General features: G+C 42.3%; 4 protein-coding genes across 6 annotated transcripts; 3 read left to right on the top strand and 1 right to left on the bottom strand.

Annotated features, from left to right (window-relative positions):
* Nucleotides 1-18,414: 18,414 nt before the first annotated feature.
* LOC311128731 (ribosomal protein S6 kinase alpha-2-like) lies at nucleotides 18,415-87,599 on the top strand (the record flags this gene model as incomplete). Of its 2 annotated transcripts, none has more annotated exons than XM_084160978.1 (21): nucleotides 18,415-18,513; nucleotides 26,708-26,824; nucleotides 27,099-27,180; nucleotides 30,208-30,288; nucleotides 31,301-31,380; nucleotides 39,863-39,969; nucleotides 48,348-48,385; nucleotides 48,553-48,695; nucleotides 49,519-49,589; nucleotides 49,676-49,764; nucleotides 63,182-63,246; nucleotides 63,742-63,844; nucleotides 64,463-64,596; nucleotides 71,504-71,629; nucleotides 78,663-78,752; nucleotides 79,027-79,185; nucleotides 79,298-79,459; nucleotides 79,550-79,626; nucleotides 84,593-84,710; nucleotides 84,881-85,018; nucleotides 87,474-87,599. In XM_084160978.1, the coding sequence occupies 21 exons, from the start codon at nucleotides 18,415-18,417 to the stop codon at nucleotides 87,597-87,599; spliced, it is 2,205 nt and encodes a 734-aa protein (XP_084017104.1). The 2 variants fall into 2 exon arrangements, with proteins under 2 accessions (XP_084017104.1, XP_084017103.1); XM_084160977.1 differs by having other exon boundaries at nucleotides 27,099-27,208; nucleotides 30,191-30,288.
* Nucleotides 87,600-93,071: 5,472 nt separating this feature from the next.
* Nucleotides 93,072-96,981, top strand: LOC311128663 (mitochondrial pyruvate carrier 1-like). Its single transcript, XM_084160859.1, has 4 exons — nucleotides 93,072-93,252; nucleotides 95,482-95,578; nucleotides 95,854-95,986; nucleotides 96,446-96,981. The coding sequence occupies exons 1-4, from the start codon at nucleotides 93,178-93,180 to the stop codon at nucleotides 96,465-96,467; spliced, it is 327 nt and encodes a 108-aa protein (XP_084016985.1). The 5' UTR covers nucleotides 93,072-93,177; the 3' UTR covers nucleotides 96,468-96,981.
* Nucleotides 96,982-97,628: 647 nt separating this feature from the next.
* LOC311128570 (chitin synthase chs-2-like) lies at nucleotides 97,629-111,410 on the bottom strand (the record flags this gene model as incomplete). Its single annotated transcript, XM_084160756.1, has 19 exons — nucleotides 97,629-97,913; nucleotides 98,123-98,189; nucleotides 98,468-98,685; nucleotides 98,781-98,891; nucleotides 99,419-99,762; nucleotides 100,187-100,338; nucleotides 100,455-100,971; nucleotides 101,829-102,008; nucleotides 103,192-103,476; nucleotides 103,690-103,890; nucleotides 104,097-104,331; nucleotides 104,505-104,570; nucleotides 104,969-105,116; nucleotides 105,289-105,453; nucleotides 105,834-105,935; nucleotides 106,171-107,252; nucleotides 107,365-107,550; nucleotides 109,240-109,375; nucleotides 111,364-111,410. 19 exons carry the CDS (start codon nucleotides 111,408-111,410, stop codon nucleotides 97,842-97,844), a joined length of 4,314 nt encoding a protein of 1,437 aa, XP_084016882.1. The 3' UTR covers nucleotides 97,629-97,841.
* A 5,076-nt stretch (nucleotides 111,411-116,486) lies between these two features.
* Nucleotides 116,487-124,458, top strand: LOC311135927 (uncharacterized protein). 2 transcript variants are annotated; one of them, XM_084169957.1, is made up of 7 exons: nucleotides 116,487-116,575; nucleotides 118,333-118,461; nucleotides 118,703-118,813; nucleotides 119,020-119,076; nucleotides 123,247-123,426; nucleotides 123,650-123,763; nucleotides 124,199-124,458. In XM_084169957.1, the coding sequence occupies exons 2-7, from the start codon at nucleotides 118,333-118,335 to the stop codon at nucleotides 124,235-124,237; spliced, it is 630 nt and encodes a 209-aa protein (XP_084026083.1). In that variant the 5' UTR covers nucleotides 116,487-116,575; the 3' UTR covers nucleotides 124,238-124,458. The 2 variants fall into 2 exon arrangements, with proteins under 2 accessions (XP_084026083.1, XP_084026082.1); XM_084169956.1 differs by lacking the exon at nucleotides 116,487-116,575 and adding an exon at nucleotides 117,192-117,280.
* The last annotated feature ends 1,753 nt before the right edge of the window (nucleotides 124,459-126,211 follow it).

The following is a 126,211-nucleotide window of genomic DNA, read 5'->3' as shown; positions in this document are numbered from 1 at the left end:
TGTGTCCGCATAGTTTAGTATTCCCCTTGCAAATGTGAACTGCATTTGAATCGCTGTTCCCAAAATAAGAGTTAAAATGTATTATGGGCCTTGGCTGTCGGGTATAATGGATATTATGTGTGGCACAATCAGTTTTATGTAAGCTGTCGTCGTAGGATAAGAGGAAAGAGGTTATAGTGTCAATGTGTGTTGACACGGAGCCCCGCCGATCCTACACGACTGGTCTGCCGACGAAATCGTCTGATGTGGTTACGACGTTAACCACGAAGATTCCATCCATCTGCTAGCCCCGGCCCGCTAGCACACGCTAGCCGTGGCCTCTTAGTCCTTTACCACCGGACCTTATGATAACTCAGCTATACAGCTGATGTCTGCTGGACTGTTCCTTTTTACGGTACTACATCCTGTTTATGTTTAGCCTCAGCCCAAACATGGTTAGTTTATTGTTGTTTCGGTTATTTCTAATTGTACTATATCACTGTAGACCCCCCAGCCTAGCTAAACCTGCCTTAGATAGCTCCTTTGCCCCTCCCCCTATACACGCGGAGACCGACTCAATTGATGCCTCCAGCGATGCTATCTCTTTCATTGTTACCCAACGCTTAGGTTTACCTCCACTTTACTCATATCCTTCCATATCCTTGTCTGTACATAATGCCCTGAATCTTTTCTATAACACCCGGAAATCTGCCCCCTTTATTCTATGTACCCAACGCACTAGAAGACCAGTTCTTAAAGCCTTTAGCCGTATCCTTATTCTAGTCCTCCTCTGTTCCTCTGGTGATGTAGAGGCTAACCCAGGCCCTGCAGCCCTCAGTATCACTCCTACTCCCCAGGCGCTATCATTTGATGACTTCTGTAATCGCAAAAGTCTTGGCTTCTTGCACATAAATATCAGAAGTCTACTTCCTAAGTTTGAGTTATTCACTGCGTTAGCACACTCTGCCAACCCTGATGTTCTAGCAGTGTCTGAATCCTGGCTCAGGAAGGCCACCAAAAATTCTGAAATTTTCATCCCCAACTATAACATTTTCCGTCTAGATAGAACTGCCAAAGGGGGTGGAGTTGCAATCTACTGTAGAGATAGCCTGCAGAGCTCTATCATACTATCCAGGTCTGTGCCCAAACAGTTTGAGCTTCTACTTCTAAAAATCCACCTTTCCAGAAATAAGTCTCTCACTGTTGCCGCTTGCTACAGACCCCCCTCAGCCCCCAGCTGTGCCCTGGACACCATATGTGAATTGATTGCCCCCCATTTATCCTCAGAGTTTGTACTGCTTGGTGACCTAAATTGGGATATGCTTAATACCCCAGCCATCCTACAATCCAAGCTAGATGCCCTCAACCTCACGCAAATTATCAACGAACCTACCAGGTACAACCCTAAATCCGTAAACATGGGTACCCTCATAGATATCATCCTGACTAACATACCCTCTAAATACACCTCAGCTGTCTTCAACCAGGATCTCAGCGATCACTGCCTTATTGCCTGCGTCCGTAACGGGTCCGCGGTCAAACGACCACCCCTCATCACTGTCAAACGCTCCCTAAAACACTTTAGCGAGCAGGCCTTCCTAATTGACCTGGCCCAGGTATCCTGGATGGATATAGATCTCATTCCGTCAGTAGAGGATGCCTGGTTGTTCCTTAAAAGTAATTTCCTCTCAATCTTAAATAAACATGCCCCATTCAAAAAATACAGAACTAAGAACCGATATAGCCCCTGGTTCTCCTCAGACTTGACTGCCCTTGACCAGCACAAAAACATCCTGTGGCGTACAGCATTAGCATCAAATAGCCCCCGCGATATGCAACTTTTCAGGGAAGTTAGGAACCAATATACACAAGCAGTCAGGAAAGCAAAGGCTAACTTTTTCAAACAGAAATTTGCATCCTGTAGCACTAACTCCAAAAAGTTTTGGGACACTGTAAAGTCCATGGAGAATAAGAGCACTTCCTCCCAGCTGCCCACTGCACTGAGGCTAGGAAACACTATCACCACCGATAAATCTACAATAATCGAGAATTTCAACAAGCATTTTGCTACAGCTGGCCATGCTTTCCATCTGGCTACCACTAACCCGGCCACCAACTCTGCACCCTCTGCTGCAACTTGCCCATGCCCCCCCCGCTTCTCCTTCACACAAATTCAGACAGCTGATGTTTTGAAAGCGCTGCAAAATCTGGACCCCTACAAATCAGCTGGGCTAGACAATCTGGACCCTTTCTTTCTAAAACTAGCCGCCGAAATTGTCGCAACCCCTATTACTAGTCTGTTCAACCTCTCTTTCATAACGTCTGAGATCCCCAGAGATTGGAAAGCTGCCGCGGTCATCCCCCTCTTCAAAGGGGGTGACACTCTAGATCCAAACTGCTACAGACCTATATCCATCCTGCCCTGCCTTTCGAAAGTATTTGAAAGCCAAGTTAACAAACAGATCACCGACCATTTCGAATACCACCGTACCTTCTCCGCTATGCAATCCGGTTTCCGAGCTGGTCATGGGTGCACTTCAGCCACGCTCAAGGTCCTAAACGATATTATAACCGCGATTGATAATAGACAGTACTGTGCAGCCGTCTTCATCGACCTGGCCAAGGCTTTCGACTCTGTCAACCACCGCATTCTTATTGGCAGACTAAATAGCCTTGGTTTCTCAAATGACTGCCTCGCCTGGTTCACCAACTACTTCTCAGATAGAGTTCAGTGTGTCAAATCGGAGGGCCTGTTGTCTGGACCTATGGCAGTCTCTATGGGGATGCCACAGGGTTCAATTCTTGGGCCGACACTTTTCTCCGTGTATATCAATGATGTCGCTCTTGCTGCTGGTGACTCTCAGATCCACCTCTACGCAGACGACACCATTTTGTATACATCTGGCCCTTCATTGGACACTGTGTTAACAAACCTCCAAACGAGCTTCAATGCCATACAACAATCCTTCAGTAGCCTCCAACTGCTCTTAAACACTAGTAAAACTAAATGCATGCTTTTCAATCGAACGCTGCTGGCACCCGCCCACCCGACTAGAATCACCACTCTCGACGGGTCTGACCTAGAGTATGTGGACAACTACAAATACCTAGGTGTCTAGTTAGACTGTAAACTCAACTTCCAGACTCGCATAAAGAATCTCCAATCCAAAGTTAAATCTAGAATCGGCTTCCTATTTCGCAACAAAGCCTCCTTCACTCATGCTGCCAAACATGCCCTCGTAAAACTGACTATCCTACCGATCCTTGACTTCGGCGATGTCATTTACAAAATAGCCTCCAACACTCTACTCAGCAAATTGGATGTAGTCTATCACAGTGCCATCCGTTTTGTCTCCAAAGCCCCATACACTACCCACCACTGTGACCTGTACGCTCTTGTTGGCTGGTCCTCACTACATGTTCGTCGTCAAACCCACTGGCTCCAGGCCATCTATAAATCACTGCTAGGCAAATCCCCACCTTATCTTAGCTCATTGGTCACCATAGCAGCACCCACCCGTAGTCTGCGCTCCAGCAGGTATATCTCACTGGTCATTCCCAAAGCCAACACCTCCTTTGGCCGCCATTCCTTCCAGTTCTCTGCTGCCAATGACTGGAACGAATTGCAAAAATCTCTGAAGCTGGAGACTTTTATCTCCCTCAATAACTTTAAGCATCAGTTGTCAGAGCACCTTACCGATCACTGCACCTGTACACAGCCCATCTGAAATTAGCCCACCCAACTACCTCATCCCTATATTGTTATTTATTTTGCTCTTTTGCACCCCAGTATCTCTATTTGCACATAATCTCTTGCACATCTAGCATTCCAGTGTTAATACTATTGTAATTATTCTGCACTATAGCCTATTTATTGCCTTACCTCCATAACTTGCTACATTTGCACACACTGTATATATATTTTCTGTTGTATTTTTGACTTTATGTTTTTTACCCCATATGTAACTCTGTGTTGTTTTTATTGCACTGCTTTGCTTTATCTTGGCCAGGTCGCAGTTGTAAATGAGAACCTGTTCTCAACTGGCTTACCTGGTTAAATAAAGGTGAAATAAAAATAAAAAATAATAAAAAATGTGAAATCTCATTTCCCAAGAACAGGCAGAACCAAATAGTTGTAGGGGGACAATGACTGCCTCAGTGGCTATTAGACACACAGTGAGATCAATGAACTACTCCTAATGTGGTTATTGAAGCTCATCAGTGAGTGGAGTAATCAGGTTGACTCTTCCTGACTAAAAACTCTCTGGCTCGCAGCCATTCCGAGGGCTGAACAATGGCTCAGCTACATCACTGCTTCCTGATTGTTGACAAGGCCCATTAGAAATGCATTTCACTATTCTTCCCTCCCTCATCTCCTTTTGAAGCGAGTTAAGTGTCTTATGTCCTCAAGTCAAAAGAGACAGCATGGGATAGTCACTGCACACAAGAGCACTCATGGCCTTATTCCTCAGCTCCTCTATAGCAAGGGTGGTTTCCTCTTGGTGGAGGTCGTAAGTCAGATCCAGCCAACTGGCTTTTAAGCAGTGTGAATTAAGCAACCATTTTGTCATTCACTCATATCTGTGGTAGAGGAGAGCAGAGATCCTGTGTTGTTTCTGCCCTTCTTCCTGTAAGGGCGACTGGGCCGAAAAGGAAGTAACTTCACCATGAGTCATCGCCAGTTCTCCCAAACTGGAGTGAGCGGGAATGTAAGGCTGAGTTTGGATTTGGCATGTGTAGACATGGAGACATTGTCTATCGACAGTGCCTTCGCCTCGTTGACCGAAGACGAGGGTCCTTATGAAGAGCTCCTGAATACAGCACAGGTTAGTATACTAGAACAGTATCTGTGTTTTACATGTTCGGTATCTGATGTCCTTCATTATAACTTCCTGTAGTATGGCAGTATGAATAGCCAGTGGATACAGAGAGGACACATACTGTAAAGGGAAAGGGGGATACCTAGTCATTTGTACAACTGAATACATTCAACTGAAATGTGTCTTCCGCATTTAACCCAACCCCTCTTAATCAGAGAGGTGTGTTGTAGTGAGAGCATCCAGCTCCCTTATGTATTGACCTCTAAAATGCATCAACAGAAGGGAGGAGTTTGGAAGACGTACAAATAACTATGATATACTGGCTAACTGATGAATACAGGACCGATATCAGTTGTAGTAGTTAGTAGTACAACAAAGGCGATGCATGCAGAGTTCCTATTTTTCCATTCAGCGCCTCAGTAGTCCTCAAAATCACAGAGCCTAGAAATACATTCATTATCGATGCTCAGTCTATCCTCCAAAATGTAGTTAAAGGCGGGTAATCATTCAGTGATACACCAGTCAGGGATAATAAGAGAGATCTGCAGATTTTCAAACAAATGAATTTTATGGTAGTGAATTGGTTAAATCCATCATTGCTACTCACCTATGATGTGATTATAATTGTGTAGTTATATGTTAGGCCACTTTTTGGGGACCTTCAATGCTGCAGAAATGTGTTGGTACCCTTCCCCAGATCTGTGCCTCGACACAATCCTGTCTCGGAGCTCTACGGACAATTCCTTTGACCTCATGGCTTGGTTTTTGCTCTGACATGCACTGTCAACTGTGGGACCTTATATAGACAGGTTTGTGCCTTTCCAAATCATGTCCATTCAATTGAATTTACCATCCTATCAAGTTGTAGAAACATCTCAAGGATGATCAATGGAAACAGGATGCACCTGAGCTCAATTTTGAGTCTCATAGTAAAGGGTCTGAATACTTATGTAAATAAGGTATTTACATGTCTTATTTTTTATAAATTTGCAAAAATGTCTAAACCTGTTTTCACTTTGTCATTATGGGGTATTGTGTGTAGGCTGATGAGGATTTGTATTTGTTTTATACATTTTAGAATAAGCCTGTAACATAACAAAATGTGGAAAAGTTCAAGGGGTCTGAATACTTTCTGAATGCACTGTATGTTATCATCAGTCATCTAAGGAATCACAACTTTTCAAGGAAATTAATAAATCCACAATAAGATCTTACCTCGTTTTGGGGGTTATCTAAGCCTATCCAGGTGCTATATGCTGTATTGAACGTGTGCATCTGCACAGGTGAGATGAAAGCAGACAAGGAGGCCTATCTTTTCACAGCAGACCTATAAACACCACCAGGGTTACCACTCTGCCCTGTGACTCACTCTCCAAAGAGCTGAGAGAGGAGACCGACATGAAGACCATACAGACATGTGTGGCTGACAGTCTGGGTCCTAATGGATTGCTCTCTATATGAATCACAACACCCCTGGCTTTGGGCAAGATAACTCTAATTAGCCACAGGTCAGACCTGGCTGCAGGTCAAATACTTCTCCACTTCGGTATCTCTGCCTTCAAGCCGTCTATAGCTTGTATGTTCCTGCCTAACTATAGTTCTTCCAGCCATTTACACACAACAAAGCAAAGCAGTCCCTACCTAAGCAAGGGTTTGGACTGCACTGACAACCATGCCATTTCTCATTAATGTACGTTATGATATTTGAGGGGTAATGTGGAATGGACAGTTTTTCAGGAGGATGTTTTGTTGATGTGAAATACATTACTTTTTCACATGATTGAGCATGAACGATGGCTCAAATTATGTGCTCAGTGAATCTATTCAGGTACCTTCTTAAAAAAGATAAATGTTATCCATGCTGTGTCTCGATTTCATTAAGCAAGACACATTTATTTTAGTTAATGTCTACCTCTAGCAAGGAACAGTATTATGATCTGGTGTTTTAATACAACTTAGGTAAGTGTAAAAACCTCTGTAGGGATATTTAAAATCCCTTTCCTGCAGTTGAATAACCAAAGCGCCCTCTAGTGGCCTCATGGATGGAATATTAATATTTTTCATAATTTCAAATATTATTTTTTTTAACTGTTAACCTCCGAAAATCCAGTGTTTCTATGTCAAACGGTTTGTGATGTGTATATAAAGTGTAATATTGGGACGCAAACTCAAAACGGAATACATTTCAACTCTATATCTGACATGGTACAGGTGTCTTCTTTTTTTTTTTACCCATAACCATGAGTGTGAGGTGTATGTTATGGTTTCAAAATAGATTTATTTAAGACTACCAAGAAACACTCTGTGTGACCCTGATTTAGCCCACTGCAGTAAAAGGTTGTTAAGGAGTCCAGTAATATGCATACGCTACTGCAAGCCTCGCTTTTCATAGAAGTTCATTTATTGTATGACTTGAACATAAATGTAAGGTTCTGATATACTGTATGAAATATCTGCATTAGACATATCATAAGCTTATATCTGCAGGCTAAGGTTCAGATCTACTACTGTATTCAGACAGTTATTATTCTTCAGCTCCACGGGGACCAGTGCTGTGTGAGAGGTTTACATAATCTGCTTGAAAGATCACTCGATTTCTTTCTGCTAATTTCATTGTGCTAATTGGCTTTGTATTGTTCTGTAATATAGATATGTTCCTTTCAGTTTAAGATGATGGAGGACGATAATGTTTTTTTATAAGCATGGCCTTATTTCTATTACAGCATATTGGATGCCTGTCATTCAAATCCATTCACTCAGTTCAATGTAATTATCGATAGGTTTAGGCTACTACATGATACTCTAATTTGCCCTATTCCCATCATGATGTTGCTTCAACCTAGCCTATATATTAAAGTTTATAACATAGGTGCCCACAGGTCGAGATAAATAATTGGTGACAGTGACACATGGGCAGACAGTGACACATTCAATACCGCCTTGCCCACTCTTGCCTGCATCTAGCTGATCTAGGGTGTAATCATTAGTCCAACAGTTGCAAACAAGAGTTTCTATTGGGCAAATTCAGGTATGTTTATCCCCGTTTCATTCCGTTTGCTTCCGTTTAAGAAACGTTTTTCAACAGAATCGGCGGAATGAATACACCCCTGATCACAAGCAAACAGTTCACTTTCATAGCCACATAGAAACAGATTGCTGTGTTCCTTCTCGCATCTACGCTCTCTCCTCCTCACCTTTTCCCATCGCTTGTGGACTTCAATGTTCAACGCATCAGCTGTCTGTGACCAGGTCAAAAAACTTTTCCAAGCCAAACCTTTATACCATAACCGCTACACACAACCTACATCGTTGTCACCTTATTAGCTAAAGTAACGTCATAGTCAAGATAGCTAATAGAACTAACGCGTTAGTAAACCTGCAACAATCATGCAGTACTGTGTAGTAAGCACTTTAGCAGTTACACCGCAATAAATTAGTAAAACCAAAAGCTTACCTTGACTTGGAAGAATTCCAGTGTTGGATAGTCATAGCCAACTAGTTAACATAGCATCCCTCTGTTTGAGCCAAGTGTTTGAGTAGGCTAAACTAGCTAGCTGCATTTGCTAGCTAAGTAAGTGAAAGTGAAACACTTTTGAAGAAATGAATTTGTTCAAAACTGTTCTGCTATGATCTTTCTCTCTGAGTCAACTACTCACCACATTTTATGCACTGCAGTGCTATCTAGCTGTAGCTTATTCTTTCAGTACTAGATTAATTCTCTGATCCTTTGATGGGTGGACAACATTTCAGTTCATGCTGCAAGAGCTCTGATAGGTTGGAGGATATCCTCCGGAAGTTGTCATAATTACTGTGTAAGTCTAGGGGGTGAGAACCATGAGCCTCCTAGGTTTTGTATTGAAGTCAATGTACCCAGAGGAGGATGGAAGCTAGCTGTCCTCCAGTTACACAATAGTGCTACCCTACAGAGTGCTGTTGAGGCTACAGTAGACCTTCATTGCAAAACAGTGTGTTTTAATCAATTACACCTCTCCGCACAGGCTATACAAACGCCTCACACCGCGTGGCTGCTGCCTCTCTAACCTGGTGGTCCCTGCACGCACCACCCACGTGGAGTTCCAGGTCTCAGGCAGCCTCTGGAACTGCCGTTCTGCTGCCAACAAGGCAGAGTTCATCTCAGCCTATGCTACCCTCCAGTCCCTCGACTTCTTGGCGCTGACGGAAACATGGATTACCACTGAAAACACTGCTACTCCTACTGCTCTCTCCTCGTCTGACCATGTGTTCTCGCATACCAAGAGAGCTTCTGGTCAGCGGGGTGGTGGAACAGGAATCCTCATCTCTCCCAAGTGGACATTCTCTCTTTTTCCCCTGACCCATCTGTCTATCTCCTCATTTGAATTCCATGCTGTCACAGTCACTAGCCCATTCAAGATTTAACATCCTTGTCATTTATCGCCCTCCAGGTTCCCTTGGAGAGTTCATCAATGAGCTTGACGCCTTGATAAGTTCCTTTCCTGAGGATGGCTCACCCCTCACAGTTCTGGGGGACTTCAACCTCCCTACGTCTACCTTTGACTCATTTCTCTCTGCCTCCTTTCCACTCCTCTCCTCTTTTGACCTCACCCTCTCACCGTCCCCCCCTACTCACAAGGCAGGCAATACGCTTGACCTCATCTTTACTAGATGCTGTTCTTCTACTAATCTCACTGCAACTCCCCTCCATGTCTCCGACCACTACTTTGTATCCTTTTCTCTCTCGGTCTCCTCCAACACTACTCACTCTGCCCCTACTCAGATGATAATGTGCCGTCGCAACCTTCGCTCTCTTTCTCCCGCTACTCTCTCCTCTTCCATCCTATCATCTCTTCCCTCAGCTCAATCCTTCTCCCTCCAATCTCCTGATTCTGCCTCCTCAACCCTCCTCTCCTCCCTTTCTGCATCCTTTGACTCTATGTCCCCTATCCTCCCGGCCGGCTCGGTCCTCCCCTCCTGCTCCGTGGCTTGATGACTCATTGCGAGCTCACAGAACAGGGCTCCAGGCAGCCGAGCTGAAATGGAGGAAAACTAGACTCCCTGCGGACCTGGCATCTTTTCACTCCCTCCTCTCTACATTTTCTTCATCTGTTTCTGCTGCTAAAGCCACTTTCTACCACTCTAAATTCCAAGCATCTGCCTCTAACCCTAGGAAGCTCTTTGCCACCTTCTCCTCCCTGCTGAATCCTCCTCCCCCCTCCTCCTCCCTCTCTGTGGATGACTTCGTCAACCATTTTGAAAAGAAGGTTGACGACATCCGATCCTCGTTTGTTAAGTCAAATGACACTGCTGGTCCTGCTCACACTGCCCTACCCTATGCTTTGACTTCTTTCTCCCCTCTCTCTCCAGATAAAATCTTGCGACTTGTGACGGCTGGGCGCCCAACAACCTGCCCGCTTGATCCTATCCCCTCCTCTCTTCTCCAGACCATCTCCGGTGACCTTCTCCCTTACCTCGCTCATCAACTCATCCTTGACCACTGGCTATGTCCCTTCCGTCTTCAAGAGAGCGAGAGTTGCACCCCTTCTCAAAAAACCAACACTCGATCCCTCTGATGTCAACAACTACAGACCAGTATCCCTTCTTTCTTTTCTCTCCAAAACTCTTGAGCGTGCCGTCTTTAGCCAACTCTCTTGCTATCTCTCTCAGAATGACCTTCTTGATCCAAACCAGTCAGGTTTCAAGACTGGTCATTCAACTGAGACTGCTCTTCTCTGTGTCACGGAGGCTCTCCACACTGCTAAAGCTAACTCTCCTTCCTCTGCTCTTGTCCTTCTAGACCTGTCTGCTGCCTTTGATACTGTGAACCATCAGATCCTCCTCTCCACCCTCTCCGAGCTGGGCATCTCCGGTGCGGCTCACTCTTGGATTGCGTCCTACCTGACCGGTCGCTCCTACCAAGTGGCGTGGCAAGAATCTGTCTCCGCACCACGTGCTCTCACCACTGGTGTCCCCCAGGGCTCAGTTCTAGGCCCTCTCCTATTCTCGCTATACACCAAGTCACTTGGCTCTGTCATATCCTCACATGGCCTCTCCTATCATTGCTACGCAGATGACACACAACTAATCTTCTCCTTTCCCCCTTCTGATAACCAGGTGCCGAATCGCATCTCTGCATGTCTGGCAGAAATATCAGTGTGGATGACGGATCACCACCTCAAGCTGAACCTCGGCAAGACGGAGCTGTTCTTCCTCCCGGGGAAGGACTTCCCGTTCCATGATCTCGCCATCACGGTTGACAACTCCGTTGTGTCCTCCTCCCAGAGTGCGAAGAGCCTTGGCGTGACCCTGGACAACACCCTGTCGTTCTCCGCTAACATTAAGGCGGTGACCCGATCCTGTAGGTTCATGCTTACACAGGAAGCAGCACAGGTCCTAATCCAGGCACTTGTCATCTCCCGTCTGGATTACTGCAACTCGCTGTTGGCTGGGCTCCCTGCCTGTGCCATTAAACCCCTACAACTCATCCAGAATGACGCAGCCCATCTGGTGTTCAACCTTCCCAAGTTCTCTCACGTCACCCCGCTCCTCCGCACACTCCACTGGCTTCCAGTTGAAGCTCGCATCTGCTACAAGACCATGGTGCTTGCCTACGGAGCTGTGAGGGGAACGGCACCTCCGTACCTTCAGGCTCTGATCAGTCCCTACACCCAAACGAGGGCATTGCGCACCTCTGGCCTGCTGGCCCCCCTACCTCTGCAGAAGCACAGTTCCCGCTCAGCCCAGTCAAAGCTATTCGCTGCTCTGGCACCCCAATGGTGGAACAAGCTCCCTCACGACGCCAGGACAGCGGAGTCACTCACCACCTTCCGGAGACACTTGAAACCCCACCTCTTTAAGGAATACCTGGGATAGGATAAAGTAATCCTTCTACCCCCCCCTTACCCCACCCCCCAAAAAAAATAAAAAAAAAATACATATTGTAAAGTGGTTATCCCACTGGCTATAAGGTGAATGCACAAATTTGTAAGTCGCTCTGGATAAGAGCGTCTGCTAAATGACGTAAATGTAAATGACGTAAATGTACACTGAACAAAAATATAAATGCAACATGTAAAGTGTTGGTACCATGTTTCATGAGCTGAAATAAAATATCCCAGAAATGGTCCATATGCTAATGTGGATCCGAATAAATCAATAAACCGAAAGGTTGCTAGTTCGAATCCCCGAGCCGACAAGGTGAAACATCTGTCTGTGCCCTTGAGCAAGGCACTCAACCCTAATTGTGCCAGGGTCGCCGTTGATGATACCAGGCCCTGTCCTTGACCCCACTCTGAGGGGTTCTCAGGAAAAGTGGGATGTGCAAAAAAACACATTTCCAATTCACACGTGTATTAATACACACTTGTACATGTGAAATAGGAAAAATATAAGCACACACCAAATTATTATTATGGACTGTACTTGCCTTATGTGATGTGCTCAATATGTCAATGTAAGTAGTTAATTCTGCACAACACCAGTAGGTTCTATGTGGAATTGTTTGCATGATTACTCCCACCTTCCATCTGTGTTCTCAGTGGGATCATGTCCAGTACAATTATGTTCAGTCCATATGACTGCTGTACAAACTGAAGTGATGACTGAATTGTTTTTCACAGCCTGTGAATCTAAAATAAAGAAATTGCACAGACATGTCTTATACATCTTGAACAGATTCTAAGGACATTATTACTACTAGGATAATTTACTTTAATGGGGGAACAGCTCTGTATCATGAATCCCAGTCAGATAGAAGAAACCAAGATGGTTCAATCCCTTCCAGGTAAATTACTGTATTGAAAGTGTGTATGGCAAGAAAGACAAGGTAAAGCTTATTGAATGATATCCTCTCTAATGTTTGTTTTGGGAAACAGACAGCAACACTTTTGCTGTACGGTTGCACCAAAGGGGAACATTTTAGGTGCATATATTTATTTATTTATTTATTTATTTAATTAATTTCACCTTTATTTAACCAGGTAAGCAAGTTGAGAACAAGTATACACTAAAGCATGTACTTTGAAGTCTCACCGACACACAATATATCCACAGCAGTGACTCTCCATAGATATGAAAGATTGGGTTTGAGACCTTTATTATCTTTGTCAGACAGTACTCCATGAAATTCTAATCTAAAGTGTGTCTTTGGCTTTTTCTAGGTATGATATTTTGTGCCATTGCCACATTTGTGGATGACTCGTTATTTTTAGCATTTCACAGATATTAAACATATGAACAGATTTTTGCAGGATCACTCAGATGTTTCTGTCTGTATTTGCAAATATAAAACCCACCAGGGTGTAATAAATCTAATCAAATTGTATTTGTCACAGGCTTCGTAGACAACAGGTGTAGACTAACAGTGAAATGCTTCTTACGGTTCCTTTTCCAACAATGCAGAGTCAAAGATAAGATAATAAATACAATTAAAAATAGAAATAGTGACACAGTGAATAACGAACAAAAATAACATGGCCATATATAGGGGGAGTAGAAAATAACATGCTATATACAGGGAGTACCAGTACCGAGTTGATGTGCAGGGGTACGAGGTAATTGAGGTAGCTATGTACTGAACGTGTAGGTAGGGGTAAAGTGACTATCGGCAGTGTGTGTTGGGGTGTCAGTGTAAGAATATGTGGGTAGAGTCCAGTGTGTGTGCATAGTCAGTGCAAGAGAGTTAGTTTAAAAAAATGGTAAATGTAGGTAGTCCGGGTAGCCAGTTGATTAGCTATTTAGCAGTCTTGTTTAGGAATATAAAACCCACCAGGGTGTAATAAATTGCAGTCAGTCCTACAGATGGCCAGAGCCAGAGATAAATCATGCATTGTGTTGTCCAAAGGAATTAGGTATTATGGAAATGTTCACATTTACTGAAGATGGACCACCTACAGTGTACGCAAGCCTTTTTGGCTATAAAAGTATGGCTCTGCTTTAAACAAACAACTGTAGAGGCTTATAGAAAATAGTGCCACATTTGCCCCAATGATTTTTTCACAATAAGATTGTGAAAATATCATTATCCTTAACTTACAGGTGTATGAAAAGTTGTTTATGCCCCCTGACTATGTCTGGTCTGGTGTCCTGTCCTCCCATAGCCTCTGGATCAGGCTTAGATCAGACGGTGGCCTGGTGAGTCTGGGACTGGGTCATTGCTAATTATAAGCTTGTTATTCTTAGAGGCATTGTCCCCTTTGTGAGAACAGAAGCAAGCGTCCCTATAGGGCCGGTAACAACTGTTACCGCTGTTTGATTGTACTGGTACAAGTGCAATCTATTCCCAACAGTCCCTGACATAAGCTATGTCTGGATGTTCATATACTGGAAGCAAGCTCTGATGAATGTGGAACATCTGAGTGTGAAAGAAATCAGATCCACTGTGCAATTGGTATTTCTCACCTCACTACCTCTAAGCTGCAGAAGGAGAAAAATATGTTATATCTGAAGGTTTCAGTGTGGCTCTGTATGCATCATCAGATTTGTACATTTGTACAAAGCATTGGCTTAGGTACCACTTTAACCAGTTACAAAGATACTCTCACTGTATTGTAGGCCTAATGCATCATTGCATAAACTAGCTAAGTGTCTCTACACAGTAAACCTATTCAAAGTTGTTTATGTATTTGTAGCTGTGACGACCCTCTATGGTATAGACAGACACAGGTCATGGGGTTAGGTGGTAGGCCTAATGGAGTACTCCTCATAATGGCTCCCATATTGATCAACTAATGTACATTATATAATGAGCTAGTCCTCAGAGGTCAATTAGGATTCTCAATGCACACTATTAAGATTGATCTTTACGCAATGGGTTATACATTTCAATTGAGGGATTTACCAAGTTATATTATAGGCATTCTAATTTTGCAAAGGTGGTTTGCCTTTTCTTATCTTAATCATTTTACGGACAGTTCGAAATTCACTGGGGTGGGGGGGGGTGGTACAAAATTGGGGAGGGTTGTCTAACTTTTTTTATTTCTTTATTTTTGCTTTGGGGAGGGTTGTGTTTTTTTATTATTGGGCACAGTGGAGGGTTGTGCGTTTTTTCCCTGGTTAACATTCGCTCTTTTGCAGGTTTTAATATATAATTTCTTCCATCCTAGCCAAATGTCCTCATCTGCCTGGTACTTCCCTTATGCACTACACTTTTCCAATAACTAACTTTTACTATACCACAGGTCAATATAGTCTACCAGTCTGTCTATCCTGCCCTCTATCCACCATTCATAGTGACACTAGTGGTAGGTGGATCATTTGTCCAGATATGCAATAGGCTAACTAGCAATAATACCACACATACAAGCATTCAAAGCTGCATCAATTTTCAATATGAATCCACAATAACAAATAGGAATAGCTGATAGGCAGCGGGGAGGCCAGGTGCATCATTGGCATGAAAGAACAGTGAATACATGAGACATGCAGCTCAAAAAGCTCCCCTATTGATCTTGTTTAGGGACAATACAATTATCCTACCTAGACTAGCCTACAACACCACAATGCAATGAATAATTGCATTATTGTTTTCAAGTGAGTACAATTTTTTACTTTAGGCTGCAGTGAAAATGTCATTTGAATAACGGCGCAAAAGCTCTGTGATTCTAATGTTTAATTCCATTTGGATCAGTTGTGGGTCTACTCTCGACAGTTTACAAGGGTTAGAAGTGCACAGTAGCAGGCCAGTCTAGCTGTATTTTTTCTTCTGATACTGAGATGTGCTGCCTCCTACAATAATGTGGCCACATATGTTCCCGGCAGGCCCAGTTATTCAGGAAAGCTTAACGTGCGCTCTGCCTCCTCTCCAATCCGGGCGGCTATTCCTCGCACACCTAGAACCTAACGCTTCAATATAGCCTAAATATTTGTCATTTAACTTTAAATGTATTACCTTTTTATATGTAGCATAAACACAACCAGCCACAAAGTTTTAATCTGATTAGGCTAGTGCAAAAGTATTATGTAGGCATGGGCACATTCATCCAAAATATAATTCCAGCATCCTCAAAATGGCTTGACATTAACCAGGTTTCCATTCAACCTTTTTATGTGAGTTACGTACATGTCGGATAAAAAATGTCACGACATCATGATAAAGCATGCAGCTTTTTACAGATTAAATAAATTATGATTCCTACAGAATAAATAAATTATGATGAACTTCACAGGGTGGTGAAAGTCCACGGTGATGAGCTTGATGCTCCCTTCAATAAATATCGAGGGTCTTATTCTGGTGACAAGTTGATCAATGCATGGCTGCTGTGTGACAATTTAAAATTATCTCGCACTTTTGTCCATAATAATCTCATCATGTAGCCTATACCCGCACTGTATCTTTGCGCTGTTGACTTGAGTGCATGTGCAAATACCAGAGTGGGTACACTCGCTATACCTAAGCAACATTTTCAGTTCCCGGGAATTTAACCGCAAAAGTTATTTTTATGCGCACTACGTATTTACACACATACTTTTATCTGCAACAAGTCAATTTGACGGAAACACAACTCTGATTGGAAAATGTGCATATTGTTTTTATGCAGATTTTAGAATATTGTAATGAAAATCTTGCCAATTTGATGGAAACCTAGCTATAGACAACCTTAAGACTGTGACAAGTGCGCTAGTCCAATGTCACTTTGATTATGCCTGCACATCACGGTGCAGCCCCAAACATCTAAAGAATAAGCTACAGATCAGTCAAAACGAGCTTGTAATAATTGTACTTAAACTCCCCCATTATACTCATCTGGAGGTCGAGCATTTTAAGCAGCTAGGCTGGCTATCTGTGGGAAAAAGAGTAGTATTAATTCAACTTGGTCTGGTCCACAGAATTATCACGGACTCAGGCCCCAGGCTTCTATCCAACTATTTTTCATTTGTTAGAGATGTCCACCAGTATAATACCAGAGCCAGAGTCTCTAATATTCACTGTTTTAAATATAAGAGTATCTGGTAAGAACATTTTTATATACTGGTGCGGTTGAGTGGAACAAACTACCACAGCAACACAAAGCCATACCAACCATAATCACTTTTAAAAAGAATGTAAAAAGCTGGCTAATGTGTGAACAGCATAACTTTTTTTTCTGTATCTCTGTAATGTGTCTGTATCCATGTAATTTAAAGGACCTCAGTGGAAATAACTCCCAGACTTTATTGTACAATCCCGGTCACTTAAAAAATATATTTGTACTGTGTGTATATATGTATGTGTATATATTTTTTACAGACAAATAAAATCTATCAATCAATGAATCCAAACTGTGCAGGGGCCATTTGATGAATGGAAAGAGACATCTGTAACAAAACACCAACAAATGTAATGACATTCTGAGATTGTCAAGCCAAGCCTTCGATACTGGGTAGGCCTACAAGGTAGGTAGGGATGCATTTTCTGTTTGTCAAGATTGACATAGTCTATTTATTGTGGTGTTGAAAACGCAAACCATGATATTGAAGTGCCAGGAGTCAGTATGCTTTGTTTATTGGTTGTGTGGTGCATTGGCACAGAAACCTGTTGGTGGCAAATTAGTTGCATATATTTTATAGAATTATAAATATGGCATCAAAATGTTAAATCTGATTTCCTCCTAGCTGATCATTGTCTGCAGCCGACTCTGATCATAGTGTAGGCCTAATGAAACTGTCAGGAAGAGTGAGCTTGTCCGTGGTGGTCGGTGAACCAACCCTCAACCTTCTGGCGGGTAGCTCTGCGTGGCATCGACTGCGTCACAAAAGCATGCTGAAGTCGATATCCACGTTCATCAACGGGGGTCGTTACAGATATTGTTATTTGTGATCCTAAACATTATTTTGAGTTAATTCTATGAGGGCAAAGGGTGTGCACATTTATTTTTATGGTCATGTGAAAATATGTTTTAAGTTGGGGAGGGGTGTGCTTTTTTTATGACAACTTGAGTTTGACCAGCCCCCACCAAATGTCAAACTGTCCCTTAGAACCCTCTTTGGCTGCATTTACACAGGTAGCCCAGAATTTGGCTGCCTGTGTAAACACAGCCTTATAAACACTACCACAACATTCACCTGTGATCCATGCATCCCTAACATGCCAGATGACAGATGAGACATTTCATAATTTCACTGGACTTCATACCAACATTGCACGCTGCTCTCTGAGTCTGTGTCCACCCTCCTTGATATCTACATTAGGTAGGGGTGTATCATGAACATGTGGATTAGCTGCTATGTTGTCAGAAAAGGGGGAGTTCTCTACTACCAACCGTCAGAGTCCTGTTTGATTGGGCGCGAAAGGAAGAAGCTGAATGTTGGGGAGGAGGGGAGCCCTCGCTCGCTTCACATTGAATCACTGCACAGTGCTGATTCAGCGGGACAAAACGGATAGTGGCGGGTGCTGAGGACCGTAATCGCCAGAATCACTGCTGCTTGGATGGCACTGTCAAATCGAAGCATTGCGTTGTAGCAAGGAAGGTCGGACACTGCAGTGGTGTCAACTGTGACCAAATCGCTTGTTTTCCTGGTGGCTGTTTATCTGCCATATAGGAAGTGGATTAGAAGAGAGTGACTGGGAGGAAACTAAATCCTTCCTATTGTTGTGTACTGATCTGGATTTAGGTGTTGAGCAAAGACAAACTGCCAGTGCAGATCTGAAGCGGGGCACACAATGGACACGAACATGCGGAAATTTACAGTTAGGAGATGGTTTTCCGTCTACCTTCAGAAAAAGTCACGGTCCAAAAGCTCAAACCTCTGCAGATTAGAGGTAAGTGTATTGTTGTTTATGGCCCAACAACTTTGTGGCACTTGTGTGCGCCATAACGCAGAATCATTGTTTGCTAAAGGTGTGATTCAGCTGCCACTGACTGCTGTCACTCAATGATGTTGTGGTGGGCTGTTGTGGAACCTTGTGTCGGTCTTGTTTTGTTGTTACCTTATATTAGGCTACACTTGCCAGTACAATTTCAGCATTTTGACAAGCTTTGTAGACTACCATTGCACAACATTTTCATAAAAAAATCATGTTGAATTCTGTCTAGCATGGTATTGCAAAAAATAAAAAATAAATAAAGCAAATTTAACTAATGGCTTAATCAGCTTTAATCTGTGAGTTGAGTGGACTTGAAAAGGTGAAGAATTTTAGCTAATGTGTTAGTTTGTTTACTCAACAAACTCAGCTGGAAGTGAGCTGAATTTGAATAAGCTTGTTGAGTAAAATTACAAATTCATGTTTGCTCAAAACAACTCAAAACCATGCTCATCATTATCATATTTCCCAGAATGCTCTTTTGCAGGTTGATTTTCAGAATTGTTTGTTTCAATACCTGTGTTTTTGCATGTCATTTGATTGGTTGATTTGATCTTATGCTATACAAAATAAATAACATACTTTTAGATTTGAATTCATTCAGTTTTTGACAGCACCCCTTTTGATTTGAAGGAAACCTTCCATACATATTTGCCCATTGTGCTCAGAAAGTGACTTTTTGGATCTGAATGCCAAAACATTCAAGAGATAAAAGTGCTCAAAGTTGACCCTTTTTTTTATACCCAACCCATACCATGAGACAGTTCAACGCCAGGAAAAGATAAACGGTTGAGACTGATATAATTACAAAGCTTACAAACAGGGTTGTCAAACTGTTTGATTATTTTGTTATTTGTTGTTATTTTTTATAAAACAATTATTGTTTTAACCTTTAATGTCAGTTATCTAAAAACACATAAACTCTGATTATTTTTATATTTGCATATGTTGTAGCTTATTCCCTATTTTACATAATCAGAGGTTTTTGTGTTGTGCCCGCCATTGGTTAAGACAACATGCTCTTGAATACAGGTTTGGTGTCATGTTTTGGCTGATAAATGTACTAAAATGGGAATACAATTGAAATTTCAACTGTTCCCAAGTATTCCCACGCATAAACAGAGAGGCATATGTGACCGTATCCCAATGTAATCAAGGTTTTAAATGATTCTGTTTTGTTAAATACTATATCTGTTTGGGATTCTTGTGGTGAATTTGCAGTGTACCAATTATTCATAACTATGTTCTGGCCCCCTGACCTTCCACTCAAGGAAAAATCGCCCCACAGCTGAATGTAATTGGGGACCCCTGCCCTAAATGTATTCAGTCGTTGGACTTATTGCAACCGTTACTGAGATGCAGTGGAGGCTGCTGAGGGGATGACGGCTCATAATAATGGCTGGAACGGAGTATTTGGAATGGCATCAAACACATGGAAACCATGTGTATGATGTATTTGACACCTATCCACTAATTCTGCTCCAGCCATTACCACGAGCCAGTTCTCCCCAATTAAGGTGCCACTAACCTCCTGTGCTGAGATTGCTGTTCCAGTTTATATGATTTAGGTAGTCTCAATAATCAATCTACCCTACCCTGACAGTCATTCTCAATGCAGGTTGCAGGTGATTAAAAGTTCAAATTGTTGGATATCCTCACTCTGGCTGAATTCCAATAGGAATTACAAATCACTTTGAAAGCCAGCATAATGTGACTTGCAGGCTTGATGTGGCCTGTAAACCAGGAGTTTCAGACCACTGTCTTAGGGTGTAACTAGCCCTTCAAAGAAAGGCCTTATGATATATGTGATGTATTGTCATAAACAGTTCCATTTTTTCAGATAACATATTCACTTAGACACTCACTTGGAGAATGCTGGACTTAAAACCATTGACTACAACAACCTCTGTCTCTGTCACTAACAAATACAGTCATGGGTGGTAACTACAATTCACTCAAAGCAAGGCACACTGGGAAATATGCAAATAAGGTATAATAAATTCTCCAGTTGAATTGTATGTTCTTGCCTTTCTTGCACTTTGTCTTTTTACTAGCACTGATTTTGCTGATAGCTGGTTTTAGGAGTTTTACTTACTATCATTTACATTTACGTCATTTAGCATTTAGCATTTTACTATGACTGTGGTATGTGGTTGTCGTACCTAGCTACCAATGAATTCAATCACAATACCTGAGTACGTTTCCTATAGGCTATAGGCTATGCTATTGAAAGCCAAATTATATTTTATAGCCTAAATTGCTTTGTTTGTTGAATAAGTTCCCTGCCGCACACTGTTGATTGTAGTCTACTTTTTGAACTGATTAAGCATTGCCAAATATAGGCCTAATGCAGGTTGAATTTGGTGTAGCTAGGCCTACTTGCACATTTGTTTATTAGGGACCATTATATTTTAAGAGATTAATAATTTGTAAGAATCCAGATTTTTGAACGGCAAACTGTGATTGCTACATACATTTTTTGACTTTTATATAGGCTACTTTTATTGATTCTTGAAGAATATTAACTTTTTTTGCTTAATGAGCTTAGTTTAACAGTTTAACCCAATCAGAACCCAACATATAAGCTTGTTTTACTCCGTTGTTTGTAAACAATGTAATTGTAAACAAATATTGTATAGCTTCAAAACATGGTTACAACTATCATTTTGACCAAATGGATGGTCAGTATTTGCATTAATAGCCCTGTCTATGAATTTGAGAGAGGTTACATTTCTCTAGCCCCATCAGTAAGCTGTTTACCCAAAACGGAGGCCGGGTGTGTGCTTTGTTATTGTTTGAACTGCAGATTGACCCTTTAAAATAATTCATTATTTATTAGATTTGGACTGAAATATTGAAGAATGAAACCAAGAGAGCAGTAGGCCTATTTCCTATGATTTTCAATGTATTCTAAAAACTAGTTTTAGTAAGTTTCAGGGGAAAGGGGAATTGGATCAATAGACGAACATGTCCAACCCAACCACTACACAGGTGATTGCAATCTTCACCTTTTTCTTCACCACATTGCAAAACTACCTGGGCACGGTGCAGTTCCATTCGAAATGTCAAATTGATCGCAATGCTATCCATGGTACTGCCATTGGTGCTGAATGCTGTGCGATGGTTAAAGGCACAACAAGGGATTCCCGCATAGTTGGAATGCCTTCTAAAGTGGTGGAACCACATATATCCTATTAAATTACTATGTGTGGAACGCTGTACGATACAATACGATATACTACACTGAGTGTACAAAACATTAGGAACACCTGCTCTTTCCATGACATAGACTGACCAGGTGAATCCAGGTGAAAGCTATGATCCCTTATTGATGTCACTTGTTAAATCCACTTCAATCAGTGTCCATGAAGGGGAGGAGACAGGCTAACAAATGATTTTTAAGCCTTGAGACAATTGAGACATGGAGGGTATACTCAATATTAGGAAAGTGTATATTGTCAATATACATGGAAATTCATTTTGTGAAGTCGACATACAAATACACAAAACAAATTCTCTATCCTAATTTAACCACATGCCTATCCTCTTTTACATTTTTGCCATGTATCCTAGACACGGTTTCTAACCGCTGTGAACACTTTGACATTCAACTTTGTCCTTTCTTGCTGAGCTTTCAAATAGCTTGCTGTTAAGATGATTAGTGTTGACATACCTGCCTCAGTGAATTAAAAGTGAAGACCTCATAAGAGGGTCAAAGATTCTCAAAGTGATCTGCAGGTTTCAAACCAGGTGCTTTAAAACTGAGCTGCGGCAGTATGGCTTAAACACAAAAGGCAGGTAAGGTTTGTCTCCATAGTAGCTATTTTCTTTCAACAATATTGAGTTTCATTGCATTTGGCATTGTAGGACACCATGTCTCCACAACTTTGCGTTCTCCAAAGATGTTTGTAAATAAAGTTCTGTAACAAAGATTTTTTGCCAGATATCTGACCTTGGAGAAGAGTCATGGTTAGAGTGATTTGTACAATAGCTGTAGCAGGCAATACAATACCCATGTTATCCACTCACAACTTATTTCTCTGTATAGCATGCATTACTTGGCTTTTATGTCCTCAGCAAATGTTTTCAGACTAGTTGGGCTCTAAGTGTTAGCTAATGATACTTTGTGTAAACATTGCTGGGGAGTTATAGATATGTCACTGCTTATGACTGTTTGTCTTACAGAATGCTTCTATGTCTGTGTGTAGTTATCAGTAGAAATCATATTCACTTTGACGTCTCTTTGTAATCCTTCCTGAGTGTCTCATAGCAAGATGTGCAGACAGACCAGCCTCTCTGAGATGAGAAGGAAACAGACATCCACATCACACACTAGACATAGGGGATTTAATATTACACACTAGACATAGGGGATTTAATACTACACACTAGACATAGGGGATTTAATACTACACACTAGACATAGGGGATTTAATACTACACACTAGACATAGGGGATTTAATACTACACACTAGACATAGGGGATTTAATACTACACACTAGACATAGGGGATTTAATACTACACACTAGACATAGGGGATTTAATACTACACACTAGACATAGGGGATTTAATACTACACACTAGACATAGGGGATTTAATATTACACTCTAGACATAGGGGATTTAATACTACACACTAGACATAGGGGATTTAATACTACACACTAGACATAGGGGATTTAATATTACACACTAGACATAGGGGATTTAATACTACACACTAGACATAGGGGATTTAATACTACACACTAGACATAGGGGATTTAATATTACACACTAGACATTGGGGATTTAATATTACACACTAGACATAGGGGATTTAATACTACACACTAGACATAGGGGATTTAATACTACACACTAGACATAGGGGATTTAATACTACACACTAGACATAGGGGATTTAATACTACACACTAGACATAGGGGATTTAATATTACACTCTAGACATAGGGGATTTAATACTACACACTAGACATAGGGGATTTAATACTACACACTAGACATAGGGGATTTAATATTACACACTAGACATTGGGGATTTAATATTACACACTAGACATAGGGGATTTAATACTACACACTAGACATAGGGGATTTAATACTACACACTAGACATAGGGGATTTAATATTACACACTAGACATAGGGGATTTAATATTACACACTAGACATAGGGGATTTAATACTACACACTAGACATAGGGGATTTAATACTACACACTAGACATTGGGGATTTAATATTACACACTAGACATAGGGGATTTAATACTAGACATAGGGGATTTAATACTACACACTAGACATTGGGGATTTAATATTACACACTATACATAGGGGATTTAATATTACACACTAGACATAGGGGATTTAATACTACACACTAGACATAGGGGATTTAATATTGCACACTATACATAGGGGATTTAATACTACACACTAGACATAGGGGATTTAATACTACACACTAGACATAGGGGATTTAATACTACACACTAGACATAGGGGATTTAATATTACACACTAGACATTGAGGATTTAATACTACACACTAGACATTGGGGATTTAATATTGCACCAACATGAAGTCAGTCCGCAAGTCATCTGCAATACACTGAGGCATGCTAAGCATGATTAACATAATGCATACAAATACATATATGGAGACAATATTCAAAACAATACCTGATGGATTTAGATTTCTGAGTGCTTGTGACATCATGGGGTATTTTACTCCATGATTGCCTCTTGAGTTATTCTGCCTGTATCAGGAATCTCACAAGACATTGGTGCTATTTTGCATCGCAAGTGATTTTCATGATATTGTCGTTGTCATTAATACTTTATTTGGATGAAGACAAACCCTTGTAGCAGTTAACTATAGTTTACCCAAGCCCATGAAATTAAGGACAGTGTTCTTAAGGAGGGGGAATCTGGTACTAAGTCAGGTAGACTCATCAAACAGATGGCAGTCAATCAGACCATTGGTATGTTTGTGTTTTTGTTGATCTAAATCCCTGTTTGACTGCTTTATGTCATGATACTGAGATTATTAAGGGGAGAGATTAACTGCTGTGGTAACATTTAACTCATTCCTACTTTTACTTGGCAAGTACAGTAAACTGTAGGGCATCAGCCTTCACAAACAGCATGCATGGAATGATCAGCCTTTACAAACGGCATGCACGGAATGATCAGCCTTTACAAACAGCATGCACGGAATGATCAGCCTTTACAAACAGCATGCACGGAATGATCAGCCTTTACAAACAGCATGCACGGAATGATCAGCCTTTACAAATGGCATGCATGGAATTCATGGTGATGATGGTTTGTAATAGTAAACTGGTATAACTGCTATCAGAGTTGACATTAGAGCTACCATTGAGATGCATAAACATTTATTAATGGTCAAATTGCTGAATATGAAAACAGCATTTACCAGATGTTTTTATCCAGGTGGCCCATGCAGGAATCATACCCAACATTATTGTATTGCAAGCACCATGGTCCAACTGACTGAGCCATTTTGCCAAGTTTACCTTTTCAATCAAAGAGATTATCTTGAAATACACACCATCAACAGCTGTTGACCCAGATAACAAACCTTGGTGTTCGGTATACACTACGCATGTCATGCTGTCATCCATGTTTATTGGCAAAGAGTAATAGTTGGACAAGGGTTGTTTATTATTTTTGATTCCAAACAATCTGCACTGGTGTCTTTTTAAAAAGACTGATTTAACAACTGACTGATTGGGTACTGTTAAAACCTCCTAGTACTACCAGGTAGACTCCATTCACAGGTAGATGTTTTCTATTCCATTCCAGTATGTTAGAATAGTGTGAAATACTGTTAAGTGGAACTGAGCTAAATCCTTTCTCGCTTTCTTTCTGATGTGTAGTGGTACTGTTTATTTTGTTATTTTATTCCCCACAGACTTAACATTTGTTTGATCTTTAGGATAATAAAGCAATTCGCTGTAATCTAAAATGGTATAGTTTGCTACCAATTATTCGAATTCAAATATAGGCCTCGTTTGGAAAACTAAACTGATGCTTTAACTAGTATGAATAGATGGTGTGCTGGTTACTGTGGAATATCACTGTTTGTACAAGGCATCATGACTAATTGCAACCATCTGCAGTCTTTGTTCACTTTTGAACAGCAGACTGTTGAGGTATAAGAGGTTTGGAAATATGAAAAGCCCATGGGACTGACACTTTGGATAGCTACAGAACATTTGTAATCCATTGTTTGATTTATTTGCTTTTATTTTCTAGAGCCCCTACAGAGGTCATCCTTAACCCGTTGATTCTTCATCTACATGATACATGATCTTCTTCCTATTGAATGCTGTGTTCAACATGATATAGTGAAGGAGAAGCTATAGGTTAACATAAACCATAAGGGACAAATCGGCATATGGATTTGAAAAGCATCCTTTTTATTTCATCGTATGCAAAGGGTAATGTAACTGTTTGTTGTACTTGTATTTATTGAGGGAGATAAGCCGGAGATTAACCAGGCTCTCTGCTGTGTCAGTGTGGCAGATTCAGCGATCAGCGACGGTCAAGGCAGGACTCTCACATGCTGTGGTCGGCACATTTCAGAGGCACGTCATGAAGACAGCATTAATAGCCAGAGTGTTCCCTTTAAGATCTCCTGTTTGGCAGCCACATAGCCCCACTCACGCAAAACGCAGTCACACTAATCTCGCCTGATACGAGGGGACCAGGATGGACTACTGGCTGGTTTTGTGGCCAAGGTCACACTCTGACTGTTAGCCTACAACATCTGTTTCAAATCCTCCTATTGTCACCAGTTAACGTGGATATGTGTGGAGATTGACGATACTAAGGGCAAAACATGTGATAGCAATGTACATGTTCTATCCTTCGATGTAATAATGCTGAGTTTCCTCTGATGATACTGGTATACTCATGATACTAGCTGTGTCATCTCAATTCATGATTATGTTGAGAAGTCTCTGTTTGCCCTGATCAAATTTGACTTCACTAGGTTGGACATCTGTCTAAATCCCTCTCTCTGGCTCTCCCTGTGTCTCTGGAACGACATGGGTGTTCTTGGTATTCCTATAATCACGTGATTGATTTGATATGAGGGCCATCTGTTTCCCTGCAGGACGATGGCATCCTGAAAGAGATCGACATCAGCCAGCACACCAAAGAGGGCTTTGAAAAGGCAGACCCCTCCCAGTTTGAGCTGCTGAAAGTGCTAGGCCAAGGTTCCTATGGAAAGGTAAACATATAGCTACCTGGATTAAAGTGTTTGGCTCTATGTTACACCTACTTTATATGTACTATGCATTTGTCACATTTTCCCTACCGTTCAATCTGACATTAATCTCATCCGTAAGTGTTCATTTGTCACATTTTCCCTACCGTTCAATCTGACATTAATCTCATCCATAGGTGTTCATTTGTCACATTTCCCCTAATGTTCAATCTGATTAATCTCATCAATAGCTGTTCATTTCCCCTACTGTTCAATCTGATATTAATCTCATCCATAGGTGTTCCTGGTGAGAAAAATCAAAGGCTCTGACAGAGGACAGCTTTATGCCATGAAAGTGTTAAGGAAAGCAACGCTAAAAGGTACTTATTCTGATACTTTCGAAGAGTGGTATGTTTTTCATCAGACCAATCTGTCACACCCTGGCTCTGGGACTCATTATGTTGAGCCAGGGTGTGTTCATTTCTATGTGTGTATTTCTATGTTGGTGTTCATTCTAGTTTGTTGTATTCTATGTTTGCCTGAGTGACTCCCAATCAGAGGCAACGAGTGTCAGCTGTTGGCTGGTTGTCTCTGATTGGGAGCCATATTTAAACTGTATGTTTTCCCTTTGTGGTTGTGGGTTTTTGTTCCGTGTTCGGTCATTGATACCGTGGACGTCACGAGTCGTTTCTTGTTTTGTTTCGTGCTTTAACTAATTAAAGTCATGTTTGTTCATCACGCTGCGCCTTGGTCTACTCCTTACCTCGACCTTGACAGAAAAACCCACCCGCCAATGACCAAGCAGCGTGTCCAGGGGCAGCTCTTGGGCTGGACATGGGAGGAAGCGCCGGGAGAAGAGACGGTGGAGGCGCGCCGTAGAGAGGAGCTACGGCGTGATCAGGGTCGTCGTCGGACGGTCGTGAGGCAACCCCAGAAAATTTTTAGGGGGGGGCACACGGCATGGACGACGGGGCTGACGGAGGAGAAAAGGGGGCGGATCCAGAAGGCCACCAGGCCAGGGGTACACCGCCCTGTACGTCCTGTGCGGATGCCTCACACAGAGTGTGTGAGGGTAGGCATTCAGCCAGGACGGGTGGTGGCCGCTCTTCACTCCAGGCCTCCTATCCGTCTCCACAGCCCGGTTCGGCCTGTCCCTGCTCCACGCACCAAGCCTACGGTGTGCGTCGCCAGCCCAGTCCGGCCTGTCCCTGCTCCACGCACCAAGCCTACGGTGTGCGTCGACAGCCCAGCCCGGCCTGTCCCTGCTCCACGCACCAAGCCTACGGTGTGCGTCGCCAGCCCAGCCCGGCCTGTCCCTGCTCCACGCACCAAGCCTACGGTGTGCGTCGCCAGCCCAGTCCGGCCTGTCCCTGCTCCACGCACCAAGCCTACGGTGTGCGTCGACAGCCCAGCCCGGCCTGTTCCTGCCACCCGCACCAAACCTACGGTGTGCGTCGCCGGCCCGGTCCGGCCTGTTCCTGCCACCCGCACCAAGTCTACGGTGCGCGTCGCCAGCCCGACCCGGCCTGTTCCTGCCACCCGCACCAAGTCTACGGTGCGCGTCGCCAGCCCGACCCGGCCTGTTCCTGCCACTCGCACCAAACCTACGGTGCGCGTCGCCAGCCCGGTCCGGCCTGTTCCTGCCACCCGCACCAAGTCTACGGTGCGCGTCGCCAGCCCGACCCGGCCTGTTCCTGCCACTCGCACCAAACCTACGGTGCGCGTCGCCAGCCCGACCCGGCCTGTTCCTGCCACTCGCACCAAACCTACGGTGCGCGTCGCCAGCCCGACCCGGCCTGTTCCTGCCACTCGCACCAAACCTACGGTGCGCGTCGCCAGCCCGGTCCGGCCTGTTCCTGCCACTCGCACTAAGCCAGGGGTGCGAGAAGTCAGCCTGGTAAGGCCCGTTCCTTCTCCACGCACCAAGCCAGGGGTGCGAGTCGTCAGCCTGGTAAGGCCCGTTCCTCCTCCACGCACCAAGCCAGGGGTGCGAGTCGACAGCCTGGTAAGGATCGCTCCTGTTAAGTCCAGTCCTGCTCCAGCCGGCGGGGCCAGACTGGACCAGGGGCACTATGGGGGGTGTATTGGAGGGTGGTGGTCAAGGCCGGAGCCAGAACCGCCGCCGAGGAGGTATGCCCGCCCAGCCCTCCCCTGGTTTGTTTAGTTGAGGCGCGGTCGCAGTCCGCGCCTTTAGGGGGGGTACTGTCACACCCTGGCTCTGGGACTCATTATGTTGAGCCAGGGTGTGTTCATTTCTATGTGTGTATTTCTATGTTGGTGTTCATTCTAGTTTGTTGTATTCTATGTTTGCCTGAGTGACTCCCAATCAGAGGCAACGAGTGTCAGCTGTTGGCTGGTTGTCTCTGATTGGGAGCCATATTTAAACTGTATGTTTTCCCTTTGTGGTTGTGGGTTTTTGTTCCGTGTTCGGTCATTGATACCGTGGACGTCACGAGTCGTTTCTTGTTTTGTTTCGTGCTTTAACTAATTAAAGTCATGTTTGTTCATCACGCTGCGCCTTGGTCTACTCCTTACCTCGACCTTGACACAATCTTGCTAAAACCGTAATATTATTACAGTAAACAGACATGATCGGGGTATGATTAAATTCCCTATCCAGCCAAACTGGTTTTCTGGCATAAGTCAAAAAATATATATATATGAATAATAAATCAAAAACATCTTACGTTTCCTGTACTCATCAAATCTCAGTCAAAAACATCTTATGTTTCCTATACTCATCAAATCTCAGTCAAAAACATCTTACGTTTCCTGTACTCAATCAATCAATCTGTCAAAAACGCTTTACGTAAAAAAATATCTGCTCTAGAAAATGAAATGCGGTCTTTTGGCCCTGTCTCAGGAAATGGAGATTATATTCTCCTTGCTTACATAATACAGGCACAGCTGCAGGAATGTCTTCACTGCAAAGCAGAGAGCCATTGCAAGAGGAAGCTGGCATAATATTCTGCATTGCAGTACAGGTGCTTGAGGGGATTATGATTATGAACACCGAATTATTGATAACGAAGTAGCTGACCTCCATTTCTCAGGTGACATAGGGAGAAGGCTTAGGTAATGCAGATAGATGAGCAAAATGCAGCAAATCATTGCATTAGCCCACTCTGTCTCTTATGTGATGACATTCCCAATGCACTGACTAGATAAGTGGCTGACTAGTGACGGAGATGTCTTACATATGCATGGTTGAGCGGTTTCCAGATTTTCATAGTATCAACAGTTTTGACGGTATAGAAATTCATACTTGAGGTATTTTATACAGTATCATCGGATACCGGCCCAACTCTTATGGGTTGTTCATGTATAGCTTTTGTCCACATCTGTTCAGTTCTACAAGTATCTTAATTCATTACCACTATTTTTGATAAGCTTTGTATGTTTTTCAGTCCGGGATCGGGTGCGGTCCAAAATGGAGAGAGACATTCTGGCTGAAGTCAACCACCCCTTCATAGTCAAACTCCATTATGGTGAGTGTATTTCCCAAGTGCTTCTTTCTCATCCATGCAACCATGTTCTGACTGGCACACATACAACAAACATTGAGACATGAAAACTTGCTTGATAAGACAGCCAAATAATTATGTGATGAGATTGTCTTTAGTCATCAGTTGTTAGAATAGTTCTGCCATTAGGCAGCAGGCAGAAACACATTGTGATATCAAATAGAGTAGGTTCTTGCATTGAATAACTCTACAAATGTTTTATAAAGCTTGGCACGTCTCTCTAAAAATTTCAGTGACGTCTGGAGCCCTTCAGACAGCATTAGCCATCACTCCGTCTCAAAGCACCTCACCTCCTTGTTTATTAGCGTGCTCTGAATATTGCCACAGCAGCCCCAGGCAAACAGATGCACTCAACAAAGCAGATAATAGGAATACACAAGGAGACCATATTATCAAAAAAAGATTTTCCTTGACATGTGCCTTTAAGCAGAGCCGGATTACTGAATGGGCACGTAGGGCACATGCCCCGGGCCCCCCCGAACTCCAGGTGGTCCCCAACCAAATTGATTTATTTTGGGTTGTGGGCCCCCTGGAAGTCGGGGGCCCCCCAGATAGCATATGAAAGCAAAAAGTGTAGAATTGCAGTAAATTTGCTTTAAAACTGCCAACTCTTCTCTCAGCCTCATTGCAAAATGTGAACAATAGCATGAGATGACCTATAAAGCAGCAGATGTTTCTCTCTGACCCATGGCAAAAAGTGTCGAATTTCAGGAAATTAGCTTTAAAACGGCAACATTTTCTCATAGCCTCATGACAAGATGTGTAGGATAGCATTGTAAAGCTGCAGACTTTTTTCAACATAAAATGGAGGTCGGTGCCCCAGGGCCCCAAATGCGGTAGTCTGTCCTTACCTTTAAGCAGTATAACTTCTCACCATACTCCAATTCACATTTGGAGTGTTTTCATTTTATTGCATGTCATGAGCGAAGGAGAATATGTATTTTGTGTGACCATTTATGTTGTTTTTATGGCCCAGCCTTTCAGACGGAGGGGAAGCTGTATCTGATTCTAGACTTCCTCCGAGGCGGAGACCTCTTCACACGGCTTTCCAAAGAGGTCAGTCATCATGTTACTCACTGTGATGGCTTACTGCTCATTCACTGTTTTATTAATACATTCAATCACCACATGCATGATGTTTAAAAAAATAATAATTTTAGAAGCATTTCCAATAATTTGTTTTCTTGGTGCAAATGTCCCTTTGATTGAATAGTTACAGTATATTTCGAGACATTCTCAATTTGCGTGATATTACTTATATTTTTTATTGGTCAACAATGACTCAACAGCAATTGGTAATTTGGCTTATAGAGTAAAAACCCTCCCTAGTAAAATCCCTTCCAATGTGTTATTTCTAAGTCATGGCCCTTAAACTATCTCTTTAGATTTGTTTGCCTTCATTGACAACATCAACAAAAAGTACATTCCAAAAGAGAGAAAATCAGTTTCGATGACCAATTGTATGTTCAATGCCGAGCTATTGATGGATCTTTGACACTTCTTAGTAGTACAGTGATTCATCATGCCACTTTGGGGCCCATCACTGTGCACCACAATTACCAATTGTGGCTTGCGAAAGTATTCACCCCCCTTGGCATTTTTCCTATTTCGTTGCCTTACAACCTGGAATTAAAATTGATTTTGGGGGGGTTTGTATCATTGGTACCCTCCCCCCCTTTTATTTAACTAATTATGTGACTTCTGAAGGTAATTGGTTGTACCAGATCTTATTTAGGGGCTTCATAGCAAAGGGGGTGAATACATATGCATGCACCACTTTTCCGTTATTAATTTTTTTGAATTTTTTGAAACATTTGTCCATTACATGAAATCCAAATAAAAATCAATTTAAATTACAGGTTGTAATGCAACAAAATAGGAAAAACGCCAAGGGGGATGAATACTTTTGCAAGGCACTGTATAACTGCCTCTCAGCCACCATCATAGTTAGCCTTCCTGTGAAGTAATTTCAGAGCTTGAGCCAAGTAGGAGCAAATCGGTCCCCAAAACACTGTGTGGCCCTCCGTTGAATTTTGAAATCCCAATGAGGCCCTCAAGTCAAAATTATTGCCCACCCCTGCAATAGCCTGTATTGAAATACTGCTATTATGAAGAAATTATAGACAACAACTCATTTGATTAAACCATTGGCTCATAGAGTTCCTTTGGGACATTTAGCCAACAACTGCAGATTGTTTCATCACACTATACATTTTTTAACTCATTAATTGGCGATACTCCAAGCTATGTGGATTGCAGTATTTTGTGTTTGTAACAAACAATGATCATATTTAACATGCTAGTTGACTCCATTATGAATTAAGATGCATGTATTATATACAGTGCATTCGGAAAGTATTCAGACCCCTTGACTTTTTCCAATGTTTGTTACGTTACAGCCTTATTCTAAAATGAATGTAAAAAATGTTTCTCTCTCTCATCAATCTACACACAATAACCCATAATGACAAAGCAAAAACTGGTTTTTATAAGTAAAAAAAAATAAAAAATACGGAAATATCACAATTACATAAGTATTTGTTGAAGCACCTTTGGCAGCTATTACAGCCTCGAGTATTCTTGGGTGTGACGCTACAGGCTTGGCACACCTGTATTTGGGGATTTTCTCCCATTCTTCTCTGCAGATCCTCTCAACCTCCGTCAGGTTGGATGAGGAGCGTCGCTGCACAGCTATTTTCAGGTCTCTCCAGAGATGTTAGATTGGGTTCAAGTCCAGGCTCTGGCTGGGCCACTCAAGGACATTCAGAGATTTGTCACGAAGCCACTCTTGCGTTGTCTTAGCTGTGAGCTTAGGGTCGTTGTCCTGTTGGAAGGTGAACCTTCACCCCAGTCTGAAGTCCTGAGCGCTCTGGAGCAGGTTTTCATCAAGGATCTCTCTGTACTTTGCTCTGTTCATCTTTCCCTCAATCCTGACTAGTCTCCCAGTCCCTGCTTCTGAAAAACATCCCCACAGCATGATGCTGCCACCACCATGCTTCACCGTAGGGATGGTGGCAGGTTTCCTCCAGACGTGACGCTTGGCATTCAGGCCAAAAAGTTCAATCTTGGTTTCATCAGACCAGAGAATATTGTTTCTCATGGTCTGAGAGTCCTTTAGGTTCCTTTTGGCAAACTCCAAGTTGGCTGTCATGTGCCTTTTACTGAGGAGTGGCTTCCGTCTGGCCACTACCATAAAGGCCTTATTGGTAGAGTACTGCAGGCCTGATTGGTAGAGTGCTGCAGAGATGGTTGTCCTTCTCGAAGGTTCTCCCATCTCCATAGAGGAACTCTGGAGCTCTGTCAGAATGACCATTGGGTTTTTGGTCACCTCCCTGACTAAGGCCCTTCTCACCCGATTGCTCAGTTTGGCCAGGAGGCAAGCTCTAGGAAGAGTCTTGGTGGTTCCAAACTTCTTCCATTTAAGCATAACAGAGGCCACAGTGTTCTTGGGGACATTCAATGCTGCAGAAATGTTTTGGTACCCTTCCCCAGATCTGTGCCTCGAAACAATCCTGTCTCGGAGCTCTACGGACAATTCCTTTGAACTCATGCCTTGGTTTTTGCTCTGACATGCACTGTCAAATGTGGGACCTTATATAGACAGGTTTGTGCCTTTCCAAATCATGTCCAATCAATTTAATTTACCACAGGTGGACTACAATCAAGATGTATCTCAAGGATGATCAATGGAAACAGGATGCACCTGAGCTCAATTTCGAGTCTCATAGTAAAGGGTCTGAGTACTTATGTAAATAAGGTATTTCCGTTTTTTATTTTAAATACATTTACAAAAATGTCTAAACCTGTTTTCACTTTGTCATTATGAGGTATTGTGTGTAGGTTGATGAGGAACATTTTAATCTAATACATTTTAGAATAAGCCTATAACATGACAAAATGTGGAAAAGGGGAAGGCGTCTGAATACTTTCCGAATGCACTGTATATGAATGTTATCCGATTTTAGCAAGTTATTGATTTCATGTACCTTATTTCTAAGGCTACATACAGTTGAAGTCGGAAGTTTACATACACCTTACCCAAATACATTTAAACTCAGTTTTTCACAATTCCTGACATTTAATCCTAGTAACCATTCCCTGTTTTAGGTCAGTTAGGATCACCACTTTATTTTAAGAATGTGAAATGTCAGATTAATAGTAGAGAGAATGATTTATTTCAGCTTTTATTTATTTCATCACATTCCCAGTGGGTCAGAAGTTTACATACACTCAATTAGTATTTGGTAGCATTGCCTTTAAATTGTTTAACTTGGGTCAAACGTTTCGGGTAGCATTCCACAAGCTTCCCACAATAAGTTGGGTGAATTTTGGCCCATTCCTCCTGACAGAGCTGGTGTAACTGAGTCAGGTTTGTAGGCCTCCTTGCTCGCACACGCTTTTTCAGTTCTGCCCACAAATTTTCTATAGGATTGAGGTCAGGGCTTTGTGATGGCCACTCCAATACCTTGACTTTGTTGTCCTTAAGCCATTTTGCCACAACTTTGGAAGTATGCTTGGGGTCATTGTCCATTTGGAAGACCCATTTGCGACCAAGCTTTAACTTCCTGACTGATGTCTTTAGATGTTGCTTCAATATATCCACATAATTTTCCTTCCTCATGATGCCATCTATTTTGTGAAGTGCACCAGTCCCTCCTGCAGAAAAGCACCCCCACAGCATGATGCTGCCACCCCCGTGCTTCACGGTTGGAATGGTGTTCTTCGGCTTGCAAGCATTCCCCTTTTTCCTCCAAACATAACGATGGTCATTATGGCCAAACAGTTCTATTTTTGTTTCATCAGACCAGAGGACATTTCTCCAAAAAGTAAGATCTTTGTCCCCATGTGCAATTGCAAACCGTAGTCTGGCTTTTTTATGGCGGTTTTGGAGCAGTGGCTCCTTCCTTGCTAAGCGACCTTTCAGGTTATGTCGATATAGGACTTGTTTTACTGTGGATATAGATACTTTTGTACCTGTTTCCTCCAGCATCTTCACAAGGTCCTTTGCTGTTGTTCTGGGATTGATTTGCACTTTTCGCACCAAAGTACGTTGATCTCTAGGAGACAGAACGCGTCTCCTTCCTGAGCGGTATGACGGCTGCGTGGTCCCATGGTGTTTATACTTGTGTACTATTGTTTGTACAGATGAACGTGGTGCCTTCAGGTGTTTGGAAATTGCTCCCAAGGATGAACCAGACTTGTGGAGGTCAACAATCTTTTTTCTGAGGTCTTGACTGATTTATTTAGATTTTCCCATGATGTCAAGCAAATAGGCACTGAGTTTGAAGGTGGGCCTTGAAATACATCCACAGGTACACCTCCAATTGACTAAAATGATGTCAATTAGCCTATTAGAAGCTTCTAAAGCCATGACATCATTTTCTGGATTTTCCCAAGCTGTTTAAATGCACAGTCAACTTAGTGTATGTAAACTTCTGACCCACTGGAATTGTGATACAGCGAATTGTAAGTGAAATAATCTGTCTGTAAACAATTGTTGGAAATATTACTTGTGTCATTCACAAAGTAGATGTCCTAACCGACTTGCCAAAACTATAGTTTGTTAACAAGAAATTTGTGGAGTGGTTGAAAAACAAGTTTTAATGACTCCAACCTAAGTGTATGTAAACTTCCGACTTCAACTGTATATTCATATTCTTAGCCCTTCCCTGGGTAGCTTATCGGAGATAATATGCAGAGAAAAAAGTGGTGTGTGTGTGTGATGTTGGGCTGAAGCTACTGACCCTGAAGCTTGGCTCTCTTACTCCTCCCATGCTTTTGGGAGGGAGGGTGGAGAATGATCTTGTTGTAGCGGATGTAAGCAATGTCCCCACGCTCTCTGGCAGCTTTTATATCTGGGATAAGTTATTTCCGGCTCTGGCGCACAGCTTCAGAGAAGTCCTCGTTCAGGAAGATGTTGGTTTCTCTCAAGTTCAAGGCTCAAGCTTGACCACTATCGGCCTGGGTCTATCACCTGGGCTGGTTACAGGTTTTCCAGACCTGTGGGCGTGCTCCATCTCAATCTTCCTATTTTCCATCTGCAGCTTTTCGATGATCATTTTTCTCACTTTCTCCTCAGAGTCCGTCCAGGCCTCATGTGGAGACTGGTATGACATCCACAACAATGTTATTCCTCCTGGATTGTCCCTCTAGATAGTAGGGCTGGGAATTGCCAGGGACCTTACAATACAATATTATCATGATACTTAGGTGCCGATACGATATGTATTGCGATTCTCACAATGCTATATGTATTGTGATTCGATACTGTGATTTTATTGCGATTCGATGTTCCAAACATATTGCTCACCATATGTCTGCTGCAGAGGGTTTTGGTGTAGGTACAGCCAACTAGCACAAAAATAATATTGCAACATTGTCAAAACAATACGATATATCGTCAAAAATAATATCCTGATATGTAACTGTATCGATTTGTTTCATCACTACTAGATAGTCTGTTTTCCCAGTCATCTGAAATAATGATACACAGACAGTGATGTCATCTCACGTGAGCTTACAGTTTGTTGTCATCTTGCTGCAAGTCTCTTTCTGTCACGGTTTCGGCCGAGGCTGCCTCTCTTCCTTGTTCGGGCAGGCTTCGGCGTTCGTTGTCTCCGGAATACTAGCTGCCACCGTTGTATGTTTCATGTTCGTTTGCATTTGTCTGTTTGTTGTGACACCTGTTCTCGTTTAGCGTAATTAGTGTCCTATAAGTTTCTCGTTGTGTTTGTCTAGTGTTGTGTGTTATTGATTTTGGTCTGTCGTGTGTTGGGCTATTTTCGCTATTGCGCTCGGTTGAGCTTCCCTCCACTGCGTTGGAGTGTTTCCGCACCTGTTTAGTGCGCTTTTGTTTGTTCGCCTTCGTGCGTAATTTCGCCTTCGGGCAAGTTCGTGTCGTATTTTCCTTGTGGAGATTGACTAAAGTCTGTTGGACTATACTTTGGTGTCCTGCGTTTGATTCCACCACTACACCCACCTACAGCACTCGTGACACTTTCAGGACATCCACCTCTCACTGGGATAACTGCAAACTGTTCTTATGGTCTTGGACTTCTCTGGTCAGATTGCCCATTATTTTGTTAGTTGAGTCCACCAGTATTTGGACAAAGCTCTTGAAGCTGTTTTCCCATTGCTGTAACAATTGCTTGTAGACATATTTTTGTTGATTTTAAACGATCACGCACCTGTCATAGTGAAACACTGTCCTCTCCATTACTCCAACCTTATTTAACTTTGGGCGGCATTATGGTAGCAACGTAGGCTAAAACTGGTACTCCACGCAATTCCAGCCATCACAGCTCACAGGGCCGATGTGAATCGCAATACATATCGTAGGCCTCCTGTAGCTCAGTTGGTAGAGCATGGCGCTTGTAACGCCAGGGTTGTGGGTTTGTTTCCCACGGGGGGCCAGTATGAAAAATGTATGCACTCACTAACTGTAAGTCGCTCTGGATAAGAGCGTCTGCTAAATGACTAAAATGTAAAATGTAACAGCAACAAACAGCAGAAATTTTTACCGCCACAAGCGTGGGACTAGGGCTGGGATGATATCAGTATCGCGATACTCGTTAGTATCGTGGCAAGGAAACAAAACACAAAGCGGATTTAACTTTAGGAAAACAGCCCTAATGTTGTAACCAAACATCATTATGTTGTCATCCAGTGTAATGTATTTATTTTCCAAGCTATAGCACACAATATTATACATACAGCAGGTATTTAAAGGACCAAAGAGTTTGTTCTGCTTCGTGTTTTCACTTTTGCCATGGAAAATATTGCGATACTGGTATCGTCACAGCCCTATTAAGCACACACCCCTGGGGGGCCCCCATGTTGAGGGTGAGAGTGGCAGAGGTGTTGTTGCCTTCTCTTACCACCTGGGATCAGCCCGTCAGGAAGTCCATGATCCAGTTGCAGAGGGAGGTGTTCAGCCCCAGGGTCCCGAGCTTGGAGGGCACTATGGTGTTTGAAATCTGAGCTGTAGTCGATGAACAGCATCCTCACATAGGTACTCCTCTTTTCTAGGTGAGAGAGGGCAGAGTGGAGTGCAATTGAGATTGCATTGTCTGTGGATCTGTTGGGGCAGTAGGCAAATTGGAGTGGGTCCAGGGTGTCTGGGATGACGGAGTTTATGTGTGCCATGACCAGCCTTTCAAAACACTTCATTATTACAGATGTGAGTGCTATATGGCAGTAGTCATTGTGGCAGGATGCCTTAGTGTTTTTGGGAACAGGAATGATGGTAGTCAGCTTGAAACGTGGGGATTGCAGACTGGGAGAGGTTGAAAATGTCTGTAAAGAGACCTGCCAGCTGGTCTGTACATGCCCTGAGGACATGCCCTGGAATACCGTCTGGCCCTGCAGCCTTACGAGTGTTGACCCGTTTAAAAACCTTACTCACATCAGCCTAAGAGAGAGAGAGAGAGATCACCCTGTCCTCCGGATCAGTGGGGGGCCTCATGCAGGGCTCTGTGTTATTTCCAAACCTCTCCTTGAGTACCCCCAGCCATTGTTCTTATTTGTTCAATTCCAACTAGCATACCGGCTCTAACTGGTCAACTAATCATCAAGCCCCTGATTAGTTGAATCGGGTGTGCTAGTAGGCCTACTGGAATATATCATATAAAATGAACTTTCTGGGGTACTTGAGGGGAGGTTTTCTCAAATAAATGATTAAGTGGATAGAGACCTTGATTATTATTGCATAATAAATACAACCTGCAGTCTGGATAATAGACCACCAACTTTGTAAATGAGTTCATCCATTTACCCATGCTTCCTAAAACTACTGCCTCCTACAGTATGTGTCATCGTGACTACTACCAATCCTTTTGTAAATGATAACTGGAATCAAATTGGACAAACAATTTGTCTCTCTGGATTTAAATTTGCTCTTCTGGGCGGACAGACAAGTGGGAATTGAGATATGAATTACTTACTGCTGGTCTTGGAAATCACTCATCTGGAGCAGATGCCCTAATGCTGGCAGAAACTTGTTACTTTCACCGCAATTAAATTCTCTACTTGGCACCGCAGAGTTTATTACCCACACATATTCTATTTGGGAGCTAAAGTAATCTTTCTATGGTTAAAATGATCTATTTAGTAAACAAAGAGAAAGACAACAATCCATGCTCTACCTGAGGAAACTCAGCAAAGTTTGTATTAAGATGAATGCAACTCGCTCTGGATAAGAGTGTCTGCTAAATTACTAAAATGTAAATGTTGTATAACGTCCTTGATGCAAATATTTTGGGTGAGGTTCCAAACAGCTGGCTTTGTGGTCAAGTTAATCAGTTTCAATAGTGTTCAATCTGTGGGTAGAGCTCTTGTTTTGCTCATGCTACCTGACATCGGAATTATGGAAAGCTGTCTGTTTGTTTTTCATGTGTTTAAAACACATCAATGTAGGCTACTCTAGGGTTTTAAAAACATGGCTTTTATTTTCACAATCATATATCCCGCGTGTACTGTTTGCATCTTGTCAATGACTAATTAACTGTTACTTTTATATTTCACCTTTCTCCATCTGCAGGTGATGTTTACTGAAGAGGATGTGAAGTTCTATCTGGCTGAGCTGGCCTTGGCCTTAGATCACCTTCACAGTCTGGGCATCATCTACAGAGACCTCAAACCAGAGAAGTAAAGCCTCACTGACTGTACTGTGCCATAGACTACTTCCCTATTCAAAGAGCATCTTGCATACCCATTCTCTGCAGCTATACAGTTTTTACCCATATGAGTACTCCTACTGTACACAATGTTTCTTTATCACAGAGACTGAATGAATATTCTGATCGGGAATGACCAAGTACATAACTGTCTGATTTGATATCGTATACTTCCGATCCAGGAGTTCAAACAAGGTTGCGTTACTGCGCCGTGTTGCTGCCTGTGACAGGTCTATAAAAAAAGCTACAGGTCTCTGGTGCAATCAAGGCTGCATCTGTTCTGCGTCTTTTCCGTGAGCACATCCTCCTGTTTAGACTAAAAGGGCTATCAGAGTGCTTTTACAGTTTATTAAAATGTTTGACAGACTCCAAATGCATCAAAATGTCGGGTCGTACAGTCAAAAACACATTTAGGCCCTTGAGATGCAGGACTTGCAAATTGGCTCTCGGGTATTTGATGAGAGAAAATAAATGAGGAGCTCTCGGCCTGGGAATAATTGACGTGTGAAGGTCTCGCGTGATTCCAGTGGTTCTGCTTTTTTGTTTTGTTTTGAAGGACAAGCTAATCCCAGCTTTACTGTTGATGATTAATGACACCAACCCAGGGGCAACAGTGTGCTGTGCACAGATCTATTCGTTCTAACAAACAAACACTCAATAAATGTGTGGGTGTGCAGTGCCGCGAGGTGTGTAAGATGTGAAGATTTTACACTGCTCAAAAAAATAAAGGGAACACTTAAACAACACAATGTAACTCCAAGTCAATCACACTTCTGTGAAATCAAACTGTCCACTTAGGAAGCAACACTGATTGATAATACATTTCACATGCTGCTGTGCAAATGGAATAGACAACAGGTGGAAATTATAGGCAATTAGCAAGACACCCCCAATAAAGGACTGGTTTTGCAGGTGGTGACCACAGACCACTTACATTTACATTTACATTTAAGTCATTTAGTAGACGCTCTTATCACTTCTCAGTTCCTATGCTTCCTGACTGATGTTTTGGTCACTTTTGAATGCTGGCGGTGCTTTCACTCTAGTGGTAGCATGAGATGGAGTCTACAACCCACACAAGTGGCTCAGGTAGTGCAGCTCATCCAGGATGGCACATCAATGCGAGCTGTGGCAAGAAGGTTTGCTGTGTCTGTCAGCGTAGTGTCCAGAGCATGGAGGTGCTACCAGGAGACAGGCCAGTACATCAGGAGACGTGGAGGAGGCCGTAGGAGGGCAACAACCCTGCAGCAGGACTGCTACCTCCGCCTTTGTGCAAGGAGGAGCAGGAGGAGCACTGCCAGAGCCCTGCAAAATGACCTCCAGCAGGCCACAAATGTGCATGTGTCTGCTCAAACGGTCAGAAACAGACTCCATGAGGGTGGTATGAGGGCCCGACGTCCACAGGTGGGGGTTGTGCTTACAGCCCAACACCGTGCAGGACGTTTGGCATTTGCCAGAGAACACCAAGATTGGCAAATTCGCCACTGGCGCCCTGTGCTCTTCACAGATTAAAGCAGGTTCACACTGAGCACGTGACAGACGTGACAGAGTCTGGAGACGCCGTGGAGAACGTTCTGCTGCCTGCAACATCCTCCAACATGACCGGTTTGGCGGTGGGTCAGTCATGGTGTGGGGTGGCATTTATTTGGGGGGCCCACAGCCCTCCATGTGCTCGCCAGAGGTAGCCTGACTGCCATTAGGTACCGAGATGAGATCCTCAGACCCCTTGTGAGACCATATGCTGGTGTGGTTGGCCCTGGGTTCCTCCTAATGCAAGACAATGCTAGACCTCATGTGGCTGGAGTGTGTCAGCAGTTCCTGCAAGAGGAAGGCATTGATGCTATGGACTGGCCCGCCCGTTCCCCAGACCTGAATCCAATTGAGCACATCTGGGACATCATGTCTCGCTCCATCCACCAACGCCACGTTGCACCACAGACTGTCCAGGAGTTGGCGGATGCTTTAGTCCAGGTCTGGGAGGAGACCATCCGCCACCTCATCAGGAGCATGCCCAGGCGTTGTAGGGAGGTCATACAGGCACGTGGAGGCCACACACACTACTGAGCCTCATTTTGACTTGTTTTAAGGACATTACATCAAAGTTGGATCAGCCTGTAGTGTGGTTTTCCACTTTAATTTTGAGGGTGACTCCAAATCCAGACCTCCATGGGTTGATAAATTTGATTTCCATTGATAATTTTTGTGTGATTTTGTTGTCAGCACATTCAACTATGTAAATAAAAAAGTATTTAATAAGATTATTTCATTCATTCAGATCTAGGATGTGTTATTTTAGTGTTCCCTTAATTTTTTTGAGCAGTGTATATAAAGTATTTATATTATACAGATACAGTTGAAGTCGGAAGTTTACATACACTTAGGTTGGAGTCATTAAAACTTGTTTTTCAACCACTCCATACATTTCTTGTTAACAAACTATAGTTTTGGCAAGTCGGTTAGGACATCTACTTTGCATGACACAAGTAGTATTTCCAACAATTGTTTACAGACAGATTATTTCACTTATAATTCACTGTATCACAATTCCAGTGGGTCAGAAGTTTACATGCACTAAGTTGACTGTGCCTTTAAACAGCTTGGAAAATTCCAGAAAATGATGTCATGGCTTTCGAAGCTTCTGATAGGCTAATTGACATCATTTGAGTCAATTGGAGGTGTACCTGTGGATGTATTTCAAGTCCTACTTTCAAACTCAGTGCCTCTTTGCTTGACATCATGGGAAAATCAAAAGAAATCAGCCAAGACCTCAGAAAAATAATTGTAGGCCTCCACAAGTCTGGTTCATCCTTGGGAGCAATTACCAAACGCCTGAAGGTTCATCTGTACAAACAATAGTAAACACCATGGGACCATGCAGCCATCATACCACTCAGGATGGAGACGTGTTCTGTCTCCTAGAGATGAACGTACTTTGGTGCGAAAAGTGCAAATAAATCCCAGAACAACAGCAAAGGACCTTGTGAAGATGCTGGAGGAAACAGGTACAAAATTATCTATATCCACAGTAAAACAAGTCCTATATCGACATAACCTGAAAGGCCGCTCAGCAAGGAAGAAGCCACTGCTCCAAAACCGCCATAAAAAAGCCAGACTACGGTTTGCAACTGCACATGGGGACAAAGATCATACTTTTTGGAGAAATGTCCTCTGGTCTGATGAAACAAAAATAGAACTGTTTGGCCATAATGACCATTGTTATGTTTGGAGGAAAAAGGGGAACACTTGCAAGCCGAAGAACACCATCCCAACCGTGAAGCACGGGGTGGCAGCATCATGCTGTGGGGGTGCTTTTCTCCAGGAGGGACTGGTTCACTTCACAAAATGGATGGCAGCATGAGGAAGGAACATTATGTGGATATATTGAAGCAACATCTCAAGACATCAGTCAGGAAGTTAAAGCTTGGTCGCAAATGGGTCTTCCAAATGGACAATGACCCCAAGCATACAGTGAGTGAAAAACGTATTTGATCCCTTGCTGATTTTGTACGTTTGCCCACTGACAAAGAAATGATCAGTCTATAATTTTAATGGTAGGTTTATTTGAACAGTGAGAGACAGAATAACAACAAAAAAATCCAGAAAAACGCATGTCAAAAATGTTATAAATTGATTTGCATTTTAATGAGGGAAATAAGTATTTGACCCCCTCTCAATCAGAAAGATTTCTGGCTCCCAGGTGTCTTTTATACAGGTAACGAGCTGAGATTAGGAGCACACTCTTAAAGGGAGTGATCCTAATCGCAGCTTGTTACCTGTATAAAAGACACCTGTCCACAGAAGCAATCAATCAATCAGATTCCAAACTCTCCACCATGGCCAAGACCAAAGAGCTCTCCAAGGATGTCAGGGACAAGATTGTAGACCTACACAAGGCTGGAATGGGCTACAAGACCATCACCAAGCAGCTTGGTGAGAAGGTGACAACAGTTGGTGCGATTATTCGCAAATGGAAGAAACACAAAATAACTGTCAATCTCCCTCGGCCTGGGGCTCCATGCAAGAGCTCACCTCGTGGAGTTGCAATGATCATGAGAACGGTGAGGAATCAGCCCAGAACTACACGGGAGGATCTTGTCAATGATCTCAAGGCAGCTGGGACCATAGTCACCAAGAAAACAATTGGTAACACACTACGCAGTGAAGGACTGAAATCCTGCAGCGCCCGCAAGGTCCCTCTGCTCAAGAAAGCACATATACATGCCCGTCTGAAGTTTGCCAATTAACATCTGAATGATTCAGAGGAGAACTGGGTGAAAGTGTTGTGGTCAGATGAGACCAAAATGCAGCTCCTTGGCATCAACTCAACTCGCCGTGTTTGGAGGAGGAGGAATGCTGCCTATGACCCCGAGAACACCATCCCCACCATCAAACATGGAGGTGGAAACATTATGCTTTGGAGGTGTTTTTCTGCTAAGGGGACAGGACAACTTCACTGCATCAAAGGGACGATGGACGGGGCCATGTATCGTCAAATCTTGGGTGAGAACCTCCTTCCCTCAGCCAGGGCATTGAAAATGGGTTGTGGATGGGTATTCCAGCATGACAATGACCCAAAACACACGGCCAAGGCAACAAAGGAGTGGCTCAAGAAGAAGCACATTAAGGTCCTGGAGTGGCCTAGCCAGTAGAAAATCTGTGGAGGGAGCTGAAGGTTCGAGTTGCCAAACGTCAGCCTCGAAACCTTAATGACTTAGAGAAGATCTGCAAAGAGGAGTGGGACAAAATCCCTCCTGTATGTGTGCAAACCTGGTGGCCAACTACAAGAAACGTCTGACCTCTGTGATTGCCATCAAGGGTTTTGCCACCAAGTACTAAGTCATGTTTTGCAGAGGGGTCAAATACTTATTTCCCTCATTAAAATGCAAATCAATTTATAACATTTTTGACATGGGTTTTTCTGGATTTTTTTGTTGTTATTCTGTCTCTCACTGTTCAGATAAACCTACCATTAAAATTATAGACTGATCATGTCTTTGTCAGTTGGCAAACGTACAAAATCAGCAGGGGATCAAATACTTATTTCCCTCACTGTACTTCCAAAGTTGTGGAGAAATGGCTTAAGGACAACAAAGTCAAGGTATTGGAGTGGCCATCACAAAGCCCTGACCTCAATCCTATAGAAAATGTGTGGGCAGAACTGAAAAAGCATGTGCGAGCAAGGAGGCCTACAAACCTGACTCAGTTACACCAGCTCTGTCAGGAGGAATGGGCCTAAATTCACCCAACTTATTGTGGGAAGCTTGTGGAAGGCTACCCGAAACGTTTGACCCAAGTTAAACAATTTAAAGGCAATGATACCAAATACTAATTGAGTGTATGTAAACTTCTGACCCACTGGGAATGTGATGAAAGAAATAAAAGCTGAAATAAATCATTCTCTCTACTATTATTCTGACATTTCACATTCTTAAAATAAAGTGGTGATCCTAACTGACCTAAGACAGGGAATATTTACTAGGATTAAATGTCAGGAATTGTGAAAAACTGAGTTTAAATGTATTTGGCTAAGGTGTATGTAAACTTCCGACTTCAACTGTATACACAGTTTATTAGGTACACCCATCTAGTACCGGGTCGGACCCCATTTGCCTCCAGTACAGCCTGAATTCTTCGGGGAGTGGAAACGTTGCTCAGTTGGTATCAAGGGAACTAACGTGTTTCAGGAAAATATTCCCCACATCATTACACCACCGCCACCAGCCTGTACCGTTGACACCATGCAGGATGGGGCCATGGAGTAATGTTGTTACGCCAAATCCTGACTCTGCCATCAGCATGACGCAACAGGAACCGGGATTCATTGGCCCAGGCGATGTTTTTCCACTCCTCAATTGTCCAGTGTTGGTGATCGCGTGCTCACTGGAGCCGTTTCATCTTGTTTTTAGCTGATAGGAGTGGAAACCGGTTTAGTTGTCTGCTGCAATAGCCCATCCGTAACAAGGACCCTGACGAGTTGTGCATTCCGAGATGCCGTTCTGCACACCACTGTTAACGTATTACGCTGTTATTTGCCTGTTTGTGGCCTGCCTGTTAGCTTGCACGATTCTGGCCATTCTCCTTCGACCTCTCATCAACGAGCTGCTTTCACCCACAAGACTGCCGCTGACTGGATATTTTTTGTTTGTCGCACCATTCTCTGTAAACTCTAGACACTGTTGTACGTGAAAAGCCCAGGAGGCCGGCCGTTTGAGATACTGGAACCGGCGCGCCTGTCACCGGCGATCATACCACGCTCGAAGTGGCTCCAAGCCACATCCACGTGACTCACTGTATGTAGGAGCGAACTATTTCCGTGAACGGGTTGGTGTACCTAATAAACTGAGTATGTGTGTATATATACACTACCAGTCAAAAGTTTGGACACACCTACTCATTCAAGGGTTTTTCTTTATTTGTACTATTTTTTACATTGTAGAATAATAGTGAAGACATCAAAACTATGAAATAACACATATGGAATCATGTAGTAACCAGAAAAAGTGTTAAACATATCAAAATATATTTTATATTTGAGATTCTTCAAATAGCCACCCTTTGACTTGATGACAGCTTTGCACACTCTTGGCATTCTCTCAACCAGCTTCACCTGGAATGCTTTTCCAATATTCTTGAAGGAGTTCCCACATATGCTGAGCACTTGTTGGCTGCTTTTCCTTCACTCTGCGGTCCGACTCATCCCAAACCATCTGAATTTGGTTGAGGTCGGGGGATTGTGGAGGCCACGTCATCTGATGCAGCACATCACTCTCCATCTTGGTAAAATAGCCTTTACACAGCCTGGAGGTGTGTTGGGTCATTGTCCTGTTGAAAAACAAATGATAGTCCCACTAAGCCCAAACCAGTTGGAATAGCATATTGCTGCAGAATGCTGTGGTAGCCATGCTGGTTAAGTGTGCCTTGAATTCTAAATAAATTGCAGACAGTGTCACCAGCAAAGCACCCCCACACCATAACACCTCCTCCTCCATGCTTTACGGTGGGAACTACACATGCGGAAATCATCCGTTCACCCACACCGCGTCTCACAAAGACATGGCGGTTGGAACCAAAAATCTCAAATTTGGACTCCAGACCAAAGGACACATTTCCACCGGTCTAATGTCCATTGCTCGTGTTTCTTGGCCCAAGCAGGTCTCTTATTATTATTGGTGTCCTTTAGTAGTGGTTTCTTTGCAGCAATTCGCATGAAGGCCTGATTCACACAGTCCCCTCTGAACAGTTGATGTCGAGATATGTCTGTGACTTGAACTCTGTGAAGCATTTATTTGGGCTAACATTTGAGGCTGGTAACTCTAATGAACTTATCCTCTGCAGCAGAGGTCTCTGGATCTTCCTTTCCTGTGTTGGTCCTCATGAGAGCCAGTTTCATCATAGCGCTTGATGGTTTTTGCAACTGCACTTGAAGAAACTTTCAAAGTTCTTGAAATGTTCCGTATTGACTGACCTTCATGTCTTAAAGTAATGATGGACTGTCATTTCTCTTTGCTTATTTGAGCTGTTCTTGACATAATATGGACTTGGTCTTTTACCAAATATGGCTATCTTCTGTATACCCCCCCCCCCCCCTACCTTGTCACAACACAACTGATTGGCTCAAACTCATTAAGAAGGAAAGAAATTCCAGAAATTAACTTAAGAAGGCACACCTGTTAATTGAAATGCATTCCAGGTGACTACCTGATGAAGCTGGTTGAGAGAATGCCAAGATCGCGGCAGGTGTTTATTTCGCCTTCGCAGAAGGCAGGAATCGTGGTCACAGGCAGGCAATGGTCACACACAGCTAAGAAAACAGGCAGGTGAATCAAAACTAGGACTGAAGACTATAACTGGTTCTCACAAACGAGTTAGGAAAAGGCTTAGTAGAGTCAAAACTAACAATACCTCACAAGGCACAAACAGAATTACTTAACTAAATAAGGAGCTGATGAGACCAGGTGAGTAACTAACACAGGTGAAATCAATGAACAAAAATGAAAGACAGGGCTACGTTAAACAACACAAAGAAACAGGGCTACGTTCAAGAACACAAGGTTGACTAAGAAAATAAATACAGAACCTTACAGTGCAAAGCTGTCATCAAGGCAAAGGGTGGCTATTTGAAGAATCTCCAATATAAAATATATTTGTTTAACACTTTTTTGGTTACTACATGATTCCATATGTGTTATTTCATAGTTTTGATGTCTTCACTATTATTCTACAATGTAAGAAATAGTAAAAATAAAGACAAACCCTTGAATGAGCAGGTGTGTCCAAACTTTTGACTGGTAGGATATATATATGTTTATATATATATATATATTGAAGTCGCATTCCTTCCCTCTACAGTATTCTTCTTGATGAGGAGGGCCACATCAAGATAACAGGTGACTAAAGACTGTTTTGAAAACATACAGCAGTGGTAGTTGCAGTAGTAGTTCGTTAGAATAGATGTAGCAGTAGTCTCTCTTCTACGTTGAATCAATTAAGCCCATAGCTGGTGGCTGTTTTCCTCTGTCTTTGACATCAATCCCTTTTATCAAATGTATTTTAGATTTCGGGCTGAGTAAAGAGGCAATAGACCATGACAAGCGAGCGTACTCCTTCTGCGGGACGATAGAGTATATGGCCCCTGAGGTGGTCAACAGAAGAGGACATACACAGAGTGCTGACTGGTGGTCGTTTGGTGTCTTAATGGTGTGGACCTCCCTCCCTTTCTTTTTGATAATGCATTACACACATACTATAGCTATTGGTTGGCTGCAGTGTTGCTGCAATAAAATCTCCAGTGCAGAGTTTCATATAGTGAAATGATGTTTGCACACAGTATGTGGACATGTAGTGCTATGCATACAGCCTGTATGACCAGGTCACTACACTTGCAACCTATAGTCAAAATGTGGATCTTAATGCAGAGACATCATAATGACGATGCATACTGGGATGGTAGTAGTCCACAACTTCTACGCCATACACTAGTCTCACCTCTTCAATCCTCTTATATTAAAAGATTAATGCCGATTGAATAGAGCCAGACCTGTTATAATAAGGTTGCTGCAGACTAATCCACACATACACACATTACTCCACCACCTCTAAAGAACAAAGGACTCCCTAATGGTTTCTTAGCTCAGTATTTTAGCCTCACGTTAAAACCAGATCAATACAAACCTTGTCAAATGTATCCCTTTAGGGCCAGAAATTATAACGCAAGCTTTGCTCTCTCCAAAAGAAACCCGCCAGGCACTCTCACTGATATCACCTTGAAGACACATTTCAGTTGAATGCATTCAGTTGTACATCTGACTAGGTATCCCACTTTCCCTTTCCCTTTGCGCTGCATCTGCAGTGTTAGAAGAAGTGCATGTGTAGTAACTGGAAAATATTATTATCCTATATCATGCCATAGTATAGTGAGTTTGTCAGCCAAGAAACGGTCAAAATTGTGGTGAAACACATTATATTGTTTTGTAAAGAGATTTAGAGGATTGGCACGGACATTGTTTGTCTTTATTTTCAGTTTGAAATGCTGACAGGATCTCTACCATTTCAAGGCAAAGATCGCAAGGAAACAATGGCCCTCATACTAAAGTAAGATACGACAATTTGTATGGCAATTATATATGAAATACGTTACTTTGTGAAATAATTTTTTAATATATTTTTCTGTTTTGTAGGGCAAAACTTGGCATGCCGCAATTCTTAAGCCCAGAGGTGCAAAGTTTAATACGGGCCCTCTTCAAAAGAAATCCTACCAATAGATTAGGTATGTAGTTTATTAAAGTGTGTCATTTCACATGCTCCTCTAATTGGAAGACTAATTTACAGCATTAGATAAGCCATTTCTCATTTTTTAAATGTGACACAGACTGCATTGAAATCGGAATCTTAGCTCATCTTCACGTTGAGGGTTTTAGGGACAGTGCAGGCTAGAAAGCACAGTTACCGCATGTTCTCTCTTACCCCTCGGTGGAAGCTGGTTGACCAGTGTTAGGATTGAATATAACCACATTAATCACTTCCTCCATGATTTATAAGATGGAGAGTAATGTCAAGCTAAATATCAACTGTACCACAGGCATCACTAGCGTGGTACCTGTGGTGCAGTCAGCTTCAAGCCAGAAGTCATTCTTTATGTATGATTGCGGTAAATATTAGTAACAACTTACTTAAAGTAGAGAGGTTTAATGCTTTATTACGTGTTATACAACCGGTGGGTCTAATCCTGAATGCTGATTGGTTAAAACCGCATTCCAGCCGGTGTCTATTCCACAAGTTACCACCGGCTAAATCTTTAACGTTAAAACGCCTATTTACTCTGTTCCATCTGACTGCACAATCCACTGTCTCATCAGTCTAGCCAAGAAATGTATAAACTGGATCTCCACTATAAAAAGCATCTAGACATCAACAGCGGAGATTTGTATAAACCTTGCTGTCTGTCTCTCCGACATGTGCAACATTGTTTCAATATTCAAATTCAATCTCCAGCTGTCCCATAGTAATGAACGTGCCGGGATGAGACAGACAGGCAGGCAGTGTTTCTCAGCCAGTCGAAATAATGAATAATGTGGCATAATTTTTATGGATATATACAAAGAAATGTAAATTGAAAAAAGGTAAAACAAAACGAAGTGCAACAAGTGCAATCTTTCCAGCTTCAGTTTGAAGTGATTGTGTTAGCTGTGTTGTTGGTCATCTCCTCTGAACAACAGTGTCCTGACGAGTGAGCATATTTTCTGTGCCAGGCGAAATCGCACCTCATTAGCTCATTGTTATGGATGTATCCATATACATTTCACTAGAAAACAGCTTAAACAAATGCAAATGCAGCTACTTTGCTGTTATTCTGGCTGCACTTTTTGACGTGACTGTAAGTTAGCCGTAATTGGCTAGCTAGCAAGCAAGGGATAAGAACGTTTCCAGCCAGTATGGCTATGGAACATTTAGAACTAACAACTTGTTCGCGTCCATAGATACAGAACAATAAGACTGAACGGCTGGGTCGCGATAGAACGAACGACCAGCCGGCTTGGGTAGCAACCCTAGATTTGTGTCGGGACTAAATCTTGCGGAAGGATGAAATAGTATGAATAAATTCCTCAAAATAACGTTTTGAATTAAAATATGTCAATCATTATTTGAATATGTTGGTAACCCGTTGTATAAAAATGATACCGTGTTAGATTCTACTGCACTGTTGGAGCTAGGAACACAAGCATTTCGCTACACCAGCAATAACATCTGCTAAATATGTGTATGTGACCAATAAAATTTGATTTGATTTAATTTGATAATGCCCTCGAAGCCGGTGTTTGTAGGATATATTGGCACGGACTACGTCTCGGGCCTAACAACACCAGTGGCAATATATCCTCCAAACACCAGCTTCTCAGGCATTATCACTTAATTATATGCATGTATATGAGCCTTTACAGTTGAAGTCGGAAGTTTACATACACCTTAGCCAAATACGTTTAAACTCACAATTCCTGACATTTAATCCTAGTACAAATTCCCTGTCTTAGGTCAGTTAGGATCACCACTTTATTTTAAGAATGTGAAATGTCAAAATAATAGTAGTGTCAAAGTTGCGTCAATTCAAATCTGGCATTAGGAACAAAAGAGGTCAACACGACTTCTAAGATATACTAGTTATTTTAATTAATGCAAAAACCTTCAATGGTAAATATGATGTTTCGTATATACGGGCTCTCTGAAATACCTCGCAGGGCACCCCAGAGAACTAATCCATTGTTCTAGGATCTTGCTCAAATACTCTGACAGAGAGAGTTTCCCACCTCTCTGCTGGCCAATTAGAGTAAAGACTTGAGCGTGGTTTAGACTTACTCAGCCAATCCGTTGATGTACCCCTGTTGCCAGGCATAAGTCCATATCATAACAACCTGTCATAGTGAGAAGAGCCAGCTCCCTTAGACACCATTCCTACGTCCAAGGAAGGTTCACAGATCACAAAGAACCAGTATATTCCAGTATCTGGAGACAAAATCCTTATCTCATTTTACCCCCTAAAACAGCTCTTCACATCAATCACAGCCTGCCAGGTGACACAACCTACATTAGCCCAGTCAAGAATGCATTCTTTTTAAGTTAGTCAACCCATCAATTATAAAAATAATAAATCTCTCACAATCCCCCTTTTCACACCCCTTAGGGTGTGATTCAAAAAATAAGAAAACACAGGGTGTCATTCATTATAATACAATACAAACAAAAATAATCACACTTTTATTAATAGGCCATAATGATACTAAAAAATTTGGTTCCTAAAATCCTCTGGCTGCAACAAAGAGGAGAGATTAGTCATGGTCTCTTTTAGTTGTGTTATTCTCTGTGTAGGATCAGAGCTAAGATGCCCTACTCTGTATCCTATCTTACTAGTCCTAGAAAAACAATTAGAATCCCCTGAGACTTCAAACGTAGGCAACCTATGTCGGAATGACTTTGTTATCGGGGGATATAGATAGTTCAAGTTACCATAAGACTCTTTCACCACATGCCCAGGTGGCTTGCATGGAGGATAAACCTGTTTTTGCGTACTTCAGACTTTCAGACAGTACCTACCCTTCTATGGGTCGCACTGCCATTTCTGGTAATTCCCTACTTTCACAATACTACACCTGTCCCTAAACTGTGTATGGAGATCTACATATCCCCCCCCCCCCCCCCCCGCTCGGTATGAGCAACTACATAATCCCAGGATGTACATGGTGACATACATATGGTGATGTCCTCCCCTAAAGTCCCTAGTACTTCCCCTTTCCCTACGTCTAGCTGTCTCCTATGCCTTCGTAGACTGTGCTCAGGTATTATTTTATCAACTTGTTTTAGGTTAACTACTACTTCTGGCTGATCAGGAGGGTTTGAGTGTGTTAGGAATATGGCCCCCACAATCAGACAGCTACCTACCGTCAGGAGACCTGTGAATCCCCACCCTCGCCCTGAGAACATGTCAGACGCCAACCCATTGCTTCACCTTCTACCGAACTCACACAGGGATGATCAGATAGGGTAAGGGAATCTTCGTTAAGGAGCCAACCCCCGAGCCCTAATGGTGATCGGTTCTTTCTCTTAACTCTGTGTTTGTTCATCAGGTGTAACTGGGTTTACCTTTTTGCAGTGTGTGACATGCACCCAGGTGGATCTAATAGGACTTGATAGGGCCCTTCCCAACAGGCCTGCTTCCAGTTTTTCTTATTTTAGGGACTGGATCCACACCCAGTCTCCTGGTGAGATAGAGTGGGTCACCCTCTCCTTTAGTTCACCTGTGGGGCACAAAACCTCTGACATACAGGTGTGGTTAATAAACTATCTTCACACATACATGTTGAGCTCTCAATTTCTATTGTTTTTTTTGTTTTTTTTTAGTATTTTTATTTATTTAATCCTATCATTATTATTTAATCCTATCACTCCCCCTTTTTGACACATGATTTGCCCATGTGTCAATATTACCACCTTTCTAAACCATCCCTTAGGTAATTTATCATCCAATTGCCATGCCTTTCATTTTTGAGATTGTCTTTTGCTTCTTTATTGCTCCTCCCACTTCCTTTGTCTTTTATGGCAGCTAAATTCGACTTTCATCCAGTTCAGAATCAATTAGTAATCCAATCTTCAATCTCTTATCTTGTAAAAACACTCATGTTTAGTTCAAACTCTGTTCTACCCAGGCTCTCCCGGGCTTGACCTGAAGACTAATTGTTGGACATGACAAGTCTATTTTTAGGTCACCTAAGTCTTCTGTCTAGCAACAAAGAATAAAAATCTCTATGTTCATGATTAACCCAGTTATATCTAATAGCCCACCAAAAACCTAATCGTCTTTAAATCACGACCAATGTCATATCCCTCTTTACTCTCTACCATTTGGATAACATCCCTGATGTATATATGCCTCCTTAGAGTTCCAAATTACTTTACCATGGGCTGCCATTGCCTTCCCATAGATAAGATCACTTAATTTACCCGTATGCAGTACATAATGGAGTACCCAAGCTTTACAGCAGTTTATCATTACCAAAAGCTCATCATTTGTTTTTTGTTTAACGGTTTTGGCGCTTCAAGTATAGCAGTTTTCCTGGATGAGTTTAACATTCACCCCTCCTGAGTTATAGTGTGTCCTAGGTAAATGACCTCGCTCTGCCAAAGTTGAAGTTTCTTTTTGCTCACTTTGTGTCCCTGTTCTGCCAGGAAGGTTAACAATTGGATTGTATCCCTCTTACATCCCTCCTGAGTGGGATTAGCCAATAGAATATCATCTACATAAACTAACATTTGGCTTCCTTCCCTAGGTTCAAACTTTCCCAAATTCCTAGTTATAGCCTGGGTTAAGATTGTAAGACTTTCCGAGTAGCCTTGAGGCATCCTAGCGTAAGTCCATTTCCGTCCCTGAAAAGTAAAGCCAAACCACCCCTGACTATCCGGATGAACTGTGATTCTAAAGAAAGCATTAGCTAAATCTATCACTGTAAAATAGGAGTTCTCTGGTTTCAATTGGTTCAGCAATGTATGTGGATCTGGTACTCATGGAGCTCTGGGAATTATATTTCTATTAACCCCCTGCAAGTCCATGACCATCCTCCAGTCGGCGCTAGGTGCCGCCTTTTTAACAGGAAATACTGGAGAGTTGCATTGTGCCTCATCTCCAGGAATTATCACCCCTCCCTTAAGTAAATGCTGAAATGTAGGTGTTATCCCTTTTATTGCTTCTGGTTTCATAGTATATTGCTTTTGGTATGGTCTATTATCGGATCGAGGAATCACTTGTACTGGAGCTACCCCCTTAATTAGTCCTACATCTGCTGTCCTTGTGACCATAATTTTGAAGGAATTGCTGCTAACTCAGCCTCCTGTTCCTGAGTTAAGAAAATCTCTTCCTGTCATCCGTTAAAACTTATCTCCAAGTGGACCCCGGGCAGGGTTTTTGCTCTCCAATTTAACTTTCTTCTATATCTCCCAGTGGAGTGGCCATACTGATCCCCATTTGGTGTATTCTGCTGATCAGTAATGTTTTTCCCCTGTTTTATCCATTTACCTAGTGATAACCATTCCTCTGAATGTTCTTTCACTAGGGCAACATGGGGGCTCCACCTTTCTCTGTACAGCCTCTGGCTCTGTGAACCCATGTTAACCCAATTTGAAAAAACAACAATCACAAATAGCCAGGCCTCACTCAATTTGATAGCTCACTTTTATGACCTAAATACTGCCTAACTGAGATGAGCTAATCTCTTTCTCCTGGTTATAATCTAAAGATGGTAGTATACACAAAACATGTGTCACACCCTGGTTCTGGGACTCATTATGTTGAGCCAGGGTGTGTGCAGTCTATGTGTTTATGTTCTATGTTGGGTGTCTAGGTTGTTGTTTTCTATGTTTGGTCAATGACTCCCAATCGGAGGTAACGAGTGTCAGCTGTCGGCTCGTTATCTCTGATTGGGAGCCATATTTATACTGTGTGTTTTCACCTTGGGGTTGTGGGTTTTTGTTCTTTATTCAGTCGGTGTAACTGAGGACGTCACGGATCGTGTTTTGTTTTGTCGTGTGTTTCAAAATTAAAATCATCATGTTCACTCCCAACGCTGCGCTTTGGTCATACTTCATTGGCGATCGTGACAGAAAAACCCACCAAAGAAAGACCAAGCAGCGTGTCCAGGAGCAAGGAGACTGGACATGGGAGGAAGCGCCGGGCAAGGAGATAGAGAGGCTGGCGATGGCCCAGGTGGGCACATCGTGGTCCTGGGAGGACACGCTCGGAGGCAAGGGACCTTGGGGAAGGATCAAGGCCCTGGCGAGAGAGGAGCAACGGCGGCAGCAGGGCCATCGTCGGAGGGTCGTGAGTCAACCCCAGAAAATTTTTAGGGGGGGGGCACACGGCATGGACGACGGGGCTGACGGAGGAGAAAAGGGGGAGTATCCAGGAGGCCACCAGGCCAGGGGTACACCGCCCTGTATGTCCTGTGCGGATGCCTCACACAGAGTGTGTGAGGGTAGGCATTCAGCCAGGACGGGTGGTGTCCGCTGTTCGCTCCAGGCCTCCTATCCGTCTCCACAGCCCGGTCCGGCCTGTTCCTGCCACCCGCACCAAGTCTACGGTGTGCGTCGCCAGCCCGGTCCGGCCTGTTCCTGCCACCCGCACCAAGTCTACGGTGTGCGTCGCCAGCCCGGTCCGGCCTGTTCCTGCCACCCGCACCAAGTCTACGGTGCGCGTCGCCAGCCCGGTCCGGCCTGTTCCTGCCACCCGCACCAAGTCTACGGTACGCGTCGCCAGCCCGGTCCGGCCTGTTCCTGCCACCCGCACCAAGACTACGGTGTGCGTCGCCAGCCCGGTCCGGCCTGTTCCTGCCACCCGCACCAAGTCTACGGTGCGCGTCGCTCGGCCAGAGTCTGCCGTCTGCCCAACGGCGCCTGAACTGCCCGTCTGCCCAACGGCGCCTGAACTGCCCGTCTGCCCAACGGCGCTTGAACTGCCCGTCTGCCCAACGGCGCCTGAACTGCCTGTCTGCCCAACGCCGTCTGAACTGTCCGTCTGCCAAGCGCTGCATAAGCCGCCCGTCTGCCATGAGCCTTCAGAGCCGTCCGCCAGACCGGAGCCGCTAGAGCCTTCCGCCAGACAGGATCAGCCAGAGCCTTCCGCCAGACAGGATCAGCCAGAGCCTTCCGCCAGACAGGATCAGCCAGAGCCTTCCGCCAGACAGGATCAGCCAGAGCCTTCCGCCAGACAGGATCAGCCAGAGCCTTCCGCCAGACAGGATCAGCCAGATCCGTCAGCCAGCCATGAGCAGCCAGATCCGTCAGCCAGCCATGAGCAGCCAGATCCGTCAGCCAGCCATGAGCAGCCAGATCCGTCGGCCAGCCATGAGCAGCCAGATCCGTCGGCCAGCCATGAGCAGCCCGATCCGTCGGCCAGCCATGAGCAGCCAGATCCGTCAGCCAGCCATGAGCAGCCAGATCCGTCGGCCAGCCATGAGCAGCCAGATCCGTCGGCCAGCCATGAGCAGCCAGATCCGTCGGCCAGCCATGAGCAGCCAGATCCGTCGGCCAGCCATGAGCAGCCAGATCCGTCGGCCAGCCATGAGCAGCCAGATCTGTCAGCCAGCCATGAGCAGCCAGATCCTTCAGCCAGCCATGAGCCGTCCAGCCAGGATCCGCCAGAGCCAGCCAGCCAGGATCCGCCATTGAGTCCGGTGCTGTCCCTTAGCCCGGTGCTGCCCCTTATCCTGGTGCTGCCCCTTAGTCCGGTACTGCCCCTTAGTCCGGTGCTGTCCCTTAGTCCGGTGCTGCCCCTTAGCCTGGTGCTGCCCCTTAGTCCGGTGCTGGCCCTTAATCTAGTGGGGTTAAGGTGGAGGGTGGTCATTTGGAGGAGGCTACGTAAGCGGGTAGTGACTATGGTGGGGTGGTGGTCTAGGCCGGAGCCAGAACCGCCACCGAGGAGGTATGCCCGCCCAGCCCTCCCCTGTTTGGGGGTTTTGAGGCGCGGTCGCAGTCCGCGCCTTTAGGGGGGGGTACTGTCACACCCTGGTTCTGGGACTCATTATGTTGAGCCAGGGTGTGTGCAGTCTATGTGTTTATGTTCTATGTTGGGTGTCTAGGTTGTTGTTTTCTATGTTTGGTCAATGACTCCCAATCGGAGGTAACGAGTGTCAGCTGTCGGCTCGTTATCTCTGATTGGGAGCCATATTTATACTGTGTGTTTTCACCTTGGGGTTGTGGGTTTTTGTTCTTTATTCAGTCGGTGTAACTGAGGACGTCACGGATCGTGTTTTGTTTTGTCGTGTGTTTCAAAATTAAAATCATCATGTTCACTCCCAACGCTGCGCTTTGGTCATACTTCATTGGCGATCGTGACAACATGATACAGATATCCCCAGTCTTAACCCATCAATAATTGTTTGTATCAATCTAATTCCTCATAACTAATCCATTAAACCACTCAAAATTCCTCGAGTATACAATGATTATTTAATTAATTACCCTAACTCTGCTACATGTGATCTCATCTCAAATGATCCATTATCAATTATTTGTTCAACCCCCTAGGAAAATCTGTCTCCCCTTCTATTGTTCCTGTCCCTACTGTTTCACCAATCCAGAACCCACCACAGGCTGGCGCTATTTCCCCAGCACAACAGCCATTGCACACTTTCATCCTAACCAAAATAAATTATCGTTCTAAAATTGTCCAACTATTTTGTATTTTCCCGCTAACCCATTTCAGTTCGCTATTCAATTTCTTTAACTGTTCTCTCTGATTAGGCCCTAATTAATAAAACAAATACTTGCTATCGTTTATCAGCATACGCTTAATGACATTCCTACCATCTGAACTATGTCCTGTCTCTTACATCTCCTCCCCCTCTCCTGCTCCTTCCTACATTATGGGGGAGGCGCGGGAAACTTCCCTACAATCTTCCTTCTTAGGTAATAATGTCATTCGTACCTGTAACATATTTTCATAGACCTATCTAAAATATTACTAAAGCTATCTTATGCAACTTTTAATACACGTAAAAACTCTCTCTCTCTCTACCCATTCCCTGTTGAATAAGTGAGTCTTTTTATTTAACCCCTAAACACGCTACAAATAGTCCATTCAACATTACCAAACCAAATACTCCATCGTACAAATTCGATCAACACATCAGCAGTGGAATTTACACTCATAAATGCAGATTGTTACTCCATGCCTTGAAATGATAAATAGATTTCCACCAATAGCATATTACTGATTTCTCATTTTACCCTCTGACACAAAATGAAGTTCCCTCACTGTACTACGTTAGCTCTACCATGATAATTAGTTCAATTGAACCCTCCATCTGCTTTGTACTATATTATACATTACGTCTAAAACAACATTACTTATGGTCAGTTTATTCCACCATCACATGATCCAACAACGCCACAATCTTAAACTCATATGGGGCGGCAGGCAGTTTAGTGACCAATAGCGCCGCGCCAACAACCGAGAGGTCGCCGGTTCCAATCCCCGAGCCGACCAGGCGAAAAATCTGCCGATGTGCCCTCGAGCAAGGCACTCAACCCCAATTGCTCCCATAAATCGCTCTGGACAAGAGCGTCTGCCAAATTACCAAAAATGCAAATGTAAATATTCTCTACTTTCTCACCCATGACGCACGTCTACGCTCGGGTGAGCAAGTTTAGAACATTCTCTCGTCAGATACCCACATGCGTTCCCAGCCAACTCCCAGTCTTTTCTGGCTCCAAAAGCCACACTTTCGCTCTCTCCAGCCCCTCCCCTCGCAACTCTACTTCTTTCCCGTTCAGGGGGAACAGGCTTTTTGAGGAGCTGTGAGGAGCTGTTTCTCGTTTTAGCGCGTTTCCAATATTCTGCCGTTATTCAAAATACTTTAGTCTATTTATTTAAATCGAATAATTCCCACCTAATTAGTTAAAGTTGGTGCACGTTTATATTTAAACGATAAACCGAATTATTTCAGTCTAATTGTTTAACCAGTATTTTGCAGGGTCAAACGTCAAACATTACATCAAATAATCTACAAAAAAGCCTCAACCCAAGCACCTATAACCAGAATTATGCTATGTCTAACACCAAACGGCACAGTTCAAACATATCAGCTCAACCGTTTCAGTTCAGTCACACAATTCATCACTTTAGCTTTATGTTCCCAATTGTTTTTAACGGGTTATATGGTTTAAGCAACCACAAATCCAACAGTTATTCCCAAATTATACCGTTTGGATAGTCACAAACGTCTTTTGATTCCCAATTTGTTTTCTATCAAGGTATACAGGTTTATCATTCACACTTTCATGCATACGACAACACTCGCACTGTCTAACTTTTTATAGTACCTCCTATGGGTGTCTTTTGTTAACGTTTGCACAATTTAAACCTTATTTCCTAATTGTAATTCTCATTATTTACTGTTTTAAAATATTCTTTGTATTCACAGCCAAAAATGGTACACAGTTAAACGTAGTATACAGTTATCACACAGCAAAAATAGTACACAGTTATCACACTCACTCACAATACACAGTCATAATCCTATCACACAGTCAAATATGTCACACAGTCATAAATGACACACTTATATTCCACACACAATCTATTTGGGCACACAGCCGCTTCTATTTGGGCACACAGTCTCCTCTACTATCTTTAAAAAATACTCAGCTGAACCTAGCCATATCCTCGAAGTTATGGACCTTGCCAGTCGCTAGTATTTATCTATAATTTCCCGAACCTAGCCGTATCCTCGTAGTTACGGACCTTGCCGGTGTAATTCTTCAAACCTTAGTCGTACTGTCATAGTTACGAACCTTGCCGATAGCAATTACTTAAATCAATTATTCCCTATATCTAAAATTTCCCGAACCTAGCCATATCCTCGTAGTTACGGACCTTGCCGGTGTAATTCTTCGAACCTTAGTCGTACTGTCGTAGTTACGAACCTTGCCGATAGCAATTACTTAAATCAATTATTCCCTATATCTCCTAACCTTAGCCGTATTGTCGCAATTACGGACCTTGCCGGTAGATGTCAGTATTGTCTCCTGAAGCTAGCCGTATCCCACGGACCTTGCCGGTAGCACAAAATACTCTCTGGTACCATGGTTTAACATCACATTTACCAAAGGTTTGCATGTCACAATATTGTGCTTGTCTACTCATAATAGTTTCATAATTTAGTTCACTTACATCAACCAGTTGTTTCACAAAATTAATTTGAATAAAGCCAATGTGCAGATCTTTAGTTATTTAACAATAGGTATCTGCTTACCTTTTTAGAAGCCCGGGCACTTTGTGAAACACACGGTTCGATGAAAGAGGTGACCAAATGGGCCGGACATTACCCAGCGAAGTCCCTTCTACCAGATCACGTCGAGTGTCACCAATTGTCAATTCAAATCTGGCATTAGGAACAAAAGAGGTCAACACGACTTCTAAGATATACTAGTTATTTTAATTAATGCAAAAACCTTCAATGGTAAATATGATGTTTCGTATATACGGGCTCTCTGAAATACCTCGCAGGGCACCCCAGAGAACTAATCCATTGTTCTAGGATCTTGCTCAAATACTCTGACAGAGAGAGTTTCCCACCTCTCTGCTGGCCAAATAGAGTAAAGACTTGAGCGTGGTTTAGACTTACTCAGCCAATCCGTTGATGCACCCCTGTTGCCAGGCATAAGTCCATATCATAACAACCTGTCATAGTGAGAAGAGCCAGCTCCCTTAGACACCATTCCTACGTCCAAGGAAGGTTCACAGATCACAAAGAACCAGTATATTCCAGTATCTGGAGACAAAATCCTTATCTCATTTTACCCCCTAAAACAGCTCTTCACATCAATCACAGCCTGCCAGGTGACACAACCTACATTAGCCCAGTCAAGAATGCATAGTTAGTCATCCCATCAATTATAAAAATAATAAATATCTCACAGTAGAGAGAATGATTTATTTCAGCTTTAATTTCTTTCATCACATTCCCAGTGGGTCAGAAGTTTACATACACTCAATTAGTATTTGGTAGCATTGCCTTTAAATTGTTTAACTTGGGTCAAATGTTTCGGGTAGCCTTCCACAAGCTTCCCACAATAAGTTGGGTGAATTTTGGCCCATTCCTCCTGACAGAGCTGGGGTAACTGAATCAGGTTTGTAGGCCTCCTTGTCTCCTTGCTCGCACACGCTTTTTCAGTTCTGCCCACTAATTTTCTATAGGATTGAGGTCAGGGCTTTGTGATGGCCACTCCAATACCTTGACTTTGTTGTCCTTAAGCCATTTTGCCACAACTTTGGAAGTATCCTTGGGGTCATTGTCCATTTGGAAGACCAATTTGCGACCAAGCTTTAACTTCCTGACTGATGTCTTGAGATGTTGCTTCAATATATCCACATAATTTTCCTTCCTCATGATGCCATCTATTTTGTGAAGTGCACCAGTCCCTCCTGCAGCAAAGCATCCCCACAGCATGATGCTGCCACCCCCATGCTTCACAGTTGGGATGGTGTTCTTCGGCTTGCAAGGCACCCCCTTTTTCCTCCAAAAATAACGATGGTCATTATGGCCAAACAGTTCTATTTTTGTTTCATCAGACCAGAGGACATTTCTCCAAAAAGTACGATCTTTGTCCCCATGTGCAGTTGCAAACCGTAGTCTGGCTTTTTTATGGCGGTTTTTTGAGCAGTGGCTTCTTCCTTGCTGAGCGGCCTTTCAGGTTATGTCGATATAGGACTCATTTTACTGTGGATATAGATACTTTTGTACCTGTTTCCACCAGCATCTTCACAACCTTTGCTGTTGTTCTGGGATTGATTTGCACTTTTCGCACCAAAGTACGTTCATCTCTAGGAGACAGAACGTGTCTCCTTCCTGAGCGGTATGACGGCTGCGTGGTCCCATGGTGTTTATACTTGCGTACTATTGTTTGTACAGATGAACGTGGTACCTACAGGCATTTGGAAATTGCTCCCAAGGTGGAACCAGACTTGTGGAGGTCTACAATTTTTTTTCTGATGTCTTGGCTGATTTCTTTTGATTTTCCCATGATTTCAAGCAAAGAGGCACTGAGTTTGAAGGTAGGCCTTGAAATACATCCACAGGTACACCTCCAATTGACTCAAATGATGTCAATTAGCCTATCAGTAGCTTCTAAACCCATGACATCATTTTCTGGAATTTTCCAAGCTGTTTAAAGGCACAGTCAACCTAGTGTATGTAAACTTCTGACCCACTGGAATTGTGATACAGTGAATTATAAGTGAAATAATCTGTCTGTAAACAATTGTTGGAAAAATTGCTTGTGTCATGCTCAAAGTAGATGTCCTAACTGACTTATCAAAACTATAGTTTGTTAACAAGACATTTGTGGAGTGCTTGAAAAACTAGTTTTAATGACTCCAACCTAAGTGTCTGTAAATTTCCGACTTCAACTGTATGTATTACTGCATAGGGCTTATATGTGATCTATTTTACTACCGGAGACCCTTGTTTAAAAATCATGCCTAGAGAGTGTAGACTAATATTCCCCATAATGCCCCATATTCTCACTGAATAAGATGGTGGAGCAGAGATACTTGAGATATAATTTTTGTAAGTGAGCAATTACAGCCCAGTGAAGCTAAAAAGAGTATTCAATCTAAATGTTCTGGTGTATTTTACTGTTAGGTGCTGGACCAGATGGAGTTGAGGAGATTAAAAGGCATAATTTCTTTGGAAATATAGATTGGAATGTGAGTATAAAGCTCTTCATAACCCTTTCTAGAAATCATTAAAGGCAAAGATGACCACCCATTGCTTCGGATATGTCCTCCTGAGGATTTCGATTTGATTGTTATACCTTCTGACAAGAAGTAAAGGTATTTTACCCCAGACCTTGTACTTACAGATGTAGGACCTTACATTTTTGCCAGTTTTCTACAGCAGTAAAATAATCCTGCAGCAACAGGAAATGTAAATTAATATGTGGATTATAATTCATGGACATTTTTGTAGGTGATGATAAATTTTTTGTAAGGGGAAAAAAAGTCTGAAATGTCTAAATGGAAATTACAAACTTCAGAAGCCTTTTTAAAACTTAAATACAAGTTTTACATTTCCTGCATTGCAGGACAGTTCATGTGCAACAGGGCCCTTCTCCTGCAACAGGATCCTACATCTGTAGCTCAAATACTAAATGGAAAAATAAAAGTTGTATTTTTCCTTTCCCCCTCATGGTGAAACTACAGAAACTTTACAGAAGAGAGATCAAGCCTCCATTCAAACCAGCAGTGGGCAGGCCAGAAGACACCTTCCACTTTGACCCTGAATTCACCTCCCGCACACCAACAGGTGATTGGTAATTGTAGGTGTAGTAGTTCATCTGTGCGTGCGTGCGTGCCTGTGTACGTGCTTGCATCCCTGTCGCCTCATAATTTCATTAATCATGATGTTATGTTTTACTTCATGCTGTTTGCTTCATTTGTATGCTGTTTACTCAGAATAATAATTTCTCCATGCATCTGGGTTACACACTGACATAAATTTGCCACTCAATTACTGACAAACCCCTTCTTATAATATCCACATAAACTCACACTTATATATCCACATAAAGTCACCCAGCCGCAACTTTAAATCTTTGAATTTTGAATCCTCTGAAATGATGATATCCTTCAATGGATCATAGTCCATGGGCAATGGAAATGTGGTACAAAAGTACCAATATTTAGCCTCCTATATCAGCTGCTAGTGTGCAAAGTCAGAGCTGGGCAGTTGCCTGTCGACAAGACCCTCTAGGCCACAGCTATCCAGTACAATGAGACTAACCTTCTCAGAAGTCAATTAATGATAACTGACATTCAATCAACTGATGTGATGTATTTCCAGTTGCCAATGTGTCCATGTTTGTCTCATATCTGCCTGTTAGACAGTAGTGGTTGTAACATTTCTGTATCCTTCTCCCATCAGACTCGCCGGGCATCCCTCCCAGTGCCAACACACACCAGCTCTTCAGAGGGTTCAGCTTTGTGGCCACAAATCTGGACCAGGAGCAGTCCATTGCTGAAATACGGCAGAACTCAACTGTCAACACTATTGTCCAAGTGAGTATGATAGGCTAGAGGGAGGGGACTAATCATCTCAGTTATTCAGCTCTATCAACCATGCTCTATTTAAATACTTCAAATAATCAAAAATATTTATATTTTGTAGATAATATGACGTCCTTCAGGCTATTGTCTTTATATACAGTGGGGAAAAAAAGTATTTATTCAGCCATCAATTGTGCAAGTTCTCCCACTTAAAAAGATGAGAGAGGCCTGTAATTTTCATCATAGGTACACGTCAACTATGAAAGACAAATTGAGAAAAAAATATCCAGAAAATCACATTGTAGGATTTTTTATGAATTTATTTGCAAATTATGGTGGAAAATAAGTATTTGGTCACCTACAAACAAGCAAGATTTCTGGCTCTCACAGACCTGTAACTTCTTCTTTAAGAGGCTCCTCTGTCCTCCACTCGTTACCTGTATTAATGGCATCTGTTTGAACTTGTTATCAGTATAAAAGACACCTGTCCACAACCTCAAACAGTCACACTCCAAACTCCACTATGGCCAAGACCAAAGAGCTGACAAAGGACACCAGAAACAAAATTGTAGACCTGCACCAGGCTGGGAAGACTGAATCTGCAATAGGTAAGCAGCTTGGTTTGAAGAAATCAACTGTGGGAGCAATTATTAGGAAATGGAAGACATACAAGACCACTGATAATCTCCCTCGATCTGGGGCTCCACGCAAGATCTCACCCCGTGGGGTCAAAATGATCACAAGAACGGTGAGCAAAAATCCCAGAACCACACGGGGGGACCTAGTGAATGACCTGCAGAGAGCTGGGACCAAAGTAACAAAGCCTACCATCAGTAACACACTACGCCGCCAGGGACTCAAATCCTGCAGTGCAAGACGTGTCCGCCTGCTTAAGCCAGTACATGTCCAGGCCTGTCTGAAGTTTGCTAGAGTGCATTTGGATGATCCAGAAGAGGATTGGGAGAATGTCATATGGTCAGATGAAACCAAAATATAACTTTTTGGTAAAAACTCAACTCGTCGTGTTTGGAGGACAAAGAATGCTGAGTTGCATCCAAAGAACACCATACCTACTGTGAAGTATGGGGGTGGAAACATCATGCTTTGGGGCTGTTTTTCTGCAAAGGGACCAGGACGACTGATCTGTGTAAAGGAACGAATGAATGGGGCCATGTATCGTGAGATTTTGAGTGAAAACCTCCTTCCATCAGCAAGGGCATTGAAGATGAAATGTGGCTGGGTCTTTCAGCATGACAATGATCCCAAACACACCGCCCGGGCAATGAAGGAGTGGCTTCGTAAGAAGCATTTCAAGGTCCTGGAGTGGCCTAGCCAGTCTCCTGATCTCAACCCCATAGAAAATCTTTGGAGGGAGTTGAAAGTCTGTGTTGCCCAGCGACAGCCCCAAAACATCACTGCTCTAGAGGAGATCTGCATGGAGGAATGGGCCAAAATACCAGCAACAGTGTGTGAAAACCTTGTAAAGACTTACAGAAAATGTTTGACCTGTGTCATTGCCAACAAAGGGTATATAACAAAGTATTGAGAAACTTTTGTTATTGACCAAATACTTATTTTCCACCATAATTTGCAAATAAATTCATTAAAAATCCTACAATGTGATTTTCTGGAATTTTTTTTCTCATTTTGTCTGTCATAGTTGACGTGTATCTATGATGAAAATTACAGGCCTCTCTCATCTTTTTAAGTGGGAGAACTTGCACAATTGGTGGCTGACTAAATACTTTTTTTCCCCACTGTATATACACACTACCTACCCCTGTAGCTCAGTTGGTAGAGCATGGCGCTTGCAACGCCAGGGTTGTGGGTTTGTTTCCCACGGGGGGCCAGTATGAAAAATGTTATGTACTCACTAACTGTATGTCGCTCTGGATAAGAGCGTCTGCTAAATGACAAAAAAAAAAATGTAAAATGTAAATACAAAAGATAGCCCTATTTGGTAAAAGACCAAGTCCATATTATGTCAAGAACAGCTCAAATAAGCAAAGAGAAACGACAGTCCATCATAACTTTAAGACATGAAGGTCAGTCAATCCAGAAAATGTCAAGAACTTTGAAAGTTTCTTCAAGTGCAGTTGCAAAAACTATCAAGCGCTATGATGAAACTGGCTCTCATGAGGACCGCCACAGGAAAGGAAGACCCAGAGTTACCTCTGCCGCAGAGGATAAGTTCGTTAGAGTTACCAGCCTCAGAAATTGCAGCCCAAATAAATGCTTCACAGAGTTCAAGTAACAGACACATCTCAACATCAACTGTTCAGAGGAGACTATGTGAATCAGGCCTTCATGGTCGAATTGCTGCAAAGAAACCACTACTAAAGGACACCAATAAGAAGAAAAGACCTGCTTGGGCCAAGAAACATGAGCAATGGACATTAGACGGTGGAAATTTGTCCTTTGGTCTGGAGTCTAAATTTGAGATTTTTGGTTCAAACCGCAACGTCTTTGTGAGATGCGGTGTTGGTGAACGGATGATCTCCGCATGTGTATTTCCTACCGTAAAGCATGCAGGAGGAGGTGTTATGGTGTGGGGGTGCTTTGCTGGTGACACTGTCTGTAATTTATTTAGAATTCAAGGCACACTTAACCAGCATAGCTACCACAGCATACTGCAGCGATACGCTATCCCATCTGGTTTGGGCTTAGTGGGACTATAATTTGTTTTTCAACAGGACAATGACCCAACACACCTCCAGGCTGTGTAAGGGCTATTTTACCAATAAGGAGAGTGATGAAGTGCTGCATCAGATGACGTGGCCAACCCAATTGAGATGGTTTGGGATGAGTCAGACGGCAGAGTGAAGGAAAAGCAGCCAACAAGTGCTCAGCATATGTGGGAACTCCTTCAAGACTGTTGGAAAATAATTCCAGGTGAAGCTGGTTGAGAGAATGCCAAGAGTGTGCAAAGCTGTCATCAAGAAAAGGGTGTTTATTTGAAGAATCTCAAATATAAAATATATTTTGATTTGTTTAACACTTTTTTGGTTACTACATGATTCCACATGTGTTATTTAATAGTTGTGATGTCTTCACTATTATTCTACAATGTAAAAAATAGTACAAATAAAGAAAAACCCTTGAATGAGTAGATGTGTCCAAACTTTTGACTGGTACTGTATATATTTTCCTTTTCCATTAATGAAATGTAACCACCGGACAAGAGTCTCAACATCAAGGGGAATATCAATCCTTGTTTTTGAAGCTCTGTATGTACAAAGGAAGAAGAAATTAATATGATATCAGGAAGGAACCTCATGGGGATGTCATGGCATTACATCAGAATACAATGGATTAACCACTGTTGATACTGTATTCAGAAAGTGTTGAGTAAAGAAAGTAAAGGCTCCCTATCAAACATCAAAACAACTCATATTCAATGGTAATTTCTGGTGATTTAAAATGTATTTAATCAATGAAATACATTTTCTCTTTATGTACATAATTCATACCTTTTTGACACCTTCATCCTCTTACTTCCACATTGGACACATAACATGAAAGGTGGGAGCTTAAGGGAGATAAGATTGTAGCCCAACTGTACTAACAAGCTGCCACTAGAGACCTCTGTCGGTCTGTATGTGTATGGTGCTGTTACTGACATAACTGTCAGCTTACCTATAGTACAGCACAAACATCTGAGGAATATGTCTTTTGACGAATTCAATTTATTTTAAGTGGACACATGACAGTGAGGTCGAAGTGACCCTCTTCTTTAAGGCTGACCCCTGATTTTTTGTTCTAACCGCAACACACATCTTAGCCACTGCTCTAGAGAGGCTCTCTTGTGTGTCCTGCAGCACACACAAAAACAGATCCGCTTACATAACCACCAGAACTGATTCTACCAGATGGTTCATACCTGAGTGAGCATTTCATTGAAGTCACTCACCAGAGAGGCCTCCCAGTGCCCTCAGCAAAGCATATTGATTTGTGAGAACACATAGTTCCCTCTGACATCATGGCCATGGGTGCTCTGCAGTGGCAGCGTTCTGAGAATATTTTGATCCTCTGCTGTGGTGGTGCAGAGATCAACGGTGAACATTTCCATTGTATTGAACAAGTGAGATTAGATGCTGCTGCAGTGTGGATGAATATGAATGAGCCAACGTATGTGCAGACAAGGTCTCTCAGCGAACACAATAGAATAGCATGGAATGTACTGCAGACCACAAGGTGAACATTTTCAGTTCACCTTTCTTGCTCTTATTTGTGGTTTGACATACTGTACAGCAACAAAGGAACACGTCCTAAATCTCCACATATGAAGAGATACATCACAAGAGAAAGGAGAAATGGCACCAAAGTGCACTCTCGCAGGAACACTGTTCACATAGAATGTTCTTCAAGGACAATTCTTACTAGGGGAATTGTCACGATCGTTGAATGACTGGTCGAACCAAGGCGCAGTGTGATAAGCGTAAATTTTATTTAATTACTGAACACGACAAAACAACAAACAAACGATACGTGAAGTCTTAAGGTTACACAAAACAAACCTATACAGAACAAGATCCCACCACTGACTGGTGCCAAAAGGCTGCCTAAGTATGGTCCCCAATCAGAGACAACGAGCTACAGCTGCCTCTGATTGGGAACCACCCTGGCCAACATAGATCTAAACGATCTAGAACTAAACATAGAAAAACACAACATAACACGGAATATACACACCCTGACTCAACAAATAAACATCCCCTGAGTCAGGGCGTGACAGTACCCCCCCCAAAGGTGCGGACTCCGACCGCGCCACATAAACATAACAGGGTAGGGGCCGGGTGGGCATTCCGCCTCGGAGGCGGATCCGGCTCCGGGCGTGACCACCACTTTCTCTCCACCTCCCTGTTGCGCCCCTGGTCTGGTCTGGCACCGCTGACTGGAGCTGGACCCGACGACGGTGGATCGAACTGTACAGGCTCCGGACTGGAGCCGCTGACCGGATCTGGACTGGGCACCGGTGGAGCGGACTTCTCTGGCTCCGGAGTGGAGCGGCTGACCGGAGCTGGACTGGACCCCGGTGGCGCGGATTGCTCTGGCCCCGGAGTGGATCCGCTGACTGGAGTTAGACCGGACCCCGGTGGAGCGGATTGCTCTGGCTCCGGAGTGGAGCAGCTGACCGGTGCCGGACCAGGCACCGGTGGAACAGGCACGGGCAGTGCCGGACTGGACACACGCACCACTGGCTTGGTGCGGGGAGCAGGAACGGGCCGGACCGGGCTGACGACGCGCACCACTGGCTTGGTGCGGGGAGCAGGAACGGGCCAGACCTGGCTGACGACGCGCACCACTGGCTTGGTGCGGGGAGCAGGAACGGGCCGGACCGGGCTGACGACGCGCACCACTGGCTTGGTGCGGGGAGCAGGAACGGGCCGGACCGGGCTGACGACGCGCACCACTGGCTTGGTGCGGGGAGCAGGAATGGGCCGGACCGGGCTGACGACGCGCACCACTGGCTTGGTGCGGGGAGCAGGAACGGGCCGGACCGGACTGGTGACGCGCACCACTGGCATGGTGCGAGGGGCAGGAACAGGCCGGACCGGGCTGGCGACGCGCACCACAGGCTTGGTGCGAGAGACAGGAACAGGCCAGGCTGGACTGGGAACACGCACCACTGGCTTAGTGCGGGGAGCAGGAACGAGCCGGGCCGGACTGGGAACACGCACCACTGGCTTGGTGCGGGGAGCAGGAACAGGCCGGGCGGGACTGTGGAGGCGGACTGGAGGTCTGGAGCGGAGAGCTGACACAACCCGTCCTGGCTGAATGCCTACTTCCACACAATATGTGTGAGGCATTAGCACAGGACGTACGGGGCTGTGCACTCGTACTGGTGATACAGCACGTAGCACCGACGCAGGATATACGGGACCGAGGAGGCGTACTGGAGACCACAAGCGTTGAGCCGGCACACCCCGTCCTGGCTGAATGCCCATCTTCGCACGACACGTGCGTGGTGCTAGCACAGGACGTACAGGACTGTGCCGGAACACTCGCGGCACAGTACGTGGCTCCGCATAACACGGAGCCTGCCCAGTCACACGCTTCCTAGCATGAGTACGGGGAGTTGGCTCTGCTCTAACACTAGGCTCCGCCAACCACCCTTTTAGCCCCCCCCAAAAAAAATTATTGGGGCTGTCTCTCGGGCTTCCTACTCGGCCGGCACCCTCTGCGTTGCCGCTGCTCCTCTCTATAGCGCGCCTCCACAGTCTCCTCCCAAGGACGGCGATCCATTCCGGCCTGAATCTCCTCCCAAGTCCAGGATCCCTTCCCGTCCAGGATCTCCTCCCAGGTCCAGGCTGTTTGCTCCTGGACACGCCGCTTGGTTCTTAGTGGGTGGGATCTTCTGTCACGATCGTTTAATGACTGGTCGAACCAAGGCGCAGCGTGATAAGCGTACATTTTATTTAAGTACTGAACACGACAAAACAACAAAAACAATACGTGAAGTCTTAAGGTTACACAAAACAAACCTATACAGAACAAGATCCCACCACTGACTGGTGCCAAAAGGCTGCCTAAGTATGGTCCCCAATCAGAGACAACGAGCTACAGCTGCCTCTGATTGGGAACCACCCTGGCCAACATAGATCTAAACGATCTAGAACTAAACATAGAAAAACACAACATAACACGGAATATACACACCCTGACTCAACAAATAAACGTCCCCTGAGTCAGGGCGTGACAGGAATAATTTGATAGCTACAGTAGATCTGTTTTGAATACCAGTGTGGAACCCCTGGATATGTCTGAGGATTATAGGAGGATTGATGGATTCCCTAGTCTGCCTGAGCAGGATTATGATATGAGCGAAGAGTAAAAAAAGCAGATGACAAGCTTAGAGCATTAATATGAGCAGATGCTTAAACTTATTCATGATGACTGGACATGTTTGTAATTTCAGCAACTTCATGGGACCAACATCCATTTCACTGATGGGTATGAGATGAAGGAGGATGTGGGCTTGGGGGCGTACTCCGTCTGCAAACGCTGCATCCACAAAATCACCAGTGTTGAATATGCTGTCAAAGTAAGTGAACCGTATAGGTAGATCTTTCAAGAGGAATATTTTTGGTAGATCATTCTTGGAGAGAATTATGATTTTCACGGCCCATGGAGAGAAAAATGATTTTCACGGCCCATCAGTTACAGTGAGGGAAAAAAGTATTTGATCCCCTGCTGATTTTGTACGTTTGCCCACTGACAAAGACATGATCAGTCTATAATTTTAATGGTAGGTTTATTTAAACTGTAAGAGACAGAATAACAACAACGAAATCCAGAAAAACACATGTCAAAAATGTTATAAATTGATTTGCATTTTAATGAGGGAAATAAGTATTTGACCCCCTCTCAATCAGAAAGATTTCTGGCTCCCAGGTTTCTTTTATACAGGTAACGAGCTGAGATTAGGAGCACACTCTAAAGGGAGTGCTCCTAATCTCAGTTTGTTACCTGTATAAAAGACACCTGTCCACAGAAGCAATGAATCAGATTCCAAACTCTCCACAATGGCCAAGACTAAAGAGCTCTCCAAGGATGTCAGGGACAAGATTGTAGACCTACACAAGGCTGGAATGGGCTACAAGACCATCGCCAAGCAGCTTGGTGAGAAGGTGACAACAGTTGGTGCGATTATTCGCAAATGGAAGAAACACAAAATAACTGTCAATCTCCCTCGGCCTGGGGCTCCATGCAAGATCTCACCTCGTGGAGTTGCAATGATCATGAGAACAGTGAGGAATCAGCCCAGAACTACACAGGAGGATCTTGTCAATGATCTCAAGGCAGCTGGGACCATAGTCACCAAGAAAACAATTGGTAACACACTACGCCGTGAAGGACTGAAATCCTGCAGCACCCGCAAGGCCCCCCTGCTCAAGAAAGCACATATACAGGGCCGTCTGAAGTTTGCCAATGAACATCTGAATGATTCAGAGGAGAACTGGGTGAAAGTGTTGTGGTCAGATGAGACAAATCAAGCTCTTTGGCATAAACTCAACTCGCCGTGTTTGGAGGAGGAGGAATGCTGCCTATGACCCCAAGAACACCATCCCCACCGTCAAACATGGAGGTGGAAACATTATGCTTTGGGTATGTTTTTCTGCTAAGGGGACAGGACAACTTCACTGCATCAAAGGGATGATGGACGGGGCCATGTACCGTCAAATCTTGGGTGAGAACCTCCTTCCCTCAGCCAGAGCATTGAAAATGGGTCGTGGATGGGTATTCCAGCATGACAATTACCCAAAACACACGGCCAAGGCAACAAAGTCATCATGTCTTTGTCAGTGGGCAAACGTACCAAATCAGCAGGGGATCAAATACTTTTTTCCCTCACTGTAGGTTACACATTTCACTTCCTTGAATCCTGGAACAACTATAAGCCTTTCAACTACAGTGAGGGAAAAAAGTATTTGATCCCCTGCTGATTTTGTACGTTTGCCCACTGACAAAGACATGATCAGTCTATAATTTTAATGGTAGGTTTATTTGAACAGTGAGAGACAGAATAACAACAATAAAATCCAGAAGAACGCATGTCAAAAATTTTATAAATTGATTTGCATTTTAATGAGGGAAATAAGTATTTGACCCCTCTGCAAAATATGACTTAGTACTTGGTGGCAAAACCCTTGTTGGCAATCACAGATGTCAGACGTTTCTTGTAGTTGGCCATCAGGTTTGCACACATCTCAGGAGGGATTTTGTTCCACTCCTCTTTGCAGATCTTCTCCAAGTCATTAAGGTTTCGAGGCTGATGTTTGGCAACTCGAACCTTCAGCTCCCTCCACAGATTTTCTATGGGATTAAGGTCTGGAGACTGGCTAGGCCACTCCAGGACCTTAATGTGCTTCTTCTTGAGCCACTCCTTTGTTGCCTTGGCCGTGTGTTTTGGGTAATTGTCATGCTGGAATACCCATCCACGACCCATTTTCAATGCTCTGGCTGAGGGAAGGAGGTTCTCACCCAAGATTTGACGGTACATGGCCCCGTCCATCGTCCCTTTGATGCAGTGAAGTTGTCCTGTCCCCTTAGCAGAAATCACCCCCAAAGCATAATGTTTCCACCTCCATGTTTGACGGTGGGGATGGTGTTCTTGGGGTCATAGGCAGCATTCCTCCTCCTCCAAACACGGTGAGTTGAGTTGATGCCAAAGAGCTCGATTTTGGTCTCATCTGACCACAACACTTTCACCCAGTTCTCCTCTGAATCATTCAGATGTTCATTGGCAAACTTCAGACGGCCCTGTATATGTGCTTTCTTGAGCAGGGGGACCTTGCGGGCGCTGCAGGATTTCAGTCCTTCACGGCGTAGTGTGTTACCAATTGTTTTCTTGGTGACTATGGTCCCAGCTGACTTGAGATCATTGACAAGATCCTCCCGTGTAGTTCTGGGCTGATTCCTCACCGTTCTCATGATCATTGCAACTCCACGAGGTGAGATCTTGCATGGAGCCCCAGGCCGAGGGAGATTGACAGTTATTTTGTGTTTCTTCCATTTGCGAATAATCGCACCAACTGTTGTCACCTTCTCACCAAGCTGCTTGGCGATGGTCTTGTAGCCCATTCCAGCCTTGTCTAGGTCTACAATCTTGTCCCTGACATCCTTGGAGAGCTCTTTGGTCTTGGCCATGGTGGAGAGTTTGGAATCTGATTGATTGATTGCTTCTGTGGACAGGTGTCTTTTATACAGGTAATAAACTGAGATTGACCAAATACAATGCTATTTCTCTGTAAACAAATTAACAACAGACTTTCAGCATGCTTATAGGGAAGGACACTCAACATGCACTGCACTGACACAAATGACTGATGATTGCTTGAAAGAAATTGATAATAATAAGATTGTCGGAGCTGTACTGTTAGATTTCAGTGCAGCCTTTCATATTATTGATCATAACCTGTTGTTGAAAAAACGTATGTGTTATGGCTTTTCAACCTCTGCCATATCGTGGATTCAGAGCTCTCTATCTAATAGAACTCAAAGGGTTTTCTTTAATGGAAGCTTCTCTAATGTCAAACATGTAAAGTGTGGTGTACCACAGGGCAGCTCTCTAGGCCCTCTACTCTTTTCTATTTTTACCAATGACCTGCCACTGGCATTAAACAAAGCATGTGTGTCCATGTATGCTGATGATTCAACCATATACGCATCAGCAACCACAGCTAATGAAGTCACTGAAACCCTTAACAAAGAGTTGCAGTCTGTTTTGGTATGGGTGGCCACTAATAAACTGGTCCTGAACATCTCTAAAACTACGGGCATTGTATTTGGTACAAATCATTCAAGTTCTAGACCTCAGCTGAATCTGGTAATGAATGGTGTGGCTGTTGAACAAGTTGAGAAGACACAATTACTTGGTGTTACCTTACATTGTAAACTATCATGGTCAAAATATAGATTCAATGGTTGTAAAGATGGGGAGAGGTCTGTCCGTATGTCACGCGGGTCGATGTCGTCTAAGTAAGACCAAGGCGCAGCGTGTCCAAGAAACATGACTTTAATTGAGTAAAGCACGTAATACAAAACAAAAGACGACTCACATGAAGTCCACGGTATACTGACCGAAACGAAACAAAAACCCACAATACCCACAGGAAAACATACAGAATAAATATGGCTCCCAATCAGAGATAACGAGCCGACAGCTGACACTCGTTACCTCCGATTGGGAGTCAATGACCAAACCTAGAAATACACACAACAGAACTACCAACATAGAAATACACCCAAATGCCCAAACTACCAAACCAAAACCCAACAACACAAAATACACCCTGGCTCAAATACAAACGTCCCGGAGCCAGAGTGTCACAGTACCCCCCCCCTAAAGGTGCGACCTCCGGGCGCACCAGCATACAGTCTAGGGGAGGGTCTGGGTGGGCGTCTGTCCACGGTGGCGGTTCTGGCCCTGGTCGTGGTCCCCACCCCACCTTAGTCACTATCCGCTTCCGTAGCCTCCTCCACATGACCACCCCCCAACTAAACCCCACTGGATTAAGGGGCGGCACCGGACTAACGGGCAGCACCGGACTAAGGGGCAGCACCGGACTAAGGGGCAGTACCGGACTAAGGGGCAGCACCAGGATAAGGGACAGCACCGGACTCACTGGCGGATCCTGGCTGGCTGGCTCTGGCGGGTCCTGGCTGGACGGCTCTGGCGGATCCTGGCTGGACGGCTCATGGCTGGCTGAAGGATCTGGCTGCTCATGGCTGGCTGACGGATCTGGCTGCTCATGGCTGGCCGACGGATCTGGCTGCTCATGGCTGGCCGACGGATCTGGCTGCTCATGGCTGGCCGACGGATCTGGCTGCTCATGGCTGGCCGACGGATCTGGCTGCTCATGGCTGGCTGACGGATCTGGCTGCTCATGGCTGGCTGACGGATCTGGCTGCTCATGGCTGGCTGACGGATCTGGCTGCTCATGGCTGGCTGACGGATCTGGCTGCTCATGGCTGGCTGACGGATCTGGCTGCTCATGGCTGGCGGAAGGCTCTGGCTGATCCTGTCTGGAGGAAGGCTCTAGCGGCTCCGGTCTGGCGGACGGCTCCGGCTCATGGCAGACGGGCGGCTTAAGCGCCTTTGGGCAGACGGGCAGTTCAGGCCCCGTTGGGCAGACGGCAGACTCTGGCCGTCTGAGGCGCACCGTAGGCCTGGTGCGTGGTGCCGGAACTGGAGGTACCGGGCTGAGGACACGCATCTCAGGGCTAGTGCGGGGAGAAGCAACAGGGTATGCTGGACCCTGGGGACGCACATAAGGGCTAGTGCGGAGAGCCGGAACAGGGCATACTGGACCCTGGGGACTCTCATAACGCCTAGTGCGGAGAGCAGCAACAGGACGCACAGGACTCGGGGAACACACAGGAGGCTTGGTGCGTGGTGTAGGCACTGGTGGTACTGAGCTGGAGCGGGGAGGTGGCGCCGGAAATACCGGACCGTGCAGGCTTACTGGCCCCCTTGAGCACTGAGCCTGCCCAACCTTACCCGGGTTGATGCTCCCCGTCGCCCGACCAGTACGGGGAGGTGGAATAACCCGCACCGGCCTATGTGGGCGAACCGGGAACACCATGCGTAAGGCTGGTGCCATGTACGCCGGCCCGAGAAGACGCACTGGTGGCCTGATGCGTTGGGCCGGCTTCATGACATTCGGCTCAATGCTCACACTAACCCGGCCGATACGTGGAGCTGGAATGTACATCGTGGACCTGGTGCGTGGAGTAGGAACAGGCCGAGCTGGGCTGGCGACGCACATCGTGGACCTGGTGCGTGGAGTAGAAACAGGCCGGTCCGTACCGGGAACACACACCACTGGCCTTAACTGGGGATCAGGAACGGGCCGGACCGGACTGGTAACACACCTCAGTCTCTCATGCCGTGCCACAACAACTTCCCTCCCTCTACTCGCCAATGGCTCCCGTAATCCGATAGCCTTCTCTCCACATCTCCCTGTGGCAGCCTCCTGCTGCCCAACCGCCCAAGCCATGTGCCCCCCCCCAAAAACTTTTTGGGGTTGCCTCTCGTCCCTCCGACGATGGCCCTGCCGACGCCGTTGTTCCTCTCTCCGTCGCCTCTCCACTGTCTCGCTCCATGGACGGCGATCCATCCCCTCCAGGATTTCCTCCCAAGTCCAGGACCCTTTTCCGTCCAAAATCTCCTCCCATGTCCAGACCTTTGGAGCTGGGTCCTGTTGCCGCTTGACACGCTGCTTGGTCCTCTTATGGTGGGTTTTTCTGTCACGCGGGTCGATGTCGTCTAAGTAAGACCAAGGCGCAGCGTGTCCAAGAAACATGACTTTAATTGAGTAAAGCACGTAATACAAAACAAAAGACGACTCACATGAAGTCCACGGTATACTGACCGAAACGAAACAAAAACCCACAATACCCACAGGAAAACATACAGAATAAATATGGCTCCCAATCAGAGATAACGAGCCGACAGCTGACACTCGTTACCTCCGATTGGGAGTCAATGACCAAACCTAGAAATACACACAACAGAACTACCAACATAGAAATACACCCAAATGCCCAAACTACCAAACCAAAACCCAACAACACAAAATACACCCTGGCTCAAATACAAACGTCCCGGAGCCAGAGTGTCACACCGTAATAAAGAGATGCTCTGCTCTTTTGACACCACACTCCAAAAAGCAAGTTCTGCAGGCTCTAGTTTTGTCTAATCTTGATTATTGTCCAGTCGTGTGGTCCAGTGCTGCAAGGAAAGACCTAGTTAAGCTGCAGCTGGCCCAAAACAGAGCGGCACGTCTTGCTCTTCATTGTAATCAGAGGGCTGATATAAATACTATGCATGCCAGTCTCTCTTGGATACGAGTTGAGGAGAGACTGACTGCATCACTTCTTCTTTTTATAAGAAACATTAATGTGTTGAAAATCCCATATTGTTTGCATAGTCAACATACACACAGCTCTGACACACACACTTCCCCCACCAGACATGCCACCAGGGGTCTTTTCACAGTCCCCAAATCCAGAACAAATTCAAGAAAGCGTACAGTATTATATTGAGCCGTTATTGCATGGAACTCCGTTCCATCTCATATTGCTCAAATAAACAGCAAACCTGGTTTCAAAAAACAGATAAAGCAACACCTCACGGCACAAAGTCTTTCCCCTATTTGTCCTAGATAGTTTGTGTGTATGTATTGATATGTAGGCTACGTGTGCCTTTTAAAAAATGGTTTTATGAAAGTTCTGTCCTTGAGCTGTTCTTGTCTATTAATGTTCTGTATTTTGTCATGTTTCATGTTTTGTGTGGACCCCAGGAAGAGTAGGTGCTGCTTTTGCAACAGCTAATGGGGATCCTAATAAAATACCAAAAATACAAAAAATTTCATGCAGCGACAATCATTCTGTATTTTGTGCAGATGATGCTCTGTCATACATTTTATCGTAAGAGGATACCAAGCAGGGGGACCAGTACGAAAATGTATGCACTCAGTACTGTAAGTCGCTCTGGATAAGAGTGTTTGCTAAATGAAAAAAAAAAATATATATATATATATATAATCTAACAGGGGGTGTGTCTCTTTCAGATCATCGACAGAGCTAAAAAAGATCCATCTGAGGAAATTGAGATTCTGTTGAGATATGGGCATCATCCAAACATTATCACGCTGAAGGATGTAAGTAATCATTAAATGACTCACACACACGTGCATGCTGAAAGCCCTCCATAAGGACAGAGATCCTTGTGAGTTTGCATGACTAAGGAAAAATGTGCCCTGCAAACTTAATTTAGTTTTCAATGACCATCATATTTGACTGTATCTTCTCTTGTCCATTATATCTCTATTAGATTTTCACTGGCCACTTTTCGTGGGCTGTGAGGACTAGTCTAATGTAGTCTTGGTTCATAAATAACTCCACGTGGTATTAAACTGTCTTTTTGGCCCCTAGGTCTATGACGATGGGAAGTATGTGTACCTTGTGATGGAGCTGATGAGAGGTGGAGAGCTGCTGGACAGAATCCTCCATCAGAAGAGTTTCTCTGAGCGAGAGACCTCTGCTGTTCTCTGCACTATTACCAAGACAATGGAGTACCTTCACTCACAGGGGGTCAGTATCATTCATGTACGTCCAACAAAAATCTGTATCAAAGTGAAAGGAGTAGTGCTCTTAGCTAGGATATGTTCATACTGGCAATTTATTTTGATCTGTTTTGTCATAGGTTGTACATCGTGACCTGAAACCAAGCAACATCCTCTATGTGGATGAAACGGGAGATCCGGAATCGATCCGAATATGTGATTTTGGGTTCGCCAAACAATTAAGGGCAGAAAACGGTCTTCTCATGACGCCCTGTTACACAGCTAACTTTGTGGCTCCAGAGGTAAGGAGTGGTTTGATCAGCTCTTATTTATTTCAAGTACCGTATATCCCTATATTGTGATATGACACAGATTCTTCATGTCTTTCATAGGTCCTGAAGAAGCAGGGGTATGATGCTGCTTGTGACATCTGGAGTTTGGGAATCCTACTCTACACTATGCTCGCAGGGTAAGCCTAATTCGCTGGATTGTTTAAACGTCAAGAAGACTGAACATTCAGGGTCAGACCATTGATATCCCAATTTTACTTTGCTAGGTGACATTTTACCTTTGCTAGAAACCTGGTTGAACCTGTTTCACAGTAACAAAAAAACAAAAAATGAATTCTGGACTGTGCTACCTCTCCTGGCAACCACTGATTAAAGGACACATTTCTGGGACGGTGAGAGGGACAGTGGACGATGGATTACTTTCTAAGCTGAGGTCGTGTCTGTGGTACTCTGCATAATGCCAAATCTCTCAGGACCTGCCCTGACAATTTAATGTCCCAGCCTGTGGCTCATGTTTTAAATCTCTGTAATCAGGACATTAGAAAAAAAGCATAATTCTTTCATAGATGTCAAACACTGTTTAGATGCCATTCTTCGTATTACTTTCTTTAATTATTTGTTTTTAATCGCTCAGTTAGGGTATTGGAGAAACGGCCTAAAAATAACACCTCAAACATCTCGATTTTTTTGCACACGTACTTCTACACACTCACTCACACAAAACACACTCACAAGCTCACACATACGCCCATACTCACAAAGACACGCACATACACACTCACACACACAGCCAACGCTGCTGTCCCATTTACAGTGAGGGAAAAAAGTATTTGATCCCCTGCTGATTTTGTACGTTTGCCCACTGACAAAGAAATGATCAGTCTATAATTTTAATGGTAGGTTTATTTGAACAGTGAGAGACAGAATAACAACAAAAAAATCCAGAAAACGCATGTCAAAAATGTTATAAATTGATTTGCATTTTAATGAGGGAAATAAGTATTTGACCCCCTCTCAATCAGAAAGATTTCTGGCTCCCAGGTGTCTTTTATACAGGTAACAAACTGAGATTAGGAGCACACTCTTAAAGTGCTCCTAATCTCAGTTTGTTACCTGTATAAAATACATCTGTCCACAGAAGCAATCAATCAATCAGATTCCAAACTCTCCACCATGGCCAAGACCAAAGAGCTCTCCAAGGATGTCAGGGACAAGATTGTAGACCTACACAAGGCTGGAATGGGCTACAAGACCATCGCCAAGCAGCTTGGTGAGATTATTCGCAAATGGAAGAAACACAAAATAACTGTCAATCTCCCACGGCCTGGGGCTCCATGCAAGATCTCACCTCGTGGAGTTGCAATGATCATGAGAACGGTGAGGAATCAGCCCAGAACTACACGGGAGGATCTTGTCAATGATCTCAAGGCAGCTGGGACCATAGTCACCATGAAAACAATTGGTAACACACTACGCCGTGAAGGACTGAAATCCTGCAGCGCCCGCAAGGTCCCCCTGCTCAAGAAAGCACATATACAGGGCCGTCTGAAGTTTGCCAATGAACATCTGAATGATTCAGAGGAGAACTGGGTGAAAGTGTTGTGGTCAGATGAGACCAAAATCGAGCTCTTTGGCATCAACTCAACTCGCCGTGTTTGGAGGACAGAGGAATGCTGCCTATGACCCCAAGAACACCATCCCCACCGTCAAACATGGAGGTGGAAACATTATGCTTTGGGGGTGTTTTTCTGCTAAGGGGACAGGACAACTTCACCGCATCAAAGGGACGATGGACGGGGCCATGTACCGTCAAATCTTGGGTGAGAACCTCCTTTCCTCAGCCAGGGCATTGAAAATGGGTTGTGGATGGATATTCCAGCATGACAATGACCCAAAACACACGGCCAAGGCAACAAAGAAGTGGCTCAAGAAGAAGCACATTAAGGTCCTGGAGTGGCCTAGCCAGTCTCCAGACCTTAATCCCATAGAAAATCTGTGGAGGGAGTTGAAGGTTCGAGTTGCCAAACGTCAGCCTCGAAACCTTAATGACTTGGAGAAGATCTGCAAAGAGGAGTGGAACAAAATCCCTCCTGAGATGTGTGCAAACCTGGTGGCCAACTACAAGAAATATCTGACCTCTGTGATTGCCAACAAGGGTTTTGTCACCAAGTACTAAGTCATGTTTTGCAGAGGGGTCAAATACTTATTTCCCTCATTAAAATGCAAATCAATTTATAACATTTTTGACATGCGTTTCTCTGGATTTTTTTGTTGTTATTCTGTCTCTCACTGTTCAAATAAACCTACCATTAAAATTATAGACTGATCATGTCTTTGTCAGTGGGCAAACATACAAAATCAGCAGGGGATCAAATAATTTTTTCCCTCACTGTATATAGAGACATTAAACACTGGACACTTCCTGTTCCTTTTATACTGTTTTTCACACTGTGTATTTGTATATACGGTATTCTCGACATACTATAGCTCATTCTAATATATTGTATCTACTACTGTACATTGCATTTTCTGTTACACTGTTTATACACACCGCGTATTTATACTGTATACTGGATTATTGACATAGCTAATACAGTGCCTTCAGAAAGTATTCAACCCCCTTGACTTTTTCCACATTTTGTTGTGTTACAAAGTGGGATTGAAATGGATTTCATTGTAGTTTTTTGCGAACGATCTACACAAAATACTCAAAGTGGAAGAAAATGTGAAAGTTGAAGAAGAATGTAAAAAAAAAAAATCTATAACAAATAAAACTCTAATATATTTGTTAGAAACACATTTGGCAGCGATGTGTTGGATTTGCCCCAAGCATAAGGCTTTGTATTCAGGATAAAAAGTGTTTTTCTTTGCCACATTCTTTGCATAATTACTTTAGTGCCTTATTGCAAACAGGATGCATGTTTTGGAATATTTGTATTCTGTACAGTCTTCCTTCTTTTCACTCTGTCATTTAGTTTAGTATTGTGGAGTAACTACAATGTTATTGATCAATCATCAATTTTCACCCATCACAGCCATTACAATCTGTAACTGTTTTAAAATCACCATTGGCCTCATGGTGAAATCCTTGAGCGGTTTCTTTCCTCTCCAGCAACTGAGTTAGGACGGACGCCTGTATCTTTATAGTGACTGGGTGTATTGATACACCATCCAAAGTGTAATTAATATCTTCACCATGCTCAAATGGATATTCAGTGTCTGCTTTTTTATTTGTACCCATCTACCAGTAGGTGCCCTTCTTTGCGAGGCAATGGAAACATCCCTGGTCTTTGTAGTTGAATTTGTGCTTGAAATTCACTACTCGACTGAGGGAGCTTACAGATAATTGTATGTGTGGTGTACAGAGATGGGGTAGTCATTTGAAAATCCTGTTAACCACTATTATTGCAAAGAGAGTGAGTCCATGCAATTTATTATTTGACTTGTTAAGCAAATTTCTACTCCTGAACTTATTTAGGCTAGTCATAACAAATGGTTTGAATACTTATTGACTCAAGACATTTCAACTTTTAATTTTTAATACATTTGTAAAAACTTCTACAAACAAATTTCCACTTTAACATCAGTGACACAAAAGCTCTATTTAATCCATTTAAATTCAGGCTGTAGCAGAACAAAATGTGGAAAAAGTCAAGGGGGTTGAATAATTTCTTAAAGTACTATACTACTGTACATATCATTCTTAGTATATTTGATTACCGGTGTACAGTGGCTTGCAAAAGTATTCACCCCCCCCCCCCCTTTGCATTTTTCCTATTTTGTTGCCTTACAACCTCGAATTAAAATGGATTTTTCGGGGGTTTGTATCATTTGATTTACACAACATGCCTATCACTTTGAAGATGCAAAATAAAAAAAATTGTGAAACAAACAAGAAATAAGACCAAAAAACAGAACACTTCAGCATGCATAACTATTTTTTTCTTTAAGCAATGGCTGTCTTCTGGCCACTCTTCCGTAAAGCCCAGCTCTGTGGAGTGTATGGCTTAAAGTGGTCCTATGGACAGATACTCCAATCTCCGCTGTGGAGCTTTGCAGCTCCTTCAGGGTTATCTTTGGTCTCTTTGTTGCCTCTCTGATTAATGCCCTCCTTGCCTGGTCCGTGTGTTTTGGTGGGTGGCCCTCCCTTGGCAGGTTTGTTGTGGTGCCATATTCTTTACATTTTTTAATAATGGATTTAATTGTGCTCCGTGGGATGTTCAAAGTTTCTCATATTTTTTTATAACCCAACCCTGATCTGTACTTCTCCAAAACTGTGTCCCTGACCTTTTGGAGAGCTCCTTGGTCTTCATGGTGCCGCTTGCTTGGTGGTGCCCCTTGCTTAGTGGTGTTGCAGACTCTGGGGCCTTTCAGAACAGGTCTATATATACTGAGATCATGTGACAGATCATGTGACACTTAGATTGCACACAGGTGGACTTTATTTAACTAATTATGTGACTTCTGAAGGTAATTGGATGCACCAGATCTTATTTAGGGTCTTCACAGCAAAGGGGGTGAATACATATGCACGCACCACTTTTCCGTTATTTATTTTTTAGAATTTTTTGAAATAAGGTATTTTTTTCATTTCACTTCACCAATTTGGACTATTTTTAGTATGTCTATTACATGAAATACAAATACAAATCTATTTAAATTACAGGTTGTAATGCAACAAAATAGGAAAAACGCCAAGGGGGATGAATACTTTTGCAAGGCACTGTATATACGCATAGATTACATTTGGATTGCTGATACAGTGTTATTTGGGTTGTTAATTGGATTCGTTCTGACATTTCTTGTTTTTATTTATTAATTTGTTTAGGCCTACTTGTTTGACGTTTTACTGCACTGTTAGGAGCTAGTAACACAAGCATTATACTGCACTGTTAGGAGCTAGTAACACAAGCATTTCACTACACCCATATAACATCTGATAAACTGTGTACACGACCAATTAACTTTGATTTGAGATACTAAAAGAAATACAAGACCCCCAATTCAAACAAACCCAGACACATAATTATTTGTGCAACAGGAAAGCACATTCCTTACTGTAGAGCAGGGTGAAAAAGGTTAACTCAGTTACCCAAAGTATTATTGAAAAGTGTTTGATTGTTTTGTCCTTCTCCACACTTACAGCTTCACCCCTTTTGCCAATGGTCCTGATGACACCCCGGAGGAAATACTGGCTCGCATTGGTAGCGGAAAATATGCCCTCATCGGAGGAAACTGGGATACGGTTTCTAATGCTGCAAAGGTGAGGTTACTTGGCCTTTATAAATGACACATCACTGTTGAATTTGATTAATACATGCAATTTCCATCCAACTGTTGTACTGAAATAAAATCCCATCCACATTCGTTTAGCTGCAATGCTGCATTTCATACTGGTCCTAACTGGACTATTTCTCTATTGGGTTCCAATAGGACATTGTGACTAAGATGCTCCATGTGGATCCACACCAACGGCTGACGGCCCCCCAGGTTCTCAGACACCAGTGGATAGTCAACCGAGAACAGCTGTCTCAGAGTCAGCTCATCAGACAGGATATACAGCTTGTGAAGGTAAGGAGGAAAACCTAAGAAAAACACTAAACCAGACATAGTGTGAGAAGCACCATCATCTGCATGTGGTGCCAATCTAGCCTCGTAGACCAGACTGAACACATTGTTTCACTTCAGCCCAGCGGTTTGACTGGTTGACCAGGCAAGTCGATTTATGTCACTAAGCAGTGATAGTTATTTTTTAGCATCACTAGCAACTTTGCCTGCTAAAGCTCACTGACTTACGAAAGGTCTCTCACAAATTAATTTGTCCTCTTTAGAAATGCAATTTTTGTATTCACTGACATTCTACTGCCACCCAGTGTACAGATCTGCCATTACATGTAGACCTTTTGCGTTCTTCTTTGTGTCAGCAAAAGTCATTTGAAACCTGCTCAAAGTTTCACATGCTCTCTTTGCCACCTTAAAAAGGTCCATTGCAGACATTTTTATCTCAATATCAAATCATTTCTGGGTAACATTTAAATACCTTACTGTGATTGTTTTAAATTAAAATAGCTTCTTGGCAAAGATCAATTTCTCAAGCAAGAATTTTGCTAGGACTGTCTGGGAATGGTCTGAGTGGTGAGTGGAAAACTGAAAACTACCTGTTATTGGCAGAGAGGTTTGGAACTACAGTGGGGAGAACAAGTATTTGATACACTGCCGATTTGGCAGGTTTTCCTACTTACAAAGCATGTAGAGGTCTATAATTTTTATCATAGGTACACTTCAACTGTGAGAGACGGAATCTAAAACAAAAATCCAGAAAATCACATTGTATGATTTTTAAGTAATTAATTTGCATTTTATTGCATGACATAAGTATTTGATCACCTACCAACCAGTAAGAATTCCGGCTCTCACAGACCTGTTAGTTTTTCTTTAAGAAGCCCTCCTGTTCTCCACTCATTACCTGTATTAACTGCACCTGTTTGAACTCGTTACCTGTATAAAAGACACCTGTCCACACACTCAATCAAACAGACTCCAACCTCTCCACAATGGCCAAGACCAGAGAGCTGTGTAAGGACATCAGGGATAACATTGTAGACCTGCACAAGGCTGGGATGGGCTACAGGACAATAGGCAAGCAGCTTGGTGAGAAGGCAACAACTGTTGGCGCAATTATTAGAAAATGGAAGAAGTTCAAGATGACGGTCAATCACTCTCGGTCTGGGGCTCCATGCAAGATCTCACCTCGTGGGGCATCAATGATCATGAGGAAGGTGAGGGATCAGCCCAGAACTACACGGCAGGACCTGGTCAATGACCTGAAGAGAGCTGGGACCACAGTCTAAAAAAAAAACATTAGTTACACACTACGCCGTCATGGATTAAAATCCTGCAGCGCACGCAAGGTCCCCCTGCTCAAGCCAGCGCATGTCCAGGCCCGTGTGAAGTTTGCCAATGACCATCTGGATGATCCAGAGGAGGAATGGGAGAAGGTCATGTGGTCTGATGAGACAAAAATAGAGCTTTTTGGTCTAAACTACACTCGCCGTGTTTGGAGGAAGAAGAAGGATGAGTACAACCCCAAGAACATCATCCCAACCGTGAAGCATGGAGGTGGAAACATCCTTCTTTGGGGATGCTTTTCTGCAAAGGGGACAGGACGACTGCACCGTATTGAGGGGAGGATGGATGGGGCCATGTATCGCAAGATCTTGGCCAACAACCTCCTTCCCTCAGTAAGAGCATTGAAGATGGGTCGTGGCTGGGTCTTCCAGCATGACAACGACCCGAAACACACAGCCAGAGCAACTAAGGAGTGGCTCCGTAAGAAGCATCTCAAGGTCCTGGAGTGGCCTAGCCAGTCTCCAGACCTGAACCCAATAGAAAATCTTTGGAGGGAGCTGAAAGTCCGTATTGCCCAGTGACAGCCCCGAAACCTGAAGGATCTGGAGAAGGTCTGTATGGAGGAGTGGGCCAAAATCCCTGCTGCAGTGTGTGCAAACCTGGTCAAGACCTACAGGAAACGTATGATCTCTGTAATTGCAAACAAAGGTTTCTGTACCAAATATTAAGTTCTGCTTTTCTGATGTATCAAATACTTATGTCATGCAATAAAATGCAAATTAATTACTTAAAAATCATACAATGTGATTTTCTAGATTTTTGTTTTAGATTCCGTCTCTCACAGTTGAAGTGTACCTATGATAAAAATTACAGACCTCTATATGCTTTGTAAGTAGGAAAACCTGCAAAATCGGCAGTGTATCAAATACTTGTTCTCCCCACTGTATCTATTAAAAAACTCTATCCCACCAAAACAGGCAGAACTTTCAGGCCCTTTTCAGACAGCTCTTACATTAAAGGACCTTATCATAATTTTCACAATTTCACATTATTATTCCAACCTCATAGTATGGAAATAAAACACAGGAAAATCCAGTTTTCTACTGTACTGGGCCTTTAAATATGCAGTTTTTTCCAGCTTTATATCATTTAAACACGTTGTTCTCTGTCATCCTAGGGAGCAATGGCTGCAACATACTTGGCTTTGAATCGTTTGCCTCTGGCTCCAAAGCTGGAGCCTGTGCAGTGTTCAAGTTTGGCGCAGAGAAGAGGAATGAAGAGACTCACATCCACTTGTTTATAGCACCGTCATAGATGATTCAGGGAAAGAGCTTGAAAAGGGGTCAAAGTGCAATGACTCATCAGACACTGGTTTAAGTGCCCGTCCAAAGTACCAGGAAGTCTACAGTAGTGGGAGCAAGGAGAAGCAACTTATCAGAAGAAGAAAAAAATTGCGGGGGAGAAGATGCATCAGGTTGTTGCACTAAGAAATACATCTTTACGGATTTTAGATGCACAAGAAACAAATGGTGGCATCAAAGACAAACCTGAATGATGTTCAAATGTTCATTGGTATTGAAGAAATGTAATGTTCATATTTTATTCATTCATATTTGCCTTTTCCTTTAGGTGCCATCTGCTACTGTTTAATTATTTGACACCTTTGTATTATGTAGAGTATGTTTCATATTATATTATCTAGGATACCAAGTAATCTTATACAACCTGGAGTTGACACTATCATAAAGGCTGTAACAGAGAAGTTGAGAACAGTTTATAACTACATGATGACAATTTTACGGGATTTTATCAACATCAGACAACATCTGTATTTTTCCCTGTGACATGTTGGAATGTTACTTTTATAGGTCTTCATTTGGGAGAATAATTGCTGACAGATTGTTGGCAGTGTAAATGTTCAGTTACAGCTGCTAAGGATACGTTGGTACATTTTGTAACAATCCAGAAATCCACAGGTAGAAGTAGACATTTAAAATACTGAAATAGCTGAATGAGCACAAATATTAGATGTATGCATCTGTCTTTGATTTTCAGGTTGATTCATAAGGTTAGACATACTGTAGTGTACAATATTTATTTTCTGTAGATCAAAAATGCAATACTCTATTGTTTAAAAAAATCTAGTGAGCATTATGTTGGATGTTTGTTTTTGGAGGGTTTACTGAAAACAGACCCATTTATAAATTATAAATGCAAGTTATATTTATTTTAAATGTGACTTATTTAAGTTATTTGATCAAACAAATGTATTTGTTTCTACATTATCCATTATTAATGTCTATTTATTTTATTGTTAATACACAACAGATTGAAGTGTTTTATACCTGAAGTGTTCCCCCCCCAAAAAAAAAAAAAAAAAAAAAAAAAAGTATAATTGTAAAGTGGTTATCCCACTGGCTATAGGGTGAATGCACCAATTTGTAGTCGCTCTGGATAAGAGCGTCTGCTAAATGACGTAAATGTGCCCTTGAGCAAGGCACTTAACCCTAATTGCTCCTGTAAGTCGCTCTGGATAAGAGCGTCTGCTAAATGACTAAAATGTAAATGTAAATGTAAATGTATACCTGATCTGAAGTGACTTTTTGGAAGGAAGTATTTGTTATATTAGCAAATACATTGATATGCCTTTATCAGCATTACCTTGTTTTGCCGTTTGTAAAATTACTTCTTTATTTTTTCAGTAAATATACCAACAAGATTCATCTTTAAACATTATGGAACCAATATGAGTGCACGTGAGTATTTTGATGTATTGTTCATATTTTGAACACGGACAACATAAAACACCTACAGTAGAATGCTACCTTGGATGCCTTTATGTTAATGATTTATGTGCAAGTCAAGTAGTAAAGAAGCTATGTGAAACAAACAAGAAATCTCAACAGTGTATTCAGTGTACCCACACATTGACGTATTATAGAATTACAGTTAGAAAGTACACAGGATTCAGGAATGGTTTATCAATCAACCTAAGCCCACAATGGAGCTTTAGTTGCTCCATAATAATAATAATAATAATAATAATAATAATAATAATAATAATAATAATAATAATATGGGATACACACCAATATGACAAAACAGGTTACATCGGCTAAATACCACAGACATACCTTTAGAATATATTCATAATTTCTAGAATATATTCATAAATTTGACAGTACAACTGTTATACAGTTGGTCGGAAGTTTACATACACCTTAGTCAAATACATTTAAACTCCGTTTTTCAAAATTTCTGACATTTAATCCTAATAAATATTCCCAGTCTTAGGTCAGTTAGGATCACCACTTTATTTTAAGAATGTGAAATGTCAGAATAATAGTAGAGAGAATGATTTATTTCAGCCTTTATTTCTTTCATCACATTCCCAGTGGATCAGAAGTTTACATACACTCAATTAGTATTTGGTAGCATTGCCTTTAAATTGTTTAACATGGGTCAAACGTTTCGGGTTGCCTTCCACAAGCTTCCCACAATAAGTTGGGTGAATTTTGGCCCATTCCTCCTGACAGAGCTGGTGTAACTGAGTCAGGTTTGTAGGCCTCCTTGCTCGCACACGCTTTTTCAATTCTGTCTACAAATGTTCTATAGGATTGAGGTCAGGGCTTTGTGATGGCCACTCCAATACCTTGACTTTGTTGTCCTTAAGCCATTTTGCCACAACTTTGGAAGTATGCTTGGGGTCATTGTCCATTTGGAAGACCCATTTGCGACCAAGCTTTAACTTCCTGACTGATGTCTTGAGATGTTGCTTCAATATATCCACATAATTTTCCTTCCTCATGATGCCATCTATTTTGTGAAGTGCACCAGTCCCTCCTGCAGCAAAGCACCCCCACAGCATGATGCTGCCACCCCCATGCTTCACAGTTGGGATGGTGTTCTTCGGCTTGCAAGGCACCCCCTTTTTCCTCCAAACATAACGATGGTCATTATGGCCAAACAGTTCTATTTTTGTTTCATCAGACCAGAGGACATTTCTCCAAAAAGTACAATCTTTGTCCCCATGTGTAGTTGCAAACCGTAGTCTAGCTTTTTTATGGTCGTTTTGGAGCAGTGGCTTCTTCCTTGCTAAGCGGCCTTTCAGGTTATGTCCATATAGGACTCGTTTTACTGTGGATATAGATACTTTTGTACCTGTTTCCACCAGCATCTTCACAAGGTCCTTTGCTGTTGTTCTGGGATTGATTTGCACTTTTCGCACCAAAGTACGTTCATCTCTAGGAGACCGAACGCGTCTCCTTCCTGAGCGGTATGATGGCTGCGTGGTCCCATGGTGTTTATACTTGCGTACTATTGTTTGTACAGATGAACGTAGTACCTACAGGCGTTTGGAAATTGCTCCCAAGGTGGAACCAGACTTGTGGAGGTCTACAATGTTTTTTCTGAGGTCTTGGCTGATTTGTTTTGATTTTCCCATGATGTCAAGCAAAGAGGCACTGAGTTTGAAGGTAGGCCTTGAAATACATCCACAGGTACACCTCCAATTTACTCAAATGATGTCAATTAGCCTATCAGAAGCTTCTAAAGCCATGACATAATTTTCTGGAATTTTCCAAGCTGTTTAAAGGCACAGTCAACTTAGTGTATGTAAACTTCTGACCCACTGGAATTGTGATACAGTGAATTATAAGTTAAATATTCTATCTGTAAAAAATTGTTGGAAAAATTACTTGTGTCATGCACAAAGTAGATGTCCTAACCGACTTGCCAAAACTATAGTTTGTTAACAAGAAATTTGTGGAGTGGTTGAAAAACGAGTTTAAATGACTCCAACCTAAGGTTATAAACTTCCGACTTCAACTGTAGCTGATTGCACAGTGAGCCTTAATAATTTCTGTTTTCACAAAGCTTAATTGAATAACTACTAAAATGCACGATGTGAAGAGATCCCCATAGAATAACACAATAGAAAACCATGATCAATGACTCTCCTTGTGCTGCTGTGGCTTGTATAGATCTTAAGTGTTTTGTGCATGCTGAAGGTACTTCTGCAAAGAGAATTGATTCAAATAGTCTTCAGCTCTGTGGTGTTCAGTCATGTAAAAAGTAACATTGTGAAACTAGTACATTTACATTGACATTTTAATAATTTAGCAGATGCTCTTATCCAGAGTGACTTACAGTTTGTTAGTGCATTCATCTTAAGATAGCTAGGTGGGACAACCACCTATCTCAGTCATAGTAAATACATTTTCCTCAATAAAGTAGCTATCAGCAAAGTCAGTGCGAGTGTTAGTATCTGTGCTAGTAGGACTGTACATACTGTATAGGCAAAACTTTACAAATAAATCAGGTGTGGAAGAAACTCTTGTGTTGATATTTTGTGATGATTGTGTCAGGCATACACACAGTGACTGAAACAATGTGGTCAATCTGGTTTATGAGGCTAGAGATTGGCACCACATACAGATGATGGTGCTTCTTACACTATGTCTGGTTTAGTGATTTTCTTAGGTTTTCCTCCTTACCTTCACAAGCAGTACATATTGTCTGATGAGCTGACTCTGAGACAGCTGTTCTTGGTTGACTATCCACTGGTGTCTGAGCACCTGGGGGGGGCGTCAGCCGTTGGTGTGGATCCACATGGAGCATCTTAGTCACAATGTCCTATTGGAAACCATGAATGAAATGCAGAATTGCAGCATAAGTCACGTATGGGTCAGGCATACACACATTGACTCTTGCCAGTTTGTGGCCAATTTGTGGTCCTGTGTGGCTCAGTCGGTACAGCGTGGTGCTTGCAACACAAGGGTCGTGGGTTTGACTTCCACTGGTGCCACTCATACAAAAAAATTGATGCATACACTACTGTAAGTTGCTTTGGATAAAAGCATCTGCTAAATGGCATTTAATTTATTATTATAACATTATGCAGATTTTTTAAATCTAGGCCTAATTGAATGGAAGTGTGGTCAGTCTAGAACTGTTGCCCATTGTGTCCTGGTTCTACATGTTTTAAAGGTGTTAAAGGTGTGTTTGAGCCAGTAAGTGATGGATAAAGGGACACCTCCTTCTGAGAATTGTGGTGTGACCAGTTCAACAACTATTCTTGAGCAGTATGTGTATCTACCAAGAGAGAAATTGCTGATCCTGGATCAGTGGCACAACCTCAGAAAGTAGATGCACAGATAGAACAATGAGACAGATATTTCACCGGATGCATAAATGTGAAGCATCCGCTTGGCGTTTCCAAATATGGTAGTGAGAGGCAGCCCACTTGCCGACAGCGAGAGAAGATGGAACGAGATGGGATTTGGCCGACATTCTGCACATTTTCTCATCAATTAAGCATTTGATTTCAATACAGTTTTCTGTTCCCAAAAACTAGAATATGTTATGAACAGAGTGGACTAAGTTTTATAGACTTTACCCTGTGCAAAAGTGTTTAAAAATCGCGTTGTTTAGAAGGAGTGCAAAGGCGAATTGTGTTATTGAACACGCACACTTCACAGCGTAGGCGTTCCCTAACGGAAATATGCAGAGAATGCTAGAACGCGCCAATAGGATCTCGCTAGCTCGTGCTTGGCTCTCCCCACCTCCTTGCTTGTTCTGCCCACTATGACTCATTTGTTCCCGTTGGAAACGACAGGCTGTGGTCTATCTTGTTTTATTTGTAAAGAAATCTTCGCTAGAGGCGGGTCATCACCATGAGGCCGGAAATCGTGAGATTGCATAGCAACACCAATGAGAGGCGTCCTAACTGAGTCATTGCGACAGTGTCATAAATATAATGTTTCGGTGACGAACTCGAACTGTGACCATTAGTGTCCTCTACGCTAAGCTGCATTTACCCAGTTTGTACATTCCCATAGTTATACTTTTCTCTGCACTGCTAACCACCACAATCCGAAGTCATGGCAGGTACTTTGGCACGTAAGGCTGTTGACCATCTTAAAAGCAAGGAGTTCAGAGAGTATCTAATGAGGTATGACACATTTGCAAGATAGCTAGCTAACACTTTTACTGTACCAACTAGCAAGCTAGCTAGCTAATATAGCAATTACATTAATTATCAAACGTATCGAGCTAACATTAGTTGTAAATTGTAGCTAGCTACTACCGTTAACGTTTTTTGTACAAATGTTTTGTGTCCGGCCTGAAGGACGTTTGCGCTTGAATGTTGTTGTTATCACTCAAGCTAGCCCTTATCTTCATGACCCCAATTACATTACATTGGGTCATTGCACGTCCCCTTTTGCCTTGTGAGTGAAATGACACCCCCCGGAAACATTTCGAACTTAACTTTCTCGAGTTATAAATATTTTTTCAAATACAAAAGATGCACTTACCGTGCTTAGTTTAGCAAAGTTGCACCCAGCTGTGTTTTGAGTAACACTTGCTTTGAAACCCGACGTTGAATTGCATAGAATTCTACGTCTGGCAGAAATGAACGTTTGAATCAGGAACGTTTCCTCTCGCTACCTCTACAAGCCAGAATGTTGAATAAAATTATATTTTAAAGTACTTTACCGGTTGTCCGTGTGGTTGGTCCTTTTGGCGGTAGGAATGTGAGACAATATATCCACAGGAAAGTATAATTACATCAACTTTTCAAAGCGCTGTAGTGCGTTCAGATTTCTTTCACCTGAAACATGCGCAGAACCATGTAAACACGAGCTCGGCAAGTATGCATGCTTCTCATGCATGTATTTTATCTTGTGCGCATGTTTCAGGCGATATCAAATGTGAATGCACAAACGGGGCTTTGACAAGTTGATGTAATTATACTTTATTGTGGATATATTGTCTCACATTCTTACCGCCAAAAGGTCCAACCGCACGAACAACTGATAAAGTATGTTAAAATATCATTTTATTCTGCAATTCAACTTTGGGTTTCCAGGCAAGAGTAACACTATGTAATTGCTAGCGTAAGGTGAGAGGTTGTGTTGTACCCTTGTCTGGAGGCTTTTACATCTGGGTGTGACTTTGCTAAATTGCGTACTGTAAATATATATATTTTGGTCCCCTGTAGCTCAGTTGGTAGAGCATGGCGCTTGCAATGCCAGGGTTGTGGGTTCGTTTCCCACGGGGGGCCAGTATGAAAAATGTATGCACTCACTAACTGTAAGTCGCTCTGGATAAGACCGTCTGCTAAATGACTAAAATGTAAATGTATTTGAAAGATTATTTGTTGTTGGTATGAAAGTTAAATTCCAAAGCTAAGGTTTCCAAAACAGTATCACAAGGGAGGATTATTTGCACATAGAAAAGATCTACCGCTTCAGTGAGAATGACAGATCTATAACTCACATTTCTATGTGAATTTGGTCCGGTCGCCCAAAAAGTTACATATTGCAGCTTTAATGTTTCTAAACGTCAGAACAGAGTGTCAGGTTTGTAGTTCACATGGAGCCAGCTGTGGTCCCAAAAGGGGGCCGGCTATAAGCCCTCGTGGGCCCCCTTGGGTTCTCGAGAGCTAGCTGTCAAACTAGCCTACTGCTGATGTGTTGCCGGGGATGTCAGCCCTATATGAGTATTATGCCGCGTTCACGTCATGTCGTAGTGATCGGAGGAACGACCTTCTACTTCGGAGGAACAATTTGGACCGTTCACGTGCTCGGAGATCGGAAGGAACGCAAGAACCATTCTCACCATTGACAGCCGAAAACACGGCCATGTTTGTTGCCATTTTCAGTGGTGTGTGACGTCATAGTTCAGCATGTGGGAAAGATGGGGGTCCAGAGATCATACCGGAGTTTCCTAGTCGTAATTATGAGTTGGAGGGGCGTTCACATGCATTTTTCCCAGTAGGAAGGTCGTATTCATGAGTTCCCGACATGACTTGAACCATACATTTATTAGTTGTCCCAGGCAGGATGCGATGTGTTGGTTGTTTTCCTAAGGTATAGGCATATCCCCTAACCAAAACTCCTTCTGTCTTGTTATGTCTGTCATCTTGGTGTCTTCACGGGAACTTTCAAAAATAAGCACAGTAAGTACTCTGTTCGTTGTGTAGGCTACTTTTGTTTTTGTCTACTAAAATCACAGAATGTTTTGGCTTCATTGAACATAGCAGATAGACTCCTCTCTTAGGTAGTTAGTTGGCAAGATGGTATAATTGCTATGGCAGTTTGAATAAATTTGACCCTTACAGTAACCTCGTTGCTCTCAACATTAATTGTTCCTTAAAATGTTGTTTTCTACTTCTATTCCAGCACTTCTGGGGACCTGTGGCCAACTGGGGTCTGCCCATTGCTGCCATCAGTGACATGAAGAAAAGCCCTGAGATTATCAGTGGCAGAATGACCTTTGGTGAGACACGATACAGAAAACATAGACAGGTTTGATCGCCTGTTCACTATAATACTAGCAGCAGACTCAAGCTTGTTGAATAACTCCATGCTTTGATCAAGTAGAATTCCAATAGTTTAACATTATTCTTTGAACTTCAACAATCCTTTCCTGCAGTCTGACACACAAGGCAAGAACATTTAGGATGTCTGAAAGATATGAATGAAGTTTCAAGTGGCTGTTAATTCCTTATTTATTCAGTGTTCTTTGTTGTCGCCCCTCCCCCCCTCCGGCAGCTCTGACCTGCTACTCACTCCTGTTTATGAGGTTTGCATACAAAGTTCAGCCTAGGAATTGGCTCCTCTTTGCTTGCCACCTAACCAATGAGACAGCCCAGCTCATTCAAGGATCACGACTTATCAAATACAAGTAAGCTCACATTTTACTGTACTGCATGATTTGTTTATTTCAATGCAAACCAAATTTGTTTTATACCAGTTCTAAACACATACGTGATTTATTCACTGCTCAGATGGTGGTGTCTCCTGTCCGTAACAACTTCTTTATGGAACTTGGTAGGGTATAATAGACTGATATTTCAAGGAGGCCACAGCCTTGAAGCCCACATCTTTTAGGATTTCTCCATCCGAGAACATGTTGAAAGTTACCATCAAATTAACAAAAAATTTACAACATGGAAGCACTGTACTTCATGACATTCATTTTATCCATATCCATGATAGTGTCTTAACGTCAGTCTCTCGCGCTCTCATACTGTACACGCATAGATAATGAAACATAGTCACTGGTTATAATTTCAGACTTAAATGCTATTCTACAGAATGTGTATCTCCAGTAATTCTGATGGATTCTTTCCCTTCTTTCCAGCATGGAGAAGAAGTCATCTTAGGGGTGGACATGAGGAATATATAGTTTCATTTGGAAACCAGCATAGTTTGGCCGTATGGGTTTCGGGTGTATGGCAATTTTATCTTATCATTGAATACCAATGTAAAACTCTTAAATTAAAAATTGTTAATAAAGTTTCAACTTCTGTTGAAGATCACCATGTGTGTTTCTTCAGGTATATAAGGTAAATGAATAGATTTGCCACATGTATCACGCACAAACGAATAAAATGGAATGGAATCTGTAGAGGCCCTTTTACAGATGTCTTTTAAAGAGATCGTCTGTAACACATGCACTGTATGTTATGTCCTCATTTTGATAATGTATTAGCTATACCAATAACACAATCTTTATCAGAATGTACTGGCAATACAAGTGGTACTCTGTTGTGTTGCCATGGCAGTGTTATTCCTGAAGATAATGAATAAACCCTTATCTATTTCCCATAAATGAAACGTCCTCTTACACTGATCAAACTACATGCTCATAATGTCTAATAAACTGTCTGATATCCATTGAGTGGCTGATTAACTTTTACCTTCATGAAGACTGATAACTCTTCCAGGAAGGCTGCATTCTGAATGAACTTGATGAAAGGCAACAGCGAACATTCTGCCTAAGTTACATGTACTGCAATATCTTTGAAGTTGTATCTTGCTCTCATCATGCTTTTTATTTTAAATGTGTTGTTAATTTGAGTAATGATACTTGAGGTGAAGTAGCTAGACATATCTGCTTATAGACTCATGCAGTTGCCATTGAATGCTATGACTCGTAATAATGTATCTGTTAGAAATATTCATTTTATTTGAGTTTAGCATAAGCAGTCACACGTTTACATAATAAACATTGCAGGATAAATTCTAGTAAAATTACCTAAAATATGTTTACATTGTCTGTCTGTGGAAAATGGCAAAACCCACCTTTTTTGACCCAAGAAACAGCCAATTGTGATCAGGCTTTTCTTCAGTTGGATAGGTTCAGTGCCATACATTTAGAAAGGGTCATTTTCCCTTGAAAAATGAAGGCTAGTGTATTAGCAGAAGTATGTATATGTATTTGTTTAATGATTTTGTTATTTATTGTCTGATCATAATACTGTCTGTTTCCCAGTTAGTACTTACAATCTGTCTGAATTACAATTATTTTCAATACACATCTTATCACTCATATTGTTATTCAATAGATACAGTTGATTTTTTAAAAAATTACTGAGGCATTGGGCAACTACTTTAATGCTAGTATACCATTTGGTATTTCACTGCTGCAGTATCAAAATAAGCTTTCCCTGCTAGGTATATCTGAATTATGTTTAGACAAAGTCACCCTTTTTATTGATGGAACACTCGGTAACAACACGCCCCCAAGTCAAGTTTCACAAGTCATCACTGGTGATCACAAGGCCATTGGCGATCTGGTTCTCAAGAATCAGCCCCTCCTCGTCCTCCTGCACAAGCAATGGAGATAATTAAAATGATCAACAACAAGCATTTTAGGTCTTCACAATATTATTTAATGCATGGTCTAGTAAATAATTTAGTAACCTATTTGATATATTTGCACCAGAATTACGCAAATGATTCATTGTCTACTAAAGTGCATGATGATCAAGTACACTTTATCCTCCCATCGTTTGGATTAGCAGAGGTCACTCACCTCGCTTCTGGGAATGTAGTCTTTTTCTGTGCTTCTGTACGACACCACATGGATAAGAGTATATACTCTGAAGAGAAACCGCACAGTGTGTACTTTTAGTTTGATTTCATTAAGACTCATCAGATAACTGAAACTGAACTATTGCGTGCATTGAGAGAGAAAAACTAACATTTTCAGCTGTAATAATGGGCATGGCATGAGGTTGTAATCGTATTCTATTAGTGTCTCTGTCTTTTATTTGGAAATGTCTGTCTTATGCATGTTTGGAAGGTGGTGTTATGTAGATATATCATGTATCAAATTATTAAATATGTATCATATTGTGTTTGAGAAATGTTTTCCTACCTGTGGTAAAGCATAGCCAGGAACTGCACCACTAGAAGCACAGCAAATGACAAGAGGAACATCAGACTGAGAGGCTCCACCTTCAGGTATTCTCCAGATGATGTGCCATTTGGCCAGATTTTTTCAATCTTGATGCTAATCACATCATTTCCAATGGCTTGTAAAAAGAAAGTGGCCACAATCCACAAAACGTTGACGATGAAATACAGAAACACTGCCTGTAAAACAGCAAAAACAAAAGATGATCATTCCACGAGCCATGCGAGTAAATAAATAGACGGATTTAGATGCAGTTAATAAAATTAAAGCTCACCTTGTTCCGTAGTGACTTCAGTTCCCTTGTCACTTCCTCTTTATGTGCTTTATCATCAACAATGGGTGCAAGGTATCTCTCAAGCAGTTTCTTCCAAAAGTCATGTTCATCCTGCCAAAATACATAGGGAAACATGGTAGCTATATTTTTGACCATTTGTAATATTCATAATCCCTACCTAGATGAGGGCAAACATTGTTTCTCAACACTGTCTGTTATTCAGATCAGGGGCGGACTCGGATCAGAAATCAGCCCTGGCATTTATAACACACCAGACCATTTGTTTCCTTGAGGCCCCCACACCGGCCCATTATTTTCCTCAAGGCCCCCACACTGGCCCATTTTTTCCCTTGAGGACCCCATTATTAGCCAGATAATTATAATTTTGTGCTAAAAACCCAAGATAGACAGGCCCACTGGGCTAAACATGGACCAGCCCATATGTCATTTCGGCCAGTCCGCCCCTGATTCAGATTATAATTCAAAGGGTCTGGTTCCAGAGTCTTATTATTGCTAAAATCCATCCCAGGTCAAATATTTAGAGAAAAAAATGCATGGAGCTGCATTGATAAGACACCAGGCGATACAATATAACATATAAATACAATATGAATGGCATGTGGCACTCAAGCAAATACCTCAGTCAGTTTCACCACCTGTGGGGCAATGAGGGTCTTCTCTATGGCTCTTTTCACCCTCCTCTCCAGCCTCTCCATGCGGTTGGTTTTTAGGATCCTCCTGGCGGCCTCGTTAAGGGCGTACTGCAGCTCTTCTAACTGGCTGTCGCTCAGCACGTCCTCTGGGCCCACCTTGTCCTTCAGCTCTCCGTTCACTGTGTCCGTTAGCATCATCACCAGCTCTTCACACACATCCTCCTGGTTCTTGTTCCTCAGGGTGTAGCGGATCTGTTCCTGAAGGTTCCTTTTCATGTTGGCGTAGGTCAATTTCTTCAGGAACTCTTCCTTGACAGGCTGAACCCAATCTATTTATTGAAAGCAAATTGTGTAGAGATGAGGGTGCTGTTGAGTATAATTCAACTTGCGGTTACATACTGACTTTTGTATGCTATAGGTTACAGCTATACTCTTTTATTGACGTGCTCCTTTGTCAATAATCATGTCTACAGGTTGCACATTATTTCACAGGGTGTTTCTATTGGTATTTACCTGGTATTGTATGTAGGAAATCAATGGGTACCTTGATACCAGATGGTGGCTTGTGGTACTTGATTTAATTTAATTAATTGGTTATTATGATGTAATTACAATTTTACCATGTACCCTTTCAGTAAATACCTAGTAATTTCTATACTGTAAGATAAAGTACTTTCAATTTAAAAGTGTTAGCAAGAATCAGGTTAGCAAATGGATGGAAAAGCTTAGACTTTCATGTACTGAACCACCTACCACTTTGAGGTAGTATTTCTCTTTCTTCCTCGGTGAAGCCACTATAAAGCGAACCATCATAAAGCATATTATCATCATCATCTCTGTTGTCATCTTCAATGCTGGAATAAGCACTCTCCTTTTTTGGAAGGCTGTCAAGACTGTCATCACTGCTGTGAACAAAATTATGAAAAGTTACAACTGATATAGCACTTCATTTGATAAAAGTTTGCATTAAACAATATATGAGCAAGATCCTTTGGGCCTTTGTGAAATGCTTTGTACATGCCTTGTATCAGATTTTGAGTCGCTGTCTTTCTTGGCCCATTTGCTGTCTGAAGACTCTGGAAGTATTTCCTTGTTGTTTTCTTCATTCAGTGCATTATTTATCTCTTTCTTAGTGTTGGCTTGTTGTTCTTTCACCACCTGTTCAGTGACTTGCGTGTTTGGATTGACTGCCTGCTGGAGTTGCTGGAGCATCAAGTTATCAGTCTCTTGGGTGACTTGTAGTTTCATATCCCAACAGCAAAGTTTGCAGTTGCGATCACAGAGAACATTCTGGGTCATCTTCTCTTCTTTCTCCTTGTTTGTCTCTCGGGTGCCCCATGTGACAATGTGCATGTTCACCAGGGAGTAGATTGTGAGCAAGAGATAACCACTGGGGATACAGATGAAGTACATCAGACCATAGATGATCATGCTGAACTCCTGGGGATGAAGGATGGCAGTTACCAAGTACATGACAGCCATGGACACCAGGAAGAGGCCAGTTGGGGTGATAAATGTGCCCTGCATAGCCATGTCACCTGGGGAACGAATGAAATTAAATGTGTATCGTAACAGTCTGACTTGGCACCAATCAACAGTAGTGATGTAAGAGTTAGTGATAAATTACAGCTTAATCTCAGAACCAATAACTAAATCAGTTACTTAGGCTGTCATGAGAGACTAAATACAGCTCAATGTCATACAGTATGTTTGGGTGAAAAGAAACTAGAACAAAGTCTACCTGTGGTTTACTGATGATTACAGGTTAACCGATAATGTAAAAATATAAAAATAGTTATACTGATGATGGGACAGGCAATACAATTTAATTTATCACCAGCCTCCACCCTTGAAATGATAAGAGGTAGTGTCACGGATCCCCCCAATACTGCTGCTCATTCCATTCACCAGCTCCGGAGGTCTACGTCACCGGCCTTCTAGGCGTCACTGATCTGGTTAATTACCACCAACCCCTGACTGTCTTGTCTCATTACGCACACCTGGTTCCCATTCCCCCTGATTAGTATGTGTATATATGTGCCCTCTGTTCCCCATTGTCCTTGTCGTTTATTGTCCGATGGTCTCGTGAGTACATTGTATTACAGTTTACATGCAGAGTAATCGTGCACTTGTTATTACGGGTCTCGTCCCGTGTATTATTTAGGGGTTTACACCTCGCTCTTTTGTTTGGGTTACATCCCTGTGTTATATGTGTGTTTATTTTGGGCTTCGTCCACGTCGTTTTCCATGACGTACCTTATGTTGGGTTGAGTAATAAAAAACCCTATTACGTATTCCTGCGCCTGTCTTCTATCAGTATACAACGTGACAGGTAGCCTCTATCTTTGCCTAAACAACCTGTGGTATGTAGTGAAAAGTCATTGCCAAAGCTTACCGATGATGGCGAAGAATGACGCTAACATCAGAAAGGCGTACAACACACTCATAATGGCTGCAATGATTATCTGGGCATTTGGTTTTGCCAAAAAGCAAATGAACATGTAGAAAATAGGTGGGATGACTGCTATGATGATGGACAGGGTTCCTTCAATGTTGAACACAAACTGGAAAGCACCTAAAGAGGAAGAAAGAAAAATGGTGAATACTTCCTGGAATGGAGATCTGTATATCCTAGCATATAAGAACAAAACCATTTGAATTCATCTTCGCCACATAACTTTTTATGGTTTTATCAACCAAAGCAAAAGTCATACAGTGCTGTGAAAAAGTATTTGCCCCTTTTCAAACTCTCTACTTTTGCATATTTTTTTATTAGATAATGACCGTTTTTTTTTCTTCTCGACTGTCTTTGATTGTTAGTTCTCAAAGATGGTATTATAAAAAATATACATAGTTCAATATCTTTTCTGCATGCTTTCTATTTGTTTTGTAGTCATCTAAGTTAACAAACTGTTTTTCCATCCCGAAATTGAATTTTCTATACCAGTAATTAGCTTAAATTACTGTAATTTCCTCCATATTAAAGGGATAGTTTGAGATTTTGGCAATGAAGCCATTTATCTACTTCCCCAGAGTTGGATGAACAGCTAGCATGCTAACTGTTCCTGTAGACTTCCAGTCATTGCGCTAACGCTAGTTCGCATTGGCTCATGAAACTACCTCTAATTTCCTTCATACTGGACGTAGAGACGTAAAATTGGTATCCAAGGTGGTATTCTGTTGCAGCTAGCGATATTCATAAAATAATATTTTTTCACGGAAAATAATTACCCCAAATATTTGTTCTAACAAAATAAATTCATTGCAGACCCCAGTTTGAAAATCCCTGCTTTAATTGGTTAGACATACTTTATGGTTATACCTTTTGTCCTGTGCCCTAAAATGTTAGTCATATGTAATCTCATCCACCCAGCTGATGCGCTGCCTGAAGTTGAGCTTTTTAATTTATTGACAATTAGAAATACTTAACTTTACTTCATTATTTAGAGTGTAAGACAGGGGGTGCTAAGCTGACATGGAATTGTTTTAAGATGGTCATACTATGGAAGTGTGACACTGGAGGATGTGGTGGATTGAGACGCATTCAATGCAAAAAAAACATCTCTAGTTTAAACTGACTGATTTTGAAGGGGATTTGTTTTGTTATGTAACAGATTGACGCACCAGTTAAGGGAATAAGTGGCACATCTGCTTTAAGCACAGCTCTAGTTATTCTAGGTCATACAGTATAATTGGTATTCATCAACATTAATTTCCAAGAAATAACAGAACAAGCACAGCGTGAGATTGGTGCCCACCTGCTATCATCAGAGAAACGGAGGCAGGGCCGAGAATGGAGGAGCTGACAGTGAATATCTGGTAGAAGATGTAGAGCCTGGAGATGGAAGAGTTCCTCTTGACCGTCTCATTGCCGCTGTGCAGGAGGTCCAGGGTGTTGGCTAGAGTGGAGGGCCCCCAGCGACGCCTCTGGTTATAGAACTCTTTGAACTCCTGAGGGGAGTTGGTGTAGGCATCCGACGCAGCGTTGTACTCCACTCTCCAGCCCTGCTGGAGGAGCAGGGTGCACAGCCAGCGGTCCTCACCTGGCCAGCGGGAAGACGGAAGATTCATGAAAGTCATTGTATGGATCAGGTCCTAGGACCGGTGCACACCATAATGATTATCTCTAGGGAACCCTTAATCAGCAAGCAAATATGTAGCTCAAGGAACTGTGATAATACTTTCTATGAACCACCTGTGTATAGGCTGATACAGACAATCAAGTGTTGTTGATGGGAGAATAAGAAAGTAGTCACCTTGATCATATTGAACGTACTCAGAGGCTCTAGTTGCAGTGGTGGTGTATCTCTTGAGCACATTGTCATCCATCAGAGCTGATCCCCTGAACAAGCTGAAGCATCCAGGACTGCAGAGGACTGAACCAAACACGTGCTCAGCTGTTTTCTGGAGCCAGTGACCAACAGCGTACTCAAATTTCTGATACCACACCATTGGACCTACAATAGAATACAATGCTCATCAGTCATACTGTAGCCTACATCTCTTTGTGATATAGGACATCAATAAGGGAACATAGCTTTCACCTGGTCAGTCTGTGTCATGGAAAGAGCAGGTGTTCCTAATGTTTTGTACACTCAGTGTATATGCTAGACATAGCAATGTCTGAGTGGACCATCTAACTCTTTGGTAAAGCTTTACTCACCCATTCCTGTTGGATGGATTCTTCCGCATGCAGCACCCACATTGCCGTACTTCCGAAGTCGATCCACCAGTAAGATCAGAGCTGCGGGCTGGAAGTCTGTGTCCCCATCCAAGGCCATGATGTAGGTATTGTCATCAGATATGTGTTTTCTCTTACTGTCATTGTCATGCTGTGGCAACAGGAAACTCTCCCCATCCAATGATATGAGACTGGCACGGCAAGGATTGTTCTGTCTCTGTATAAGACACAAAAAATATCATACACATTAATTTAGGGAAACCATGGAAACCATGGCTCTGCTGATTTATCATATTTACAGATCACCTGTGATTTATCATATTTACAGATCACCTGTATTGTAGGGATAAAGGCAATAACATGGAAATGAGCATTACATGTATTACATACCGTTATCTTCTGAGGATTCTTGACAATGTATCCTTTCCACCCAAGCAGATAGTACAGGTACATGATCTGAAAGACATGACAGATGCAAACCTATAACCATTTGATTTTCCTGAAGTGTTTCCATTCTAAAACCAGAAAGCAATTACAAGATGTACATATGTTCTTCAAGAAATGTCATTAAAAACCCTCCCGTTGTCCTAGGGTCAAAATGACCCGCCACTGTGTTGAACCAACTTTATTTAATTTTTATATTTTGGGGATCATTTGTGAGAAGGAGGCAGTGAGACTTTAAAGAAAGTATCACTGCCTCCTTCTCACAAATGATCCAAAAAATATAAAAATTAAATAAAGTTGGTTCAACACAGTGGCGGGTCATTTTGACCCTAGGACAACGGGAGGGTTAAAGTATGTTAATATAGGTTACTGTGGTGAAATCATGGAATATAGAAAATCATCCCACCCACCTGTGACCATCTCTTCTTGTTTCGGATCAGCTGTTTGTCTTTCAGATGGACATACAACATGTTTCCCTCTGGCATCACAAACATTAATCGCCCACCATAGGGAGTCTCGATAATTGACACATCATCAGGCTCCTTATTGGTGAATACCCTGAAATACACAAACATTCAAGATTAATTATAAAACAGTTCACAGTAGTTGGATTAATAGAATTGCCATTTGTAGTGAATGCATCGTTACGCTTGCTTGTGCTCATTAATTGACACTATTGGTTTGGTTTTATATGGAACAAAGAGCAAAGAAAAACAAAATGTCCACTTACCTGTATACCTCTATGACCACGTGAATGAGATCGGTCACATATTCGTTGATCAACTTTTTGCCCTTCTCCTTTACTATCATGAATGCGTCATCTACAAATATGTGGCACTCAAAGTCAAAAACATCTTTATGTTCCTCTTTTGGGTCACCTCTGTACCGGTCCAACCTGAAACCATCAAGACACATATAATTACAGAAAGTCATATTTTTCTGCTAAACATTATGATCACCTTATCATTCATTGTATTTTCTGAAAGTCTGTTGACCCCGTACACACTAAGCTTGTACAACTGATGTGCAATGCATTTTACACAATGGTTGTGATACAACTGATATTTTGTGATACAACGGAGAGTTTGTCTGTACAAACATGTTTACACAAACATTTTACGTTGTCTCCACAACTCTTGTGTAATTAGTTTTATGCAGAAAAACTCTCTGTTGTATCACAACCAGTTGTGCCAAATGTGTTGAAGGCTTCATGAGTTATACAACTTGTGTACGGGGCCATTGTCTTGTGTTGTATACAAGAGGCCTCTGCTTTACCTGAACATGGATGTCAGGATCTTCAACATCTCATCATAGGTCTCATGCCACATTGTTGCACAGAGGTAAATTACACAATTCTCCACGTTGTCAACAACACTACTGTAGAATGAAAAATATGGGGAAAGTACGAGAACATGTTTGGATGGATGGGCAGAGAGAGAGCTGTTTCTAATCATGTTAATGTCCGTGAGTATATTTCAGCACACTACCACTGAGTCGCTGTGTTATATAGTACACTGTCGGTAAAACTAAACAATTAGTGAACAAATGTCTATTTGCCGTGTGAAGTATTAGACCACATGGACTTTTAATAATTTAAATAGCAGAATCTTGCCTCTCTTGGTTCCTCGTTCGTACAACCTTCATCTTAGTGTTCAGAAGCATAGACAGGTCGATGAAGGCAGACTCGTAGAGGCGTCGCACAAACAGCTCAGTTGTGCGCTCGATCCTCTGGACCCTGAAGTTCCACACGTAGTAGGTGCATGTGATAAGCCCGAGCCACATGCAAATCCCCTCCAGCGCAAGTAGGGAGAAAGGCCAGGTCCAGTAATGGCTGCTCAAAGAAGTCCTGCAGATGCTCTTGGTGATCTCCAGCATCACGACTGCGGTAGTGTTCTTGGTGCTTAGGTCCACTAGGCTTGAGCAAAAGTCTATGATAGAAGTTGTGTCGGCCGCAGCTAGGTCTTCAGATTGCGTTAGGAAAAGGATCATGCCGAGGATGAGAACGGCGGGCCCAGTGAAACAGACAGGGAAGGCGAAGCTCATTCGCACAGAGTGGATCTTACAAGCCACCACCCCAAACCAATGGCATGCAGCAGAGAAAAAGGCTTGGAGGAAAAGGACAGTAAGACCAATATCAAGGGTCTCTCTATGCCTTGCAATTGTATTTTCATCTTCATCGGCCTTAGGAGTGAAATCAAAATCTGACCATACAATGTTTTCCTGTATCAACACGTGGTAGATGAGGTACACAGCAGCAATGACTACTATCCTTAAGAGGCTGGATATCACAAACACAAAGTCTCTGAAGGTGTCCAACTCAGTCAGTATTTCTTGCATGTTGTTGCTTGCCTGCACTGGGTTTTCCCACCAGGTCAGAGAAACCAAAAAGGATGCAAAAACTGCAATGCCAACATACCAATAACAGTCATTTTCCTGGCCTGATACATACGAGGTTACCCGAACGTAATAGTCTGCCCCGAGGAGAAAGTAGCCGGTCAGGACAAGCATAAGCGAACAAATGGGGAAGATGATCTTCCAGTTCTCTCTCTGCAGGCGAAATGCTATCTGTAGGACAGAGGAAAGCATGCAGACTCCCCCAGAGATGAACAGGTTTGTGAGTACGTCAAACTGGGGCATCACAACCAGCACCAGGATGGAGGTCCCAAGAGACACCAGGCATTCAATGACACACACCTGAAAGATAAAGATTTACATTTGTATTGACAGCAAGCAATCGAGGAGCAAATAAGACAATCAAAGATCACCAAGGAGTCAAATTGTATAGTATTTCACAGTGTCAATTTACAATTCCCATAGTTCTCATGTTTGGCGGAACGAAGTTCTTGAAAGCGCATTTCCACAGTGACTTGAGGAACACGAGCAGGTTGGGCACCACCAAAGAGCACACCAGCATGAGCACGTAGTATTGTCTTTCCTTGGGAGTCCTAGTTGATGTGGGGCTTGAGAGCGTGGCTAGAACTAGCAGAGAGCCCTGAAGATTGGATGTAAACACAACTGGCATCAGACTTCTTATATTATAAAATCAAAGATGACTGAATTAATTCATTTAGACACTGATCTACACAGGGTTGGGTAGTAACTGATTACATGTAATCAGACAACATGTAATCTGAAAAAAGAAAAACAACTTTTGAAAAACTAGATGATTACTTCTCGGATTACTTTTAAATTCAGAAAGGACGTGGGCAAAAATACATTATGACACCTTTCTGTTTTCTCAATGACATTCAATTCAGCACTGAAACAAGGCGCAAGTTTAAGTTTGTCTTCCTCTAACGCCTCTTAAGGGGTAAGTCATCCAAAAGTAACTGAAAGTAATCAGATTACGTTACTGAGTTTGAGTAATCCAAAAGTTATGTTACTGATAACAATTTTGGACAGGTAACTAGTAATGGTTACTGGATTACATTTAGAAAGTAACCTACTCAACCCTGAAACTACATAGTGAGTGTGAACATTTCCTTCATAGTGTTTTGACTTTATGAGGAGAATGTTTGCAGTGTACATGTTAGAGAGAAAACAGATAGCAGAGTACAAAGTGTATACAGTACAGTCATGTCATAAATTCTCTTGCTACACACGTGTCCATGGAGATGGCAATGCCAGCTGAGGCGATAAGGGAAAACGTACAAGGGGCTTTAATTAGTATCATTCTGTCAGTGGAAATGTAATTAATTTTTGTTCGAAAAAATAGATTGCTCAGTCGTTGTCGTGCATGGCCTACAGTATCACATACATCATCTATGTGGATATAGAACAGTGGAGGCTGCTTAGGGGAGAACGGCTCATAATAATGGCTGGAACAGAGCGAATGAATGGCATCAAACCATGTGTTTAATGTAATTTGTAAGTCGCTCTGGATAAGAGCGTCTGCTAAATGACGTAAATGTAATGTAAATGTAATGTATTTGATACCATTCAACTTATTCCATTCCAGGCATTACCACGAGCATGTCCTCCCCAATTAAGATGCCACCAACCTCCTGTGATATAGAAATAGCATATTTATATAAACCCTCTCATTAAAGACAGTCATGAGATTTGTCTCATATAGAACCCATACCACTTCCCTAAACTATTCATCAATGCTGATTTGTGGGAACGTATCTGATACTGTATGGATTCGATATACATTAAAAGGTTAGTTTACCCAAATTACAAAATGACATATTGGTTTCCTTACCCTGTAAGCAGTCTATGTAAGCATTCTATGGACATGGTAGATGTACGACAGGAATCCATGATTTGGTTTAATTTCCCTGACACTGTTCCACATGCTAACGTTTTAGCATTTGTGTCACAAATCCCATTCAAATCCCATTCAAGTCATGGGACCGATATTTGGACATGATGTGCGAAAAATGCTTATATCGGTCCCATGACTTGAATGGGATTTGAATGGGATTTGTGCCACAATGCTAAAACATTAGCATGTGGAAATAGTGCCAGGGAAACTAAACCAAATCATGGATTGCTGTCATACATCTACCTTGTCCATAGACTGCTTACAGAATAAGGAAACCAATGCGTTATTTTGTAATTTGGGTGAGCTATCCCTTTAAAATATGATTATAAGATGACATCACAGGAGGTATTATGCTTGAATGTGTTGATCCAGTAGTTTCCAGGTTCAGGGTGCTGGTCCCTCATTGTGGCTCACCTTGCTGATGACAGCACTGGACAGGACCATTATCCCCACTAACCCTGCCACCAGGTGCTGGAACAGCTCAAAGCATCTTCTCTTCTCCTCTTTCTCAGCACCAATGGGATTCAACTGGAATGGATCCCAGGTGTCCCTGTGACAGTATCAAACACAATTTCAAACAGTTAAAACTGTTTATTACTGATTCATAAACCATCCTTAAAACAATAACATCCAGTCTTTATAAACCCTTTATAAAGTGTTACTGTAATATCTAACTTGAAGATATGTTATATCAAAGGAAGCCCAGTGGCACAAGTGAGTCACAAGTGGCATCAAACAACATCCATTTTCAAGTGTGTGTGTGGCAGGCAAAGGTGACACTATATTAGCCACTGTTGAATCATTGGAAATGGGACTGTTGATGGGGTACAATAGATACTGACAACGTCATACCCCAGTCTTAGTATATCTAATGAGCTTCGGCTTTGAAACACCCTAACTCACCCAACCCAATTGTGACCAGCCCTACAAGTTGAATCACCCTAATTAAGATATGACCGTTATCCATTATATCAACCTTATGTAAACTATTGCTTATACAAGCTTTCTACAAGGAAGTGGGTTAAGTGTCACCTCTATCAGGTTTACTGAAAGAAACTGATCTGAAGAGGGAACCAAATGTTGATCAACTTGTCTCAAATAATGAATCTGAATAGACTGTTGATTATGGTCTAGCTCAGTGGTTCTCAGCCTGGCCACCCATAACATAGGCCTGATCATAAGTCTTATACCTATATTTGTATACTATTACTCACCCTAAAGCATGAATTTATTGCAATGCATCTGTCATGCTCATTCTCATGAGTCTCAAAACACTTATTGTAAACATAATGTAGTAATGAATAATACATTGTCAGATGTCTTTGTTTTCTCATTCCTATTGATAGGCTTCCTATCGATATAACATTGTCAGTATTGAGCTAATATCTATTGTCATCACACTATACCTTATGTAGAATAATAGATACATTATGACAGCTTCTGATGACATCTGACACACTGTAATTCCAGCAATATCAGAACAAAACAGAGGTCCACAATAAGAAGCATTTGGGAAGGAATTAAACTTTGCTTCCTTCCCACTGGGCAACAACTAGTTGAATAAACGTTGTTTCCACGTCATTTCAACAACAAAAACAACAACAAATGTGATGAGGTTGAATTAACATGGAAAACTATTTGGATTTGCAAAAAGTCATCAGCGTAAGCTTGGCATGGTGAAATTTGTTGTGGATTTCATATTGAATTCACACGAGTTGACAACTCAACCAAATGTAAATCAAAACTAGTAGGTTGTAATATACACTGAGTGCACAAAACATTGGGAACACCTTCCTAATATTGAGTTGCACCCCCTTTTGCCCTCAGAACAGCCTCAATTTGTCAGGGCATGGACTCTACAAGGTGTCCAAAGCGTTCCACAGGGATGCTGGCCCATGTTGACTCCAATGCTTCAACTTGTGTCAAGTTGGCTGGATATCCTTTGGTCGGTGGACCATTCTTGATACACATGGGAAACTGTTGGCCATGAAAAACCCAGCAGCATTGCAGTTCTTGACACACTCAAATCAGTGCGCCTGGCACCTACTACCATACCCCGTTCAAAGGCACTTAAATATTTTGTCTTGCCCATTCACCATCTAAATGGCACCATACACAATCCATGCTGTCTTGAGGCTTAAAAATCATTATTTAACCTGTCTCCTCTCCTTCATCTACACTGAATGAAGTGGATTTAACAAGTGACATCAATAAGAGATCAGAGCTTTTACCTGGATTCACCTGGACAGTCTGTGTCATGTTCATAATGTTTTGTACACTAAATTCTCATTACCCTCCAAATAATGGTAAATGATGTCTGTCATTGTACATGATATAGTTGTATCATGATATAGTTGTATTACCTCTATTTAGTATGATTTCAGTATAGGTAGAATATTTTCAATTTATGGAATAATTTCTGTTTTTTGTACAGAGCTAATTATGTTCAGGATCAGACCCTATGAATCCTAACAGTTTTGCCTGAAATTATTCCCACATTCCCACTGAATGTATTTATTTTAGATTAATAAAATGTACCTGTGCCTCCCTTCCCTTTTCCGCCCTCTGAATTTGAGCTCCTCCATGTTTCACCGTCCTTAGTGGTAGAGCTTAGTAGTCCTTATTAGCAGTCCATTTACTGAGGTACTAAGGTATTGATATGCGTACGTTTACTTTAATCAGCTACTACTATCTGCAACGCCTCGCCACTCCCTCGTTTACTGTCCATTAACCATAAAGAGGTACAAGGATCATACGTAAGACACTTTAACATCTTTATTGTCGCTTACGGAAATGAATGAAACTAGAAATTTTGAAAGTATTTTTGTTTACCTTTATGACAGTGTACAGTGCCTTGCAAAAGTATTCATCCCCCTTGGCGTTTTTCCTATTTTGTTGCATTACAACCTGTAATTTAATTGATTTTTATTTGGATTTCATGTAATGGACATACACAAAATAGTCCAAATTGGTGAAGTGAAATTTAAAAAATAACTTGTTTCAAAAAATTCTAAAAAATAAATAACGTAAAAGGGGTGCGTGCATACAGTGGGTAAAAAAAGTATTTAGTCAGCCACCAATTGTGCAAGTTCTCCCACTTAAAAAGATGAGAGAGGCCTGTAATTTTCAGCATAGGTAAACGTCAACTATGACAGACAAATTGAGAAAAGATTTTCCAGAAAATCACTTTGTAGGATTTTTTATGAATTTATTTGCAAATTATGGTGGAAAATAAGTATTTGGTCACCTACAAACAAGCAAGATTTCTGGCTCTCACAGACCTGTAACTTCTTCTTTAAGAGGCTCCTCTGTCCTCCACTCGTTACCTGTATTAATGGCACCTGTTTGAACTTATTATCAGTATAAAAGACACCTGTCCACAACCTCAAACAGTCACACTCCAAACTCCACTATGGCCAAGACCAAAGAGCTGTCAAAGGACACCAGAAACAAAATTGTAGACCTGCACCAGGCTGGGAAGACTGAATGTGCAATAGGTAAGCAGCTTGGTTTGAAGAAATCAACTGTGGGAGCAATTATTAGGAAATGGAAGACATACAAGACCACTGATAATCTCCCTCGATCTGGGGCTCCACGCAAGATCTCACCCCGTGGGGTCAAAATGATCACAAGAACGGTGAGCAAAAATCCCAAAACCACACGGGGGGACCTAGTGAATGAACTGCAGAGAGCTGGGACCAAAGTAACAAAGCCTACCATCAGTAACACACTACGCCGCCAGGGACTCAAATCCTGCAGTGCCAGACGTGTCCCCCTGCTTAAGCCAGTACATGTCCAGGCCCGTCTGAAGTTTGCTAGAGTGCATTTGGATGATCCAGAAGAGGATTGGGAGAATGTCATATGGTCAGATGAAACCAAAATAGAAATTTTTGGTAAAAACTCAACTCGTCGTGTTTGGAGGACAAAGAATGCTGAGTTGCATCCAAAGAACACCATACCTACTGTGAAGCATGGGGGTGGAAGCATCATGCTTTGGGGCTGTTGTTCTGCAAAGGGACCAGGACGACTGATCCGTGTAAAGGAAAGAATGAATGGGGCCATGTATCGTGAGATTTTGAGTGAAAAACTCCTTCCATCAGCAAGGGCATTGAAGATGAAACGTGGCTGGGTCTTTCAGCATGACAATGATCCCAAACACACCGCCCGGGCAACGAAGGAGTGGCTTCGTAAGAAGCATTTCAAGGTCCTGGAGTGGCCTAGCCAGTCTCCAGATCTCAACGCCATAGAAAATCTTTGGAGGGAGTTGAAAGTCTGTGTTGCCCAGCGACAGCCCCAAAACATCACTGCTCTAGAGGAGATCTGCATGGAGGAATGGGCCAAAATCAAATCAAATCAAATTTTATTGGTCACATGCGCCGAATACAACAGGTGCAGACATTACAGTGAAATGCTTACTTATACCAGCAACAGTGTGTGAAAACCTTGTGAAGACTTACAGAAAACGTTTGACCTGTGTCATTGCCAACAAAGGGTATATAACAAAGTATTGAGAAACTTTTGTTATTGACCAAATACTTATTTTCCACCATAATTTGCAAATAAATTCATTAAAAATCCTACAATGTGATTTTCTGGATTTTTTTTTCTCATTTTGTCTGTCATAGTTGACGTGTACCTATGATGAAAATTACAGGCCTCTCATCTTTTTAAGTGGGAGAACTTGCACAATTGGTGGCTAACTAAATACTTTTTTTCCCCACTGTATGTATTCACCCCCTTTGCAATGAAGCCCCTAAATAAGATCTAGTGCATCCAATTCCCTTCAGAAGTCACATAATTAGTTAAATAACGTCCACCTGTGTGCAATCTAAGTGTCACATGATCTGTCACATGATCTCAGTATATATACACCTGTTCTGAAAAGCCCCAGAGTCTGCAACACCACTAAGCAAGGGGCACCACCAAGCAAGCGGCACCATGAAGACCAAGGAGCGCTCCAAAACGTCAGGGACACAGTTGTGGAGAAGTACAGATCAGGGTTGGGTTATAAATAAATATCAGAAACTTTGAACATCCCACGGAGCACAATTAAATCCATTATTAAAAAATGGAAAGAATATGGCACCACAACAAACCTGCCAAGAGAGGGCCGCCCACCAAAACTCACGGACCAGGCAAGGAGGGCATTAATCAGAGAGGCAACAAAGAGACCAAAGATAACTCTGAAGGAGCTGCAAAAATCCACAGCAGAGATTGGAGTATCTGTACGTAGGACCACTTTAAGCCGTACACTCCACAGAGCTGGGCTTTACGGAAGAGTGGCCAGAAAAAAGCCAATGCTTAAAGAAAAAAATAAGCAAACACGTTTGGTGTTCGCCAAAAGGCATGTGGGAGACTCCCCAAACATTTGGAAGAAGGTACTCTGGTCAGATGAGACTAAAATTCAATTTTTTGGCCATCAAGGAAAACGCTATGTCTGGCGCAAACCCAACACCTCTCATCACCCCGACAACACCATCCCCACAGTGAAGCATGGTGGTGGCAGCATCATGCTGTGGGGATGTTTTGCATCGGCAGGGACTGGGAAACTGGTCAGAATTGAAGGAATGATGGATGGCGCTAAATACAGGGAAATTCTTGAGGGAAACCAGTCTTCCAGAGATTTGAGACTGGGACGGAGGTTCACCTTCCAGCAGGACAATGACCCTAAGCATACTGCTAAAGCAACACTTCAGTGGTTTAAGGGGAAACATTTAAATGTCTTGGAATGGCCTGGTCAAAGCCCAGACCTCAATCCAATTGAGAATCTGTGGTATTACTTAAAGATTGCTGTACACCAGCGGAACCCATCCAACTTGAAGGAACAGGAGCAGTTTTGCCTTGAAGAATGGGCAAAAATCCCAGTGGCTAGATGTGCCAAGCTTATAGAGACATACCCCAAGAGACTCTACAGGTGGCTCTACAAAGTATTGACTTTGGGGGGGGGGGGGGGGTGAATAGTTATGCACGCTCAAGTTTCTGTGTTTTTGTCTTATTTCTTGTTTGTTTCACAATTTAAAAAAAATATTGCATCTTCAAAGTGGTAGGCATGTTGTGTAAATCAAATGATACAAACCCCCCAAAAAATCAATTTTAATTCCAGGTTGTAAGGCAACAAAATAGGAAAATTGCCAAGGGAGGTGAATACTTTCGCAAGCCACTGTACATGTGAAAGGTTGATGATTTACATACTGTATGGACAAAATTAACCACCTCAAACATTTACATGTCTTCAGTTGGGCAATTTATTTACCAAGATAAGTTACATAGCAACAATGTTTTGAGAATATGTTTGATATTCTAGTTCTATCATTACAGAGCATACATTAACAGTGATTCAGTGCAAGGTCATAGTATGATGAAGGACCTCATAGATAAAAATCCACCTCTCCCACACTCTTAAACCCTTTTAGATGTGATTTTTCTTTCAGGCCTTCTTTAACTATGGTTTTGTTGGATTACAAATTATGAATGTGTTCGAAATAACCCTTAGTATGCGTAGATCCTCCGTTTGTACTTGTAGCCTATGTGTACAAAAATAAGATATACTGCATGAGGGGCCAAGTTTTTCCAACAACTTAAGAGAGAGTTCAGAGAGGTTATTTCCTTGTTCATGTGTACAGTAATCGATTGTAAAAAAAAAAAAACATTCAAGATTCTTGCCAAGGATGTAGGACATGAGGAAGTGAAGATCTTTTTGATTTAACAAAACAATTTCAGTTATTGGAGCAATCAAAATGTCTGAATTGACTTTATGCACTATACCCAGACATGACAAAGTAGATTTTCTTTTATACATGACTGACCAAGATCAAGCATTCAACCTCAGTAATAGTTAATATAGTTAGTTATAGTCATTCCTTCTTTTGTTTTTAAATGTAGTTTTTTATGTAATTTATTTCACATTTATTCATCCAAGTTAGACTCTTTAGGTATAATTTTTTTTAAAGGTTTTTGCAATTTTCAATTGAATTACAAATACAGGGACGCACTTCACAGACTTGCTACGGTATCACAGATCATTAGCCTCTTTGGCATAGAACCCAAAAGGTCCCTGTTGTTCACTCAGCAGAATTTGAGAGGGCAATATCACCCCTTGGCCGATATGCCAGGTCTAACTGATACTATTACAGTAAATCACAGCCATCTATTCAACTTGAACTTTGATATGACACACTATTACACTGACTAACATAACCAGCAAGCAAACCCAACCCTAACTCATACTAAACTGTTTTCAATGCCATAGATTGGCAAATTAATAACATTTAATTGGATATGTTGGTTGCATGGTTACCTGATATTTCTGTTTAATCATTGTCAAATGATAATCAATAAACCTACAGAAGCACATAGTGAACAAACATTTGAGTCGGCTCTTACTATTTGACCACTTTCTCTGTGTGTGTGTGTGTGTGTGTGTGTGTGTGTGTGTGTGTGTGTGTGTGTGTGTGTGTGTGTGTGGAGAGAGGTTACGCTAGATTGGGGCGAAGAGAATGATTTACTCCACAGCTGTTCTGGGGAAGAGGGGGGTAGGGGTTGAGGATGGGGTCTGGAAGTGGGCGGGGGGGGGGCTGAGGTGGTCTCATGAAATTCGAGGTTAGTTGTACATTGCTAGAAAAGCTTATTTTTGACGGCTCGTGACAGATAAGAGGGCTTCAGTGATGAGGAAAAGCTCAAAGTTTAATATTGTTGAAAAGTTCAGATCGATGACCTCTTGATTTAGTCAACTGATCAAGTCTAAAGTTTGGTAAGCTACAATTGTATCTTGATCCTTATATGTCTCGATCTCTCCCCTTGTTCAGTAGCTCAGAAAGCATCTCTGCATGGAACATTTTCTGAATTCTGAATTTGTAGGATGTTACACACAGACATCGCTTCAAGCCATTCCTTTATACTCTTTATGATCCATCTCATCTCCTTCTCCTCCCTCTCCTCCCTCTCCTCTTTCTTCCGAAATACTGTAACAATCTCACCCACCGCCAAATAGAAGTAGACATTGAGTAAAACCTTTTATTTCTCTCCCTCCCACTCCCTTTGCTTTCTGTTAACCCCCTACCGCCTCTCCCCTCTCCCCTCCCCCATTTCTCCTCTCTGTGGTCTCTCTTCATCTCTCATGTTGGAAAACAGCTGTGGTTGCAGAACAAAACCAGCTTTGTCATTTCTCTAAGTTCAACTGACGAACATTCAACATTAATAAAGAAAATAAACCTGTAGTGCATGTTGGCAACATTCCACTCTGCTCTGTCTTTTCTTTCAACCTCTCTATCTCTCGCAAAAGTGTTCATTTCTTTGTAATGTTTCGGGACAGATTCCATTGTGAACACAATTCTGTAGCACTATCATCTGCCCGCCCGCCCAACCACATCCACACCCACCCGTCTCCCTCATGTAAATATCTCCCTCCATTGTGTAATATTAGTTCATCGACGAGGTTCTGTTTGAGGCAAGCCAGGTCTGTTACTATTTTACCACTTTCTATGCTATCCGTGTACAGTATCTATCTGTTAAATATGCTACAATTCAATTATTTGTGCATTTGTAACAGGTTAGGTTCTGTTATCAACACAACGGACATTCTTATCTTTACATATGTCACCAAAAGTAGTCAAAGTCCATTTGAACATGGCCGACCATATTATGTCATAGGTTCTAGTGTTGTTTTTGTTGGTGGTGAACTATTTGGGGAATATTTGATGAATATTGCAGTTCCTTGCAGACAAATACAGTATAATACATTATTTCTGACATTTGTTAGTTTTGAATTATAGGTTCAGACCTAGTACTCAATCTCAGCCTTATTATGTTTTCAAAACACTAAAAAGTTAGGCTATCTTGGTTTGATGTGGCATATAGCATCCGACTATACCTTATAATCGGCTTATCAGTTTATGGCCTATGATGATTGTCACATGTAGAAAAGATGAGCTCAGTGTTTGTTTTCAAATGGTTCATTTGTTGCTAGATTGTTTTTGTGTGATGCATACCATAGCATATTTATGAACTTTCACCCAGTTCTAGACCCCTGTGATTGGGGTCTGGGCCTTTACAAAACTATTTTCAATGTTGGTTGCTCTGAGGTTTGCTTTGCCACTGTTCTTACACTGTTCCCACATAGTTTCAAGTGTAATTAAAACCACACAGGTTCAATTATTTTCATCACAGCTGATCTTGCTGTTTATGGCCCTCTTCTGTTTCTCTGTCATGGTGTTATATATAATAATAATATGCCATTTAGCAGACGCTTTTATCCAAAGCGACTTACAGTCATGCGTGCATACATTTTTGTGTATGGGTGGTCCCGGGGATCGAACCCACTACCTTGGCGTTACAAGCGCCGTGCTCTACCAGCTGAGCTACAGAGGACCACACGTTATCAGTGTTGTCATGGTGTTATCAGTGTAGTCATGGTGTTATTGTTGTTATTGTGTTGTTATTGTTTTACTGTGTTATTAGTGTTGTGTTGTTAAGCCTACGAGGTCTTAACAGGTCTAAATCCTTCAACAGATGATAATGTCGGTGAATATGGTGTCTGACATCAGTCCAGCAGGGGGAATAGGAGAGCCACATACCACCATAGTGGGAGGGAGTAAACCCCTGCACCGCTTCATCAGAGGGGAGCCCAAGAGTATTGGGGTGAGACTGGAAAACAGAGAACTGATGTATTCATTGTTGACAAATACTCCAAGGTATCATCGCAAACAAAAAATGCACTGTTCATTTAGTGGTAGCACTTTACATTACAGTACACAATAAAGTGGCAATAACATGGTAATAGCATGGTAACAGGATACAGTTACTCATAATGAAAACATTATTTGCCCAGATACCCCTTCATTTATGTGTAAATATATAATTTCTGTGTCTGGTTGGTTAGATTGTAATGCTGTTCATGGGCTCATCACTCTTCATCTTGGCAATTCCCATGAGAATGGATCCACTGGAGTCCTCTGCGGACAATTTCACCTCTTTTTGGCTAGGAATCCTGGTATGCCTTTTTTGCACATGTCTATATAAATCTATCATATTGACAATCCAAATGTCATACCATAACATCTAACTTACAGTAACACATAACCTGGAGTCTTAAGCCCCCATTTCCAAATCTTAAAATCAATGATATCTTTCAGACTGTCTCCCATGACAGTTTAATGTTGTTGAATTTATAAACTCGCACCCTCTTCTGTTTTGCAGTTCATCATCTGTGGGCTGTTATACGTGCTCACAGAGAAGAATACTTCAAAACAATTGGTGAGTACCATGAATTGGAATTCAGTGCACAGGCATTACAGATGTAGGATCTTAATTTGATAACCCTGTTGCAGGAGAACTTTCCTGCAGGAAATGTAATTCTCTACAGTCTAAGACGTTTGGTTTAGAATTTTACGACCCCTTTAGGTATATATAAAATAAAATAAAATGATTTGATAAAATATTGAATTTGGACTTTAGTAACAAATCCCATAGAAACGCATTGAATAACACATTCATGAATGGCAAAAAAGTTCATCATAAGGAATAAGGCTTTGACGCGTCTGTCCTATATCTAGGAAAAATAAGAAAGTTCAGGAAAAAGTTTGGACACACCTACTCATTCAAGGGTTTTCTTTATTTTTACTATTTTTTACATTGATGAAATAACACATCTGGAATCATGTAGTAAACAAAAAAGTGTTAAACAAATCAAAATATATTTTATATTTGAGATTCATCAAATAGCCACCCTTTGCCTTGATGACAGCTTTGCACACTCTTGGTATTCTCTCAACCAGCTTCACCTGGAATGCTTTTCCAACAGTCTTGAAGGAGTTTATTTATTAGCATTTATTTGGGCTGCAATCCGTATTGACTGACCTTCATGTCTTAAAGTAATGATGGACTGTCGTTTCTCTTTGCTTTGTTGAGCTGTTCTTGCCATAATATGGACTTGGTCTTTTACCAAATATGGCTATCTTCTGTATAAATCTTTTTACATTTACATTGTAGTCATTTAGCAGACGCTCTTATCCAGAGCGACTTACAGTTAGTGAGTGCATACATTTTCATACTGGCCCCCCGTGGGAAACGAACCCACAACCCTGGCGTTGCAAGCGCCATGCTCTACCAACTGAGCTACAGGGGACTACACAACACAACTGATTGGCTCAAACGCATTAAGAAGGAAAGAAATTCCACAAATTAACTTTTAATAAGGCACACCTTTTAATTGAAATGCATTCCAGGTGACTACCTCATGAAGCTGGTTGAGAGAATGCCAAGAGTGTGCAAAGCTGTCATCAAGGCAAAGGGTGGCTATTTGAAGAATCTCAAATATAAAATATATTTTGATTTGTTTAAAACATTTTTTGTTACTACGTGATTCCATATGTGTTATTTCATAGTTTTGATGTCTTCACTATTATTCTACAATGTAGAAAATAGTAAAAATAAAGAAAAACCCTTGAATGAGTAGGTGTGTCCAAACTTTTGACTGGTAGTGTATATATCTAGAATAATGCTTTGTTAATGTCAGTATTACCTTGTAACTTAAGCTTATGCCTTGTATGTGAATCCATTCATTTTACAAAGTTATTAAATAATACTTGTATTTAGAATTCCATTCTCATGACCGCTCCTTGATCTTAGTCAGCTAAATGCATAATACTTGATTGCACATGGTTTACATAGTCTCTTGCACATTGGTATTTATCTTATGGAGTCAGAGAAACATTTTAACAGGCTAATTGCTTAGTCTTATTTCGAGTGGCATGTTATGTACTGTATATATAATAGACTGTATATACACATATCAAATATTACTGCCCACCAATGTTCCCTCTACATTTTATGGGCACTGAGCAAATTTCAGGTCTGCTGAGCGCAAACTTGAATGTTGTGAAAATTCTGTGCAACTTTCAGCGCGTGTTTACTCTAAACACTGAGGCTGTACCCGCTTTAAGTTAGTTTCAGACAGTGGTCAAGTAGGCTACTGTGGCTATTTGATCATAATGTAGGCCTACCGGAGTGGCCTACATTTTTTTTCAAATGCAGAAAATGCATCCCATAACATTTTAACATGGAAATAGCTGTTCTATCATTCAGTCTACTGTATCAGCTAATGTGATGTTCAATGTAGGCCTACATTCCATGATACTTTTGAATAGAAACATGCAGAGCTTGACATTAACCTGTTTATCCACAACAAATGTTGTGTTGTTTGATGCAAGAAACCACTTCACAAAATAAAATGCATTATTATTCCCATGCCATTATTACAAAGAATCAGACAAATTATGCTACCCTCTACCTATTGGCTACTTAGCTTATTGAAGCCTGTCACAAAATACAACACTGCGGAAGACACATTTCAGTTGAATGCATTCAGTTGTACAACTGACTAGGTATCCCCCGTTCCCTTTCCTACCCCTTTAAGACAAAAAAAAAGCTCTTTACCCAACTTACTTTTCAAATATGTCTAGAAATGTAAACGTTTTGTGCTCTTGTAGGAAGCAATCACTCCCCCATTGCTGACTACAAATTATCTATAACTGGGCTAATAACTCACTAACAAAGGATATGAAACAAAGTGCACACGTGGCTACATGCAGCTCTCACTTTGATCTCTTGCATCTACTCACGACCGCTCATACTGTAAACACAGTCCAATTCAAAGTGAATGGCACAGATCCATATGGCAATGGTCTATTTGCATATACAGTGAGGCGAAAAAGTATTTGATCCCCTGCTGATTTTGTACGTTTGCCCACTGACAAAGAAATGATCAGTCTATCATTTTAATGGTAGGTTTATTTGAACAGTGAGAGACAAAGAAATCCAGAAAAACGCATGTCAAAAATGTTATAAATTGATTTGCATTTTTATGAGGGAAATAAGTATTTGACCCTCTCTCAATCAATAAAGATTTCTGGCTCCCAGGTGGGAGTGCTCCTAATCTTAAAGGGAGTGCTCCTAATCTCAGCTTGTTACCTGTATAGAAAACACCTGTCCACAGAAGCAATCAATCAATCAGATTCCAAACACTCCACCATGGCCAAGACCAAAGAGCTCTCCAAGGATGTCAGGGACAAGATTGTAGACCTACACAAGGCTGGAATGGGCTACAAGACCATCGCCAAGCAGCTTGGTGAGAAGGTGACAACAGTTGGTGCGATTATTCGCAAATGGAAGAAACATAAAATAACTGTCAATCTCCCTTGGCCTGGGGCTCCATGCAAGATCTCACCTCGTGGAGTTGCAATGATCATGTGAACGGTGAGGAATCAGCCCAGAACTACACAGGAGGATCTTGTCAATGATCTCAAGGCAGCTGGGACCATAGTCACCAAAAAAACAATTGGTAACACACTACGCCGTGAAGGACTGAAATCCTGCAGTGCCCACAAGGTCCCGCTGCTCAAGAAAGCACATATACAGGGCCGTCTGAAGTTTGCCAATGAACATCTGAATGATTCAGAGGAGAACTGGGTGAAAGTGTTGTGGTCAGATGAGATCAAAATGGAGCTCTTTGGCATCAACTCAACTCGCCGTGTTTGGAGGAGGAGGAATGCTGCCTATGACCCCAAGAACACCATCCCCACCGTCAAACATGGAGGTGGAAACATTATGCTTTGGGGGTGTTTTTCTGCTAAGGGGACAGGACAATTTCACCGCATCAAATGGACAATGGACGGGGCCATGTACCGTCAAATCTTGGGTGAGAACCTCCTTCCCTCAGCCAGGGCATTGAAAATGGGTCGTGGATGGGTATTCCAGCATGACAATGACCCAAAACACACGGCCAAGGCAACAAAGGAGTGGCTCAAGAAGAAGCACATTAAGGTCCTGGAGTGGCCTAGCCAGTCTCCAGACCTTAATCCCATAGAAAATCTGTGGAGGGAGCTGAAGGTTCGAGTTGCCAAACGTCAGCCTCAAAACCTTAATGACTTGGAGAAGATCTGCAAAGAGGAGTGGGACAAAATCCCTCCTGAGATGTGTGCAAACCTGGTGGCCAACTACAAGAAACATCTGACCTCTGTGATTGCCAACAAAGGTTTTGCCACCAAGTACTAAGTCATGTTTTGCAGAGGGGTCAAATACGTATTTCCCTCATTAAAATGCAAATCAATTTATAACATTTTTGACATGCGTTCTTCTGGATTGTTTTGTTGTTATTCTGTCTCTCACTGTTCAAATAAACCTACCATTAAAATTATAGACTGATCATGTCTTTGTCAGTGGGCAAACGTACAAAATCAGCAGGGGATCAAATACTTCTTTCCCTCACTGTAGGCCTACTGCAGCTCTGATTGGTTATGCCACGCAGGTCTGTGGAGAGTATGGCTTGTCAATGCAATAGAATTCTATCCGATGCGTGCCTTGAAAGAGGCTTTGTCACGAAGTGGTTGCTATTTTTTCACCATTTTCTTTGTTCTCACCCTGTAGGTGACAGCAAGCCTGGCCCTTAGTATCATCTCTATATTGGGGGTCACAGTGGCTTTCTTTGAATTCCTTAAAGGCATCCTGAGCCTGAAGTATCACCATTACCACTTTTATCATTCCTACTATGATGACAACATCACAGACTCTGCCGGAGTTGTTGTCCCCTGGCGTAAACGACATATGGTAAATGTTGTTGTTGTTGTTGTGAAATTGGATCACTGCTATCTGGAACAATTATTATTGGCAGTCCTTCTCTTGGGTATTTGGTTTGTGACAACCTCTTTAAAATTGCATCCAGTAAATGAAATAAAGAAAGGATAAACATCATATAACACAGCTTTACACTGGAACCTTTCTCATTCTGTCTAAATAAAGAGACCTTTCATTCTGCTCTCTCTCCTGACAGGACCAGTTATTCAGCCTTGAGGCTGTATTCATGTATCAGAGCTTAGTGGGCATGGTGCTCCTAATACTGATGACAGCATTTGCCAGGGCTGCCTTGCAGTCCAGTAAGACACAGGTAAAGTACTGTGGCAGTGACATACTTTATAACCTTATTTGTATCCTAACCTGGGGCTTGTAGACTGTGGTAAGTATGCCAGTGCAATTAATCAAATACATTTAGATTTTTAAGTGCCCTACAGAATCAGACATCATCTTATCTGTAAATTATGTTATTACAGTGTATGTTTCAGTGGCGACTGGTGAGGGTAGGACGACTTATGATAATGACTAGAATGGAGCAAATGGTATGGCATCTAACACAGAAACCATGTGTTTGATATCATTCCACTTAATCCGCTCCAGCCATTACCACAAGCCTGTCCTCCCCAATTAAGGTGCCACCAACCTCCTGTGGTATGTTTATACTGTATACAGTGTACATAATGCTTTTTTGTCTTTCTCTTGCAGGATGAATGCCTAAGATAAACTCTGTCCTTTCTCTTTTATACAGGCAATTGTGGTAATGAACAATCTACCATCAGCAGACTGAATGAAAGAAAGAAAGCCTTTTATGACTGTCTCTGCCATGATGGATGGATAGAAAACTTGGATTCATTGATATACAATAAATGTAATTCAATGTGTAGAACATTTCTTTAAATCCACATATGGAAATTGTCTATGTATACAAGACACTTTTCATTTCCATTTTGAAATAAATGTAACATCAATTGTTCAATCAAATGTATTCATAAAGCCCTTTTTACATCAGCAGTCACAAGGTGCTGTACAGAAACCCAGCCAAAACCCCAAACAGCAAGCAATGCAGATGTAGAAGAAATGATCTAACAGTGTAAGAAAATAGACAATGTATTTTCTAAACATACTCCACTTCCAAAATAAAATAACACATCCACATAATAAAATAGAAAATGAACATGGTCATTATATGCCACTCACAGCATTGTAATTTCATGGAACACTGTTGACTTGTTTACTCATTATTGAAAAATCACTTTTGCTCAAGACACTTCTTATGAGTAAAGCACTCAGTTCAGTGCATATAAATGTCCACTAGACATTTGTTTTGTTCGTCTTGATGGTCCCAAATATCGTTGCTTTTCTCTTATGCCAGAAACAAGAGCCAGAGAGCTCTCTGGCAGTGTTTTTTAGGTTTCTACAAAGGAGGTCACATCACTCTACACAATTTATAATGCCTCATTGCCTCCTTTAGATATGTGGTTTACAAAGATGGTCACTCGTACAGTATAAGAGCACTTGAAACAGAGTTTAAGAGAAATCCATCTTAATGATTTATGGTTCATTTTCAGACAATCTATGAAAATATCATACAAATCTGAGTCGTCTCCACTTCATAAAACGTCATGGCATAATAGACTAATGCCAAAAAGAGCTTTCCCAAATAGTTTTCAAAGTGAGAGAGAACAACTTAAAGCATTTCCTTTTCATCAAATGGCTGGTAGCACAGACTATCATACCAAAAGTGTTTTATTCTTACAGGATTTAAATAATTAATAGATGGATTATTTACCTGCAACAGAGCAGTCTGACTCAGATGATGTGTCCAGTTGGGTCCTTAATAAAGTTGGCTGTAGTTCCTCCATTTGCAAATAAGTAGCAGCAGAAGCAGAGAAAATAGATTAATCCTGATCTGGTAGGGGTAGTGCCCCAATGTAGATCAATACCAACAGAGACCCCACAATTTCAGTGGAAGGGAATGGAAACTGCAAGTCCAGCAGTACACCTTTACTAGGGAAAAGGGAAGCCAGGACGGGACTATAAACTGTCAGGACATTTTGTGGGCCAGATAGAGTTTACCCTGGTTCAGATGTTCTTGAATCACACAGTCACAAAATTTCCGCTCTATTCTCTGAAAAATGTGTTTCCTCAGCAGGGCCACATCATGGGCACTGGCCACTGATTGATATGCTTTCATCTAGGTAACAGATTGTTTTAATTACTTGTTTTAATCTAACTCTTTAGAGTGTGGAGTATTTTTGTTCAATGTGTGTGAAGAGTTCTGTATGCTAGCTAGACCATTGCAAATATTATGACAATATTATGACAATATAAAATATTTGTCAAGGATTCTAGAGGGCTTCTGTGTGACAATAAACAACTTTTCAAACCTGTAGAACTGATTTTGAGTTTCATGCACACAACAGGTCTATTTGGTTTTGCATTTATAAAATACAAATAATATCCCAACATGAAACAAGACATAATAATAATATTTTATAAGCCTATCAATAACTAGATTGTAGACCTATTATTATAGCCTACATGACCAGCATTTCCATTGATTCACTCAATAAATCAACTGTGAAAGTAAAAGTAATAGTCAGTATGTACAGGCCTACTGTGATAAAATTGGCATTAGCTGCAATAAGTGTGAAACACTGGATTAAATTCTGAAATAATTTAATTTCACATTTTCATTCAGTAGGCCTATAGATTTATATACTGATTAATAGCGTATACAGTAATAGAAAATCAATAAAAC

This window comes from Coregonus lavaretus (assembly GCF_964263955.1).
Source record: "Coregonus lavaretus genome assembly, chromosome: 1".
NCBI classification, from domain to species: domain Eukaryota; kingdom Metazoa; phylum Chordata; class Actinopteri; order Salmoniformes; family Salmonidae; genus Coregonus; species Coregonus lavaretus.
The sequence above is the reverse complement of the archived record's forward strand: the minus strand, read 5'-3'. Positions and strand labels throughout refer to the sequence as shown.

Bases quoted from the DNA above. Each gene is read 5' to 3' on its own strand.
- LOC311128663 (XM_084160859.1), top strand. From the start codon at position 93,178: ATGGCAGGTACTTTGGCACGTAAGGCTGTTGACCATCTTAAAAGCAAG. The intron at 93,253-95,481 runs GACACATTTGCA...CTTCTATTCCAG, and splicing joins GAGAGTATCTAATGAGGTAT to CACTTCTGGGGACCTGTGGC. The intron at 95,987-96,445 runs GTAAGCTCACAT...CCTTCTTTCCAG, and splicing joins TCACGACTTATCAAATACAA to CATGGAGAAGAAGTCATCTT.
- LOC311135927 (XM_084169957.1), top strand. From the start codon at position 118,333: ATGATAATGTCGGTGAATATGGTGTCTGACATCAGTCCAGCAGGGGGA. The intron at 118,462-118,702 runs GTGAGACTGGAA...CTGGTTGGTTAG, and splicing joins GGGAGCCCAAGAGTATTGGG to ATTGTAATGCTGTTCATGGG. The intron at 119,077-123,246 runs GTGAGTACCATG...CTCACCCTGTAG, and splicing joins AGAATACTTCAAAACAATTG to GTGACAGCAAGCCTGGCCCT.